This window comes from Mangifera indica, chromosome 9, assembly GCF_011075055.1.
Source record: "Mangifera indica cultivar Alphonso chromosome 9, CATAS_Mindica_2.1, whole genome shotgun sequence".
Taxonomy (NCBI): domain Eukaryota; kingdom Viridiplantae; phylum Streptophyta; class Magnoliopsida; order Sapindales; family Anacardiaceae; genus Mangifera; species Mangifera indica.
Genome location: NC_058145.1, coordinates 2,642,965 through 2,785,391, shown reverse-complemented (window position 1 = coordinate 2,785,391; position 142,427 = coordinate 2,642,965). Strand labels below are relative to the sequence as shown.

Here is a 142,427-nt window from a genome sequence, read left to right as displayed (position 1 = left end):
CTTCATAAAGGACCAATTACATTTAAACCCAGATGAGGTTGCCTGTTGGAAAATTAACCTCACTGCAACTTTCCCTAATGACTTGTACTCACTAAGGCATGTTTCCCAGACAAGTCTACTACTCTGGGGATTTGCAATTTTCATCTTTCCGGTTATAGGATCTCTCTGTTTAACCTGGACAGCCTGAGCATAGAGTGGGTCTAGGCCTTCTGATCTCCATCTCATGAGCTCCATCAATGCAAGATGAGCTTCTTCCCTTGAGACAAGACGGGTTATGAGCTTATCCACATCCTTTTCCTGCTCTTGCATTAAGCATTTGAATGGGGGAAGGTATTTTCCACTATTGTCCCGCACCAAGTATAGAGGGTCAAGAATAAAGGCAGCTGACCATGCTGGATGATAGTTTTTTCTAAATCTTTTTTCAACTATTTTCTCAACAGGTCCTTCGGAAATACCAAATTTGGCACACCAATTCTTGACTTTTGATCTCAACTCCTCCCAAAGAGGGAGGCATTGTCCAATCAAAGGCCTGTCAGCCTCAATCTCTTGAGTCATTCCTTTAATGAGCTTCACAAGGGAATAAACAGCCTCCAGTTCATTCCAAAACGCCTCACTTTGAATCAGCCCAACAACCTCCCTAGAAACTGGATCATCCATGCAACTTAACTTAAACGACTCATCCAACACAACCATTTGAAGGACACCGGCAGAATTTAATATATCTTCCAACATTGCAAAAACAGGTACAAAGTTGTTTTCACAATCACATTTGCTGGAAGGAACTCGAATCAAGCCAACATACTCAAGCTCCAGCATCTTCTGCTTCCGTAAACTATTCCTAATCTGTGATTTATTATTTACAAAATTCGCAATCCTCAAGCAATTCTCAGTAACAGTCCTAAAAAGCGGAAGATCTTTGCTAAAATCCTTAATTAAACTAACAAAACCCTGAAGCTGACAAGACAGATTAACCATCCACTGATTCTGAATCTCTAAATTCCTCAATGCCTTAGCCTTATACTTATCAGAAACTATCCCTACACATCTCTGAACACCACTCCCACATATTCCGGTCACTGTCTCCCATAAAATCTCTTCTGCATACTTAGACGAAACCAATCCTCCAGTAATCACAGCCTTCTGGTACACACTAGTCCCATTAGGTAAATTAACAGTAAACTTGACTAAATTATCTTCACCACCACAGCTTTTAATCTTCCACCCATCAGAAGAAAGTTGAAAAAACATAGCCTCTCTAATTCGAGCGTCTGACTCAGTTTTAGCCTCAACAAACTTGCTATCAAGTCTAGTCTCCAAAACCTCCCTACGGGACACTAACGGCAAACCCACCTGATTAAGAAAGGCCTTGAACTTAGGATGGTCAAGACTCGAAAAGGAAACCGAACCACATGAATCATAAAACCAATCAGCCAATAATTCAACGGCTGAATCAATCTGGTCCTTGCTTAGCACAGGACCAGGCCTAGTTTTAGGACTCTTTAGCTTCTTAACACTATCTTCCAACATTGCTAAAGCTCCTAAGTCTTCTTTTCCACCAGATAGAACCAAATGTTGCTGAGTCTGCCCAGCATTACTTGGAGAATAACTCAGTTCATTACAACCACGAGTTGACTCAACTATCGCTAGTGAATTGCTGCTACTAAGTAGGTGATAATGAGAAGAGTTACCTGTTTCCGTTTGGTTCTTACTTCGCTTTCTGTTAATATTGTTATTATGACTGTTCATAGAATTGTTATTAACATGAACAACAGAAGACGAAGCCAAGGAAGACAACGGTAACGGAGAGAGAGAATGGTTGCTTCTCAAAATGGCACTGAAATTGGGGCAGGTGCCGCGTTTAAGGTGTTCGGAGGCAGTCCTTGAAGGGTTTGACGCGGAGAAAACGGCGTCACATAACGAACACTTGAGTTTGACAGCTTTAGAGAGATTAGTATCCGGGTTCTTAATAAGAATGGGTTCTAAGTGAACCCAGTACCACGCTCCTTTCCCTTTTATAGCCTTGGTTCGCACCATCATCAGACCTTCGAATCGCTTGTTCACGGCCTTCGCTGCGACGTCGTCGTTTGTCGAAGAAGACGGGTCAACTGCCGGCAGTAGCGGCGCTGGCGGCTGTGGAGGCGGTGGTGGTGGAGCTGTTGAGTTTGTTGAAGCCATAACTTTATAAAAACAAAAACAAGGCCGTGTATGGATGTGATTTTACAAATCACTCATGAAAGTGATTTTTGTTCTTCATAAGTGTGATCAACCAAACAAAAACTGAGGAAATTGAATTGAATTGAGAGGCTTTGAAGAGGAAGAGTCTCAGTGTGCGAGGTGCTTGTGGAATTGTTTAGCTTATGTTGTTGACGTTGAAGACTTGAAGGAGAGAGACAGAGAGAGACAGACAGAGGTTTTTTTTTTCTTTTTTTTTTATAAAACAAAGGTGCTATATTTTGTTTGATTATACTCGTGGCTAATTATTATATAATAAGATCAAAAAGCTGAACAAATTTTACCCTTTCCTATTGGTATTATAATTAATAATAATAAATATGAAAATTTAATTATTATTCAAATTTTTTCAATAAATTTGTCAAAATCATAAAAAAAAAAAAAAAACCATCCAGGGCTGCATTCCATCCAAGTAGATTCGGGTTGAATCTATTTATTCTATTTAGGGGTAGACACAAATCGAATCAAATTTAAATATCTTTTAATTTGAGTTTAAATCAAATAAAATATAGTTCGATTCAAATTTATCAAACCAATATTAATAATTGTTTGATTTTAATTTGAGTTTGACTCAAATTTATAATTCAAATTCATGACTCAAATATATAGTTTAAATTTATGATTGATTGATAAAACGATGATTATTTAATATAATTCAAATCAAGTCATTAGTCAAGTTCAAACCAAACAGAACCATCTATCAAATTTGCGAGTCAAACTAAACTGAATTCTTTATAGTTTAAGTTTAACGTAGTTTTAAAACGAACTGAACCTCTTAACTCAAACTTGGTTTATATTCGAAGTAAACAAATTCAAACTAAATTGACTTTCAAACCCAAGCTAACTTAGTTCGAGTCTAACCTTAGTTCTATTCTCAAATTTGAGATCTAACTCGATAGTTTTCTTTGAATTCAATTTGTTTCTCTCTCTAATGATACTACTCACCTCTCCAACAACGCTATTTCCTTTGTTGGTATAGTAAATCATCGTGTAAAAAAACTTCTTCGTGATATTATATAAATATTCTAACGAATTTAAAGTCAAACTAAATATTATTAATTCAATCAAAGTTCAAACTAGTTTTGAACTTGACTCAGTTCAATTCGAAATTATGTCAAATCTTGTTTAGATTGACACAAAAATAATTTGATTAATCTGACTAGATCAAATGATTCAAAATATATTACTATAGTAGAATTTATAAAGGTAGATTGAATAAATATTGAAGGACAAATATCAGTAATATTTGAAATCTTTACATATTGTATATATTTGTAATTATTCTTACAATAAAATTATATATACTTATTTTTTATACACAAATGTATACATACTTATGTGTGTTATCACATGATTAAAAGATTTTGAATTTACAATAAACTCATACTCAATCGTATAATGATATGTATAGGTGTATACACATTTATCTACTCAAAGTGGATATGCATAGTATTGTTCTTATTCTTATTATTTCTAATTTTTATTTAAAAATTTATTGTATATCTCAGTAGTTCGCATGTGATTCAGTTACTTAAATTATTAACTTTTTTAAAATTGTCTTCGTAAATTAGGCTAATTCAATGAATAATTCAAAACATTTAATACACAGAAGAAAGTGAAAACAATAGACAATTTTAGTTAATTCAAACTGAATTTTCGTAATTCAAATTAAGTTAAGAGTGAAAAATATCTATACAATTGTAATTTAAACTGAATTAAAATTAAGATATTTGACTTAAACCCTGAAATAATATAATATGAATACGATCCAAAAATACGAATTACGAATTGTCGAAGTTCGAAAAGTGTTGCTTGTATTGGGAGTGATGGCGTGATTATTGCATAGAATATTGAAAATGGAAGGTTAACCCATGACTTATTCATTTGGGCATAATTATTATTTATTAAAAAATAAACAATTTGTTATAATTTATAATGATGATTAGGCTTAAAATGGTATAAAGGGAAATAAATAAAGTGGAAGTATGGGGTTAACTATTTGATAGTGATGCCTAAATCACACTCTATGGTTTGGTGAAAGTGGTTACAACATAATAATATTATTTTATTTCCCCTTTTTCTTTCTGTGGACTCACACCAATCCCTATTTCCACATAATTTAACTTTAATCATTATTAATTAATTATAATTTGATTAATTCATGTATTGTTTTTGTACTTTTTTGTTCAAAAGGATTTCTCCTCACTAAGTTGGTTTCTATAAGAGTAGTGTTAACGTAGTGTTGGATCCGAATCGAGCATGTTGAGGTTTGAAAATTGACTCGATTTGATTTAGCTTAATTTAAATTCATTTAGTTTAAATTTAAATAAAGTTTGAGTTAAAAGATTCAATTTATTTTGAAACCGAGGCAAATTCAAGATAGAGAGAGTTCGATTTGGTTTGACTTATGACTCGATTTAAATTATGTTAAATAATTATTAAATGATATCTTTTTATCAATGAATCATGAATTTGAATTATGAATTAAAGTCATATATTCGAGTCATATATTTAAACTATAAATTCGATCTAAACTCAAACCAAATTATTTTTATTCGAACCGAACTTGAACCACCCTTAATGTTAGCTTGATGAACTCAAGCCAAGGGGTGTTCAAAATCAGCTTGGTTCGTATCCACTCTTAGTCTTATTTGAATTTTAAATTTATCAAACAAATTTTTTAGTAAACTTAAATGTGATAAATTTATACACTATTTTTGTTAATTTTATTTTTTAAAATTGATATAAATATTGATGCGTAATATTATTTACATCTAGTGTTCAATATTCAATTAAATATTTGAATGATATATTATTATTTAATTAAATATTATTTTATTTTAAATTTAAAATTATCTAATAATAAAATGACACATTTTCTGAATATCAAACCTAAGACAAAATCAACCAATTCGAGCTCAAATTAAATAATTATGTTTAAACACCTCAAATTTTAAAATTACATTTAAATTTCATAATTTATATATTCATCAATTATTTTGATATTTAAAATAAAAAATTTAACATTGTAAGTGAAATATTAAAACAATAATTTAGTTGAGCTCGATTCGAATTGTGCTCGAATTGTACGAATATTTTTTAATTTTGATATTGAAAGATGAGTACTAGGTACCTTGAAAGAGTAGAAAAAATTCTTAGAATCCCATATAAATACTAAATTATGTAATGATGAATTATCAGAAAAATGGAAACAAGAATCCATCAACTTTTTGATAAAATATGAAAAATGATACAAAAATACAAAGTACAGGCAGGTATGTGGGGTGTCCTCAAAAGTCAATAAAGTGATTTTGTAAGGATTACAACTGATTGGTATTTTCACCTAAAGCTAACCAAATTGGTGGAGTGTTGTCTTTTTGTCTCACCCCTCAACTTTCATTAATTTACCTTTAAGGACCTTTACTTTGAATAACATGGTTTTAAAAATCGAATCGAATTAGTCAGCCTGATCTGTTTGTATTTGTTAGACAACTAAACCCAAAATATAGTAATCGGACTCATAATTACTGTATCAGATAAATTAAGATTTTATAAACGTGATAAAAATTCGAACTTAGATTTTCACCTTATAAGTTTTAATATTTTATTAATTTTACTAACCCCTGAGGTAGACTATTACATATGAGTAAAAATAGTTTTGATTCTCTTAAAGATCAATATTCTTAAAAGCAGATCAAACGTTGATTCAATAAAAGGAGTGGTCCAGTGCAATCGACAATTAGACCGGTTAACTGTATAATAATAATATTTAAAACAATTTTTTTATATGAATTATTTTAGTATTAAAATGAATTTAAGTTTGATAGTATATATAGTCAAAATTAATAAATAAGATTTTGAGTTTAAACCTTAATAATGATTTTTTTAAATTGGTTTTTTTATTCGATATAATTGTTTAAATTATTTGATTTAATATGATCTAATTCTAAAAATGATTTTTAAGTAAATTATAAACTTTATTATTGACAAGTGACGATTTATCTGATCAGACTAACTGGTTTGATCCGATTTTTAAAGTTGCATCCAAAAAGATTTATTATGAGTGAGAAAATCTCACTAATCATTTTCAAGTTTGAAGCATACAGAGTCCATGGACCCATTCTGCTTTTTATGTTCTCACTACTATGCCAAGGATTTCTATGCAATTTTTTTATTTATCTAAAATTGACTGTTGAAAAAGTAATTGTCCATCAAGATTAATTAATTAAGTAAATAGAGACCATTTGTGGTTGAAAATTAATAGAGTCAAGTTGAAGAAAGATAATTGGGTTGAGGGCCCTTGGTATGAGTAATAATATATTTATATAATTTGAGTGTTTAAATAATATATTATTATATAATTAAATACTATTTTATTTTTAATTTAAAATTATATAGTTATATAATAACATATTATTAGAAATAATTAAACATGTCATGATCAAATTCAATGAATTATGTAAGTAAAGATTTGCATACCCGAAATAATTTTTGATGAAGTTTCTTCGTATACGACGTAAGGTATGTACGTTAGTCTATTTTCACGACTCAATTTGTATTACGTATTGCTTTTTCAATTAGGGAGACAAGATCTGTGCCAATATTTGTGTGTTGGGTGGAGAAATCTTTTTGGTAAAAGAAATAACGTATGTTTTTTTTTTGGAAGACAATTAGAACTTTATATAAGAGCGCAACTGTCAATTATTAATCACCAATAACTGTCATTTGACAGTTAAAAAAACCAGATCAGGTTGACTCATCATGGGTGGACTTGTATCCAATACATATACTCTATATATCTAAATTATATACTAAAAATATGTATATATAATTTAATTGTCAAGATATTGTTAAGTTTAAAGCATCCAAACCATTTTCCAAAAATATTTAGGTCCAAGGATATTTTCCACTTAAACTTTAATAAACTAAATTTTCACAATTTAAGTTTTAAAAAGTCAATTTTACACCCTACATCTAATTTTGTTAGTAAATCTATTTGTTTTTAGAAAATAACTATTTTACGGTTTTATTAAAATTATAAATATTTTATTAATACTTATTATAAATATTAAATTACTAATATATTATTACTAATTTAAAAATTTACTACTTTTTAAAAAATATTAAAACTATAACAAATGTTAAAAAATTGTGTTTTGGTCAATTGTTTGGGGGTTAAACTTTTTTTAATTCTTAAAACCTTCTAAAAATTCTATTTAATCTTATATTATCAAAAATTATAGTTCCCCCGCTAAACTTTCGAAATGAGAAAATAAAAAAATAAAGGAGAAAAAAATAAAAAAATAAAATTATAAAAAATAAAAATTTCTACAAAATAATATTCCTACCATTTTACTTAATAAAACCATAGTCAAAAGTGAATAATAATTGAAAATCTTACTTTTTTTAATTTATAGCATGAGAATTTACCATTTTAATAAATATTAGGTGAAAAATAGTCTTTTGACCAAATATTTTTATATATTTATTAAAAAAAAATCTTGATCAAGGGTCTATAATTTTTTTTTAAAATTAAAAAATCACTTAAAAATTACAAAAATTCCCAAAAAATAATTAAAAAAAACTTTGATTAAGAGTTTTTAACCAAAGTTGAGAAATGAAAATAAAAAAAAAAGTTAACATAATTGGCCAATTTTCTGGCCAAAAAAACAAAAGTATTGGCCCGTAGAAAGAACAGTGCGTATTTTAGCTGGCGACAAAAAGCTCTAAAATTTCGGCGACCAAAAATATCTCATCCAACCACCACAATCATTATGATTATGAACAACACTATCTCACTCGCTTATGCGATGGATTGCGTTGAGCCGTCAGTATTATACATTATCAGGGGAATTTACTTGATTTTAAAAACATTTGACCGGCTACTTTGAACAACTCATTTTATAATCGGATCGAATATCTAGTGATTCAATTGATTTGTATATCAATCAATACATAGATACATACCACAAATTTATGCAACTTTGTCCAGCTATTTCGATCGGATAATAGGTGATTTTCGTGTCAAAAACCCATCAAAAGGGAAAGAGAGTGTCGATAGATGCACTGAAATAACTCACAGAAAAAAACGATCATCGAAAATAGAAAATATATTTTTTGAGATATAAATGTAATATTTTAAATTTTAAGAGACACAACTATTAATCGTAAAATATAAAAATTATAAATTGTGAGATAAAAAGTAACATTTTAAAAGTAAATAAAAAAAAATATTAATTTTTAAAATTAAAATGAGAAAAAAAAGATAATATTTTTTTCTTTAAATAAAGTTAAGGTGAAAACACATGGATTTATGCAACTTTGTCTAATCATTTCAATCAGATGATAGATGGTTTCTGTATTAGAAAACCATCAAGGAATGACAAAGAGTGTCAATAGACGCATTGAAATGACTCATTGAGAAGAACAGATTATTGGAAATGAAGAATATATTTTTTGAGATGTAAGTGAAATGTTTTGAATTTTAAGAGAGACAATTATTAATTATAAAATATAAAAATTCTAGATAATAGAATAAAAAATAACTTTTTAAATATAAATTAAAACAAAAATTATTAATTTTTAAAATTAAAATAAAAAAGATAATGTTGTTGCTTCTGATATAATCAAATTTAATAAATAAATAAATTTTTAAAATTTTACAAATATAAATTTGAAAATACAAAAAAGACTTTGGGCGGAGACAATTCTTTTTGGCCTTGTAAAAATGATCCAGCATGGTATGAATTGGCACACGTGCTTTAATTCTGAGCTCAAAATACTATTAATTTGGTTTCAAATTAACTGGTCAAAATCAAATCTTCTGGCACATACGGAGAGAGAACTGTTATGTTTATGCATCAAATTGGTGATTTTTTAAACTTTAAAAATATTTTTTTACTTTGGTAAAAATAATTTCCATACGAGAGTAAAGTTACAAAATCACTGAAGGAGTCCATTCGGTAAAGGCATTGAACTGCCAAGGACTTGGGATTCGACGGGCCTGTCGAACTTTAACAAGCTAAAGTGAAAAAGAATAAGCTCTTATGAGCCCAATTCCAATTACCCTTTTCCTCATTTTTTTCATCCCACTAAAAACCATATATATTAAACATGATAGTGAGTCGTATCGGAAAGTATTGAGATGATTCATCATATCCATAGGCATGGTAATGCTTGGACATGTCTCAAGTTTGAGTCATATTCTTATAAGTCTTTAACGAGTTAGTCTATCTGTTTTAAGAGATCGACTCATTATTTTATATATAAATATTTTTTAATTTTAAATTATTTTAAAATTTTCACTTTTTTTTTTGTTAATAATGTCAGACCATGCTACAGATTGAACCTTAAGACACTAATATTTTTTTTTTGGGATGGTGGTGTGGGGAAGGGTAGATCTCAACACTAAGTCTTTTCTTTTCCAATTTTTTTTTAATTTATAATTTCTTTTTTTTTTTAAGTTTTTTTTGATAAATTTATTATAATAAACTCAAGTTGAATTTTTATTGATTCAAATTTAAATCGGCCCTTATTTTGATTTAAGGTTTAGAGTTTGAAATAACGAAGTATCACCCATTGTCAATACAAACAATTGGTATCGATAATGGTAAAACAACAAACAAGGGACGTGAATTAGGCAATAAACCATAAGGTTAGCGATACATTGGCTTAGTTGTTAGGCGACACTAAGGGGACACCCACAAATCGTGGCTCACCCACTGCCAATCCCCAACATATTCCATGTCTCCCACTGCACAGCACCTCCGCATCACCCTGCCGCATGGTATCCCCACCGAAAACCATATTTGGGACACCCTTGACAATTGACACCCATAGATTCTAACAGATCACTGTGAGCCCAAATGTTAAAGTAAATTGCATTCTCTCCCCTAAAACTATGGCATGTTATAACATCAAATTTTTGAGTCACAAAATCTATTCAAATTACTTGAATAGTTTAAGGGATTATCTGAATTTTCAATTGAAATGAAAAAAAGTTCAAATACAATATAAACCCATCAAAGTTTGTGTTGTCAAAAATTACCAAAAAGTTTATCATTTACTTTTTCGCATCTAAAAACCCTAATAAATAAGAACGTAAATTATTTGCATTTAATTCACATTTTAAACACATCATTCTAAATTTTTTAACCCAAAATATATTAAAAGCGAATTTTATATATTTTCCGTATTAAACGTATATTTTTACCATCTTTTATGTTTTTCTTTTTTTATAAATTTTTTAAAGTGCAAAAATGTCCCTTATATTTTCAATTAATTATTATAAATCATAACTATATAAAATAAAAAATCTAATTTTTTATCATTCAAATTTCTAATATCTTCTAATAATTTTTTATGATGATTGAATCGTGTTTATATGTTATATTATATTATGTTAATAGTCAATTAAATATTTTATATTTAAATTGTTAACCAGAAGATTTATGAAAAATATTTAAATTATGTTTGATATTATCATATTTTTATAAACATATTATTAACGATGTATTGTATTAAACTTGTATATACACATTTCGTATTTTTTTCGTATCTAAATTTTGTAACTTTTTTTTAAAAACATATTTTCTTACTATTTACCATCTATTACCAGTTTTCATATTTACTAATTAGGCTTAAAACTTGATGCCACTTTATTGTAAAGTCTAGGTTTTCGGTAAAGTTTTAAAAGTTTTGGATCTATGGGGTTTTACAATGAACTTTGGAGCGTTTTCCCTCACTACTCAGTGGTTAGGGCTTAAGCTGCTTGTGGTGAGGTGTTCTCTAGGGTTTTAGAGAAAGCGCTCAAATTAGCACAATTCTCTGAAACAAGTGTCACCAGAGAAATGGGTTTCTGGGGTGAGTTCTCTCGTAAACTCCCAAGAGCACTTTAATTTCCATCCAACTTGTATCTTTTGTTTTTGTTACTGAATGTTAAACGTGTTTGTTTGCCAAAGAAACCGTCAGAAAGAAACAATAAAATGAATGATAATTTAATTAAGAGTATTGAGTTTCGATTTTGTTTCCGAATGATTCGATTTCGTGTTTGTGTATGTGTTTTTTGTTGATTTCTTTTTTACCAGGAATCGAAGTGAAACCCGGAAAACCTCATCCTTATCATTCTGATAATGTGCAAGGAACGCTTCATGTAACTCAGGTGTACATCTGTTTTAATAGGCATTAATCCATATTGAGATTCAATTTGTTGTTAAATTTTGCATTTTCGGCATTTCTGTTTTTTTGATCACTTTGCTGCTAATAATGTATTTTGAATAAATATGACACTGGCTCTTTCCTTTTGTCTATATGGATATACTCTAGAAAAAGTAGAGGTAAAATAGTATAGAAGGATATGTGTGTAAGATTAAGGCTTAGTGGCTACATGTGTAAAGGTCATTGGATATCATAGATGATTTTGTACTTCTTTTAGAAATTCTTTTCATCAAATCAATGAAACTTTATAAGTCTTTCGTTCATGTCAATGGAGAATACATAATTGGATATTTGTTGATACATGGCTTGATATTATTATGGCATGAAGTTGTAGTAATACTACTGACAAGCAATTTAAGTAAACAATGTGATTTTGTAACTACTTAAGCGTTTTCTTTATTTTCTTTTGATTTGATATTGTTTAAAGTTTGAAGTGTGTATGCACCCAAATGGGTGCTGTGCACTTACAATTTTGCATCTGGCTAAAGCTTGAAGCAGTCTATGGCGTTTTATTGACAGTAAAATGTTATTGATGTTGAATTACATGTTCTAGGTGGTCTTGAATTATAGAGAGGCTCAAATGAGCAATGTGTAACTGGTTTTTGGCTTAATCATTTTTATGGTTGGTGACTTGTCTTGGTCTCAGAGTCTATTGAAGGAGTAGATTTTTTTATTGATTTATCATAATTTGTACATCTTTGTTTGTCTATTGACCTTCATCGATCTGTTGAAAGTTGTCTAATCCTAAGTTTATTATGTTTTATTTGATGAGTTAGGCAACTTTAGGCCTTGGTTCGTCAGCAGAAAAGACCATACTTCAATGCTCCGTAGGAGATAAAATTCCAATTTTCTTATGCTCTTTATTGCCAAATAAGAACGAATCTTGCTCCTTGAATCTTGAATTTGATGAGGATGATTTGGTAGCCTTCTCAGTAATTGGTCCACGAAGCATCCATCTATCTGGTTACTTTGTGGCTGATGATGGAGATCACCTTCGAGATGAATATGATTCGTATCCTTTTGATTAGTTCATTTTCCATTGATATTCAATCAAAACTATATGCATTTATTATGAGTACTAATTTGAGTGTCAATGATGATGTGTCACTATGTGATTGAGTGAGTTTGAATTAAAGAAAAAGTAACACTCAAATCACGTGGTGATATATCATTATTGCTGTCCAAATTAGTACTCATTAAAAGTGCACATAGTCTTACTTATTGATATTTTATTTTGTTTTAATTGTGGGCCAAAATGATATTTTATATACAATGGAGTCATTTTATGGTTGTATTAAATTTCCTTTACTTAACTTGAAGTGATTCGTATGGGGAGGATATCATGGAGATTAATACAGATGACTCCTCTGAATTTGATACCGGAGATGAGTATGAGGATGACTTTGCTGATGATGATGATGACTTATTCCCACCTTCAACTATCCGTAATAGTGGAGGTAAATTGTCATTGAAAATTTGCACTCTTAAAAATGAAACTTTAAGAGATTCTCTATGACCTTCCACACATGGTGAAGTTTCAATTTCAAATAGTTATAAAATACTAATTTTATCCTATTTAGTACCTTTAAATCACAACTGACCTCCAAATTTAGGCCTTTCATTAAAGGATTGTTGAAAAGAAGAAACTGCACTGAATTTTTAAGAAGATTTTGTCTCTTCTTGACAGCAAAAGAATAATTTAGGTCTACTTGATGAAGTTTAAATGGATTTTTAAAGTAACTAATTTATCCTTTTTATTACCTTTAAATCTAGTTACAGTTGACTTCCAAATTTAAACCTTTCATGAAATGATTGTTGAAAAGAAGAAACTGTATTGAATTTAAGAGGATTTTGTCTTTTCTTGATAGAAAAATGAAATTTTATGTCAACTTGATAATTGTTTCTATTTACCAATAGCCTAATAATGCATTCTGAATGTGTGGGCATATTAAATTAGGAATAATCCTTGAAGTCTTCATTGAAAAATGGTTAGTTAGAAAAGACTCACACTCGGTCATGGTCAAAATACTCCAGTAAAGTAAGCACTGCTACTGTCTTATTCACTGGTGACATATAGAAGCGATTTAATCTCAATTGGTCTATGCATTGGTGCTTTCTCAATTGTGCAGGACATTTACTCCATTTCTTCATGCTAGATTTGGTGACACTTAGATGTTTGTCTCTTGATGTTTTAATACTTTGTTAATGTAGTTGTGATTGAGGAGATAGTGGATGATGAGAAACCCATGAATGGGAACAATCAACCAAAACGACTAAAGAAAAAGGATCAATCAAGTAACTCTGAGCAACAAATTGTTGTCAAGAGTGGTGCCGGTGTCTCAGTCTTGGAAAGTGAAGATGAAGATGGCTTTCCGATTTCTAGCTCATGTAAAAGCAAAGGAATTTCTCAAGATTCCCAAGTGGGAGAGGATGAAGTGACAGATAAGAAAACAAGTGAAAACTCTGAGAAGAAGAAAGGCATAGGCAGCAGTGATGATGGTACTGGGAAAAAAAGAAAAGTTGAAAGTGTGGACCAAGATGATCAACCAGAGAAGTAAGTTAATCAATCTGTTGACGGAAATTATGCAAAAGCTCCTTTTTTTCTTTGGAGGTACCACTTTTGTCATATCACATTTGAAAAAGGAGTCCCTCTCCTTTACCTGCCTTGTTCAAACAAGGACTTGCTTTTTTCTTGCTCGTTTGTTAAGTGGGCATGCTATTAGGTTTAACAGATTTTTGTTGGGACCATTAATGGCTGATTTGTACTTGCAGTGAGAATTCTAGTTTTGTCATCATGTTAGCATAGATTTTAATATATAGCAGAGCCTGCTAATATTTGATTTTTCATATTATGTAAGCGTTTTCTAATTTTGATTTCAGAAAAAAGAAGAAGAAAAAGAAAAAAGAAAAGGGTGAACGGGGACAAATTAATAAAGCTGTTATTAGTGATGAGATTGAGGATCTCTCAGAGGGAAAAAATCAACAGGAGTTGAAGAGCCACAACATGAACCAGAAGTGAGAATTTCCATCCTTCATTTTGCAGTCTCAAGCCTGCGCATTATTACACTGTTATTATTGCCATATTGAAGTTCAGAGTATGGCCAAAATCTTTTTTGCATATATTCTTTGAATATGGAGGGCCAGTTTTTATTTCATGGTAATTAGCCATTTTTGGTTCATTAGTTACGAGGTCTGTGTTTCGCTTTAGGAACTATTTTTTACCCCAATTCTATGATTATTCTTTCTGATTGCTTTGATGATATGATTAGAAACTGATTCTGTGTTACTCACTCTAGGAAACAATAAATCTCACTATAAACACGTTGAAAGCTCTATAATAAACAATAGTAATATAAAACCTTAGAATTGGCTTAAAGTATGCATGTATGTATCCTCTTGCTGAACAAGTTTATGTACTCACTTTTTTGAAGAAGACTTGTCTGTCACGTTTCCTGAGGTCAATATGCTAGTATTACAGGAATAGTTTCTTGAGCACGTTATTTTATGCATGAGCAGGAACCTTGGCAATGATGCAGAGAATGTGCCTGATGAAAATTACCCTGGGAAGAAAAAAAAGAAACAAAAGAAGAAGAAGTCCCAGGAAAGTGAAGGGGACAGGAAAACTGACCAGACTGTTTCACCCATGCAAGAACAAGCTGTGTCTGAACCATCTCAAGTGAGATCATTTCCAAATGGATTGGTTATTGAGGAGGTAGCAATGGGAAAGCCAGATGGAAAAAGAGCTTCTAATGGAAAACAGGTCATTATTTGTCTTCTAAATTTCTTGTTTAATTTGACCAACTGTGCCAAGGCCTTACAGTTTTTTTAACCTCTTATAAATTGATGATCTTCTTACTACTTGCTTTTCTTTCTTTGTGGTTATAGACATTTCCTTTTATTTATTGTCCTACAAGTTTAGCAAGGTAAGAACACTGTTTAAGTATAATGAAAGTGCCTTATTATATTGCCAGCCAAGCAACACTGCTTGGTCTGTTGCTTTTAAAATAAAGTGCTTTAATTTTGTTTCAAATGTATATGCCACACGTGACGGAATTTTGAATCTATCATATAGACCAATTACTTGTAGATTTTGGTATTTACCAACAAAAAACGAAAATAGTTATATCTCTAGACATCACAAAAATAGGTATACATTGAATCTCCAATACTGGTTTAATGGATGACTCAAAATCGGATGTATATTAAATTTTGAATTACCGAATGTCATCTTGGTTTCAGGTCAGCGTCCACTACATTGGAAAACTGAAAAACGGGAAAATATTTGACTCAAACGTGGGCAGAGCACCCTTTAAATTCCGCCTAGGTACCATCTTATCAAGAGTCTATAGGATTAAAACTTGATTGTGTATTCCTCTGTTTTTAATTTTTTTTCTTTTGATTGTTCAGGCATAGGGCAAGTGATTAAGGGATGGGATGTTGGGGTCAATGGTATGCTCTGAATGATCAAGATTTTGCAATCTTTTGTTGTTGAAGTGCAAATATATGTTCAATATGTTTTCATGTGTCTGTTTATTGAATCACCAGGCATGCGTGTGGGGGACAAACGAAGACTTACAATTCCACCATCAATGGGGTATGCAATTGACATAATATCTAATTCACATCCTTTTTGTTGCCACTAGTCTTGATGTTCATTATTTTTGGTGGCATTATAATATCCATTGCATTCCCAAGAATTTTATTGCCCTTAGTAACCTATTTGTCTGTAATTGACTTCTCTTCCTCTTTTTTTCCAGCCTAAGTGTTTTGTTTGTAATTTTATGCAGTTATGGGGCAAAAGGTGCCGGGGGAAAGATACCACCAAATTCGTGGCTTGTGTTTGATGTGGAGTTGGTTGATGTTCGATAAACAGGCTGTTCTTTTTTCTCTTTCCTCCAGTTTTGAAGCTCTTCACTGTTTTAGTAGCTGACAGGTAAGATTATTACCGGAACTTTATTGTGTATAGGGTTTTTTTGGGCGGTTGTATCTCATTGCATTGTTCCAGTGGGAGTTGTGTGGTAGTTCTGTAAGCACAAATTTTGCAACTAACGCTGAAATTTATTGCTTTTGTCATTTTTTGTTATATCATGAAACTGTGTTTAACACTTAATATAGATTTTAATTATCAGTATAATCTTATTTTTTATTGAAATTATGAAAAAACTTTGAATTAATTTTAAATCTTAATTGTATTATTTTATTATTTTTTACTTTTTTCCTATAATATTAATATTAGTGTTGTTGGTTTTCCGACACTGACAAGGCTGTCATATTTCTGTCGCCTAATTCTCTGGTTCTTTCTATATTTAACCAGACTTTCCTTCCTTTACCGTCATTGAATGGATACGTCGACTTCTTGTCGTGCCAACCTCACCCATAACACCAGACCAACCTCAACTTGGTTGGATCTTCTTGATCTAATCAAGTCGAGATGTTTGGTCTCGTTGTACCTTGTTTTCTCTCCCCCCATTGCTTTGCCCCAAGAAGCCTTCAGAGTTGCAGCATCCATCCTTCTTTACAAGTAACCATCTACCAATAGTGCCATCAACTCACCTTGCTTACAAATCCTAATTTTCCTCTCTAAAGTCATTGCTGAATGAAGCAATCAACCAAAATCTATTCACGACCTCCAAGCCCAACACACAAATCCTATCTCTATCACAACCACAATTCCCAACTCGATCGCAATCTTATAATTGTGTTTGTGTGATATAGACATGTTTAATTTAGTGTTTTTCTGTTTTGTTTTATGAATAATATTTTGTGAAGTGACGTAGCTTAGCTTTGTGAGGATGTATATAATTGGTAGGTGGAATTGTGACAGTTGGATATTATGAAGATTAAGTTGAAAGAACTGGTGATGGATATGGAGAAGTGTGTTCTTGGCCAGTGCAAGAGTTTGCTTTGTCTAACCGTAGGTTGTGTTATTTGAGTTCAAATAATGCGAGGTTGGGTTAGGTCCAACCTCATAGCTTTGCCAAGTGATGTGAACCTCGGTCATGTTCATTGGCCGTTTTGAATTTGTTAAAGCTGGTAGTGTCACTGTGATCATTGATTGGCAAATCAAAGGTTGATGTTTTTGGAAGGTTTCTGAGAAATTCTTTAGAGTGGTTTTGTTGAAGTTTTGGTAGTGGATCTTGTTCAATCCACACTAGTTTTAACTGAAATTGAAGCTGGATTTAGGGCAGGCTCAGCTTCTACTAGGAGAAGAAACTTAAAAAAATGGAAATAAAAATTGAACTCTTTATAACTTTAGAAATGTTTTTCAGGTTGAGCAATGTTGTGTACATATTTTTTTGTATATAATTTAGATATATAAATGATGTGTTAATATATGATTGGTGTTATTTTATCTTTAATTCTAAATCGTTTAATCAGATGATGATACATCATTTGTGTATACTAATTATATATATTAAAGTGTGTAGATATAGTATTATTATTTCAGAATAATATTGAATGTTATCATATGATTGGGTTTAGTCGTTCGGTCACTAAGACAGACCTAATGATAAATTAATAACTCAAAAAATCACTAACAATAAATTAATAACTTTCGAGCCTCTCTTATGGCAAAGAAATTTAGTCCAATTGAAAACAAACTCAAGTAACCTGAAATCAATTCTAATTAATAGGTCAAATAGTTGATTAACATATCTTAAAGTAGCGTTTGGTTAGAAGAGATTAAAAATTATTATGGTAATTAATTTTTTATTATTTATATATTACTTTGTTTGATTTATAAGTAATAAAATATTTTGGAAATCTTTTATTACCAATTGTAATATGACAGATAATATAATAGATAATTTAATTATCATATTAAAATATTATTAAAATAATTTAAATTTTATTGTAATTATATTTTTATTTATTAATTTTTAAGACAAAAATAATTTTATTTTTAATTAATATAACAAATAATATAAAAAATATTTTAGAATAATTATATCCAAGATTATTTAAATAAAATTGTGTGTTGTATGATATTATAAGGTTTGGTTTGATTTGATTTTCAGGTAATAACTAGTAGTAAAGTTATATCTACCAATAGAGTTTATTAACTTATCGATGTAATTTGATGTAATATAATATTATTAAATGATTTTAAAGTAAAAAAAGATTATATTATCAAATTATATATTATTATATTAACTTGTTTGAATAAATCATAAGATTTATGTATATATATATATATATATAAAATCTTACCTTATTTGTAGAATTATAAAAGTTGCCAGTCTTGAAACTATAGGTTTATTTGAAGAGCTAGGCACAAGCATAGCATGGACGCAGGTGATTAAATCTCGCCCGTCCAGGGTAAAAAACATAGGGTGAAGAGGATGGTAATGATTGTCTTTGGGCCATGGAGGTCCGTGATAAGGGCATGAGATGCATGGTGTTAATAATTAGAATGGATTAGTTAGTTCTATCAATTTAACTATGTCCGATCATTAGAACATAGTTATCGACATTTTAATATATATATGTAATATAAATATTTGTTATATCTTTATAAATCATAGTTATCAATATTTTATAATATGATATAATATAGATTAAAAATGATAAGTATTATGAAGTATATCGAATTAATATGATATAATAGATATATTATACGATATGATATATATTAATAATATAAATTGATACATTTTTTAAAGAAAATAAAAATGTAATAAGGTGCATATGAGAAATTTTAAATTTTTAAAAATATATTTGATATTTTCCAAAACAATGGGTTATTAATTAGAATTTGTTATTATTTTATAAAAAATGTATCATATGATAAGATACGATATTTGATGTATAATACAAAAAATTTAATTTTTAATATATGATGTTATACACGGTTCGACACTAATAACAAGAAATACGTGGGTGCGGTAATTGGGTTCCTGGTTTCAGAAGAAATTTATGATTAATTTGGGATTTCAGTAAGTTTTCTCAGAAGCAGTGCTTTGACCTAAAAACGGGCCATTTTCAAATGGGCCCATGTAAAGAAGCCCTTTTTAATGGGCTTGACTGTATATGAAAGGCCCGATCCATTTGTATAAGTGAATCACTCAACTCTCCCCAACCGTTGCTTCTACTTTTTTAGTTGTTGCAGCTCCGGTTTCTCGTAGCAGAAGTAGGGTTTTATCAGGGTTTTGACAGGCCGCAACAGAGAGGTATTTTTCTACCTTATTTATCTCTTTTAAATTGTGGAATTAAATTTTTAATACTAATTTGGTGTATGCGTGATCTGAAAGAAAGAATGATTGTCACAAAGCTTCAGATTTTGTTCATTATTATCATGTTGCAATGCTTGGAGGAGAGAGTTTTGTTTTGTTTTTTTTGTAAGACAAACTGTGTATTGAGATAACCGTGGTTATTTTCGAGAAGAATTCTCAATTTTAAGTTCGTTTTGAGCTGATTAAATGAAAAATTGAAACTCAGTAACGGTATGTAGGAGGTGAATAGTTTGTACGTATGATGTAATCACAGCCATGTGTATTAAACTTATGATTTTGTATGAATGTTTAGTTTGTGTTGTTCTTCCTTGAAGAACTAAATTAGTTAAGAATTTAAACTTGTTTAATTGTTGCAATCTTAAATGACAATGCGATGGAAACTGGCTGGTGGTTTTTTGATGAATGTGCTTGATTGTTAGATTGTTTTATGTTTAATTCTATGCATGGTATCTTAATAAACAAATGATAGAACGTACTCTTAAGTGTTCCTTGAGTTTGACTGTTTTTGTGTTTTAATTTTAATTTTTATAGGATATTTTTAATGGGGAAACCTAATAAAGATGCGACTTTGCTTGATGAGGATGAGGAAATGAGTGATCTCAATGGGGAAGTGTCTGAATCTGAATCAGAATCAGAACTGGAATCAGATTCAGAAGAAGATGAAGACGTGAAATTAGCTGAACCATCAAAAAAGGCTGTATACAACAAAGAGGGTCTTGAGGAAAAACTTCAAGATATTAGTTGGCCGGAAAATGCTGCATGGATACACAAGCTGTCCATCGATATTAATCAAGAGCAAGAAGTGGATGTGAATGATGACTTAAAAAGAGAGGCATCTTTCTACACACAGGCACTAGAGGGAACAAGGCATGCCTTTGAGAAGCTTCAGTCAATGGGATTACCTTTTGTTAGGCCAGCTGATTATTATGCAGAAATGATTAAGACAGATGCTCACATGGAGAAGGTAAAACGCCGACTTCTTGCAGAACAGAAAGAGATTGAGGAGGCTGAAGAGAGAAAGAAGGCCAGAGAGGCCAAGAAGCTAGCTAAAGAGATTCAGGCCCAGAAGACAAAAGAGAGAGCCAAGCAGAAAAAAGAAGAGATAGAATCTGTTAAGAAATGGAGGAAGCAGAGACAACAAAGTGGGTTTGCTGGAGATGTAAATGACGGTGACCTAAGTTTGGCATTTGAAGATGGCAAATCATTTGAGAGGTCAAGTAAGAGAAGGCCAGGTGTGACTCCATGGGATCGGTCAGGAGGGAAGGCGAGACAAATTGGTGGAAAGTTTAAGAAAGGAATGGATAAGAAAAGGAAGGGTAGAGATTTTAAAGATTCTAAGTTTGGATATGGAGGGAGAAAGGGTATGAAGAAGCAGAACACCGCAGACTCCACTGATGATGTCAGAGGGTCTAGTAAAGGTGGAGTTGCAGGAAACAAGAAACGAAAGGGGTAATAAGAGTTTCTCATTGTTGTAGCCCTTGGGAGGGTTTTTGATTCTTTTGGCCTTTGTAATCTTTTATGCCATGATGATTGTGGTGTTCACTTTCTTAAAGTGAAAACTAGTTTGTTTTAAGTTATTCTAGTTAATTAATCCTAATTACTCACATGTTTGCTGCTCTGGATTTAGCATTTGATAGTTTTTGCATTTCCTGATTGAGTATGTATGAAAAGCATAACTTGTCTCAATGTTATGTTGAGCAATGATGCTATGAGTTTATCACAATTTGCTTTCATTTGAAGTCAACAGTTAAATCTTTTGTTTAGCATTAGGATCATATAGGCTCTCTCCTATTATTTAGTGCTAAATTATTTCCCATGGATGCACAGATCCGGCAATTGTCGATACGAACCATTAACTTTACACGACCCATAAAAATTCGGGCATGGTTGAGTTTTTACAATAAAATTATGTGCATACAATTTTAAGTACACGATTGGTTATTTAAATCATATGATGATATATTATTTAAGTATCCAATTATGTATTCAAAATTATATGCACATAGCATTGCTCAAGTCTTTAATATGAATTATAGTTTAGGTCAATTTGAAAACATTTTATCACAATTCCCACATATATTGCAAAGTTTTCTGATTTGTTTTTCAGCTTACTCTGAAACAAGTAGATAATTGGCACTAAGATCGGCCGGTCTGATCAGTTAAACCGTCACTTTTGGTTCATTTGAAAATAATTTTTGAGTTAGATCAAATTACATCAAGTTGAATAAGACAATTCGAACAATTGAATAAGTTAAAATTGAGTTTAACTTGATCAATATTAAAAGATTATTTAAAAAAAATTATTATTAAGACTTATATTCAAAATCTCATTTATCAATTTTGAACATGTATATCATCAAACTAAATTTATTTTGACAATAAAATCATTTATATTATATATTTAAAGATAAATTATACAAAATTATTTTAAATATTATTTTTAAACAATTAATTGATCTGATCACTGGTTGGATCAGATCATTCTTTTTACCATATTGACATCTGATCCGATTTCAAAATTATTGATGACAACAAAAGCAAGATAGTGTCATGTTTGAAAAATGATCAATGATCTTAATTTGCATTAAATCAATATATAGTAATTTTTAGATGAAAGAGAGAAAAATAAAAGAAGGAATTGTTAAACAACATAGAAATGGGGGACTGGAGTGATGCCACAGAAGTGAAATAAGAGAGAGAGAAGGCACCATGCGGGGTATTGTTGGGGTAATATTCTATAGTCAATCGTCACAATTAATGTTTAATATAATTTTTAGAATTTAACTAATAAAAATGATATTTATATTATTTATATATTATTAAATATATAATTATTCTAAAAATAGTCGAATCGTGACAAGAGTATCAGTGTTCGATATCTCATCGTGAGAATCCTGTATACATATTAGGTGGTTGTTTTTTAAATATTCGTAACTCTGATATTACCATGATAAAAGACATGGATAATAGTAATAGAGTTATTATAGCGTTGAATAACTTCATCAAAATATAATGATAGTTCTCATATGTCAAAGTTGTCTGTTGATGACTTGATACAACACATGAATGCGCGTTATAGACTTGTCCACTGGATTGACCTGCTAAGAAGTTTCATATGGATGATTGTTTCAATATCTATGAAAAATATTCTTTTAGTAAACGAAGGTACATGTGATCCTTAGACTTAAGGGCACCAGACTGTCTTATACAAAGATCGATATGGTTTGACACCAACCCAACGTAGTTCGGTCATAAGATTGCTATAAAGGTGGTGAGTGGTTTTATCAAAATCTGTATGAAGACTGTAGTGGATTAATAGATGATTTGTCACTATTGAACACGAGAACTGATATCTCAGTTAGGGCCTCTGATGAATGTCAATTATTGATTAAATCTATGGTTATAGTAGAATTGAATTAATATTCGATTCAATATTATTTGGTCATTAATAAAAGTCAATTTATGTAATTTGGAGAGTGTTAAGGGAGACTCTTAATCTATTCTTCTACCTCGAAGAGATATCATACGAAGAAATGATTGAATTGTACGAGTAAATGATCACTGATAGGTTGAAAGAAGTCAGATGTTGACTTTTACTAATCGGATGGTCATAATGTTTTGCTAGAAACCAATTTTAGTCTGTGTCCAAACAGAAGCCAAGTAAAAACTCAATAAGAATCTGATCACTACCAACTTAGTGAAGAGTTTATGAGTCACACACAAAAGAAATTAATAAACTCTAGAGGTATGAAGATTGCCTAAGTTAAATTCGGTTTGGATTTCAAATGGAGAATTTAGAGCCTTGGAAAAGTCTATGAATCTTAAATATGTTTTAATAAATTTTGTGCCCTTAGTGTAATAATCTTGAGTTGCTATGCTGTATGCGAGATTTGGTAGGATTAAGTTAGATTAACTGAAAGCTTTGTCATCTAATTTGAAATTCAAATTAAGATTGTGATAGAATTTTATCCTATCTTAATTATTGTTATAATTCTCTAAATTTAGGTTGAATGATAAATACGGTAAAGAAATAATCGGATATTAATGATGAAATACACCCACCATGATGTTTACAAATATATGTGTTTTCTTGTTTTAAAACACAGTATCCATAACATATATTATTTTATAACCTTAGCAAAAGGAAGAGTGATAACTTCCTTCCCTCTTCACACACAAAGTTGTCATTTGATTCTAACAAGTGTAGATACTGAGAAGCAGATCTACCCTTGGTATTGATAATGACTTCCTTATGACCTCTTTCCATTAGTAAAGACGAAGAAGCCGCCCATGCAGCTACATCTAATAAACACTCTATATTTGTTTTGTATGTTTGTGAGCTAGTTTTAGATAAACTTAAAAAGACCTTTGAATAGTTAATGAAGAAAAAGCCCCACATCCTGGCTGTCAAGAAGCTTCCCCTATGGCGTTTGCAGACAAATTTTCATTAAACAAAAAAGTAAATTATGTCATCTTTCTAGCTTTCACACCACACATGATCTTCTTTACCCATTAACTTCTGCTACAAAAAGCTTCCAGTGTACGTTTTTTTTTTTTTCCATTTATATACAGCAAATAACAGAACCCTCTTGCCGCCATTAACATTCTACTGCAATCTTTTCATTTCTTGACACTCTTGCCTTTGTGGTTGTCACAAACAATGTTCGATTCAGTGTTGGAATTGGTAAGTCAAGCAACTTCCAACTCTCTTTTCGTCTTCTGTTGTTGCAATTTGATCATTGTCATCATCCTCATGGGGTCCAAACCCAGCTCCAGCTTTGAACAAGGAAGAGAAAGCTGTGTTCCAGTGGTGGCAAATACATCTGCTAATGGTGTTCAAGTAAAAGAAACTAATTACTGCATGCGTTTTTCTGATGAGAATGTTAAAAGGGTTGTGTGTGTTGAGGAAGAGTTGAATGTGGAGGGAGAACAAGAGCCTGATGATGATGAGGAAGAAGAAGAAAGTAGCAGTTTTGCAGATGGTGACAAGGAAGATGATGAGTTTAGGAGACGAATTGAAGAGTTTATTCACAAAATCAATAGCGGATGGAAGGCTGAATTGCTCAGGACTTCTTGTTTAGTGTAACATAGATTCTTTTCTTACTGTATTAGGCTTGACCAACATGAAAGACTTTATTTTGTTCAAAGCAATGTGACACACAGTTTTGAGTATACAATTGAATACGTAAATGAGTATTATCATATGATTATATATAACTTTATCCTTAATTTAAAATAATTCAATTATATGATGACACGTTATTAATGTATTCAATTATGTATTCAAACTTGTGTATGTTTCAGACTTTTTGTATATATAAGAGGTTTTCAGGATGCTTTACTGAGCAACTTCTCAGAATTGATGGTCTAAAATGTCAGTTTTTTGGGTATTCTGAGGTGTTTGAGAGCATTTTCATACAACCAGAAAGCACTTTTGCTTAATTTTACAGTCTTTAATAATTAAATTAAAAAAGAAATACTTGAATTACTTTACAAGAAAATAATATAAGATGTCTTATTTCAAATAAAATGCGTTGTAGTTTCAAAAAACTTTCTGGGTAATCGCTCTTTGCCCACTGCTTAATTTTTTACTTGGGTGGCAGTTAACGTGTAAAACATATGACTTTTGTGGCATGCTTTGTTTTTGAACAATTGGAAAAAAAAAAAAAGATTAAATTTGTTACGCATAGAGTTCTGAAATCGACTTGGAATCTCTCTACCTGTCACAATGATAAGGTCATCTAAGCAACAAGTGGAATAAATGGAGGAAAAAGGCAAGTTTGAAAGCAGCCATTGATGCTTTTCTTGTTGACCTTTCTTTTTTAATTCTTAACAGTATAAAGCTTCTTCAATATGACTACATGCTACTACTTTCTTCACTTTTTCAATGTTACTTTTCAGTGACAATCTATACTTGCTTACAAGAAAAGTTGGCTGTTGGCAGAAGGACAATAAACAATTTATCAGAGGAAACTGTTCTGGGTTTGGTTGCAGAGTGATTTTCATGCATGCACAAAACTATTTGTTATGCTTCAAGTTATACGTCTCTGGTTTCAACTGCGTCTTCACCATCAAAAGATTCAAAACACCAACTTAAATTCAATCTTAATGATACAAAAAAGTACCCAATGGGATTAATGGCACACCAGTTTGACAGATTAAAAAGGCTACACCAATAACACAACATTAGAAAATACAGAATGACAACAACCACAGACACAGGGATCCTAATAATTAAAAGTCCTACCTCAGCCTAATGAGAGTACAATTCTGCGTTAAAACCAACATCACAATAAACCCTGCTTTGCCCTTAATATATGGCCATCTGGGTTTATTTGATTTTGGAGGAGTTTGCGAGAACCTAAATGCTGTTGTGTTTACCAATACAAAAAAAAATTTTGAAGGTACAGACAACACAGAGTCTCCACATGATCAACATGAAACCTCACAGTTCAATTGGCTGGGCCCTTTTGATTCTTCACCAGGTGAAGGTGTTTTATTGTCAGCAGCTGAGTTCTTGAGCCCCTGCATGGGGTTCAAAGAAGATGAATTGTCTCCAAGGAAGGATGAAGATGTAACAAAACCCTTTAATTCTTCTGCAGGTAGAGTAGTGATAGTCATCGGAATAGGGGAGGTTACAACTGGTGCAGGCTCGGTTCTTTGCTTCTTGTGCTTCTGCTCCTGCTGATGACCAGGCAGAAAACTGCCGATGACAACCTGTTGAAATCAAAACAATTTAGAAAGGAAGTATTTGAAAACTGACCACTTAAAAGTAGCAAAAGCCTAAACATGATTTAAGTTTTTCAAAAAAGAAAATGAAAATTCTACTACCTGCACAGGGCCAGCTGCTATCAGCAGCCCGGCAAGTCCTCCACCCACAACACGACCATCTGGGCCAGCCAAAGAGACGCTCATTCCACCAGATCTGCCTTTTGTTCCTCCATTCTCAGTAGGCATAAATGAACCAGACAAGGTAAGTATCTCAAATCGACCCTGAAAAAGAAGTTTTAAGTGGCACATGAGGGAAGAATAAAATTTGATCTTATCCAGGTTGAGAAGTTGAACGAAGAAATGTGAGGGAGACAACAATGTAAGAAAAGATAGAGTGGGCAACCACAAGTCCATCTATTAGACTTTGAGAGATGATCAACTACAGATATTAAAGTAGATTATAGATACATGGATGCTGGTATTCCATGGAAACACAGGGTTGCATCTAGAGATTTTGTCAATGATATTCTTAGACATAGCTCTAATTGTTCCATTCAAATCAATGAGAAAGTCCATGAAACTGGAAAAGCTCACCAAATAAAGAAATCAAAAACATTATGAACCACCATGACAGGGATAGATGTGCTGAAGAGATAGCTTAATTCATGGCTGTTTTTTGAGAAAAATTTAAAATTCTATTCACATCTAAATTCCATCCCAACTTCCTCTTACCTTTATGTTACAACTTAAACCTCGTTCGATTTTGTTAAAATGTGTTGTTTACTATCAAGAAACAGAAAAGAATGTGCACATGGCTTGCTTATATATTCAATGAACAGAAAATGATTTGCTTTTAGTATGCTTCAAAACATTGCTTAGACACAGTAATTACAGACATACACAAGTAATCAACTCCCAAAACTGAAGTCAATGTAATAAATAAAATACCAAATTGTTTCTGGAGACATTTTTAGAATGAAAATTTAAACAAAGGGCATTCTCAAATCTGTATAAAAAAAATATATATCTTCCTCGAATACTGTCAGCAATACACTTATACGAAAATTATATTAGAAAAGCATGAAGGGGCACACCTCGTATGTTAGAGTACCCCCAGAAGATGTAGGCTGGCGAAGGGTAACATTTGAAATTGTACCATTTGCAGAGAGAATGCAGATAGCACGAGCTCCTTGTTGAGAAAATGACATGATCTTCATCTGAATATCCTGTATCAACCACAAGGCATGTTAAAAATGCACAAAAGGTGAAAAATCAATCACTAAACATTGGAAAGGATGCAAGAAAAGTCATTCATAACACATTTCCCCCCTAAAACCTACAAACAGAGAAAATACATAATGATAAAAACACAAGTTTGAGAGATATCAAAAATAAAACACTTGTGTCCACTCAAATTATTTATTTTTTCTGCTGGTCTAACAAGTGGAACCAGACATAATTTTTCTGGCTTCTTCCATTATTTTGGTGAAAAGAGATACAAAGAGTCATTCTTCTTCAGCTAACTATTTCACTGGACAGTAAAAATGAGAAACTTGTTTGATCTAGATAATGCTTCTTGCTTTTATTTCTTTCCTAGTCAAAACTGGAACAAGAGGTTAATAATGTGGTCCTCACACCAATATGAATAATGTTGTAGCTGTGATTATACCTGGGACATGTGGCTTGGTCACAGACAAACCAAACAACCTGTAATTTTATGCTTATAAAAACACAAAATGGATTTTTAATCCTCATTCAGCTAAATTCAATTTTTAGTAACATAATTGCAAACCAAGAACAAGTTCAACATTGAGGTTAAATACTGTAAAAGAACAATCAAACAAGATAGAACAACTAGAGCGAAAATTCAACCAGACAAATTGTACCAAGTTATATATTGCGACTATTAAAAGGCTTACCTCGCCAGTATTAACAGTGAGTATATGGGGCGTGAAGTTTGCACCAACAAAGTATGCAATCTTATCCCCTACACAGTAACATTTTTTAAGAAATCAGTATAACCAGAGAGAGACATTACAGCTTTGCAGTTGCATGATTATGCCTTTGATGAATACCAATCATAAATCAATTTAACCTGCCCACTCATTCAACTTCAAAGATGGCTAAAAAAAAAAAAAGAAGAAGGTTCATCAAAGTGCCCAGGTTCCCAGAAGAGAGAAGAAAATTTCAAAATCGCCGATTAATTATGGTTAATTGGTTGCTTACTAAAACTATCTTTGCCAATATAACAGCAAAACTACCCCTTCTGTGAGAGATGGCATCACAATTCAATATTCAAGTTTAATCTTCGCTAATGTTGACACAAGGCATGGATCATAACACAAAACAAAAATCTGAAGTGCGAGAACGAGAGAAATAACTGTTTCACAACAATTTTTTTTTTTAAATTCTTAGGACTTGAATGAAATTTCAAATGAGCACTATCAAAAGGTCAATTTTAATTTTAGAAAAGTTGACATAAAGTTCCTTTTTCAGGTTGTATTTGAGCCCATGATTCCCATTCCACCTAAGACATATTATGCCAAGTTCTTATTCCAACCTTTGACCAATACAAATGTGACAGTTTTCACCAAGTTCCTGCTAATCTTTGACCACTATGCTCCAAATCTGATATATATATATGAAGAAATAGTTTCTGATCTTTTTACTTGTATGTCTCACTGCAAATCTTTTGCAATTAGATTGGTAATCCCAATAATCTCTGGGCAAAGTCAGCCAGTCTAAGAATACTACTATTAGGTTAAGACAGATTTGGGCCCAGTTACATCAGCTAATAAGGGTATTTACCACTTCAATGACCCTCCCTCTCTGTTTCTTTACAGGAGTCTACTATTTCCCCACCATAAAAGGAAAACTGAAAAGTGTTCTAGCCAGACGAGAAAGATTCCTTCATTCTACATTGGCATCACCAAATCCTCCTCTGTCTGACAGTGACTATTCAAGATATGGGTAGAAATAAGAATAATGGTTCCACTGCTAGATCAACCCCACATATATATCTTAAATTCAACTGCAAAATTCAAAAATCCCAAACACCCAGCCCCACATAACCAAACCACCACCAGGCCTAACATCAATAATTGCACATAACTTAGTTATAGCAACAAAAACATGAATCTCTAATGCAACAGTGACATCTTGAACGTATCTATATAAACATAATTACTATAACTCCAAACATTGAAATATGAAGAATTTAAAAACAAATATATCCCTTTACCTGGAGTCTCATATTCAAACTTATAAGACTTCTTGATGTTATCAAGCGGCCGCCCTCTACCCCGTTTCCAAGCAGAAAAGTCTCCCGTCAAAGGAATTGACGAAGAAATCGGCATTGGGGACAATGTCAGGGCTAATTTCCCATCGGGACCGTACTTTCTGGGTCTCCCTCTCTTCTTTTTCGTTTCTGAGCCCGAACCAGGGGCTGAGCGCGGTGCTAAGACAGACTCCAGCGCCACCATACTTACTGGTGATGCCGACGTGGCGGCGGCGGGTAAAACAGTGGGCCCGGGAAGTGGTCCTGGGCCTGTATTTTCAGTGATTGGGGCCGCCCTGAAGCTATCTGGAGCTTCATCTGCCTTCACTGTAGCTCCTGAACTTACGTAATTATTCTGCTCTTTTGCCTCCATTCATAGATCCACAAAATTAAAACCCTAAAAAATTAACCCTCTGAAACTCTAAAAATCTATAAACACTCAGCATTAAAGGTACAAGCTTTTTCAGTGAATAATACCAGAAAAAAAAAAAAAAAACTAAACCAAAAATTTGGCAGCGGAATTTAACAAAACAAATTGAAACTTCATGCTGAAAATGAACTAAACAACAAACCCAGAAAAAAAATTAAAAACTGGACAAGTTGAATTAAGTTAAAACAAACCCAGAAACTTTTTTGAAACTGAAAAATTAAAACAACAGTAAGACAGTAAATTGTCAGAATAAACTACAGTTCCGTGGCTTAAATCTCCACCATTGCAAAGAATACACAGAGCTTGAATATTGACAGAAAATTCGGTTTAAAAAAAAAGGAAAATGTTACAAGAAAATGAAAAATTGTTTGACAGATTACAGAATTTTTTCAAGCGAAATGAATTTAGGGTTTTGCAGGAAAAGTGGAAGAAATAAATAAAGAAGAAAATAAAAAAAAATAAAAAAAATAGTAATTAAATACATATATGAATTAATTATTGGGGGAATTTAATTTATAAATAATTAATATTTTAATTGTCATACTCTAATTATAAATTTTGGTTAAGAAAATGGTTGAAGTCCGTCTTGGAAATTTAATAAAGGTGAATTAATAATAATAAATGGCAGAGATAAGATAAGAAATTTAAAATAAAAAAATAAAGAAAATTAGGAAAAGAAAAGAAAAGAAAAGAAAAAGGCTTTATTTATTTTAAATTGTTAATTTATTTTATTAAAGCTAAAAAAATATTTTAAAACTATAAAGCTAACGTTAGAGCCATGCCGTTTATCCAACTAATACTGACACCCTTTGTCTTTTCGGTTGGCTAAGTTGACCGTACAAAGTTTAAATCAAATGCCCTTTTATTTTTAATAATTTACTGTTTGTGCCATTTAATTTCAGCTTATGAAATAAGCTATAAAACACTTTTCTCAGCTTCTGCTGTACAATTCATTATCCTTAAAATCTATATAATTTAATTCAAACCATAAAATCAAATAAAATTATTTAAAAATTATAATTTAATTTTTATTAATATTTGAATTATAATTTAAATTAATATTTAAATTATAATTTAAATAATTTTTAAACTAAAACAAACTATAAACTGAATTTTTTTTAAAATACATTTATATAACTATATTTAACAATTTTTTTAATAAATAATTAGATCTATAACTTATTTATTTATTTATTTTTATTTTTTTTACTTGTGTGTATATATATTCATATTTATTTTATATATTTATATTATATTTTAAAAAACTATAATTCAATTAATTTTATTAAATAATATATATTTAAAAGTGAATAATTTTAGTAAGTTCATACTGTAATTTAAACTAAATCAAACTGTATATTTTCAATTTAATTTGATTTAATTTAAAACCTAATATAATTCAAACTATATATAAAAAGTAATATGAGTACTATATCTACATTAAATTAAGAATCTCATTTGTTTTCAAATATTAAAAAAAAATGTTAGAGTGTTAATAAAAAAAATTTTAGAGTATTTTTGAGAACTTGAAAAAATTTAAGATATTTTTAAAATGTATAAAATTTTAATATACTCTTAATAATTTCAAAAATTACAGTATTACTTTTAAAAAAGTGAACAAAATGAAATATTTTAAATTTTGTTAGAGTTTTAATATTTTTTAAGAATTTAAATAATAAATTTTTAAATTTGTAAAATTTTATTAATATTTAATATTTATATTTAGTGTTAATAAAATTTATTAATTATAATAATATTTATTTTTTAAAAAATTAAACAAAACTCATAAACATAATTATATAGAGGGTGAGAATTTAATTTTATTTTAAATTTAAGTAATAAAAATTTATCATTTCATAAAATATTGGGTGGGGTATAGCAGTTGTCATAACTAAAATATGCATACTAATGCGGTCTGGATCCGGACAAACCAACTAAAAACATAAGCAACGCATGGAAGTCATCGTTTCAGTTGACTCCACTTTTGTCCGCCCTACTTGTGGCAACTCAAACTGAAATAAGTAGAAAAAAATCAAGACAATTCCTAAATTTAGGCTAGCCAGTACAACTAGTTCAAACAAAATTGAGCAGAATTCAAAAAAGTACCAGTTGGGTCCGGACTGGACCATTTCAAGAGTGCTACTGTTCAGAGGATAAAAACAAATCCATTTTTTCACAACCTAGTCCACGGTCAGGGCTCGTAGACTATGCACAATATCAGCAAAAGCCAATTTACACTTGACTTCTCTCACTACAATTCTAAATAAAAAATAAAAACAATATTAACAAAATTTTAAGTATACAAATAAAAATATATATATATAATATGTTATTATTGAGTATTAAGTAATACCCAATTATATGATGATACATCATATATGTATCTATTTATATACTTAAAATTATTTAATATAAGGACAATATAGATCAAATTAAGCTGTTATTATTGGTTTAATATGGGATTTTGGTAGAACGAATCCGGCTCTTCTTTCCTCAAATGAGTACTCAATCTCTTCTGGGATTACACGAGGGATAGGTGCAGTTGGTGCAGGAGCCGGAGTCATGGCTGTTTGCATTGCTGCTGACACAGTTGAAGGTGTGGGGGGCAGCAGACGAATTGGCATTGCCTTGGGAGTCCTGTTTTCTTCATCCACAATGGCAGTTGTCTTCGAGGGAGTTGTGTATGAGAAATCATTGGGTGGAATGGCTTTCTGTGATGTTGTCTCACTGTGGGTATTAAAATCGTCCAGCAAATTTGTAATATTGGATTTTGATGATGTTGTTGAAGAGATGGGTGAAAATGGCTTCCGTATCAGTGGTGACTCTGGTTCGCAAGCATTACTGCCTAAGGAGTGTTTTTTCATGGGAGCACCAACCATGTCCAAGCCTTTTATACCTGCAAAAAATGGCAAAAAGAAACAACTAGTGAGTGTACTGGAGTTATCTGATGAACTTCAATGCAATCAGAACATGTATTCTTCAATTAGCCATTATGATGCTTCTACCTAACACTGGATTCAAGTTAAACCGAACTTAAGTTTAAGCCAATTCGAGATCGTAAAATGGCAAGTTAAACTTAAGTTTGGATAAAGTATTGGTCAAAATAATGTTATAATCAATTTAAATATAAGTTTTTTAAAATCGTGATTTTAATGAATCAAACATCTCTCAAACTCAGCAATATTAAATTCTTATGCTTGAACTTGTTTGAGTCGAACTCGTGTTAGAGTTACTCAGACTAAACTCAAAAATGAGTTTATTCAAACTCAGTTTGAATCCAATCCTACTTTTACAATACAAAGATGATAAAACATTTTAGTGAGAAAAATGGATGGGAGGCTAAATGACCAGGTGTGCATACCAGCTGATACAGTAGAGAAACCATCATCATGTCGGATATTCGAATTGTCATTTTGAAGTATCCGATCAATTTTCCTCATTTGACGTGAATGGGGAGTAGCTTTCATGGAACCAAGTAAATCAGGTTTAGGAGTCTGCAGCATTGTTCCTCCCATGGAAAGTCTTCTACTGCTTGCACCACCAGTTGAAACTCTGGGGGCCCTTTTCACATTCTGAACCTTTGAAGGGCTTGGTTTTGATCCGTAAAGTGCCTCTTGCTCTGCTATCAGTTGTCCCTGAAGTTTCTTCTGGTCCTAAAAGAGAGAAAAAATTGTAAATCAATCATAATCAGCCCAGTTAATAAACAATTGTACAAGTTTATCCGTATCACGGTTATATGACAGGCTAATACTCGCTGCCTTCGACGTTCTTGCTCCTTTTCTTGTCGTAATATAGTGTACTCTTCAAGCATGGACAGTAATCGAACCTGTAAATGACGAGAACAAGAAGATTTCAGACAGTTTCAGTGAAAGTTCAACCATCAGAATTTAATCAGAATACTTACACCATCGTATAAGAACTGAACACCCCTGTCCTTTTCCCATGCTAAGGTTTTTGCAGCCAATGCCTCCACCATTCCTGAAAAAAATTCAAGAGAGCTTATGAATGAAAGAGTGTATGCAGAACATGGAATGGCAAGACACATAGATGCCCTGGATGGAAAAGATCTTTAAATATAAACTGTATAGAAATTGTAATCATCAAAATCAACTCAGATTCCATTAATAGTAGATAAATGAGTTGATCAAATACATCAGGTCAGCAGCATCTACCTGGAAGTTTGTTAACCAAGGAACGAGCTTTCTCAGCCCGTTTTAGAGTAAGATGAGCACCTTTTCCAGCATTATATCGGTTTTCATCCTGGACAACCACCCACAGATGACAACTAAGCTAAGCAATTTAAGATAAAATAAAACAAAATACAAGGAGATGTTGCAGCCAACCCTGTTGTACTCCTCAAGCCAGCACTCCTCTTCACATGCTGACAACCATTTCTCAATCTTTTCTAGTATTTCTTTCCTACTAAAAGCCTCCTCTTTAACCTTGGCTATTTGAAGTTCAATCTGTTCTAGAATGCTAGCAGGGTCCATGGCTCCTGCATCAGTAGAAATTGTCATGCATTCAGAAAATTTTGAGATGAAAATGGTATACAAAGTGATTCAATGACTTGTATAATCAAAGAACATACCAGACTCGATGGCATATTCCATCGAGCTATCATATTCTGGAACCATGTGTGTTTTTCTGCAGATCTCCTCTAGCTCGGATCTCTTCTTCAAAACAAGTTCTTTCATTTTGCTCGATTTCAACTCTTCCAAGCGGGACACCTCTGCCTCTACCTGCAAAACACATCAGACTCTTTATCATTCCAAAGCAAATCCAGCCAGAATTTGCACAAACAGAACCAGAATGTAAGTTCAGGATGACTTACATAATCAAGGAAGTCCAAAGCCAGAGTGTTGGGTTCAGTTATCTCATGTTCAGAAGCAGCGATATTACAGGTAACATTCTGAAACATCTGCTGTTCTTCAATAGGTGTATCCATCAAATTCCATAGCTCCAACAAGGTAGTTGCAAGATCTTGCAGCTGCCATGACTCAAAGGGTCAGTATGGTAAAAGAGAAAGGAGAGAATTTTAGATGACTTATCAGAACAAAATATCAGTGTTGACTAAATAATTTAGCACTTTAGGTACCTTCTGCATTCTCTGTATCTTAACCTCACGAAGTTTGTGTGTTGCAATAGTCAATTGTTCAATAGTATCATTACTTATACTCCTTGATCCCTCAGATTCACCTAAACTAGGATGAATTTCAATAAATGTGGGCTTGAAATCCATACCAAGTACCAAGCATAGAGAGTTCAAAGTGTTCAGAAGGTCCTGAACTTGCTTCAATCGATCACTCTGTATAACATAGAAGATACATGCAGAAAAAGTCAGAAATGTTGACGGTTAGCATCTAAGGTTTGATGATAACAGAAAAAATTGAAAAGTAAATATGTATACAACTAGTTTAACCTTCTCTTTCTGGAGTTCAAGGAGCTCTCTTTGACATTCCTCAAGCTTTCTGAGGGATAAATCTGCTTCATCCACAACTGTTTTTAAAGAAGTATATAATGCTGATCCATGGATCTCATTTTTTATTATCTGTATTTGCTCCAAAACATCAACGAATTGGTTTCTTCTGTCTGTTTTTCTTTTTCGCATTTCTTCCACTTGCGGAAGAATTCTCTTGAGCTCTTCCTTCAAGCTTCCGACACTTTGATCAGACTGAAAGTACAGGCTTGTAAGCAAACACGTTTCAATAAAAAATTAAATGTACTGAATCTTTGATATTAAAAAAGGATGAAAAGGGTAACAGAAAATAATTGGGATCTTTAAACAAATTATGTTCCGACAATTAAAAAAAAATTAATTTTATAATTCTGCAACCTTTCTGATTGTACAAAGCTTAGGAAACTGATCTCCCCTAATTTCTCGACTTAGTCTGACCGTACGAAACATGGTCAAATAATACACCAATCAACTTCACTCTAACGATTCTCTCTCTTTTTTTTTTTTGGTCAGTCATATTAACAATCATTGGTGAAAACTGAATGCAAAAATATGCTAATTATATTATTTCCTAATTTCAAGTTTTTCCATTCTTCACAAAATTTACTGACTCGCTGAAGAACTTGCAAGAAATCATCATTTGCCAAATCACAGAGCAATACTGCAATCACTGCACGTGATTCAAATTATCAGACCCAGTTGAAATCATTGAATCATTTCTAACCTGCCTAATATGTACTGGTCGTTCCCCCATTGCAGAACAAATGGCTGCAAGTTCGGCTTCAGAGTCCGCAATTGTCTGCCTCAGCTGTGCTCTACACCGGTTTGCTTGATCCACCTTTCTTCTGTATACTTCAAGACATTCTTGCTCAAGCTCAAGCAGCATTTTATCCCTATCAGCATCTGTCTCCCCAACTTCATCCCAGATTATCTGATTATTTCCACAAGTAAAAGAAACACAAGTTAGATAGTTTTTGCAGATAGAACTTACATGAAAAAAAATCAGTTCAATAAACAAGTTCAAAAGTATGATGAATTTGGGTTTTTGCATAAAATTTGAGGCTTTCTTTTTCATAAGAGTTTATAAACAACCTGAAGTTCATATAGAAGTGTTCCACAAGTCGTCTCCACTTGTAGGAGGGGATCATTTTGAATGCCAGACATGTTCCAGAACCTGGGCCAGCCAAAGCAATACAGGAAATTAGTAAAACAAATATAGTTTCATCTTTCCCAGAAGACAAAAAGGTGTAACAAAAAACTTATCACAAGCAACCAAAAAGAACGTCTAGAAGAATTAAAAAAACAGAACCTGTGTATAACTTAATTTCCTCAACAAATTTACATTATCATAAATGTTGGATAGCAAGAGTTACATTTCTCATCCACATTTTGGGGATTCGAAGTTTCCAAATATTTGCCCAATTTTTTAGCTTCTTTCAGCGGGACCTTTTTATTTCTCTCAGTTAGAACGCTTATCTAAAATTGCTTTAGCTGCAAATCGTTTGCTAACACGAATGGTTAACTAGAGTTGCTCATAAAATTCAAAGAGTAAATCATATCAACAGCGAGAAAAATAATTTTAAGCAGGCAGAATTTAAATTAAGTTTCTCCGAATCGCTGATCCTAAACGAAGAAAAATTGAAGTCTTATGAATTTCGCTTTACTTCCGTTTTCCTGCACTTTCTCGGAAGCCAAACAGAGAATTACGAAATAGAAAAGGAAACTGAAGAAAATATAAGTGAATATCTAAAAAAAAAAAAACAGTACAATTGAGAGCGCTTCGGCTTTCAAATTTTCTTCTTTCTTTTCAGACGTGTGATGTCGTAATTATTTTCCTGACGAACTTAGTTTTCTGGAAAATAAACAGCACAAATTTTCTTTAATTGAAATGTCTCAACAATGTGAAATAATAAAACCAGGCTCCGTCAAATGTAGCTCTCATGATCTCAGTAAACAGCAACGTCAATTCGTAGAATTACAAATTCTTAAAAAAAAAAAAACAGAACAAGAATGGCGAAGTACAGATCTGAGGACATACCTGAAGAATAAAATAACCTGAGTGCTTGGGCTTTACAAATTCCCGAGAAAATATTTACTTTCCTGGAAAATGAGCTTGGTAATAATCTGCGAGAATTAAGGTTGAAATTATTTTTGATGCAAAAGAAGTTAAGAGAGAGCGGAGGTAGCCGTTTACGGAAATTTGACCGTTATGGGTATGTTTTAAATGATGTGCTTGATTGGATCCTCTTGGTCCCAAGCTCATTTGAATTTCAAATTCCACCGGAGCGAGGTCATAAAATCAGGTATGTTTGATTGTAGACACAGACTTGGATCTCAACCGTTCATTTGGTTTGTCAATAAGTTAACGGTTCATAACTGTAGCGGCTTTAATCATGTATAGCCAGATCGATGTGTACATTTGATACATCGTCTTATAGCATTGGCCAAATTGACTATTTTCCACCTTAGGTTTGATGCAAACCTAATTTCTCATTTGTTAATTATTAAAAATCTAAATACTCATTTATCTATTAAATTTTATTGTTTCTATCAGAGGTAAAATTGTTATTTATCAAAATATTTAAAAAAACTAAAAGTTTATCACATTTTTTTCTTATATTGAAAAATATAACAAATTTCTGTTACGACCTTTTTTTAGCCACCATTGTCGATAGTCGAAGACAGAGATAGAGACGGCTATGGCAGCATTTTCTCTCCCTCTCTGCTTCTCTCTCAATCCCGTTATATTTTCAATCATTATAAATAGATGAAATCGTCCTATGAAGACATATCTTCGTCTTCAAATGAAGATGCTATTCAATAAATACTTTTAGTAACATGGACATTCTTTGTTGGATAGAGATTCTTATTGTTAGATTAAAGAAACTTCCTAGATTATGACTCTCCAAATTATATGTACGACAATGTTTTAACTTTTAAGTTGCATTATGTAATTAGTGTTGGGGAACTGGCTTGAGTTCAAATGTTGAATTGGTTTGGTTTATTTGGCTTGAATTTGTTCAACTCAAATTTAAGTCAAAAAATTCAATTTATTTTTCAAACCAAACCAAATTTGAGTTTAAGAAAATTCGATTCGATCTAACTCACAAATCGGGTGAATGATTTGATTCAATTTGAATTTAGCTCGTAACTTGATTCTACTTATCTGGTTAATAGTTCGATTCATTTTGAATTTAACTTGTGATTCGATTCTATTTATATTAAAACAAAATTGTTTTACTCAATATTAAAAAGAAAAAACCAACTACAAAATCAACTAATAAATTCAAATCATAAATTTGAACTAAATTCAAATCAAACTTAAACCAACTTTAATTTTGACTTGGCAAACTCAAATTAAACTTGAACTGAATTATTTTTTATTTGAATCGAACTCAAACCAAAGGTTATATAGATTGGGATCGTATCCACCGCTGTTTAAATTAATAAATGAGAATTTATATCCAAAAGATATTAATTCTCTGCTTTTAAAAAACAAAACCATGCCATTCAACTCAATTTAGTATAACCTAAAGTAAGTTTACATATCTCAACTCTCAATTATAGATTTTAGTTGATTCCGAAAGCCTGTCTAAAAATACAGCTACTTGCTGCTGACCTCCAGATCTGTAACAATGGAGAATTATTCTACAACATTTTTTCCTATAAAATAAATATGGAAACAAAATATTAAAAAAAAAAAAAAAAACCTAGTGCAACATAATTTAGACACTACTAGAAGTTTAACCTTTGATTACAGAAGCCCAAGAATGCAGATGGCTGACCACATTGCAAAAGAAACTTGTTAATTGTTAGATATTGAGCTTTCGTTGCCTTCAAATTCTCTCCTTATGATTTCAAGCACAAGTTCATTCCAGGTGTCGACTGGACCTGGCATGCACCAGTGTAAGCAATCCTGCGGTGGAGGCCTTCCATCCGGGCCTCGTTTTGTGATTTTGTTTGGGTCAAGACTTCGATAGGGGCCCGGATGCCCGTCATGACGGTACCCGAAGGCTTCTGTGATATCCATGAACACCAACTTTGATTTGTTTGTTGCCTTCTTAAGCCCATTGTTGAAACCTGTTACCTGTTTCTGATGCATTATGTCTGTGAATCCATTTTTCACCAACTCACCAGGTGCAAGAGGTTTTTCCTTTCCTGTGCACGAGCCACCTGTATTCCAGGCACCACCCTCGTAATGATCAGGTGAATAGGATCGCACAATGGTAAGTCCTGTGAAGTTCGGATGTGTCACAATGGCAGTGACAGCCGTCTCAACAGATATCCCAAATGCTTCAACGTTGTTAACCTGCATTGGCTGAGAAGCATTTGGCCACCATAACTGTCCTCCCACAATCTCATTATTCAAGATATAGACCGACTGCTTGGCAAACCAGTGGCCTGAAGAAAGAACAATCACATCAAAATCTGGAATATAATCCATGAAGTATTCATCTGGACTATCAAGGTGGAGCTTGTCAACACCAGCAGGAGCAGAAGCAAATGGTTCAGTAGTTTTATGTACAAGCCAGGAGGACCATATTCGGACAATCGTTACAGATGTTGACTTGAAGTACCATCGTTGCATTTTGCGATTCCCTCGATTTTTTGGAGCTTCAACCTGAAAATATCCAATGATTATCTATTTCTGGGTAAGAATATACCCCAAATAATTAAATGTCATAAAAAGACAAAAATATCCCATTCAAAATGAAAAAACCCACATATTCTCAGTAGATGTGTCCTTTTCCTCCTTTTCAGAGTTCGTTAAAGCATGAATCAACAAAAAGTCTTGATATGAAGAAATGCCCAAGTAAAAGCATGGTTTAGGAGTAGATACTGATTTAATTGTACAATTAAACCAGATAAACAAAAATAACAAATATGAATTAGCCAACTAATTCTCTGAACCAAGCCATACAGATAGGTCCAAAGTGCAGGTTACAAGATACAACCCTAAATGTCATCACACCAAACAAAGTTTTACTTCAGGACTTTTTTCTTTTTCAAAGTGGGGATTAGGTGGGGCAAGGGTAAGTACGTGGGCGGGGGGATAAATTTTGACCTATTCTTAACCACTCTATTTTTCTAATAAAAGGCATATCAGAGGTCACTCAATCCTACTTGACCATCTAAGCCATTATTTCTGATTATGTAATGTATGCAATGGTCATCTCTTCACAATTACACAAGCAGCTCAATTGTTGCCCCACTTTAATGCCATCTGTACAATTAGTATTTTGACTGTTTCAGTACCCTAGATAAATTGAGTAGGGTGTTTGCAAACTCATAAACAGAAAAGAAAAGAAATCAGCATCAGAGGTTAGACAAGAAAACACCCTCAAAAGTCAAAACTATCAGTATCTAACTAAAGAAAGCCCTCAAAGCTGCAAATCTTGGTCCTCAAAATATTGGTGCAAGATAGCTCCAGTTACCAACTTTGAGATATGTCCCAAGGTTTTGAAGATAATTAATTAGAACTTCATCTACCATGTTGCTTTTATACAAGATTTCTACATGATTGAAGTCTCCCTAAATCAAGATGTGAACAGATGCAGCACAAGATTTTGTTAATAATATAACGACACTACAGAAACTTTAGCTACTGGCCTGCCAGAGAAGGCACAACATTGATTCCATCTGGTTTCGAGCAACAGAATCTCCAACGAAAGCTAGTGTCTTCCCCCTCATCAACTCCAGAAATTTCTTTGCATCAAATCGGGGGAGATCGCATTGAGAAGGTTTCCACTGCCAATTCTCATAATCCTTGTCAGGTCTCCCATTTCCTTGGCAGTTCTGCATCTGTGTCAGGACAGGGCATGTGTTGTTGGTGTACAATGGTCCAGATGAATCAGAAACCCAACTGCCTTGGTACAGATCACAACCTACACGTTAGATAATCAGGCTGCAAGTTAGAAGCTCAGTTTATTGAGTTGGGAGAACAAGGGGCAAATACAACAGAAAAATAGTAAAAGCATTGCTTCTAAGCTAGAGCAATCAATGCTGATCATCTATGTCGGTACATGAATAATGCTTTCAACAATTGGCATACATCATTCAACTGCCGCGGTATATTTAATTACTTCAAGCAATCAATATACCAAAATATCCCTAATTTATTAAATGTGGAAATAAGACACTGAGTTTGAATTTAGAAAAAAAAAATATGGCCACACAAACTGCATAAAATCCTTTTAGCCATTTATATTAGGTAAGCCACATGAGGGCAAGTAACCACAAAAAAGGTAAGAAACCATTGCCACTTACCAATTTTGGGGCCTTTTTTTGGCTCTCTGCTGGAAGAATTCTATACTTAACTTGGGGGTCAATGGTAAAGGTGAAATGAAGTATATTAATACTGGACAATAGGTGTGCGGTTCTTACAAATATTACTGATTAATTGCAAAGTTACCATCTTCAGACTTCAGTAAAGATGCAAAAACAATGAATCAATTCTTAAATTATTTTCCATATTCAAATTAGATTCCACTGAAGATTGAACAGCATATTTGGCAAGTAATAAATCAAAGTCAACAAGCAGATAAGATATTTAACTAAGAAAATAGAAAACCTGAAACAAGTGAACCAGTCTTAGTTGGATTGCTCCCCACAGTTGGTGCAGTAGCCATTGCTTTGGATTCTCCAGTTTTATTAGCATCACCAGATCCTGCATCTCCACCATCTGATTTATCTGGTGAGCCCGCAGAATCCACTTTCTTGTTTTCAACATCCTCCTTAACATTGGCGGCTACAGAACCATCTTTTCCCTCTCCTCTTGGTGGACTAGCCGTCGAATCAATCTGTGAACCATTTGAACTGTTGGAAACTAGCCCACTAGACTTACGTGCTGAAACATTCTGATCAATCGCACCCCTAACTTCTAAATTAAGCCCCGACGACCAGTTCCTACCAATGACATCTACAAAGTCTTTAATGTTTGTTTCATTACTATGAGATTGGGAAACGTCTACTTTTTTCTCAAAACCATAAAAATAAACATGAACCGTAGAACTAACTCGGTAAGACACTAGAACCCAAGAAGCAAACATCAAAAACATGGCCAAACCTCCCACTAAAATTGCAATGGAGGAAAGAGTCCGCGGATAAAGAGCCGCAGGAGATGCCCCCGGGCCCGGAGAAGCCAAAGTCATGGCTTGATTTAAGATCCTAAACCGAAATATCAACCATGGACACACTCTTAACTGAATTTTCAACTCCTAAACCAAAGTGAAAACAGATTTTCCCCCCAAAATCTATTCTGATATTGACCAATCTTAGGTCTGAACCACGGGAGGCAGTGAAGATTACCAACAAAACCGCTGCTTCGATTTTCAAACTTTCTTCAAATTTCTTTTTCTTCAACAATCTGAAACAGTAACAAAAGCAAAAATAGCAAAAATTAACCTCAGTACGAAAAAATTAAATTCAGAAATAAAATACAATCATAATCACTGACTAACTGACGAACAAAGCAAAGAATAATTTACAGAATATCTTCTACTTCTGCGTCAAAATTCTTCAATAATATAAAAAATAAATAAATAAATACTCATAAAAACTGAAGATTCTTAAATCCAACGAAACAGTAATCTTCCACAAACATATCAATAGAAAGACAATGCAGGTACCGAAAACAAGCTCCAGAGTCATAAAACTAGGCAAGTGTCGTCCGATTCAGTATTTTTTGCTTCGGACGAACTGATTTTTTGTTTCTTTTTCCCCTTTTTTCTCCCTCGAAACCTTCTCTGAAAAAGTGTTATACAAGGAGAGAGGATCTCGGATCAGGAGTTGAATTAATAGAACTGATGTCTAAAATGGCGATAATAAATGTAACACGCAAAATTAGGAATTTAAATTCAGAGAGAGTTTCAGTCATTATAGAAATGCAATTTTATTCTTCTTCCACCGAGACAGTGAGATAGGCTCTCACGTGTTTAAAATTGGAAGAGATAGCTGTATGTAATTACTGAAATGCCCCGAATTTATTACACCGTTTTTTCCGTCGCTCAACCGTATAAACCACCTTAATTAGTTATAATTGGAGCGTCGTAATCTGTCTAAAACCGTTCAAAATTATTATTATCGAGACATTTAAAAATCTAATTGAAAGTAATTTTACATTTGAAGTTGCATTAATAATCTATAGTTTAAGGTCTTTGATACCCTAATTAGTAAATATGAAAATAAAAAAATATATTAAAATTATATAAATATAATAAATAATAAAAATTATATTTATGAAAAAATAATTATAAAATTTAGATATACAAATGTAAAATATGTATATATAGATTTAATACAACACATTTTTAATAATATGTATTTAAAAATATAATTATATTAATTATATTTTTTATATTTTTTGTTAACTATTTAAATGTAAAATATTTAATTGATTATTAAATTTATGTAACATAATACATATTTAACATTCAATTATCATAAATAATTATTAAGGAAAATTAAAGATTTAAATAATAAATAAATGCATTTTTATATAATTATGTGTTATAATAATTAATTAAAAATATAAAATACATTTTTTATTTAAAATTTTTTATAAAAATAACAAAAATATATATTTAAATTCAAAAATTCATAAAAGCAAGGGTGGCTACGTTTGAGATAGAGCCTTTATTAAGAGTAATTTTAATTACGTTTTTTAAATTAATATTTTTACATATTAATATATTATTATAGAAAGGGTGAACTCTGATTGATCTGACGTGTAGATAATTATCAGTAAAAAATTACGGCCGCGAGAACGTGACAATACCGATAGGATTTTTTTACTTCACAGTAAATAATTTGAAACTTAGATTAACAAAAAAGACGTCCTTAATTGAATTTAATGGGGCTGTGGGCCAGGAAATTTGTCACCGCGTGGAGTGTGTGCAGCTGCGTTGATTTTAGCTTTTAAGTTCGGCTGGTGGGTGGGATCCACAAGGCTTTGTCATATGGGCCCGGCTTCAATATTTAAATTCTTTTATCGCGTTGAAACCTCTAGAATAGCCCTGATTTTTTAGGGAAATTAAATAAAATAGGCATGAAATTTGTTGCATGAACTTTTTTAAACAAAATTTATGTAGTTTTATTTTTTTAAGTAAATTTTATTTTTTATTTTTAACAATATTTTTTATCCCTTTTTTTCTATCTAATTAATTTTTATCAAAAAAATCTTTTATTTTTGAGAGTATATAGATTAAATTTAATTTTTTTCATAATTGTTAAGATTTATATATCAAAAATAGATTAATTTATGATGTAATAGTTGATATTTACATACTTTTAAAAAATGATAAATATAACTATACAAAGAGTACGTGTGAATTGTGCACAGGTGTTAAAAGTGTGCATTTTTTGAATGAGTGCGAAAATTAGGAAAAAATAGCATTTTTTTTAAATGGTACATTTTCTTGAAAAAGGTGCAAAAATGTGTAAATTGATGCAAAAATATACGAAAGTGTAAAGAAGTGTGTGAAAATATGAAGGGATGTGTGAAACTATGAAGGAGTGTATGAAACTGTGAAGAAGTGCGTGAAAATACAAATTGGTGCATAAAAATATAAACAAGTGTGTGTGAAAATATAAACGGATGCGTAAAAATACAAAAGGTTGCATAAAAATACAAAACAGGTATATGAAAATATAAATAGATGCGTGAAAATATAAACGAGTACATGAAAATACAAACAGATACGTAAAAATATAAATAAATATGTGAAAATATAAACAAATACGTAAAAATATAAATAAGTGTATAAAAATATAAAAGAGTGCGTGAGAATATAAAAATATATATTATATTATTAATAATATAATATATAATATTTTTTTATACACACACACACACATATATATATATATATATATAAAAAGTTGTGATGGGTCTCTTTGCATTTTTATCCATCCCTTTATATAAAATATATTATTATTATTATTACACATCTGTTTATATTTTTACATATTCATTTATATTTTTATGTATTTATTGGAATTTTTATGTATTCGCTTATATTAATACGTATCTATTTATATTTTCAGGCACTCGTTTGTTATTTTATATACTTGTTTGTATTTTCATGTACTCGTATATATTTTTAAGCATCTGTTTATATTTTTACGCACATGTTTGTATTTCACGCATTCGTTTATATTTTTGCGCATCAGTTTGTATTTTCATATACTCATTTACATTTTTATGCACCCGTTTGTATTTTTAAGCACTTATTTATACTTTCACGTACCCCTTCATATTTTCACGCACCTCTTTACATTTTTACACACCCTTTCACAGTTTCATGCACCTCTTCACATTTTTACGCACTCCTTCACAGTTTAACATACCCCTTCACAATTTTCACACACCTCTTTCGCAGTTTTATGCACCTTTTTACATTTTTATCCACCTATTCACATTTTTACCCACTCATTCACATTTTTCCACACTCATTCACATTTTTACGCACTCATTTGTATTTTTACGCATTCGTTTGTATTTTCACGTACCCTTTCACATTTTTACACATCCCTTCACATTTTTATCGCCTTTTTCACAGTTTCACGCACCCTTTTACATTTTTATGCACCCCTTCACATTTTCCTGCATCCCTTCACAGTTTCACACATCTTTTTGTATTTTTACGCACCCATTCACATTTTCCCGCACCCCTTCACAGTTTCATGCGTCCCTTTACACTTTCGTATATTTTCTCACCATTTCGCACATTTTCACACCCTTTCGAAAAAACACACACCCTTTTGAAAAAATGCACACCCTTTCCCTAATTTTCACACTATTTCAAAAGAACGAACACTTTTAGCACGTGTGCACAACCCACACGCACTCTCTGTATAGTTATGTTCATCATTTTCTAAATGTATGTAAATATCAACTATTACATCAGAAATTAATCTGTTTTTTATATGTAAATTTTAACAATTACGAAAAAATTAAACTTAATATGTCTGCTCTCAAAAATAAAAAATTTTCTAGTAAAAACTAATCTGAATAGGAATAAATAAGATAAAAAGTATTATTGAAATAAAAAATAAAGTTTGTTTAAAAAGATAAAACTACAGAAATTTTATCAAAAAAGATTTACACGACAAATTCTTTGCCTATTTTAATTAATTTACCCGTTCTTTAATTGATTTTACTAGATCTCAATAAGGCCAAAACACTTATTCCCACTTTAAAGATAGTGAAAACTCAAAGAATTATTTTTTAATTTTTAAGAATTTAAATATTTTTTTATAGGGTAATTTTTATTAAAAAACTTACTTAAAGTTAGAGATAAAACTATTATTTTATTAAAAAATTAAAGTTTTATCACTTTTTTCTTAGATTTAAAAATCTCGTAATTTACCCTTATTCAAAGTTTAAAAAATGATAATTTTCTCCTTAGGGTTTTTTCTTTTTTTCTCTAGTAATGATTCATTGTCTTTGGTCATCAGTTGTTCTCCTTTCTGTTTTATCTCTCCCTCTCATTTTCGATAACTAATCGATGAAAATTGTCTAAAAATCTAGACAATTTTTATCTGAAAATCTAGATAAAAGTCATTTAGAAATCTAGACGAAAATCGTTTGAAATTTGAGGTGACTTTCGTTTGGATTTCTAAATGATTTTTGTCAATCAATAGTCGGAGAGGAGAGGGAAAATGTTGGGAGAGAGAGATAAGGTTGGAAAGAGGATGATCGATAGTGGATCTTTACAAGAGAAAATAGGAAAAAACTTTAAGGGAAAATTGCCATTTTTCAAACTTTGAAGGAAAATTTTAAAGTGAAAATTGTGAGATTTTCAAATTGAGAAAGAAAAAAATGATAAAAGTTTAGTTTTTTTAATTTTTTGTTAAATAACAGTTTTACCCCAACTCTAACTAAGATTTTTAATAGAAATAGTTTCATAAATGGTATTTGAGTTTTAAAAAATTAGAAGATATGACTTTGGGCTTTCATAATACCATGGGTGGGAATAAGTCTTTTGGCCTTTTTGGAATTAAAATAATGGAGTTGTTGCGGGTCCTTTCAAAATATTTTGCCCACAGAATTGTTGGCCGTTTCGGGACCTCACAGGAGCCTTGTGGGCTGACACAATTGAATGGCCATTCTTATTATTAGAGTATATTGGTATTGTATTGTAAAAAATTTTTAATCCTAAATTAAATATAAATATTTTAAAATTAATTTAATCTGATTCAAATTAACTCAAACTATGTAACAGATGAAAATTATGTCAAAACATAATATGTAATAATATAATTTGTTCTGAAACAATATATTTTATGATATGTTATGGAATAACAAAATTTTAATAAAAAACACATAAAATAAAAACATTTTGAAACGAAACGACATTTTGTCAAAACAAAATTGCTCTATTTCAGGATAATATTAATAATTTGTTTATTGTCTCTTTATATAATTAATTGTAAAGATAAAAAACAAAATATCATAATCAATAACCCAAATAAGTTTATAATTTTAACTTTAAAATAATGTAATTTATAATCAATGAGAGTAACAATTTGTTAAATATTTAAGAAGTTTAATTTTTAAACCATATGATGAATGTTATTATCGTAAATATTAAAACTATTAACAAATATATAAATATAACATATTAAACATAATGAGCTCAAATTAGTAGTACTTATGACAGGTTAACCAAAAAAATAAATAAATTACAAATAATTTTTATGTTTTAATAAATGTTTTTAGTAGAAGATAATAAATTTCTACCAAAAGGCTATGTACAATGTTTCAAGGAGTAAAACCATTTAAGGATCAATTTAAAGTAAATATTATAATTGAGCTAAAGGAAGAACTAAAATTAAATTTTAATTAAAAAAAATCATAATACAAGAAAATGTTATAGTATTGTCTTTATTAAATATCTTATTTGTTTGTATCAGTATCAGTATCAATAATATTTTCTGTGAGCTCATTTAAATTAAAATTATTATCCTTTTAATCAACATAATGAAAAAATAGTAAAAAATAAATATGTAAATCATATTTAAAACTACAATAATAATATTTCAAAAGGCCAAAAAAAAAACTTAACTAAATAATATTATATTCTCAAAAATATATTAAATAATCTATATATTCTTAATTTATATTAATTTTAATTAAAAATAAAAAATATATTAGTATACATACATAAATATAAGTGTTAGAGGTATATTATCGTATGTTTGGGTAATTGTTTTTTTTTTATTTTAAAGGTAATAATTACAATTTTTAAGGAGATTTTATAAATTATTTATGAAGTTTAGGTGTCTTTAAAATTTTTATATTTCAATATATTGCTTAATAATTTCAAACATTATAATTATATCTCCAAATAAATAGATAGAATATAATAAATTAGGGACATAAATGTTATATTAAGCATGTTAGGACTATAAACACAGTTTTTCAAGTATATGAGGTGAATATGGTAATTTTTTTAAAATATAGAAATGTTCATTTACCCCTTAGAAAGTTTTAAAAATGACATTACACCTCTATTCATATTCCATATTATGATAGTTTAATAAAATAACATATATTCCATTTGATGGTAAAAACTAATGGTTGACTTTAATATACCAATAAAAAATTGACTTTTTTTAAACTTAAAGTGCTAGAATTTACCATTTCATCCATTCTTAATTGGGAAATAGTAATTTGGCCAATAAAAATCATTATATATATATATATATATATATATATATATATATATATATATATATATATATATATATATATAATGAGTCAATTCATCAAGAAACATACGAGGGTATAACCCAATATATTACGAGGTATCTCTTTGACTATGAAAATTTATAAATCTTAATACTACACGATTTATGACATAATAGACCATACAAATTTTAATTCAGCTTGTTGTTTATAACATGTTATGGTAAATGTATTGACACGTTAGAATGAAAAGCTAGTTTAGAATTAAAAAAGTATAGTGCTTCTCTTACATGTATAATATTTCGACAACAAAAATATACAATATAGTGATTTTTATACAAATATCAAAATAACAATAAATTTTAACTTCAAATATTAATTAGGCCAAAGGATTTATTCCCACTAAAAGTTTACACTTTTTTTAAAATTTTATTGTTAATTTTTAAAAACTTAAATATTTATCGATCTATTAAATTTTCATCATTTTAAGATTTTATTTAAAGATATTTATTTACATTTTTTACTTTAATTTTAAAAACTAATAATTTTTTTCCTAATTTAATTTCAAAAATTTACTTTTTCACCCCCAACATCTAGAGTTCTTAGAGTCTTTATATTTTAGTATTAATAGTCACCCCTCTCAAAAATCAAAATATTACACTTACACCCATAAAAAATTATTCTTTATTTTCAATGACCGTTCTTCTCGACGATCACTTTTGCGCATCGTTAACCCCACAAATGACATATTCTCTCCCTCTCTAGTGGCTTCTCGGTGTGAAAACCATTGAAGAGAGAGAGAATGTGTCATTGGAGTCAATGGCTGAGAATAATGGTCTTTAGAAAGAGGGAATGAATTTTTCAGGGTGTAAGTGTAATATTTTAAACTTTAAGGGGGTGACTGTTAGTCATAAAATATGAAAATCTTAGATGATAGGGATAAAAACATAATTTTTTAAAATTAAATTAAGAAAAAATTGTTAGTTTTCACAACTAAAGTAAGAAATACGGATAAATGATTTTTTTAAATAAAATTTTAAAATGAGGATTTTATCTATGATTAACAATAAACTTTAACAAATACATGACAGTTTGTGTTTTTCGAAACAAAAAAACTATGTGTACCCACTTTAGGTACACAAATGTGTACACATTTATATGTGTCATCATGTGATTGGATGATTTTAAATTAAGAATAAAACAATAATCAATCATATGATGACACATATGAGTATGTATACATTTGTGTACCCAAAGTGGGTACACATAGTATTATTCTTTTCGAAAACTAACGAGTGGAAATTTGAGAAAATAATAAACTGTAGATAGAAATAAGTCCCTTGGCCTACTAATTAATATACAATATTGATAAATTTAAAAAAGCTAAGTTCAAGAGAAGATTCAATTTCATTAGTCACATATGTTGTTTCCCAACTTTTCAATGTTTTCATCCTCAAGCATTTGAATATAGGAAGGGTGAAAATTGAACCCTCAATGCATGAAAATGGTTGATATGTACTTGTACATATATAAGAACAAGTTATGGTTATAATTTTGTTTGATTTGTCTTTTTTTTCTTTTTTCTTTTTCAAATTGAACCCTGAATGCATGAGAATTGTGAAAGTTTAAAAAAAATTTAATCAAAAGCATGTAACATTTGTTGATTAGCTTTATTTTTCTTAATATAATTATGGTCAAAAGACTTATTCTCACCCAAGGTTTGGTAAAATCCCGACTCATACTTAATAATTTAAAAAAATTTAAATACATATCTTTCTGTTAAAATTTACTGTTAGAGTTATGAGTGAAAAGTTATTTAGCTAAAAAATTAAAAAAATTATCTTATTTCCCTCATTTAGTTTATTTAACTAAAAAATTAAAAAAAATATCTTATTTATCTTATTTAGTTTAAAAACCTAATAATTTTTCAAAAACAAGTTTGAAAAATGATAATTTCTGTCCTTTAGTTTAAAAATATAACAATTTTCATTCGGACTGACAACTAGCCTTCTCACCAACTTTTAACCACGTTAGATGTTGACGCTCGATGACCATTTTTATTGGATGAAGATGAATCGTCTTTGTTTAATAAAGAGGAGACGAATCTTCAAATTGGACGAAGACGATTTATCTTTGTACGAAGATGACTTCGTTTTTTCTTCATCGAACAAAGATGATTTGTTTGCATCTGATAAAAATGGTCATCGAGCATCAATGTCTGATGTAGTTAAAAGTTGATGAGAAGGCCATTAGAGAAGGAGAAAAAAAACCTAAAGAGAAAATGATTACTTTTCAAATTTTGGATAAGAGAAAATTGTTAAAATTTTAAATTAAAAAAAGAAAAAAATTTAGTTTTTTTAATATTTTTAATTAAATAATATTTTTATCTTTAATTTTAATAATAAATTTTAATAGAAGAATAAATATTTAAATCTTAAAAAATTAATCAGAGAGAGTCTATCACCAAACCTTAGGCTAGAATAAGTCTTTTGACCTATAATTATTTATGAATTAAAATTGATGCCATGAGTTAACCTCTTAATTTAGGGATATTAATTAAAATAGGCAAAATTTTATCCGCTTAAACATTTTTAGGCAAATGTACAGTCATTTTACATTTATAAGCAAATTTATTTATAATTCCAAAAATACCATTTCAACCCTGTAGGTGTCATACAGGGTGCGTAGACGTGAGAATAAATGCTTGAATGCGTGTGGAGCGCGCGGGGCGCTTGCGGAGTGCACGGGGTGCGTGCAGAGTAAAATTATATGCATCATTATTTAATATAATATATAATATGCATATAATATTTAATATAATATATAAAAATAATAATAATAATTTTTAAATATATATTATATTATTATATATATTTATTATATTATTTAATTATATATATATATATATATATATATATATATATATATATATATATATATATATATATATATATGAGGGTGCGTATGCATTCTATACGCACTCACGTACTCTTCACGCACCCACACATTCTGTACGCACTCCGCACGCACTCACACACTCTATACGCACCCACGCACTCCGTGCACACCCACACACCCACACACTCTATATGCACCCGCACACACCACGCATTCTGTACGCACTTGCACCCACCCACGCACTTACGCACTTTGTACGACCCTTGACATTCCACACACATAATGGTTGAAAATGATGTAATAAGTCAGAGGGTATTTTTGAAGTTACAAAAAAATTTACTTATAAAAGTAGTACATTTGCCTAAAAACGTTTACGTGAAAATTTTTTTGTCAATTTTAATTATATCCCCTTAATTTATATATAAATTATGTATTTTATTTTATAGACGAAAATGTAATTTTTAAGTTTAGCTTGATTCAAAACGCAAAATATTTTGGTTTTGAGCAGAACAAATCGGACCGTACACGTAACATGAACACTCGGTGCAGTCGGTCACTCAGTTCCTAGCAGCGACAAAACGAACTCAGGTATCATCGTCCCGCCAAAGAGGAAAACTAGGGTTTAAGCTTTCCCTCTCTTCAAACAACCAAAAACCTCGACGCACAGACAATTAATCTCTTTCTTGCTTCGATTCGGAACCCTATAATTTTCCAAAATGAGCTTCGCGGCCTACAAAATGATGCACTGGCCAACTGGCATAACCCACTGCGGCTCGGGTTTCATCACTCACTGCCGCGCCGACTACGTGCCTCAAATTCCGTTAATTCAGACGGACGAACTTGAATCAGAGTGGCCCGCAAAGAAAGAAATCGGCCCGGTCCCGAACCTCATTGTTACTGCTGCTAACATTCTCGAAATTTATGTAGTTAGGGTACAGGAAGAGGGAAGTAAAGAGCCCAAAAATTCTGGAGAAACAAAACGCAGCATTTTAATGGATGGAGTATCCGGTGCTTCTCTCGAACTCGTTTGCCATTACAGGTTTGGAAGGAATTGCTTTGCTGTGGTTGTAATTTAATTTCAGTTTATTGTCTCATTTTTTTTATTTTTTGGTTTGTAGATTGCATGGTAATGTGGAATCAATGGCTATATTGTCAAAAGGTGGGAGTGACAATTCAAGGAGAAGAGACTCGATTATTTTGGCATTTCAAGATGCGAAAATATCAGTTTTGGAGTTTGATGATTCACTTCATGGACTTCGTATAACGTATGTATCGAATGTCCTTTTCTTGAGTGGAAGTTTTATTGTTGTTAAATTATTTGTTAAGATTATGTAGTTGAAATTTTGATGGAGGTTAATCTCCTTTTACAGCTCTATGCACTGTTTTGAGGGCCCGGAGTGGCTTCATTTGAAAAGAGGTAGAGAATCATTTGCTAGAGGCCCGGTGTTAAAGGTTGATCCTCAAGGCAGGTGTGGCAGCGTTCTTGTATACGGATTGCAAATGATAGTACTTAAGGCTGCTCAGGTCTCTTTCGTTCTATATAGTTATTCTTAAATTGTTATGACTCTGTATCACTTTGAGCTTAAATATTTCCTGATAATTCTGAGGTCACCTTGTAATACATTGGGAACATCTGGCAATCTCTTGTATTACTTTCTCTTCATTAAAACATATTTCTTTGCTTGTACCTATAGAGAAGAGAAATAAGAAAAAAAGATGGTATTTTTGTTATTGAAAACTACAAAACCAACTTATATGCAAAAAAAATATTTTTAAAAATCTCTGTTTGAAGAAGCTGTACTAAATACAATTTGCTGTAACCTTAAATGTTGTAATTAAATTAGGCTTGATAAATTTCGGTTTAGGATTTAGCTGTAGGAGTCAATGGTGGTTTGTGCACTAAATGCATATTTGTTAATATAATTGTAAACCTTTCAAAATGTCTGACAATATGATACAAGAAAGTATTCCCTCAATTATTCTCAGGTGGCAAAGCACTACTCATGTTTCCAGGACATTGATGGTTTTGTTTTGATTAGAATTTATCTGTTGATTTCTTTTATATTTTCAGCTTTTGTTTCAAAGTATTTTCTTTTTAATAATTTTAATTTTGGAATTTTGGTTTTCAGGGTGGATCTGGTTTGGTTGGAGATGAGGATGCTTTTGGTTCTGGAACTGCTGTTTCTGCCCGTATCGAGTCATCATATGTTATCAACTTGAGAGATTTAGACATGAAGCATGTGAAAGATTTTATATTTGTACATGGTTAGTGTGACTGGTTAGTTATCTTTGACTGATTGTAAAATGCTATATGAGTATAGTACAAGATATGAGCTAAATGGAGGTTTTGGCTTTTTTCTTCTTAATATGTAAGGATCCAAGGGAAATCAAAGTAGCAAGGTAAATAATAGATTAGTATGAACAACTGAGGAGACTAGCTTTTAAGTGCATTAGAGAGATTTTCTTTTGGGTTAATAGATGAAGTCCTTGGATGAGAGTACTGAAGAAATAAAACATACAAAGGAAATTTATTACTATAACATTCTTGACGAATGACCAGCAGTCATTCATGCTTGGTAAATTCCAGAAGTTGATTTCTTTTCTGTGCATGGTACAATCTTCTAGCTCTGAATGATTTCCATGGTGGTTTAGATTAGTTTGTGATGAATGTTGGTCCTATTAGATTCATAAAATATGGTTTAGATAAATTATTAAAGAAAGTAAATATTTTAACTAATTTGTTCATGCCTTAGAGCTGCTTAATTGTTGCTTGATCTCTTTCTAGATCTGGTATATTTATTTTACAGGTTATATTGAGCCTGTGATGGTCATCCTTCATGAGCGGGAGCTTACATGGGCTGGGCGTGTGTCATGGAAGCACCATACCTGCATGATTTCTGCACTAAGTATCAGCACAACTTTAAAGCAGCATCCACTTATATGGTCAGCCATGGTACATTCTGATATTAAACCTATCTGAAAGTTACAAATTCGCTCACAAAACTTTGGATATGTGTAATACTGCAATTGAAATGGTGTTAAATCAATTATAATTGCATGACTTTTTGCACACTGTTACAGTTACATCCGTAATTTGTCTATAGGTGTCCTTTAAACATATAACTGTCTTATCACCCTATTAAAATTGCCCCAGGGAAAATGATTCTAATCCATGCGACAAGGGCATAAAATACCAAGTTCTGAGATTTAGCATGTTCTTGATAATACTAAAGACATGGATGGATGCTTTATCATATAGTCCACAAATTAGCAATCTGTGTTATTGTTGTAATTTTATATGATCTCTGATGTTTAAATTCAAAGTGCGTTTTGTATCATGTCAGAATCTTCCCCATGATGCTTACAAGCTACTTGCAGTGCCATCGCCAATTGGTGGCGTTCTTGTCATTGGTGCGAATACAATTCATTATCACAGTCAGGTACACTTTTTTGGTTTTCTTTTATGGGTTCTGGATTTATGTTAGTTGTCCAGTGTTCATTCATCTTTTTTCTCTGTTATATGCTCTTATTGATTTATGCAGTCGGCCTCATGTGGATTGGCTTTGAACAATTATGCTGTTTCTGCTGATAACAGGTAATGACTCTTACCTCTTATCTTTTCTCTTCCCATGACAAACAAATTAGATTGTATTGCCTTATTAATTTATTTATCAACCGGTGGACCTTATGCATATGCAATTTTCCTTTTTTGTTTGGAAAAGGGAAATTGTAGGGAAGTAGAATCTTCCTGTTATGTAGCTTCATGTTGTTTAGTTATTAATCTGTTGATCAGGATTTCAGGGTTGTTTTATATGCAGGCATTTCAAAAGTTTAGTAGTGTTCTTCATTCCATAAATTCATTGTCTTGTTCTTTATTTTTCGGCGTGTGCATGATTGTTCTGATTGTATTTCTTGATTCATTTCAGTCAAGAGCTTCCAAGATCAAGTTTCATTGTAGAACTTGATGCTGCCAATGCCACTTGGTTGTTAAATGATGTGGCTTTGCTGTCAACAAAAACTGGGGAGCTACTACTTTTGACTCTTGTTTATGATGGGCGGTAGGGATTTGCCTTCATTTTCAATTTAAATTTTTGTTCATAATTTAAATTTCTTTGGGCAAAGGCTTATGAACTATTATTTTAGTTAGTTTGATATAACACTTTGGGGACGTTTGGTTTGGGTAATGTTTTATTACCAAAATAGAAAGATTACCTTGAAGATAGATTACTTAGAAGATTACTGGGTATAAATGATTACTATGTTTGATAAAATTTGATAGGTATAAATAATTATTGTATTTGGTTAAAGGTAATAAAAGATTACTAGTAAATTATTTTACTTAAATGCCCTTTAATATAATTATTTTTAAATATTTTTTTATCATATTAATTAAAAATAAATTTATTTTTATCTCAAAAAATTAATAAATAATAATATAATTATAATAAAATCAAGATTGTCTCGGTAATCTTTAAATACCTAAGGTGAAGATGGTAATCAGATTACCACCTATATTACCTGCTACGTCAGCATTGATAATATAAGATTACTGTAATATTTTATTACTGACAAACCAAACAAGGGAATAAAAGATAGATTACCAAAGTAATCTTCAATAACTTGAACCAAAACCCCCCCTTCGTGGCAATGCTTGTATGTTGGTCTTACATGGTGTGATATTTTCTGGAATCATGTAAAAGAGTGAAATTCAGTTTTATTCTGTTTTTTTCATTCCAAGGTAAATAAAGGGGAAGATTGCAGAGCTCTCTCCCCTATCTAGGAGGGGGATGAGGCTTTTCTCCCAAATATCTCCTTACTAGATCCACATGCATACACAAAAAAAAAAAAAAGGAAAAAACCATGAAGGCACATATAAGTAGAGAAGCTGGAAAAAATGATAAAAAAGAGGCCTCTTTTGGAGACCTATAGCTATAGCTGTCCAATCCAAAAGCTATCTGACTGGCCTTTCTTGCGGGTCCAGATTTGTAATTTGATCTTTTTTTTTTTTTCAATTACATAATTCTCCTCTCTTTTAAAATAAACTTATGTAGGTAAGTTTCATTATTTATAGCTTGCGTTGTTTGTTTCTTTTTTCTTTTGAAGGGTTGTGCAGAGGCTTGATCTTTCCAAGTCTAATCCTTCAGTACTTACTTCTGTAAGTTCCATCTGCTCTACCCTTTGTTTTTTTATTTACTTTTAGATCTGATTTTATCTGGCATGAGACAAAAGTCACTGTAATTCTTTCAGGACATCACAACAATTGGAAATTCACTATTTTTTCTGGGGAGTCGGCTGGGAGACAGTTTGCTTGTGCAATTTTCTTGTGGATCAGGAGCCTCAATGCCGTCATCAGGTTTAAAAGAAGAGGTGAGCAGAAGTCTTCAACTTCTCTTTGCTACTCAGTGATACGATTCATCTGAATAATGTATTTCTTTAACTTGTATGTTTGTTATTACCTTTTAATTTTTGTGGATTTTTAGTTGCTCGTATAGTTTATCTTTTGCTTTATTTTTTAGTACCAACTATTCAGATTTTGTATGCCTGTCTACTTGAAAAGAAATTCCATTGCATTGTTTCAAACAAAATCTTGCAGCTGACTGATTTTTTGAAACAACACTTCATTTTTCTCTTTCTATTTTTTTATTTACTTCTTTATGTTTCTATTTCAATTTTTTAAGAAGTAATTACCTAATAATTTCTGCAATGCCAAATCTTCAGTTTGGAGATGTTGATGGTGATAACTCTTCAGCAAAGCGATTGCGGAGGTCTTCTTCTGATGCCTTGCAAGATATGGTTAGTGGTGAGGAGCTTTCCTTGTATGGTTCGGCTCCAAATAACACAGAATCAGTGCAGGTTGTGTGCCTTTCTATATTCAGTTCAGGTCCATGCCCTTATTAATTTTTCTGCATTAATTTTCAACCATGAAAAACTTTTGAAATTTGGAAGGAACAAGTCCTGGGAAGGGTAGGTGAAAAAAATGTTAATAAAAATAAGACATAGTAATTTTTTTAAGACATCATAAGAGCTTCAAATGGTGGCTGTATGATCTAATTATGGAATAATGTAACACTTAATTTTTTGTTCAATACAGCAGCACCTATTTTTATAAGCCCATTGCCCTCCTTTCAAAATTTTTAAGCTGTCCCATTGTAAATCATTTTTCATTTCATGATATATTAAATCTCTGTTAACTGCATCGATATGTGTATAATTTTTGCATCATTGAGCTTAGTCAAGCCTTGTAATATATATCTCTAGTGATTTAATACACTGTAGTGATTGTCCTGGAATTCATGTTTCTAGCTGGTTTGAGAAACTGCTAGTTTTTCTTATCCAAAAAAATTCTGGTTTAAGCTTGATCTCTCAATATGGCTATTTAGTTTTCTTGTATTAGAAAGCTGGGCTGATAAGAAACCGTGCCTGCTCTCCTGTTTAAGTTTCAAACAACTTATTGCATTTATTATAGAGAGTTTATGTTTCATTTTCTTACTTCAGTTGCAGATTATGTATCATTTGCAATGTGGTTTTTGAAGTTTATCTTTTTCTTTACAAATGTTATTCTCTCCTCTTATGCTTGCAGAAAACATTTTCTTTTGCTGTGAGGGATTCATTGGTTAACATTGGACCTTTGAAGGACTTTTCATATGGCTTGAGAATGAATGCTGATGCAAGTGCAACCGGAATTTCCAAACAAAGTAATTATGAACTGGTTAGTTTTTTTATGTGCAGTCACCAATTTTTGGGATTTGCATATTCCAAGGAAAGAAACATAGAATAATGATTTAGTACATGCTTTAACTTAGCATGCTTTCTTGGTATCATTTTGCAAGCTTTGGTGCATCCATGTTCTTTTTTATGCTTAGTATCTGCTTGAACTAGGTATATGTTGGATTCATTTAGTTGGTTTATGATACAGAGGACCATTATTTCAGAGTTGAAGAATTTGGATTACTCTCTGATGCTTCTTTCATTGAGGAGGAGGTTGGTTTGGGTTCTTGGGTGCTTTAGTTTTAGTAATTGATATTGTTTTATTTTTCTCAGGTGTGCTGTTCTGGTCATGGAAAGAATGGTGCTCTCTGTGTACTTCGGCAGTCAATTCGCCCTGAAATGATTACTGAGGTTTGTGCATATCTTGGCCTTCATGACAAATGGTTTATCTGTCTTATTATGATGTATACCAGCTATAATTTTTTTTTTTTTTGTTACAAGATGTGGATAGAAAAAGTCTGAAATCTGTTTTTTTTGGAAGGATGAAGAATGGACTTGTGGACTTCTATTAGAGGAGCCATTTTACACCCATCCTTTAGTATTGAACACAACAGATAACGTATATGGGATCGTGTGCTCTGCTCGATGTTGCCAACTGTAATATCGTGGTGTTGGGGCTAGAAAGGGTTGCCATGCTTACAATAATTTCTTTATAAAGTTTAAATTTTAGCAAAAAATCCCATCTCATGGCTTCCCCGCATTTTACTATTTGGAACTTTTATTTCCTTTTGCCACTCCCTCTACTAATTTGACTTGGTGTGGTTCTGGTGTGTCACTCATTTGACAAGGGATTTAGAGTAGATGGCGCTACTTAGCCAACCCAACCTGTTGCCATTCCGATGCATGGATTGCTTAAATATGTTTTCTTCATGGAACCTATTAACCTATGTGCACATTTTTATATTTATATGTCATTACGCTAAGGTGTTCTTAGAGTTAGAGTTCTAAATGTGTGTTTGTATGCACCCAAAATCGGTTGGATAAGAGACATAACTTGCATCTGACACTGTCTTTGTATAATATAACTTCTGACTGTGCAGGTTGAGCTGCCAGGTTGCAAAGGAATTTGGACCGTTTACCACAAGAGTTCACGCAGTCATAATGCTGATTCTTCTAAAATGGCTGCCTATGATGATGAATATCATGCATATTTAATTATAAGTTTGGAGGCTCGAACAATGGTAAATTGTTTTTTCCTTTTTTTTTATCTGAAGTTGAATATCACTGTAAACTTTCTACATGAGTTATTTATAAAGCTTTATTTTCTTTTTGTTGATGCAATGTGTTATGTTGGTATTGTTTAAAGGTATAATAGGTCATTTGCAGGCCTATCTTTTTATCTTCTTATTGGCATTGAGTGATGCATCCTAGATTTATTCTTGTTATGCCAGGAATCTTTTTTTTTTTTAAAGTTCTTGGACTGGAACATTCTTGTGAACTAGCTATAATTAAATGGCTTTCAGATGTTCAAAAGGCAATCTCTGTTGAAACATGCCATAATTTGCTAGTCAGGCATTTTACTTTATTTGCATGCTATAAGCATTGGCTTCATATTATTTACAAAGTAATTACATTGGATAAGTGATTTGCTTTTTGACCTTCTATGATGAATGATTTTTTTGGATAGGATATAGAAAATGTTGTACTAGTAAGAGGAAGAGAGAATTACAAAAGTGGATCAGTGATACACTTTATAGGTCCAATCACTCCTGGGATTTGGGGGGAGGATATATGGAACTGACCAAAACTCTGTTCCTTGCTTTGTAAGACCATTTTCAGTTAATATGAGTATTTACTGTCTCATTTTAAAATGAAAGGCTGATCTGTAGGCATCCAACTATTCTAGAGTTTATTCTTTCTGTGGAGAAAACAGAAATGGAAGATCTGAAATATCACATTTCCTTTTGTTTCTTTCCCTTTTTTCGTCTTTGGTGGTGCAATTAGCATCAGAATCTGACTTTATGCAACAACAATTGTGATATTGATAGGTACTTGAAACAGCTGATCTTTTGACAGAAGTCACTGAAAGTGTGGACTATTATGTGCAAGGAAGAACAGTTGCTGCTGGGAATTTGTTCGGAAGGTGAGTATATACCTAACTACACAAAGATGTTATGATAGTTTAGGAAAATTTTCATTGTTCTTTTATTTGCTTCATATATCTGCGAGGAGATGCAACTGTTTCATATTGGCAACTCATATTTTCATAGTATTAATATAATTTCTTTTGGCTAGAGTTTTTTGAGGGGTTGCAGGGATTGATTTAACCTGTTGCTTCTCTTTTATTCTTTTTTTATTTTACCCAACATCATAATTCTAAGTTCTTGTTCCCCACCATGACTTTGCTTATTTTTACTTTTGTAAATTATTATATTTGATAATTTCGTGTAGTTTGAATAATTTTCCTAGGTTCAGTAATTTTATTCACTATTACAGTAGTTTACTTGTCTAGTGCTTCTTTGGCTGCCAACTTACAAAATCAAGTTATAAGTGGATTTATACTGAGCTGTGCTTTTTAATTTTAGTACTTCTATTACATTGCAAATGTGGTTGTTTTAGGCTAACTTATATTTTACTAAGAATAGTGCTTAATTTTATGAATATAAATTGTCAGAGAGAAAGAAAACTCAGTTATCTGCTTCTCTCTTACCTTTGTCTGCTCTTTAGGCGTCGAGTTGTTCAGGTCTTCGAACGTGGTGCTCGAATTCTAGATGGTTCTTTTATGACTCAAGATTTAAGCTTTGGAGCACAAAACTCTGAATCTAGTTCTGGTTCTGAAAATCCCACCGTGCTGTCTGTTTCAATTGCTGATCCATATGTGTTGATGAGAATGAATGATGGAACTATTCAACTACTTGTTGGAGGTATGCTCTTTCATGAGTAATCATTTACTGTTTAGTAATTTGAGTATATCACTGTTCTTAGCAGGTAAGTTTCTTGTTAAGGTTACTTGCCACAGCCGATGCATATTATAGTGGATAAAACTAGAATTTTGTATAAATCCTATGTTATTGTGAAAGTTTATCTATTCTTTGCATGGCTATGTGCATGCTAACTGAGGACAAATTGGATCTGATCAACCCAATGTTTTCTTTAATAATTCACTTTCACTATTAGTGAATTGATTAGTATGTTATAGCTGTCCTGCTTTTATTTTTATTGATACCTGATGCCTGTGAATTTTGATATCTAACCTATCTAATTACCGATTTTTTTTGTGACGCCAACTTCTTTTCACAGCTGTTGTGAAAATCATTAGTGATTAGGAAGTTATCTGTACCTTAACTCAGTTACTGTTTGTAGCAGTTTGCATAGTTTGTTGGTTTGATGTTCATGATTATATAAAATTGGAAAATTGTCTCAAACTTTTATACTTCGACATCCACTGAAAATGAAATCTTCATTCTTGATTGTCACTTGCTAATAAGTAGCCATGTGGGACACATAAACATGCTCCTATAGCTAAAGATTCATATAAGTATATATTAGGGCATATATGTATATGGTCTGCATTCAAAGGTGAGGCTTCTGCAAGCTCATTCTACTTAGTTTTTTCTTTTTCTTGTTATGGGATTAACCAGGCTATCTTGAAATTTGAATTGCAGATCCTTCTACATGCACTGTTTCTATACAGACTCCATCTACCATTGAAAATTTGAAGAAGCCAATATCTGCCTGTACTTTGTATCATGATAAAGGACCAGAACCGTGGCTCCGAAAGACAAGTACTGATGCATGGCTTTCTACTGGTGTAGGAGAGTCCATTGATGGTGCTGATGGTGGGCCACTTGATCAGGGAGATATATATTGTGTTGTTTGTTATGAGAGTGGTGACCTAGAAATATTTGATGTGCCAAATTTTATTTGTGTTTTCACTGTGGATAAATTTTTATCTGGAAGAACTCACCTTATTGATACCTATAAATGGGAGCCATCCAAAGATTCCCAGACAAATATAAACAGAAATTCTGAAGAAGTTACTGGGCAAAGCCGTAAAGAAAATATCCAGAACATGAAAGTTGTTGAGTTGGCCATGCAAAGATGGTCTGGACATCATAGCCGCCCTTTCCTTTTTGGAATATTGACTGATGGGACAATTCTTTGTTACCATGCCTACCTATATGAGGGTCCAGAGGGATCCTCTAAAATTGAGGATTCCATTTCTGTGCAGGGTTCTTCCAGTGTAGGGAATGCTAGTGCTTCCAGGCTTAGAAATTTGAGATTTGTTCGGATCCAACTGGATGCTTACACAAGGGAGGAGATGTCCAATGAAGAACCATGCCAAAGAATTACCATTTTCAAAAATATTAGTGGTCATCAAGGGTTTTTCCTTTCTGGGTCAAGACCTACTTGGTTTATGGTATTCAGAGAGCGACTTCGGGTTCATCCACAGGTGAGAAGTTAGTTATTTACTGCTATTCAAGCAAAGGAATTGTCTAGTGCAGCATATGTATAGATTTTTTTTAGTTCTTCAGTCTTACATAAGGATTTAATTTCATTTTTTCAGGTAAGATAAATATCGGTTGATTTTTTCAGTGTTTCTAAGTTTAACTTTGGAGTATGTTTTTGTTTCCTATTAAAAAAATTGTGACTTTGAGTTTGTCTTTGATTGTACATGTGATGACTGTATATAATGAAATTTATACCAAGTCCTTTTGATTTAGCTATTCTGATTCCTTTTTTCATATATATCCACTCAGGTTTTGAAATTGATTACAATTCCTGGAGTTTTTTTTTTCTGAATTTTGTGTTCTTTTCTGTTTTTGTACTTCATGACAACAAGATTAAAGGCAATGTTTGATGTTCTTCTTGCAGCTTTTTGTTGAAGATCATGTTGTCAAATTTTATTTTTTTAATCTCGAAAAAAATTTTCATTAGTGATCAGAAAGCTTAGTGTTCTTATATTATTTTGACAAGTGGGATTCTATTCCCTTTTTTGCAGCTATGTGATGGGTCTATCTTAGCCTTCACTGTTCTCCATAATGTGAATTGTAATCATGGGCTCATATATGTTACATCACAGGTCAGACTTTAGTATTTACTTCCATTATCAAGACAAGATGCTTATGCATGACTTAAAGGAGGTTTTTTGTTTCAAATTTCTAGGGTATCTTGAAGATTTGCCAGTTTCCATCTATATCAACCTATGATAACCATTGGCCAGTTCAAAAAGTGGGTCTTTTTCTTATTCTTACAATCTATACTTGTGTGCAGAATCACATTAATTTAGGATTGACAATGTTTAATGTTTCTGGTTAGATTCCATTGAAGGCTACTCCTCATCAAGTCACTTATTTCGCAGAGAAGAATTTATACCCACTAATAGTTTCAGTTCCTGTAAGTTACTTTTTATCTTCATAAATGTCATTCCCTTAAGATCTTTCCAATAATATATGTTTTCAATCTAGTGCCATTTTTTAAAATTATAATAGTAATCTTGACAAACCAATATTGTAGCCACACACAGGCACAACTCACGTCCAAACTGGTTTGTTCAATTATGTGCTTACAATCTTCCTCAGCAACATGCAAATAGGTGCCCTCAAATTGTTTTCTTGTCTTTTTAAACTAAATACATCATGATTTGCTTACAACCAGTTTTAATTGAATTGTTGTTATTAATTTAGGAGATGGGGTTTATTTGCTAAGATTATCTTGTAATTCTTAATATGTTTCTTCTTTCCATGCTGTGCTCAATATCTTTTGCAGGTTCCAAAGCCATTGAATCAAGTTCTTTCATCGCTGATTGATCAAGAAGTGGGCCATCAGACTGACAATCAAAATTTGGGTTCTGTTGAACTCCATAGAACTTACTATGTAGAGGAATTTGAGGTTCGAATTATGGAACCAGAAAGGACTGGTGGTCCTTGGCAAACAAGGGCTACAATTCCAATGCAAAGTTCTGAAAATGCTCTTACCGTGCGGATGGTCACGCTGTTTGTAAGTTCACTGTTTTTTCAATCAAAATATTGTCATTATAGACTAATAGGCTTGCCCTTTTTAGTGTTTATTGGGACAGGTGGAATGGGTTTATAGTGGATAGGATAGTATCAAAACGTAACATTTCTGAAAATTAAATTCAGATTTGATTATTTTGGGTTTCATTGATTTCTTTGGTTAGTGTTTAAGTATAAGCTCTGAGGGATCATACGGCATTTCAACCTCATATATGTTGGAATTGCATAATCAGATCTGTAACCTTTGAGGCCTTGATCCAACATTCTCAGTTTATCAATTTATGCATCCAACCGTATGGGAACCATAAAAAACTCCACAATAAATAGGGTTATTGATCCAACCTTTATAGTTCATCAATTCATATATTCGACAGTTAGGGAAACATACCATCAGTGAAAAGGGTTATTATTATCAAAGAATGACATGTGCTGGTCTCATTTAATTGGAATAACCTATTTGTCAGTGGATTTTGGTGAGTGGCTGTTTAGTAATTGACCTAATTACAAATTCATGTTGTTATTTTTGAAAATGGAAAATCATCATGAGTGAAAAAATAAATAAAAATAAAATAAAATTCAATGGATATCAGTGTAGAATGGTGGGAGTGCATCTTACTTATAATTAGAAAATCTAGATTAGAGTCTCATACGCCCTTTTTTTGTCTATTATCACAGAATACAACCACAAAAGAGAATGAAACACTTTTGGCTGTTGGGACTGCTTATGTGCAAGGGGAGGATGTTGCAGCAAGAGGACGTGTCCTTTTGTTTTCTCTAGGACGAAATGCTGATAATCTTCAGAATTTGGTACTTTTAGATTATATGTTCATTTCTACTCTTTCATTTCATTTTCACTCATGCTTTACTTCTGGTAGAGAGTTTATTGTTTTCACAACCATTTTTGTATAATTGTTAATTTCCTATAGATTTATTATTAATGCAATCATAAATCCTTTTAGTTTGCAGAAGTTTATTCAAAGGAATTGAAGGGTGCTATATCTGCTGTAGCCTCTCTTCAAGGTCGTCTGTTGATAGCTTCTGGTCCAAAAATTATTTTACACAACTGGACTGGTACTGAGTTGAATGGCATTGCCTTTTATGATGCTCCTCCGTTATATGTCGTGAGCCTAAATATTGTACGTTTTGTCTCCTTAGGTCTATATTACAGTTCAACATTTTTTGAGATCCCTCAATTTCAGAATATCCTTTTTTTATTTCGGCATGAGTTCATTGATTTAAATCTCTTTTAGTATGGTTTTACTGATACATTCATTAGCAACAATATCTTTCGATTGTATTGTAGTCATTGTGCTAGCCTTGAATTCCATAAGGGCTAAGAAAACTATATAGTGGCTGTTACTGGTATGAAAGTGCTTGATTCTTGGCAAGAGTTATGAATCTATGTGATGATGGGTTAATTATATCCCATATTAAAGAAGCAAGATGGCAAAACATAGGGACTCCTTCAAAATGCAGAATGCTGACTGTTTGCTGTCAACATTCTTCTTCTCTCTTTTTCTCTATCATTCTCACAGAAACTCGTGTGTTCTCAGAGCCAAATAGTAGGTGTGAAGCTATTTGGAATATACTTTGGCATTTGACTGTGTCATAAAAGTTAAAAAAACTCATCATTCTTGCTTAGGTACTTGTTCCAGTTAACATAGTTTGGCAAAAATGACAGGAATTATTTTAATGTTCTTGTAGTCTTGACTAATTTTTACTTACCATGTTAACTGGATTAAGATAGAGAATGCGTTATTTTCTTCATGAATTAAATGTAATGATGCTGCCCATTGGGATTTAATTTTTGGTTGTATGGAATGCAACCTGACTTTTAACTGGTTGCTTACATAATACTAAATCCTTTATGGAACTCATTTTTTTACCTCTTAAGAAATGTATATTTCTTTGTTTGATTGGATGTTTATTATGTTGCTTCAGATAGTGTGTTCTGTTTATGTTTTCATCTACTTCGCTAAAACCCTATAATCATATAATCATTATTGCAGGTAAAAAATTTTATCCTCCTTGGTGACGTTCATAAAAGCATATACTTTCTTAGTTGGAAGGAACAGGGGGCTCAACTTAACTTATTGGCCAAAGATTTTGGCTCGCTGGATTGTTTTGCAACAGAATTTTTGATAGATGGAAGTACTCTGAGTCTCATGGTTTCAGATGACCAGAAAAATGTCCAGGTAAGCCACTTCACCATGTGAGCAACATAGATGACTCATATTACTCTAGGAGGCATGGATCAAAAGAAACTAATCTATCTATTTTTTCACCGCACTTCAGCCGCATGAATTATGTCATTTCTAGAATTTTTTAACTGTTACTATATTTTGCTCAGGTTTGCTGTTCACTGTTTATTTCTGTTGTCTTCCTATTGTATACTCAGACGTCTCATCTTCAAGAATATTACACTGAAATGGCTCATTCTTACACATATATGTAATATAAGAAAGAAGCTTGATTGTATGGTTACTGCTACTTAATATAGCTCCAAGTGTCTGCAATATGTACAAAATTTTATATATGTTATAGGTATTAGAGTTATTGTGTGGAAATCTTCATTTTGAACTTCTGTGTATTCTAAGGGCTTCTGCTTAATTGTTAGACGGGTGCAGTTAATTGGAAATAATGATCTCAAGGTTGATTGTTTTATGGGGTATTGTTGGTTTTCCTATCTTTGAACTCTTTGCACGTGCTGATGCAGATTTTCTATTATGCACCAAAGATGTCTGAGAGTTGGAAGGGACAAAAGCTTCTGGCAAGGGCTGAATTTCATGTCGGTGCCCATGTCACAAAATTCTTGCGGTTGCAGATGCTTTCTACCTCATCTGGTGCTGCTTTGGGATCTGATAAAACCAATCGCTTCGCATTATTGTTTGGTACCCTGGATGGTAGCATTGGGTGTATTGCTCCTCTTGATGAACTCACTTTTCGTAGATTGCAGTCCCTACAGAAAAAGCTCGTTGATGCTGTTGCCCATGTTGCTGGTTTAAATCCAAGAGCTTTTCGCCAGTTCCGCTCAAATGGAAAGGCCCATCGGCCTGGCCCTGATAGCATAGTCGATTGTGAACTGCTTGGCCAGTAAGTTGCATCTTCCTGTATGCATAATTGCTTTTAGGGGCATAATTTTCAAATTTAAAACCTTTAGGAGAAATGACTCAATCTTATATTTCGCATGATCTCGATATCTTGGTGGCATCGACTATTTAATTTCCAATCGTTATCGTTTCATAGTTTTTCTTTATACCCTTCAGGTGGGATAACCTACTTTATTGCCTGGCTAATTGATGCAAACTATGCTTTGAATAATCATTTTATGTCTTTTTACTTGTTTGCAGTTATGAGATGCTCCCATTGGAGGAACAGCTGGAAATTGCTAACCAGATCGGAACAACTCGTTCACAAATTCTTTCAAATCTGAATGACCTTGCATTAGGAACTAGCTTCTTGTGAAAGCAGCCTCTAATGCTGATCAACCAGCATCACGAGAATCTCGCAAAAGATTTTGTAGATGATAGTTGTAACATCGGTGACCCGAATTGCCCTGCCAATTCCATGTTTGATTGAATCAACGGCAGTTAATTGACTTGTTTTATCTGTTGAAGAGGAAGAAAATCATGCTGAAATTGTTGTATCCATGGAACTAGGGCTGAGGGCTAGCCACAGATTCATATAAAGTGAAGGGCCTATAAACTATATAAATATTGTAAAGATATTAACTTTGCTGCATTATATTATTATTATTATTGTAGTTTAATAGAATTTCAACCAACGCCACCGCATGCGCCGCCTACTTATTGAAAGATCAAATCTTAAAATTACTGGTTCATTGTTTAGAGGATGTTAATCCCAGATTACATGGGCATAATTGGCTTAATTCTCATGGTCAGTAGTGTTCAGAATCTTCAGACAATTGTGGAAACATTTTCCTCGTGTTATGAGTTCCATGTATGACTTTACTTGTATCCTTAGTGAAAAACATGAATTATTTGTGTTTTCGTTTAATTCGCATTTCAAACATGTCATTCTAAATTTTTGAATCTAAAACGTATTTTTTACTACTTATTATATTATACTTATAATTTATATTTTTTTTTTCTGTTTTTGTATTTATTATCTGAATAAAATTATGTGTAAAAAATATATATACATAATATTATTTTTCAATTTTGTCGCTCAAGTTACCCTTGGGAGAGTTTTAAAGACTGTTTAGTTGGAATAGCAAAAACTGATAATGAAAATTGAAATGGGCTGGGCCTGAGGAACGTGCACGGAAAATGAATAATTGGTCCACCACCACGCCATGCACGTAAAATGATGATGACACACGTGCGCTTAGTTCATTGATAGGAGAAGGGGAGATGGATGGTGAGGAGAGAAGAGGGGAGGAGGGCAATAGCTTGAAATGTTTCTTCTTGCTTTAAGGAATGTCTTGCAAAAGTGGGACAATACTCCTTCCTTTGTAAGCCCATTTTGCTTCCACAATCATGCCTCTTTTTTTATTTATAAATAATTAATTTATAGAGTAATATTATGTATATAATTTTTATGTATAATTAATGACGTGTTATCATGAGATTAAATATTTAAAAATTAAAGATAAAATAATATCAAATCATACAATAACATATTGTTATTTATGTATAAAATTGCGTACAAAAGTTGTGTGTATAATTGTATTGTAATTTATAAAGCAAAATCCTTATTTCCAAAGGCACCCCACTCCAAGTGGCATCTTGCTTATGCACACTTCAACTTAGGTCCCCATCAAAGCTTGAGAAGCAAAATGAGTGTATGTGGCTTGAGATGAAAGAGAAAAATAGCCTTTCATTTCATTTCTTCAATTGCCTTAAAAGACTTCTTATTAATGGGGACCAAACTCCAAACTTCAAACTCTGTTTATCATATTCCACTTCACAACTTTATTGTGTGAGCAACATTATTTGTTTCCAGTTTTCAATACTTAATTAGATATTTAGATAATGTATCATCATATAATTAAGTAATTGGATATCCGCTAAATTACTTTAAACTGAGTACACATAATTTTATTGCTATTGTAAAGGATGTTACCGAATTCAACTCTCTATAAAACCGACAACTTTAGAGGAAGATTGCAAAGTTTGCAACATCTAAGCTTCATGTGTTTTCAAAGATATTGATGAAGGTTGAGTTTGTTTTCTAATTCAAAGTTGTTGTTAGGGTTGGACTCGAACCGAGCCTGTTCAAGTTCGGCTCGAACGAGGTCGAAACGAGCCAACCCTATATGAGCTCGAGCTACTCGTTAAATTTTTCAATTAAAATTTTTGATACAAAACGACATCATTTTGACCAATATATATTGAAACGACATCGTTTTAATAACGAAAAATGAGTCAAACAAAATTCAAACTAAGTTCAGGCTTGGCTTTCACGAGCTTGACGAGCTCGAGCTCAGTTATATTTAAGTCAGCTCGGCTTGAATCCAGCCCTAGTTGTTGTGTATGTTGCAAAGTCTTGAAAGTGACTCATGAGGAAAATGCAAGTGTTTTTGATTGTTTTTAAATACAACAAAACTATGTATACATATTTTTAGTATACAATATGCGTCTATAAATGATGTCTTATTATACGATTGAATAATTTTAAATAAAAAATAAAAATAATATTCAACCACATCACGACACATCATCTAAATACGCAAATTACATACAAAAAATATTTATACATAGCATTGCTCTTTTGAATAATCTAATAAAATATCTTCGAGAAATGAGAGTTTGTTTAATTTCCTTTCTAATCACAAGAAGTTGATAAATCATTCATTATTAATTCCATTACTAATATTGCAAATACTGTTTGATTTTATAATTAATCTTTATAATTAATTAGCATATCCTCCTTATATTAGTGCATAAGACAATAATTATGTTTGGTCTTAATTAGACATAGAATATTCAACAAATAAACTAGTTTTGAATCTAATGTAATACTGTATACACTCAGTTTTGAATATTCAATTAGATATTCAGATAATGAATCATTATGTGATCGGATGTTATTTTATCTTTAATTTAAAATTATCTAATCATATAACATATCATTTGAATATTTAAAACTGTATATATATAGTTTTATTGATCAATCCGCTAACTTTTGAATATCATCAATAACTTCATGAATCAACTCCTGCCTCATGTGTGAGTTAGAATTTTTGTGAATATAAATATTAATAATTAAATTAATCCATTATCATCATCAAAATCACTTTCAATTGTCCTTCAAATTCAAAACATTGATAGTGGGGTGTAATAGTTATAGCAGAATGAGGGAAAGTGGAGGACTATGTCTACTGAAAATGAAGTGGCATCATCACCCCATAAAAATGCATAAACACAAAGACAAGTTTACATGGATCATTACATCACTTTCCATTTCTTCATTTCTTTTTCAACCGTCCTTTCGAATAAACTAATTATACTAAACACGTGAAATCTTGAGGTTACTAACCATAATCTTATTATGTTATCAATAAATTTCAAACTCATACTCTCTTGTTTGGATACCCCCGCTATTGTCGATTGAGCTAGCTCCTATTTTTTCCTTTTATTCTTTCACCATGCATGCATCAAGACACTTCATTAAAATCCCATTAACTCTTGTTGTTACCCATTCTAATTAAAATATTAAAAAGTAAGTAATCATCCCCATATAATAATCTTGATAAATCATTCCTATATGTTTATATCATGAATATAAATACCAATTTATCTTTCCTTGTGTATGATGTTGAAACAATGTGGAGATGATTTGAGCAATTACAAGAACACAACATTGACTTTGTTATAATATAATGAATATAATTTATGATTACAATTGTAAGATGGAAATTTAGGGTTTTAAGATGACTGAAGAGAAAGAAACTAAAAGTTGAAGAAAAAAAAGTGAAAGAGAAATATTCCATTTTACTTTTGCATTTCTATACAATGGAAAGGGGTGGGTTTGTATAGCCAAGACTCATCACTCTCTAACCAATAAGATTATTTCACCTTCAAAGTTACAATAAATGTTTTGTCATTTTATTCATCAATTCACATTTAAGCATCCACCTATAATTTGTTGTTTTCACATTTGGTGGAAAGTCATCTCATATGTAACAGACTTGTATCAATATTCGGATATTGGATAAATTAAATTAAATGGTCTAAATTCATATGCTCAAAATAAAAATCCATAGCATTATTTATACGAAGCCAAAATACCCACTCACAAGGCACGGTTCACTTGAGGTGCATTGTATACCGAAGGTACTATTCATTATTCACTTACGAATTATAGCTTTTCTTTGGTGATTTGTCCAATTTTCTGATAAAGAAATGGTAAAAGAAGTTAATCCATTATTTCTTATAATGTTTTATTCACTTTGGTGTTAAGATTTATGCAATTGGAAAAAAATTTAGTTCGCTTTTAGGTTAGGATTTTCGGATTTCCCAAAAAGAAAACTCTAACCTAAAAACCAACTTAATCTTTATCCAACCACATAAACCTCAACACTAAAATAAATAAAATATGATAAAGAATGATGGAGTAACCTTTTTTAATCTTTTTTTTGGGTCAAAAAATTGGACAAATTGCCAAAGAAAAACTACGATTCGCAAGTAAATAGTCATGAAAAACCTTAGAGACCAAAATAAGTAAAAAGAAAAGAAATAATTACATTAAAACTATAAAACTAGAAAGTTTCACATGACCATAATTCTTTAGACTTGATAGAATGGTCATTCCTTCAATAGAACACATTTTCTACACTTAGCTCATGGTTGTAGATGGAACATCCATTCAACTTTTCATGCTATATATATGTGTGTGTGCGAGAGAGAGAGAGAGAGAGAGAGTGATTATTGCATGTATTAATATATAAATTTACTAACTTGTTATAGTGCTTTTTAAATGTTATAAACTCAAATTGAGCTAATCCATTTTATTTGTCTCACCTAGAGGTGTCAAAAGAGTTGGGTTGGCCCCAAGTTTGGTGAAAAAGTCCAACATGATAAGACTCGATCTGATATTATAACGTATTAAACCTAACCCATAAGCCTTTCAAGCAAAGTCTTAGGCTTAGACAAAAGGTATGTTACTGTTTATATAATCAATCAAAAAATTAATAAATATTTACAATATGAAAATTTATTTTTTAATTAAAATTAATGGCTCAGCTTGACCCAACAATATATATTAAACCAGATTGTAAGTCTTATGAATTTTGTAGACCAACTAGCTCGAAGACTCGTTATTATACAAACCTTGAACCCATTCGATCCGATTTGATTTAACAACACCTCTAGCATGACCAATACCCAATGATTAGTTTGGTTCAAGTGACCAGTACCCAAGATAATTACATATCAAACATCGGTTCACTTCCATCAAATCACTATACATGATGACATGAGTGATCATTAGCTCAAATTTAATTTTAATTAATTATAATTTAGATTTTATATTTAATAATTAAATAAAAAATTATTGTAAACATTACTTTAAAATTTATTTAAACAATTCAAGAGTCCAAATACAAATCCAATTGATCAGATTGAATTTTTGAACTCAAAACATATTATACATGCATTTTATACGTTTCTTATATTAAATGCATATTTTTGCCATTTGTTACATTTTTTATTTTTTATGAATTTTTAAAGTACAAAAATATTTTTTTATATTTTTAATTAATTATTATAATGTCATAACTATATAGAACAAAAACCCAATTTGTTTTTATTCAAATCTCTAATTTCTCTCGATAATATTTTATGATGATTAAATTTTGATTATATATTATATTATATTGGATTTAACAGTCAATTAAAAATATTAAAATTATGTTTGATATTATCATATTTTTTAGAAATAAATTATTAATAATATACAAATTTTATAATATTTCTTTATAAACATATTTTTTTTGTTATTTATTATATTATATTTATATAATTTTTATACTTTTATTTTCTCGTTCCGTATTTATTAATTGGGGGTGTGAAAAGGAAAAAGGGGAATTGATAGGTGAGAAAGAAAGGAGATAAGAATAAAGAAATAAAGATAGAGAATTGGAAGCACATTTATCAAGACATATGGAGATCTGCTTCATTTTCCGACAATTAAACAGCCAGATGTTTTTATTGCTGCCCAAAACAAGGGCAGACCCAATTAAAGAAAAAAAAAACAATCATCTATTTATATATAAATAAAAAAATATTATTATATTTTCAAATATTTAATGACCCCAATTCCAAAAGTCAAAAATTTCACCAATTCAACAAAAGAATCCCACTGTCCATGCGGATGCCAGTGAGTAAAGTTAGTGTAGTCAATTTATATATAAATAAAAATATATTATTATATAAATAGATAATTAAAAATTAAAAATAAAAATATATTAAATTATATAATGATACATATTATTTATATAAAAAAATATTTATATAATTTTATTGTTTTCTTTATACTTCGACCATCCAAATTAGATTCAAAAACCTAATTCTACAAGGGTAAAATATTTGTTCATTATTAAAAAATATGATTATTTAAAAAATATAACTTTTTTGACTACCTTATTTTAACATTTTAAACATAATATTATAGTCTATTTATAGGTCTGGAAACCTAAAATTTAGCCTTGAAATGATGAAGCTTTATTTGTCACTTTGACTAGAATCTCACTAGTGTCATCACTAAATCAGATATACGTTCAACACGTTGAACTACTATTTTTATTTTTGTTCACATTTTTTAAGTGAAATCGAATCACTAATCTAACCATGAGGAGACTGATGCTGAAGCTTTCAAGAATAGCAAGGTCATGCAACAAAGAGGTGAGATGCAATAGAGATTGGAGAAAGACCAAACCATGTTGTGGAAGATCACAAGAGTGGCATTGATAGGTTTGAAATATAAAAATTTTGAGGAGTAACCAACAAAGAGAAGGCAAGAGGCCATGGTTGGGCCCATTATGTCAATGTAGGTCTAATCGAAATGATAGAGAATGGTTTGTGGGGTTGGGAGTATGGAGTGACATGTTAGGATAAAAAGAGTGATGACTTGGTGACAATGGTGGGGATCGATCAAAACAACAACAAAAATGATTATATATAATTAGGTATTATGTTTATATTATTTGTATTATGTATACAAATAATAACGTATGATTATATAATCAGATAGTTTAAAATTAAAGATAAAGAAACACACAATCACACAGTAATACATCGATATAGTTTTATTGTGTATTGAATATTTTTTATCGTACATTTCACATGTAACCTATTTTATGATTTTGCGAGTTTATATCTATAAATATAATACTAAATTAATATAATTATAATCAAAAAATTGTATATTGAATATATCCATTATCCCAAAATGAGCACAAATATAAATGTTATAATGTACCAATAACAAAAAACAAATAAATTATGAAATTTAGGGTTGCATTCAAATCGAACTGAACTTTGACATTGTTAGAGTCGATTCGAGTTCAGCTTGAATCTTTTATGACCAACTCGAATCAAAGTTGAGCTAATCAAAGGTATTGATGTAAGGTCTTGGATAGAATGACTAGTATTATCTATAAGATAAATAATGAAACCATTGATATGAATAGTATTATGACGGGATGAAAAATATCATTAAAAGAAGATTCGAATTTAACTTGAGAAGGACTGATTTGGTTTAAATCCACACCTAATTAAATCAAATTCATCAAATAATAACATGTCGTGACCACCACCACTAGGAGGCCATGCACAATGCTTTCAACGAAGTCCCAAAACTTGCATGTGGGAAGTGGGCTCAATGAACCCATTTCATCCGTCTAATGCTTCCTTTCAAGTTATTTGGAGAGAAGTTGTCACTATTTTATTCATATAGTTACTTTGAGTTTTTTTTTTTTCTGGAGTCGAAGTCTAGTCACACTCACACACATCGTTTATTATAAAACTATATACATTCATTTTAAGTATCTGATTGAATACTTGATAATATGTCATTATATATTAAACGATTTTGAATTAAAGATAAAATAATATTCAATCACATAATGATGTATCATCTGAATATCTGATTTAATACTCAAAATATGATGTATATAACTTATAGGAACCAAAGCTAAGAAGTGTATGCTATCAAGGTGGCAATTCAAGTGCGAGGGATCCATTGCACATACAAGAAGACCCAATGACAAGAACAAAAGCTAAGAGGATGCAAGAGACACTTAATGAGTCGATTCATGTCAAGATTTTATACCTTTGGTTTATATCAATTATAAGTATTGGATCAAAGTTTTCTTTAATTTGAAATCTAATTTAGTTTTTTTGAATTTCTAACTTTCTTACTTACATATAAGGTCTTATAGTTTATCTACGAGATTCAGATCATTAACATTGTTGTGATGCTTATGCCTTTCTCGTATACGAAACTTGTGAGACTTTTTTTTAGTTACTCAAAAGAGCATGTGATACACGAACCCAAATTCAATCTTTATATAGCGATTGTCCTTTAAATTTTAATGAATGATGTCCCTTTTTTCTTTTTCCTATGCAAATAGTATCCCTTTATTTAATTTTCGCCTTGGATGCCCATCTTATAACTACTCAAACCAAGTAGTTGATTTATATTTTATTTTAAATAGAGCAAGGGGGCCCACTTATTTAAAAAAACAAAAAAGCATTTGATTTAAAATATAATACAAAACCCATGGATCTTAAAAAAGGGATTTTACTAGGAAAAATATCATGCAGCCAAAATTTTAGTACCTATTTATGTATTTATATAATATATTATTATATAATTAATTATTACTTTTATTTAAAATTATTTTATTAATAAAATTATATATATTTATTTTAGATATATAAATATATATACACTTATATATTATCATGTGATTAAATAAGTTTGAATTAATGCTAAAATAACACTCAATTTTATAATAATATATATATATAAATATATACATATTTGTATATCTAAAATAGGGTTAAATTCAAACTGAATCGAGTCCAACCTCGGCTCGATTTAATAACAATCGAGCTCGGGCTCGTCGAGCTTCTTATGCTAGAGCTCAAACTTAGCTCGAGTTCAGCTCAACGACTTCAAATTCGAGTATTCATTGTTAAAACAACGTTATTTTAATACCTATTGGTCAATACAACATCATTTTGTATCAAAATTTTTAATTTACAAACTTTGACAATTAAGCTTGAGCTCACTCGAGCTGGCTTAGAGCTGGCTCGAGCTCAAACGGACTCAGTTTGAATCCAACCCTAATCTAAAATGAGTACATATAGAATTACTCTTATTCTATTATATGATAAGACATTATCTAAATGAATAAGAGTATGTATACCCATTTTAGATATACACTTATACATGTCACCAAATAATTAGATATTTTTGAATATTTAATTTAATATCAGTTAATATATATATAAATATGTATATATTTATGTATCTAAAAAATATATATATTTTTTATTATATCTGAATATCTAATTAAATATTTAAAATTATGTATACATATTTTTATTGTTTTAATATTTCAATCCAATCATTAAGTGCATAAAAGTTATAAGAAAATTTAATAATACCTTTAGTATAAATTATAAAAATATTTTATTTATTTAATTTTAAATATTAAATTAGATATTAAAAAATTATATTATTATATAATTAAATATTATTTTATTATTAATTTACAGTAAAATAATTATAAATTAAAAATAATTCATTAAATTAGATTACTTAATCATTCAAGTTAAAGTCAATGAAGAAAGAAACCAATAATTCACAAAAAACAAACTTACTAATCACAAAGACTTTGCTATAAAAAATAAATAAGAACATGCCAATAATGGCATGGCCCTCTGCCTACACTTGAAAAAAACAGCATCTACTAAAAAGCTTTTTCTCGGCATCCAAACACACTAGAAAAAGTCTCTTTTACCCACTTCATATATGCACCTTTTGCCTTAATAAAATTAAATAAATGTGTGCTCGTAATCAACTTTGATAAACACTTTAATTTATCTATCTCTCTCGCTTTCTAAAATCCAGACTGTTTTTTTGAAACTAAACTAATCATACGATCTTATTAAATAAATAAAATTTTAATTTAAATGATCGATTGTATAATTATTATATTAAATAAATTAAAATTTTAAACACGATATATTATCAATAAATTTCACTATAAATTACTCTTTTAACTAAATGGCCTTTTACAATCTAAAACTATATGTGTTTGTGATCAAATTTATTAAATATTTTAATTTATTTATTTTTTTCTCGAAACCAGAACGTTAACTCTTTCAGAATTAGATTGATTATACTAACCCATCAAATAAGTGAAATTTTAAATACAATTAAAAATTTGACTGATTTTCAAACTTATATTCTCGTATGTAACTATTCTGTTTTTATCACTCGAGCTATCTTTTTAAGTCTTTTTCCTTTTTCTCTTTCTCTATCTATGAGCTATTGAGTTTTTCTAATTGGAACATTTGTATAATGCCGGCACTCAACATCCCACGAGCCATCACCTGCATTATCTTCAACAAGCTTCTCTCTTTCACATCGTGATATCTCTCTCTGCAAACAACACATCAATCATTTCTCACCATACCCATTTCCTTTTTTCTAATTTCTCTCTGGATCTTCATTAATCATCTTCTTCTTCCTTGAAAATACAGTTAATTCTGGTTGATTGCATTCAATATGGCTCTTGAAACTTGGCTAATAAAACTCAAAACTGCAATATCCAGCGGTTTGGGCACTGTAAAGGCCTCAACACCCAAACCGAAATTGTCTCCAAAGAAATCCAACGTCGGAGTTTTAGCTTTTGAAATCGCCGGAATCATGTCAAAGATCCTCCATTTATGGCAAGCTCTTGCAGACAAGAACATCGTTAGTCTTCGCAATGAATCGATATCTCTCGAAGGAGTTCGCAAGATCGTCTCAAACGACGAGTCGTTTCTTCTCGGGTTAGCCTGCGCAGAATTGGTAGAAAATATCAAACTCGTGGCGAAATCTGTGTCCAGATTAAGCCGGCGGTGTGAAGATTCGAATCTCCGGTCGTTTGATCGACTGATTGAAGTCTTCGCGAACTCGGGCCACGACTCACTGTGTTGGGTTTTAAATCCGAAAGACATGGAAGCAAAGAGCAAGAAGATGGAGAGGCAGGTGACGATTATCGCTACTTTGTATAAAGAAATGGAGGAGCTAACAGCTTTAGAAAATGGATTGAGAAAAGCCTTGCAGTGTAATGAAAATGAATCCTCTGCGTATGAGAAGAAAATTTTCGATCTTCAACAGAAGATTCTCTGGCAAAAACAGGAGGTGAAGTGTTTAAAAGAGAGATCTTTATGGAATCGAAGCTTCGACAGTGTTGTTAATCTTCTGGCAACACCAGTTTTTACTGTTTTAGCAAGAACAAAACTTGTCTTCGGGATTGGCCATGGCTGCTGTCCCACTTATCTTCCTCGAAGCCTCTCATCTTCAGCCATTGTTCATCCAACCAAAGAAAACAAAGATTCAACAAATGGGTTCTTCGAGTCGAATTCGAAATTATTAAAGCCGCCTGCAACGACGTTAGCAGCCGCAGCCTTAGCGCTGCACTATGCGAATTTGATTATCATAATGGAGAAGATGATAAAGTCTCCACATTTGGTTGGCGTTGAAGCAAGGGAGGATCTTTATTTGATGCTTCCGAGTAGCATACGATCGTCGTTGAGGGCTCGATTGAAAGGAGTCGGTTTCTCAGCGAGCGATGCGGTGCTCGCCGGAGAATGGAGAGACGCTGTAGGGATGATCTTGGGGTGGCTGTCGCCGTTGGCACATAATATGATAAAGTGGCAAAGTGAAAGAAGCTTTGAGCAGCAAAATTTAGCGCCGAAAACTAATGTTCTTCTCTTGCAGACTCTGTATTTTGCGAATAAAGAGAAGACGGAAGCCGCCATTACTGAGCTGCTTGTGGGGCTGAACTATATTTGGAGATTCGAAAGGGAGATGACGGCTAAGGCGTTGTTTGAATGCTTTCAAAGTTCCAGCTAACGAGAAGGATAATCGATCGATCTTTTTTTCTATTCATTTACTTCTTAATTTTGTTAAGAATTTTCTGAAATTCTGTCATCATGCTAGTTGAATTTTGATTGAAGTCTGTAAATGAAATGGATCGATTATTTCAATACTCTATGCCTAATAATATATATATATATTATATAAATATTTGATATACATTATCAAATAAATAAATAATTTTAAATTAAAAATAATATAATATCTAATTATATACCCTTCTTTGCTAATTTTTTATCATCAGAAAACACAAAAATCATCGAAAATCTCTTCGTCTGTAAGATGACCATGAAGAAAAAAATTTCTTTGAATTTATACAGTAAAACCGTGAAAGAATACCGTAGGAAATAAGAAAATTTTCTTTATTTATATATAAGGGTAGTTTGATCATTTCATAAAAATGAGACATTTTTGTTTAAACCTGATTATTTTAGACAATTTCGCTTAAAACCCTTTAATTTTGACTATTTAATATAATTTTCTTATATATATATATATTTGTATATTAAAAATAAATATATCTAACATCAAGTAACATTAGTCTTATTTGCATGGACTCTCAACTCAATCATTAATTATTTATTTATCATTGAAATGATATGAAAATATTCCTTTTAAACTATAGCTTATTAATTAGTGTTATCATTATTATTACTTAGGCCAAAAGGCTTACTCCCATCCAAGGTTTGCTTCATTCTCAAAATCTCACTCGTGTAGTTTTAAAAACTTAAATATTTATTATTATATCAGAAGTAAAGATAGAAATGTCATTTAGTTAAAAAGTTAAAAAAAAACTATCATATTTCTCTTTTATTAAGTAGTGATTATTTTTCTTTTAGAGGTTTTTTTTTTTTGTGATCATCTCTATTATGCCCATCAGAGAAAAAGAGACATGGACGGATTTTGGATTTTGGTGAGAGAAAAAGAGATTTGAGAAGACGACTAATGATTTATCTAATAAAACTAAATGTTATTATTTTAATATTATTAATAAAATAATATTTTTATTTTTATAATTAATAAAAAATTTTAATTAATATTTGATAACAAATAAATTTTTAAAATTTTGCGTATGAACGTTTGAGAATGCACTCAACCTTGAGTGGGAATAAGTCTTTTGGCCCATTAAAAAGGGTTCAGACAGCTCATGGCTCGGGTGCCTAATTAGGGCACAAGTTTCTTGTGTATGTTTCAATTTTGTCTGTTCTTAAGGGCCCTCCAGCACCATCTTGAATAAGGAAATTGTTATCTTATGATATCGTAAGATTGCCAAGTGAAGAGATGGCGGAAATGCTAGAATATTGTTTGCATTTTGCCTACCCCATTCATATTATCAATCAAATTATATATATAATTTGAAAATATAAATGATATATTATTATATAATTAAATAATTTTAAATTAAAAATAAAATAATATTTAATCATTTGATAATTAGGGATGACAACAAGGAGGGATAAAAAAAAAATCTCAATCATTGTCTCTCTCACAGAGATGAAAATGATTCTTCATCTCCTCCTTACGAAGAAAAATATTATCTCTATCTATGCAAGAAAAAATCTTCTCCTCATACCTAAAAGAACAAATCTCTTTTTATACCCTCTAAGTGTAATATAACTATATTAAATAATAAAATTAAATATAATTAAAATCAACCCACTATTTCAAATGTCATAAATATAATATATTAATCATTTTAATATACATAACAAAAACCTAAAAAAATTTAAAAAACATAAATAATGTAAAACTATAAATATATATTAGTATTTTAAGTAAATATATTAATATAAAAGAGATAGGGGGAGCGAGGTGGGGTAGGGAGGGGACACATGTATCTTCAACCCAGACATATCCCAGATTACAAGGTTTTTTTCATCTCTTTTCCCGTTTCTATAAAAAAATCCTCTTTCCATTAGAGTCAAAAAATATCGAAACTCTTAAAATCGAATCAAAATTATTTTTATTTCTAATGATGACATATCATCTATATATCTAAATTATATATTAAAAGTATATACATATAGTATATACTTTTACAAAATATGGGAAAAAGGAAGTTTGTTTGATGTTTAATCATGCATAAGAGACCAGTCCAACCTGTTAACATGGATCATATTATCTTAATGCACGTGACATTTTTATCATATGTTATTAGATTTTATAGGCATGTGAAGACTGCAGATCAATTAATGATGGATACTATATGTATTCACTTTTAAGTATATAATTAAGTACATAGATAATATATTATTATATGATTGAATATTAATTTATTATTATTTTAAAATTATTTTATTTATTTATGTATTAAAAAATATATACATATAATTATATAATTTTATCGTTATCAACCCTAAAAAGGTCTTAGAATATGAATTGGGCTTCGTACATGTGTTGGCCTTGAACTGAATGTTACACCAGGTAGGCTCGGGCTAAGTAAGTCCAATTTAGTATATAAAAATCTGAGCTCCATTAAATTGCACCCCGCCTAAGCTCGGCAGCCGAGCGTGGGTGGCTTTTTGGTGTTTGGTGTCTAGGTATTTGTTTCGGTTTGTCTCTAGTGTTTGTTTGTTGGGGTTCTTGCTGCTTCCTGTTCAATCTACGAATGTGGCTGATGTTTGGACTGGTTTTGGTTTTTTTGGCAGTATGTCATGGCTTTGGTTCTTGATATGTCGCCGTGGTCGTAGAGCTGCTTATTCCTTTGTTTTGAGTCTTGTTCCGTTCATTCATAAGGAGTTTAGGTGGGAGGGAGGGGCTGAATGAAGTTTACTTTAGACTTTACTTCATAGTGGTTAAATCGTGTATCGTATGATATATCAAAACCTAATTTTATTTATCGTATATCGAGTATATATCATAGAATAAACTTTTAAAAAAATAAAATAATAAAGAAGTTTGTAATTATCATATCATTATTTTTTAAAATATTACACCCTCATAAAAATTTATATTTTCTCATAGACACTCTTATTATATAATTTAATATACCTTGAAATACGTATAATTCTTTACTTACCCTATAATAAATTCTTGTTACTCTGTCACCTTTGATAGATAAAGTGGCTTAGTTTATTGCCCCTTGCCTCTTCCTAAGGTTTGGGTTTTGTTTGTTAATATATAATTTTTTTTTTTTTTAAAAGAAAGTTCTATCTAGATGCTGCCTCCGAATGCATTGACAAGACTAAATCTATCCCATAGTGACTTTTGTAAGTGGAGCTGGCCTCTAGAAGCTTTGCCAAAGTTATGTGCCCTGATGCAGCAATGGCATCATGACAGACTCTTATGGTTGATTGGTTGTTATAATCAAGGTGCTTAACCCGAGAAGTTTCAACCCATCTAACCAAGATTTGGTAATGATAACGATTCTGGGTGATGGTCCAATGATTCTAGCTATTGGACTGTGTTCTATACTATTTCAATAGAAAAACTTGTGCTAGTTCGTGGATGAATTTCTCGTTTAAGGCAAAAATGAGTTATGGAAAATTATGAGATTGACATTGAAAATGAATCAAATGATGAGATTAATATAAAAAATGATCAAATAAATACAAAAATGTTGAGATTAATATTAGAAAGAATTGAAAATAACAATTTTTTTATTAAAAATAATTATCGAGAGAAGATTGATGGTTAAAGTTTCTTTGAATCTCTTCATTTTTATACTCTTTTTGAGAAAATATCGCTTTGGTGTTTAGATAAAATGAAAACGTTAAGATCATCTCTAAGTATATCAATTTGACCCCTATACAAAAAATGGATAAAACCCTCATAAACATTTTATCGGTCTAACTTTCAATCGAACCAATCAGACCATGATTGACCTAGACTAAACCCTAGAGCTAAGCAAAGCCCAAGTTGGGTATTAAAACATTGATCTTGTGAGGCCTTCACCTCTTTATGGCATGAGAGGCCTCCATGGTCCTCAATCCCAAGTCCCAACTCCCAAACAACGTTATAAAACAATGGTTTGTAGTGAGTGCAATGGTGGCTGTGAGGAGAAAGCTCTAGGGTTGGGTCTTAGGGGTGCAAAAGCTATTCTCAACTTAAAAAATCTTTTTAAATAGTTTTAACAAAATCGAGGGCTATATGTTTTTTTTCCATTCCTAAGGAGGGATTCATAATTTCTAACTTATAGGTAATTTTGGGATATCCCAAAATTTGTTTAATTTTTTTCTCCATATATATATATATTGAAAACAAATTTTTTCCAAATAAGATAATAATAAAAGTGAAGATTCTTTTAAAAAAACATTTTTTTCCAAATAAAGTAATCACCATCGAAATCACTTAATTATATATTATCGTATTAATTTATTATTAGTGTTATATGCAAAATTTTTATACACAAACAATAAAATGTCATTATATAATTAAATAATTAAAAATTAAAGATAAAATAATATCCAATCATATAATGACATATCATTATTTATATATTTTTATATACACATAATTTTATCTTTAATTTATATGAATAAATTTGCGAGAAATGATTGTAATTTATAATTATATATATTCATATAAAATTATTATATCATTCCTCTTCATCCATTCTTGTGATTTTTTTTATGTCACTAAATTATATTTCCTTGGTTACAATTTAATATTATAACATCAATAAAATATTACGGACATAGTTTTTACACATAATTTAAATATACAGATAATTTCTGATAAAATAACACTTAATCATATGATAAAACATATAAATATGTACATATCTGTATGTCTAAAATAAATATGTATAGTATTATTCTTTGTTATTATATAATTGAATGATTTTAAATTATTATTTTTTGTTATTATATAATTGAATAATTTTAAATTAAAAATAAAATAACACTTAATTATATGATAACATATCATCGGTGTAATCAAATTATGTATAAAAATATATATATATATAATATTGTTCGTTTAACAATAAAAATCTGTATACTTAATTTTGAATATCTAAATAGTATATAATTATTTAATTAGATAATTTTAAATTAATAATAAAATAATAATTAATTATATAATAACACCTAATTTAAAAATAAAATAATAGTAATTGTACTGTTAAGGTTTGACCTACCAAACCCCAAATACAGTCCAACTGACTATTGAATAATTTAAGAGGAAAAAGAAACAAGATAAGGTCCAAATGAACAAAGAAATTCCGCATTGGTCGAAGGACTTTTTCCCACCCAAAGTTTGCTAAAATCACAAAGTGTTATCCATTAAATTTAAAAAACTTAAATATTTACTTTTATATTAAAATTTATTATTAAAGTAAAGATAAAAATATTATTTAGTTAAAAATATTAAAAAAATTAAAAACTTATAACATTTTTCTCTCTTAATTTAAAAATTTAACAGTTTTCTTCTACCTAAAATTTAAAAATAATAATTTCTTTCATAAAATTTTAAAACTGTCAACCTTCATCCCTGATCTCTCTCTCTCCCTTTCTAACGAACTTATCGATCTCTCTCCCTCCCTCTTAAATCGTCTTCATCAAAGACGAGGACAATCGACAATCAAGGGAGAGAAAAGCTAGGACAAAAAGAGAATACAATCAGAGATGACAACGACGATTGAAAATGATGATAATTTCAAACCTTTAAGAGAAAATAGGCATTTTTCAAACTTTGGGTGAGAAAAAATTATTAGATTTTTAAATTAAAAAGAAGAAAATATGATAAGTTTTTAAATATTTTTAATTAAATAATATTTTTACCCTTAATCGTAATAATAAATTTTAACAAAATAGTAAGTATTTGAATTTTTAAATTTAATGAATGAAACTAATCATTTTAACAAACCTTGGGTGGGGTGGAAATAAGTGTTTTGACCTTCCACATTTCTTCTAAAACACTCAACCCTCCCCCTCACTAAAAGACAACCAATTTAAGGTTAGAAATTGGAGATCACTACGTCCAGAATGACAAGACTTCAACTGCTACCTTAAAATTCAGCATTAACAAACTGTGACGACTTGACTTATAACATGGCTTAACAGAAATCCGAATGGGCGCAGAGTTGACATACCAAATCCGCAAAATGGTCCCATTAGTATAAACCAATATTACTAACTTAAGCCAAAGAGCAATGAGTGTGCAGGTAGAGCTACTTTCTTCAGATATGAAAATGGTGCCGTTAGCATCTTTAGGTTCACCACCAAACATCTCTAATCCACATTGTAAACCAATTTTACATGTATAAAAACAGGTAGAGTGCATATAGCAAAGCATAAGGGATTGTAGCTTTCATACCAGAATGGCCGGAAAGGAAACTATGGGACGTTCTAGGAGAAAGAATGTCAGGCAACCACCAGCTGTACCTTTTCTTTGGGAAGAAAAGCCGGGTATAGCTAAAAGAGACTGGAGACAAGGGACTTCTTCAGTTAGTCTGGTCCAAATGGATCCGGTCAAACTCATTGCATCAGTTCCCTTTGATTGGGAGGAAAAGCCTAGAACGCCATTAACCTCTTTATCACACCCACCTCTGGGATCTGAGCAACAAGCCCTGCCTGAGAACCTCATAACTCTCCCATCACCACACATTCCACCAGAAAATGTCATGACTATCTCATCACCTCCCGAATTTGACCTACCAATATTACCAGAAAACCTCATAACTTTCCCATCACCCCCAGCACATTCTCAGGGCTCTGATGTTGTCAACAATGGCAAAGATGAGGCTAGTAATGATCGTCAGGATGAACAAAAAGAATGGTTTGAATTGGATTTGGCAGCATTTGATTTTGAAACAGATGGCTCATTCAGCTCAGCTCCCTCTCTCCTAGCAAACTGCCTTGTACCGGCTGTAGCAATATATTCTGCTGCTCCTGTGGAAAAGTCTTCCTTGAGTGATGAAATAGACATCACTTCCACACCAGATTCTGAAACATACAGTAGCACAAGCAGCTACGCAACTGGCTTTTCAAGCCTTGTTGGAGCTTCTTTTTTGGAACATCTCTTTCCATTACTGTCACCCAATGCTGGTTTCCTTGAAAAGGTAGGATGCTCCGAAATGGACCATATTACCCAACCAGTATTGAAGAGCAAGGAATCTGGTGATGAAAGTAACAGCAGTGTTGTAGTAAGGAGACCAACAACTCTCGGAGAGCTGATAATGATGAGTCGAAGGAGAAGCTACCAGAGGAAAGCCGCTCAAATGAGAAAACAAAATCTATCAATGGTAAATTACCAAATTGCTGTTTCTTTCTCACCATCATTAGTACTGCCTTTTGGTAATAGGCTACAGTGAAACAACTGGAAAGTGCATTAGTAATCAATAGCTTCTCCTCTTTCATTTCATTTATACACTCCACCCAATCCTTCCCCAAACAAACACAAATTCAATTGATCTCCTCCCATGTTTGATTTGAATTGGATTTGATCTCTAGATAACTCCACTATAGAATATCAATCAACTGGTGGGACAAATTAATAATTATGTCAGAAATTATATACAAAAAGAAAATTTATATATTTAGTTCTTTCCTAACTATTGTGAAAACAATATTCATATTCCTAACTTATCTGTTATTTTGCACAAGGGAAATCACAAACAACTTTACTCTTGCCTGAATGCAACTTAACAGGAATTTGCAAGGAGAGCTTCCAGATGCTGCATCTTCCGAGCCAGTATCAAAATGATTGAAGGAATGCAGACAAAGAAGCGCCAGCTAATGCTCTGAAACTGTTGTCAAAGTAAAAGCACAACCCATCTGGTGGTCCAAAATCATTTAGTAATCTATGATCTCAATTAAGCTCTCTCCCAAATCATTTTAGATTTCTATTTCCAACAAGAGGATTTAAATAAATTATATCATCCAGAATGTACTAAATGATTATCAATGAAGAATTTCCAAGAAAGCTAAACTTGAAAATTTGTCCAAATTGAACAGTGATGCCCATTACAACTTCCCCAAACAATTCACCAGAGCAATACACTTAAATATGATATTTCTTGCAGTATTTCAACTGGGGGTTTTACAAGTTTCAGCAACTTTTTGAATCCGTCCTATAACTACAGGAATAATCTCTTGAGAGAAAGCGGCAAAACAACAGCAGAACCATCATGCTTCTATGCGGTAGCAGGCTGACCCAGGAGTAACATTAATCTTAGCAATATTCAATAGCCTATCCTATAATTCAAGTTCTCCTTTCTCACTGTAAGAGGGGATTAGTCCACTCATATCAGCCCAACAGTATAAGCCAGCACTGCTCACCGAGCATCTGATTCCCAATTGTTTTAAACCAGCCACAAAAGAAGCATATATTTCCTTGGACCTTCTTTTATTGGTCTCAAAATATTCCTGAGTGAATCTTGTATCCGAGAGCATTGAAATTAAGAGTCTCTGAGTCAGGGTAGAAATGGAGGAAAATCTTGTTAACTTTTTTGCAGCAGCCAAAACAGTGTCATTATAGGAATAGATAACTCCAACCCTATATCCAGGAAGGGAGAGGTCTTTCGACAGCCCATATACTATATAAACCCTGCTCTTGTCAGCTTCTTCTCAGTCAAGAATCTCTGCCATGCTCACAAACTCCTCACTTCCAAATGCTGAACCTCCATATATTTCATCACAGATAATATGGATGTTCTTCTCTTGTGCAAAATCCAAAAGATCATAAAGAGTCTCTCGTGGAAGTATATTGCCAACAGGATTAGCAGGGTTGCAGATGAGAACTGCACGTACTTTCATTACTCGTTTTCTTGCCTGATTGAATGCTTGATCAAGTGCAGTTATACTAAAAACAAAGTTGTCACTGCTCCAACAATGAACAGGAATTAGTTCTACTCCTGTACGCCATCTTACATCCCTGTCAAAACTGCAAATTGTTTTTCTAATTAACTTTGGCTTCTTAACTGATATGTAAACCTGGTCATAATGGTGCAAATTCTAAATGATGATAAATTTACCCAGGATAACACGGCGTGGGGACAAGAAATGCATTTCCATGGTCTGCCAAGCAGAAGCTTAGTATCTCAATTGCAGGAATTAGGCCTGGATTCAAGTCAAGCTTGTTCGAACTCGAGCTCAAGCTCGAAACGAGCCATACACGAATGAGCTCGAATCCGAGCTTTATGTTAACAAATAAACGAGCTCGAACTCCAGCCCGAACCAAAAACCGAGCAGCTCGGATAAACTCGCGAGCCACATCAGCTCACCCAAAAATGGTGATGTTTCTTGGCTTTATAAAAATTTTTGTCAAATTTTTTGCTAAGAAAGAAGTGAGAACTACTTTTAATAATTTTTTATTAATAAATTTTAGTCAAAGTTAGTAGGCAGCAGTAAAAAAATCTCAAAACTTGTCAGTCTACTTGAAGCACACGTCTTCTTCTTCTTCTAGAGCCTCTGCAATTTTTTCTTCTTTGAGCTTCACAAAACCTCATCAATCTACATCTCCATCAGACCGTCGACTTCAGAATCCAATCGACTCTGTCTAGCTTGCAAGATCAAACACTTTGTTAGTTCTCCAGTCACGAATCATCTCTACTTTTGGCTTTCGCATTTGACGACAACAACTTCAACCGTTCTTAGATAACAACATAAGGACATAATAATTACAGGTTTGTTATTTTGTTTGTTATTCTATTTACTTGAATTTGTTTATTTGTTGATAAAATTGAGTAAACCCTAATTTTATTATAAGATATTCAAGTTCAAGTTTGGAGATTATTTTTATCAGGGAATACTAAATACAATGTCCAGCGTTGCTAGTCAACCATCTTCACATCCCGAGAGATTAACCAAACCTAAAATCAACAAAATCTGGCACGACTGAAAATATAACAATAAATAAATGAATTTAATTCCATTTTCTTAACTTAATTGCTATGCTAAATTACTACACTTTTATAGGTTTTTCTTTTTTTGAACTCTACTGTGGTTCTAGTAACTCAGCAAGAGATGTCTAATATAAATTAAATGCTTCAAGGCACTCTGAAAATAATTAAAAAATATCCTTATATTAAAGGATTCTCAGAAAAATAGTAGCTAGATACAAAGGAATGAAAGCAAAAGCATTTACGGACTTGTCATATATGTACAAAAACAGAGCCAAGTATAAATTTAATGGCTATAGATTATGCTAGCAAGGCTTAAACGTATTATGGAAATGTTTACATTTTATAAGTTCACAAGGCTTTCCACTCTGCTTTCCATATTAAGAAATTATTTTCACAAAAAAAACTACAAAAACTCACATGAGCTTTGAATGGTACACTTGTAGCTCGTTAAGTTCGGCTCGGTTAGAGCTCGTTAAGCTTATAGAAGTAAAGCTCATTAAGCTTGGCTCGTATAGGGCTCGTTAAGCTTATCCGAGCTAAGATCACAAGTAACTCGATAGCTTGCGAGCTCAAGTTTGAGCTATTATTAGCTCGGCTCACCAAGCTCAGGCTCGGGCTCAAACTCTGTAACACCCCAGGTCCAATAGCCCAGCCCACTGTTAAGATATTGTCCACTTTGGACACACAGTCCATCATGGGTTTGCTATTGGGCTTTGCAACCCAAAACGCGTCTTAACAGTTAAGGAGCTCACAGACTATTTAACCAATTCAATTCTCCCACCATTAACCAATGTGAGATCCAAAGACAGAGCACACACAGACCCAGCATCTCTCCCGTGCTTTGTCGATGTGGGATTCGCCTAAGAGTATCACAAACTCGCTTAATAATTTATCAAGCTGAGCTCGAGCTCGGCTCGCCTCAGCTCGAATCTACCCTTAGCAAGAGTTGCACTAGCAGTTAACACTATTTGTGAGGGGTCAAATGAAACTGTTTTTCCCATGACTTAAGACATGAAACTTGCCATGGCCTGAAATAGAACAGATATTAAAAAACACTAGCACAGACTCCATGGCATTATATTAAAATAATCGCATATTCTTTGCATATATAGAATGAAACAATCAATTGAATAGGTTCTAAGAGAGGCAATAAAAACAGCAAATAGCACAAAACATACTACAAGAATCAGAAAATTATAAGCCAAATATCATCACAAGATAAAATTAGTAACCATTAATACTAATTTTAGCTATATGTGCCTCAATGAAAGAAGTAAGTGTTCGCAGCTAAGTGGCTCATACACAAGGCATACCTTTTCTTTTTAGTGTATTCACAAAGGATAAGAGCTCAGAATCAACATATCACAAACTAACAAAACTATTATCTGAAAGAGACAGTCAACCAAAAATAAATAAATAGATAAAGTAATCCACATCACCACTTTCATCTCCGTCAATCCGTCAAACGGCTTGTATGCAGCAATTCCACTTATGCTCAAATCACCACCGTCGCTTCCCATTATAGAATCCGTCAGGTTCTCCGTTACCCATTTCTCAATCAAATCCGAACACAACTAAAAGCATATAAATTCGAGTTAAAGTTAACAAAATTTAAACCATAGATTAAAAAATGAAAGAAAAACGAAACTCAATAGAGCCAGAAGATACACTGTTCTCGGACAACCCAAGCTGAATAATGCATTTGGGTTATTCGTCCTATGATATGGATCCTCCTGAAACTTATTTACCCCGATAGAATACGTAGAATCATCCGGTTCAGCAATAGAGCTAGCTCGAACTGGACCAAAAGGCCCACGTGACAACAAATTGGACCGCGAAGACGTTCTGGGTAGGTCCGCGAGGTTCGAGGACGAAGTAGACGGCGAAGGAGGATCCGAGGAAGGGTTCGGAGAACGGTGGCGTTTTAAATAAAACTGAAGAAAGTGAAAAAGAGCGCAAGGGATTAGAGAACCCAGAATAAGGCTCCACTGCCTTGAACAACTCCTTGTAGTGGCAGCGGTGGGCATTGGGCGTTCGGGTTCTGCTGTTCGACGGGTTGGGTCATTGGGTTGCACGAAGACCCGCCAAAAAATGACGCTTCGTTTGGTCCGTCCGTCCTTGAGCTTGAAGAGAAAGAGGTCGCGGATAAAGGTTGAGTAGCCGCCAAATAGGATCTACTACTACAGTAGAGTAATTTCGTTTTATCTTTAAAAAATATTTAGTTCACGGTATCGAGCAAATTTGGAAATTACCATTAAATATTACATAGTTTTATTGTATAATAAATTTATATAACACATTATCTGTACTTTATTATATATTTAAAAGGTTTAAGGACTATTTTCCATCCAAGGCTTAATAAAATGATAAATTTTTATCCGTTAATTTTAAAAAACTCAAATACTCATCATCCTGTTAAAATATATTGTTAGAGTTTAAAGTAAAAATATCACTTAGATAAAAATATTTAAAAAAACTAAAAATTTATCACATTCCCTCTTAGTTTGAAAATCTAACAATTTTTTTAACCTAAAGTTTGAAATGTGATCATTTTTCCTTAAGGTTTTTCTTTCCCTACTCTAGCGACAACCTTGGTTTTGACCGACAATCAACCTTCATTGAAATTTTCCTCTCCCGTCGATTGGTTGTTGTCACCATCGATTTACGTTGGATGAAGATGAATTCATCTTAGTTTGACAAGGAGACGAAGACAACCTCAAATGGATGAAGGCAATTTATCTTCGTTTGTCCAAATGACACTTGAACGAAGACGAGCATCATATGGACGGATGAGGAAGAATCGCCTTTGTCCATCCGAGAAGAAGATGATTTAGTCTTCTCATTAGACAAAGACAAATCCGTCTTTGTTTGACGCAAATCAATGGTAATGGCGACAGAATGATGGGAGAGGAAGATTTTAGTAAAGGCCAATTGCCGCCAGAGAAGGGAAAAAAAAAAACCCTAAGGGGAAATTGTCATCTTTCAAACTTTGGATAAAAGAAAATTGTTATATTTTCAAACCTAAAGGGAAAATATGATAAATTTTTATTTTTTAATATTTTTATCTAAATGACTTTTTTACTCTGACTCCTAACAGTCAATTTTAATAGAATATTGAGTATTTGAGTTTTTTAAAGTCATTAGATAGAAATTTGCCATTTCATTAAACCTTGAGTGGAAAATACTCATTTAAACTATTTAAAATTGTGTGTATATAATATTACTAAAAATAAATTCTTCTAATATATTCATACAAATAATAGTGTTAGTATATATTAGATGATTTTAAAATTAAAAAACAAATAAATAATTATATTATTCAATTACACATAGTCAAATTTTAGTGTAATAAATTTTGTTTTTACATTAATTTTATTCTTGGCTTAGATAGAGAACATTAGGTTGAGCATTGAGGTTTAGATAATGGTTGTTCAATCTGAGTAAGCACATACAGTTAAGGTTTTTGTGATTAGCAAAGAAAATTAAATTAATTACATATAATAAATATTTATATATTAATAATGTATTATTATATAATTAAACAAATAAGGTCTAGGTAGCGAACGTATATTTTGGTGGCTGCAAATGAAACCTAGGTATTACCAAGGTGCCTATGACTTTACTTATGCAGGCAAGAAGGTCTTTTTCGGGTTTGAATATGTTACTCAACTGTTACTCAATCTAACATTTTAAGAGGTATTTGCTTTAAATAATATTTTATTATTAAAATAAAGAGATTATCTTAAAGATATATTATCGAAAAGATTACTGGGTATAAATGATTACTATATTTGATAAAAATATATAATATAAGTAATTAATGTGTTTGGTTAATGGTAATAAAAGAATACTAGTAAATTATTTTACTTAAATGTCATTGAATATAATTATTTTTAAATATTTTTATATTATTTGTTATATTAATTACAAATAAATTTATTTTTATTTTAAAAAATTAATAAATAATAATATAATTATAATAAAATCAATATTACCTTAAGAATCTTTTAATACCTACGGTAAATGTGGTAATTAGATTACTATATATATTATTTACCACTTTAATATTGGTAATAGAAAATTACTGTAATATTTCATTACTGACAAACCAAACAAGATAATGTAAATAATAAAAGATAAATTACCAAGAGAATATTTAAAACACTTATGATAGCCTTGAATAGTTTCTAATATGCAGGATCGAGTAAAAACATCCTTTCATTAGGTTTTATTTTGGAGTAATTAAATTTGTTAGATTAATAATCAAATACGAGTGTATCTATTGAAGATAGAAGGGTTAGTGAGTTCAATTATTGTGATCCTTTATAAGAAATGTTACGTGTAAATATTTTATTTTATATAATTTAAATATACAAATAATATATTATTATGTGATTGAATATTACTTTATTTTTAATTCAAAACTATCCAACCTAATTAAAAATACGAGAATAAGAAAACATGATACGGAAATTATACATGTATAATATGGTAAATGATGAAAAATAAATTTATAAAAAACAGTTGTAAAATTCAGATATAGAAAAAATATTGAACGTATATATATGAGTTTAATACAATATATCGTTAATAATACATTTGTAAAAATACATTAAACTTAATATAACATAATATATAATCAAGATTCTGTCATCATAAAAAATTATCATGAGAGATTAGAAATTTAGATGAAAAAAATTAAAATTTTATTTTATATAGTTATAATATTATGATAATTAATTGAAAATACAAAAGATATTTTCATACTTTAAAAAATTTATTAAAAATCAGAAAACATAAAAAAAATAAAATACGTATTTAATATGAAAAACTTATAAAATTCAAAATAATTTATATTATTATTAATTAAACTATTTAATTATACGATAATATATTATTTTTATATTTAAATTATATATACGTAATTTTATTAATTTTCTAAAATTGAAAATGATGATGATATGATTGGGAAAGATGTTACGGCAAAGACTAAATCAATATTTTTCACCAATCTCCAGTGAAAGCAACAATTATCCACCTCGTAAGTTTGAAGAATCCACCCAATCTCTACTGTTTTTTTTATGTTTCTCTTTTTGGTCCCAATGATTATTTTTCCCTTTCTTTTCTGACTATAATTTTGAGTTGATTAGAATCTCATGCCTTGGTGACATTCCAACCAAATTCCTCCAAAATTACAACGTTTCATTTCGGCACTTAACCATCATTGCCTTCCTTTTTTTACGGCGTACTCAATATTATTATCTACCATTGTTACTACTCATTTTTACCGTCTAATTTAGATTTGGATTAGTTTGATTTGAATTATGATTTATTTTTTTTATAAAGTTTTAATTTGGATATGGAGTAGGGTTTAAGGTTTAATTTAGATTTGAATTTGATTAGATTGGATTTTGATTTTGATTTTGATTTGATTTGATTTGGTTTTAGTTAAAGAAGGATGAAAAGGGTTGGTGAAACCATTTTCTTTTGGATGACGAAGAAAATAAAAAATATTTAAAATATTATTTAAAAAGAAAATTAATATAATTATAATTATTAAAAGATAATTTAGTAAATTAAATATAATTGGTGGACGAACGAGTCAGTGAAATGATTAGAGATTTTTGTTATTACGCTATTTACACGACATCAATATAAATGGAAACCAAGTGAAGAATACGTGGAAAAATAAATTTTTCAAATTTAAAGGGTGGGAAATATTGTTTCCTCAAAGCTCAGGTGGGAAATTGTCATTCATTCAACAAAAACAAGGACACAACTTAGTAGGTCTGGTTATGATCTAAGCCAACTCAGTCATGAAAGTTGATTTGACTTGATTTAGCTTTACTCGAATTGGTTTAATTAAAATTCAAACCGAACTTGAATCACAAGATTTGACTCATTTTTTAATTGGAGCCAAACTTAATCCAAGGGGTGTTCGACAAGGTTCAGCTTGAATTTATTACTCGAATCAGTAATTCGAATTCATAGTTTGATTCAATTCGAATTTAGTAGTTCAAATTGATAGTTCAAATTTGTAGCTCGTTCGGTTTGAATAAAAAAATTTTGAATATTGATTGGGTAAAATGATGTCGTTTTATCAATGAATCATAAACTCGAATAACAAATCGTCAATTCAAACCGAATTGAGCTATGAATTTGAACAATTGATTCGAGTTACAGAATCGAGCCAAACTCAAACAAAATCGAGCTAAACCCTTTTTCATTCGAGCTAAAGGTATGTGTATAATCCGTCTATCAATTGTTTAAAATACTAAATAATTTTTTTAAAAATCAGCTAATAATTTATCTGTTTTGATTAATTGTAGATGTGTTTGGCCGATTATATCCAACAAGGAGCTTGAGTCAGGTGTTAAACTTGATGGACCAAATGACAGAGAATCCGTTCTTTGCGGGGACACAAGGCGGGATACGTAGAGGCTGGGATGCGGAAGAAAATGAAAATGCCTTGATTCTCCGGATCTACATGCCGGGGCTAGGAAAGGAAGATGTGAAGGTTTCAGTGGAACAGAACACTCTGGTGATCAAAGGAGAAAGAGCGAAAGAAGTTGATGATGAAGAGAGCGTAAGGTACACGAGCAGAATGGACTTGCCTGAGAAGAAGTACAAGACCAACGAGATTAAGGCGGAGATGAAGAACGGTGTATTGAAGGTGGCGGTGCCCAGGGTTAAGGAAGAGGAGAGGATTGACGTGTTCCATGTCAACGTTGAGTGAAACGCATGAGGTTTTAGTTAGTAATTTGGGACTGAGTTTCATCTTCTCAAATAGTATAAAAACGTTTCTGATTTTGATTTTTTTTGGCTGCAATTATTTGGTTTTGATATAAAAGAATCAAAATCAGATAATCGAAACTAGAAACCTCTTTATATCATTTGAGAAGATGAAACTCACTCAAGAACAAATTACTAACGTTACTAAGTAAAACCTCAAGCGTTAATTTTTTACCATTTAAGTTTTATTGTTTTTTATTCTTCATTAATTATTTCGCAAGTTTAGTGGTAATATATTCAGGGAGATTGCTCCGATCCGAAAAAGGAAATGAAAATTATATGATAAAATGGAAATAATATAATAAAAATGAATTTGTTGGCATATTTTCCTCGATTGGCATAGAGACTATGTACCAACTTAAGTGCAAACTGAAGAAATTACGAGAGCTCACATGATCTTTACATGAAGTACAAATTACTTTAAATAAAACCCTATAATGTCGACATTCTATATTTCAACACTATCCTTCTTCACTCCTCTCAATCTCCACTGGACCTCCATATTGATGTGTTTCTCAATTCAAAATGTATAATATTGTTTTACGTATAATTTGTTGTTGTGTTGAAAATAGAATGTTCTTGTGTTGATTAAGTAGTATAGAGATTAAGGGTGTACAAACCGGTTAGCTGGTTTTATAAATCGAACAAAACTTTCGATTTCATAAAAGTTGTGAATTAAAACTGAATCGCTTTACACATTAACCGATTTATAACTAAACAGAAATTATCTGGTAATCAAACCAGAAAAAGACAAGATAAATGTCATTTGAAAATAGCAAGATAACCGTCGTCGGACAGTGTCAAGAGGTTGGCGATGAGTGTTAGCTTATAATGAAAACTTTTTTTTAAATGAGAAATAGAGAAGATGAAGCCAGAAGAAGTTTTGTTGAGTATTGAGTGTTGGTTACTTGCTGCAATCTTGTTGGCGGCAACTCTGCAACTGGCTATGCTAAGGGGCGCACAAGGGAAGGAAAACTGATAAACATCTTTTCTTTTAAGTAGATGTTTGACGAAGCTCTTCGTCTTCCACAACTTCTTCGACGCTGATCAGGTGTCCAAATAAAAGGAAAGAAGCCGCTGGAGGGAGAGGATACTTCGGGAGGGAGAGGCTGCGGGCAATAGAGCCGGAGATGACGTCGAAGATTTCAAAACGAAATCCTAAGATGAAATTGTCATTTTTTAAAACTTAGATTAAAGAAAACTTTTAATTTTTAAAGTTTAGGGGGTGTAAAAAGAGATAAAATTTTAAAGGGTTAGAGTTCCGTTAATTTTAACTGTTCATAGGTGGATGTTTGAGATTATCAAAGTTAAAAGTGGAAAACTTGGCATTGCAGCATACCTTAGGGGGGAAATAGTCCTTTGGCCTTCTCAAAATATACTATGATACCATGTGAATCAGTAAGGAACATATGGCTTTTCACATATTGAAGTGAAAGAAAAATGGGCAGTATCTTTATGATTTACACAACCTATTTATAACGTATTTAATCTTTTGGGTGACCACATTTAATGTCTTTACGTCTGAGTCAATTCCATTGACGGTAGATAACAGTGTGTTGTAGAGTAATTTTTGACAATGGTAATCTTCTTAGGTCTAACATTTGAATTACGGTGTGACTATTAGAGAGTTATTACTTCAAAATGTGATGATGGTGTAAATGAGAGTTAAAAATTGAGGGTGAAAGTTTAGTTTAGGCCCGTTTGGTTCCAGTTTTTGAAAATTACCTTAATAATCTATTTTTATTCTTTTGTTTGATTTATCAGTAATAAAATATTACAGTAATATTTTATTACTGATACTGATGTGACAAATAATATAAGTGGTAATCTGATTACCACATTTACTTTAGATATTTAAATATTATCAAGATAATTTTGATTTTATTATAATTATATCATTATTTATTAATTTTTTAAGACAAAAATAAATTTATTTTTAATTAATATGACAAATAATATAAAAAATATTTAAAAATAATTATATTTAAAGACATTTAAATAAAATAATTTACTAGTAATTTTTTATTACCTTTAACTATATATAATAATTATTTATACCTATAAAATTTTATCAAACATAATAATCATTTATACTCAGTAATTTTTTAAGTACTCTATCTTCAAGGTAATCTTTTTATTTTAATAATAAAATATTACCCAAAGCAAACGCCCCCTTAAAGTTTTGTTAAATTGCTAAAAGCAAAAAATTATCAGTTAAAACCAATCCAAACAGGTGAAAGTTTAAATTCAGTGACCGAACTACAATTATCTACCTAAATAAGTTTTAAGAGTTTACTCTTATAGAAGATTAAAATGATAAATATTTCTATATATTAACCAAAAAATCGTTATTTTTTCATCAAAAGTTATTTTTTATGGATTTTATTTAAATTAAATTAATTATATTAAATAAATAAAATCTCAAACCCAATTACTTATATCGCAATCTAGGCACCCATTAAAGTCAAAAAGTTAGAGCTTGATCGCGTAGGTTTGGTATTTTTCAAAACTTCAGTCAACGATTATCATTTTCTCAGTTGGCGCTTATTGATTGTATCTATCAGCTTTAAAAAATCTTCCTAGCGCAGGAGCGTATTCATGGGCCTTCCCTTACAGGAAGACAGAGACTATCTCTCTGTCTGTACTTGAAGATTCGGTGAGAATACAGTTGTAATTTCAAACAAAGAGTACAAAAGTCCAGAGGAACATGCCCGAAATCCAGACTTTTTCCAGGATTTTTCAACCTGCAGTGCACCCTTACACCAAACAGACAAACCATTAATATTCTCCGTCTCTTTTTATTTTTACTTTTTCCTGTTTCAATTCAAAAAAGGAAAAAAAAAAAAAGCGTAATTCAGAATAACTCTTGGGATCAATATATTATAATTTAATTAAAAAATAAAAATATTATTTAAATATTTAATTAAATACTCACGGTGTGTGATAAGAATTAATGCTCTGTTCTCTCTTCCTTCTTTCTAGCTAACAACGAAATCTCGTCCTCCAGTTTCCAAGCTATTTAAAAAACGTGTATAAAAATAAATTATTTCTGAATTTGAGTGCGCAGATATTAGGGTTCACTTTCGTAATCCGAGAAAGTTTGAGAGAGAAAATCGAAACCAATGCAAGTTTGATTGAAATCGTAACTTTCTCTCTCTCAATCTCATTTTTCGATTAATTTTCGAGAGAGAAAGTACGAAAATCGGCATTGCCAAGCCAACAACAGTAAGGCAGAACTGCATTTCTCATTGTACGCGAAAATTTATATACAGCGAGAGGAATTATTTGGCGCCATTTGGCTTTGTTGATTCATTTTGAAAAATAATATTAAAAGAAGAAGAATGTGTTTGTTTGTGTGAATTTTGGAGGAATGGAGGAATTCGAAATGGAGGAGTTTATGGTAGATGAATTTGTACTTGATTTTGACTACGAATTTGATGCGCCTCAATACTTTGATTTCTCTCAACCAGAAACTTTCGAAGAAACTACAGAAACTGAACGCTGGTTCGAATCGGCCGCAAGTTATCATCCTTCGTGTAAGCATTATATAATTGAATTGTTGTTCTTTCATTATTTATATGTTGATTAATCGGTCGCTATTTAACTATTTAGTTTTCTTTTAAATTTTTCAGCTTTTATTCCGAATTCAGACTGGAGATATGATATCCCTGAGGACGGGGGAAGCGACAATAGTGATTCTAGAAGCGTGAGTTCTGTTGGTGCTAATACTGACGCTTCTTCAAGAGGTGATAATAGGGAGACTTATTTTTCTCTTAAATTTAGTAAAAAAAAAGAAGTAGTTTTTGAACCTTTTTGTCCTTTTTTGGTGGTCTTTAATAGAAATAATGGCACGACACTTAACGATTAGATCCATCGTTTCTTGACCCCTCTACCAAGTAACGAAGAGAAATTGAGTGACCTGAAGCGAAACAATTATACGAATGAAATGAATTTTACGGTTCTAAATTTTATAAATGAAATAACTGGATTATGCATTTTTGTTATGACGAGACAAATTGGGAAGGTAATGTGACACAAGTTAATTAGTTTTATGTAATATAGGTTTCAATCTTTATGTTTTTAGACCTAATATATTTCGATATAGTATTAGAACTTAAACCAAATGTGTGGGCCTAAGTGATCCAAACCTAACAGCCTAATGTGATTTTGGTACCAAGTGATAACGCATCCAGCCAAACGGCTGGTCTAACAATCTATAGTAATTGCATTTGAGGGAAGGTGGTGGAGACTAAAGGGTTATGTGCAATAAAAACAATATAATTGAGTAGTAGATATGTGTGATAGATTGAATTTTAATATAAATTAATTAGTTTTATATAATATGAGTTTCGATCTTCACACTTATAGATACAATATATTCCGAAAGTATGCATACAACTAAGATTTTCAAAAACAATCTTAGAAAGAGAATAATATAAAGGGAGAAGGACTATTTCCCACCCAACTTTAGATGCATTCTCAGATTACAGCCCACGGCAGATGAAAATCCAGTTTTCCCACCCGTGACCAAACTGCCGTCCAATTTTTCAGTTAGGGATAGGGGCAAAATCGTCATTTGCTATTTAAAACCTTAAAACTTTTAAATTTTACCGTTTCCCCCTCCAGGTTTTAAAAAATAATAACTAACCCATCCTAAAAGTTTGAAAAGTTTAGATTTCACCCTTGGGGTTTGCTTCCTTCTCCGGCCACCGTCGACGGTCGACGCATTCGACCGATCTCCCATCTCCGACTACAAAGGACGACGAAGGACGACCCTTCGTCGCCCAGATCTGGACGACGAAGCGTCGTCCAGATCTGGAAGAACAGACGAAGGACGACGCTTCGTCGTCCTTCGTCGTCGCGTCTTCCAGATCCGACGAGCGACGAAGAGAGAAGAAGAGAGACCTCCGTCGAAGAGAGAAGAAGAGCGACGAGCGACGATCCGATGATCTCCCAGATCTGGACGACGAGCGACGAAGAGATCTCCGTCTCTTCGTCGCACCGTGCGACGAGGAGATGAAGATCTCTTCGTCGCACCACCGCCGTCGCACCAGGAGAAGGAGGAGGCCGGTGACGACGCCGGAGAAGACGTCGGGAGATGAAGATGAAGAATGGGGGTGAAACTGCTAGTTTTGAAAGTTATGGGGGGCGGCTGTTTTTTGAAAAATTTGGAAACCCTAGGTTTAGGGGGTGAAAATGTTAGTTTTCAAAGTTTAAAAACTTTAGGTAAGGTGAAATATTAGTTTCTAAAACCTAAGGGGGGTGAAGGAAAACCCTCATATCAAATTTGGGATGAATTTTGCAAAGGGGTATTTTTGTCATTTCATCTAACAAGGGTAAAATGGACATTTTACCCTTATGCAAACAGAAACCATCCATGTTAACGGCTCATAGGTGGGAAAACTGGATTTTCATCTGCCGTGGGTATCATTTTGAGAACGCATCTAAAGTTGGGTGGGAAATAGTCCTTCTCCCTAATATAAAAGGTCAGTATAGCGGTACCTCTCTTCATATTTTCCATAGATGGAAAGTACAGCCCCTTCGTTTTTTTCTCTGGCCCATTAATGAATAATGAGAAGCGGAAATTCACGTAATTTATTAATGATTGTATGTAACAGAAGCATATATGTTTTAGTGGAGTTGTGATTTTGCACTTGGATATTTTACTGTTAGATTTTAGGGAACTGGTGGTAAATTTCTTGAGTAAAAGGGGCTTGACCACAATTCTTCATATTAGCCACCAATTTATGCACAAGACTTTGTGCGGAATCTGTCCCAGGTTCCTGGTTGGAGGGGTCTGATGTAGGAGTCACTGAGAATTTGCCAGCAAGTGATATGAAAAAAAAAAAAGGTTGAGTTGAGCTAGATTCCTGAAGAATATATTGTAGTTGACTCCGTTTCCCTCATCCATAAAAGTATCATTCTTTAAATTATATGCAACACCATGTTATTGATTGAACTGACTGAGGTTTAGCCTACCATTTTGTTTGTCTGATTTTCATGAACTTGTATAAAATCTGTTAACGTGTGTATGCAGTTTCTCAATAAGAGTTCAACAGATTAAATTTACCTAATCTTCACTAAATGTGTGATATAGCCAAACTAGTAGTTTCATACTGTTCGTTTGCATCTAATCTTTTTGTGTATAACTTCCTCCAGGACTGGATTTCTGTAACCACATGGACCAAGATATCCCAAAATCCAAAACCAAGTCTGTGATCAAGTCTTTATCAAGGAGTTCAACTTTAATGAAACCCACAGCAAGTTACTTGGCAAAGCAGATTCAAACTCAAGAAGTTAATTCCAAACAATTTTTGGGAAGGTGTTTATTATTTCTCAAGTACCTTATGGTTTATGACGGTTGCATACTTCATACCACATCTCTACAATATCAACTTTTCACTCAAGAATATGAATATGTATTACTTATTTATTCGAACTAATTTGGAATTATTAAACGTAGTTCTTTTAATCTATCGTAAGAAAAAATGTGAGGTTTTCTATGGGATATGTAATATAAATAAAGTTTGTCAGAACTGTTTTCCGGAATTCTTTTGGCCTCTTCTATTATGTGGTATTCTTTTCATATATCTTTGGTAATTCTTAACTTTATAGGTTTCAAAAGCTGTACGGAAAAATGGACAAGTCACAGAATTCTTATTTGATTGAGAACCTAGCTACCAAGAGACAAAAGCTGGAAGCTGGTTATTTATGCAAGGTGCTAAAATTTGATATTCAATATCGTGGCAATTTTCTGTTGCTCATACAGGTCTTGATATCATTTGTCTGGGTATGAACATATTGATTCAAAATTCTTCCATGAACTGAAAGTTTATTTCTTTTATCATGTGGTTAGGCTTAATAATACTTGAGAGATTTGGGATTCAAGAATTACAAGAAACATATTGTAACTTATTTTCCTTACCATGCATTGTCCTGATTTTCTGATAGACTTTTTCGTTCTACTTCTAATGTCTATTTGGTATCATGTAATCTTTTCATCTTGCTTTTATCTTGCTTTCTTCAAGGTTTTAGTCAACTTCCCGTAAATGAATTGCTGCATTTTACTAGACAGTAATGTTTATGCTTAGTTTAATAGTCAGCTTCAGAAGAAGGTCTTAAGACTGCTTTTTTATTTTACGATGTAGGTTTCTCATCTGAAGCATCGAGCTTTTACCTTACACAAGGTTCCTAACAAGGTAAGCTTTACTGTTCAGGAAGTAGAAGACATGGCATTTTTTAGTACATTTTAATCATTTGCTAACCCATTTGATAATCTATTACCTTTCAATGTTATTAATATAGTTCTTTGGATTCAAGCAACTTTGGATTTGTTTGCAGGCAGGAGACCTTGGGGTTATTATGGTGTATGCTAGATCTAAAGTTACTACTCCTAGAGAACCCAATCTGAAAACTGCAAATAGAGCGCAAAAACATCGGTAACATTTACTGACTATAATGTTTTGTTGATATGTCTTCACCTACATAAAACTTTGTTTGATGAGCTGTATGCCATGTTTTGTTTCCTCAATTTCAGGTCCAAGGTTAATGCAGGGTCAGCTGAACATGCAAAAACAAATGCTTACACCTTTCAAGCACGTCATTCGAACAGAAAAGTGGGTACTTTGAGTTAACAAAGATCAGGCTTTTTGAATTTCATAGGAATCATGAACTTTAAAGAAATAGCTTGGAAGGTTAAGGTGCAATGTATGATCTCTTCTGATGACTTCTTTTGGGCTTTACAGATCTTTAAATCTCCTGCATCGCCTCTCATCAAAAAGAGCACACTTCGGCTGATTGAGAGTCAAGTAATTTTTAGGCTTTGATATAAACAATTTTCCTTAAAGAGATCTTAGTGAAACAGATTGATGCATGCTTGATGTTTAATTTTTGTTTGACTGCTTTGTAGGAGTTTCAGCTGAGAACATCTGAGAGGGCCAGGCAACATGCACATAACAGTGTAGGTCATCTAAATGGTTATCTATAGATTATTATAAAATGATATATTATTCTTAAACTTATGCCTTTTGTTCGTATTCTACTTGTATAATAGTGGAATTATAACATGTCTTTGATTGTCTTCCCCATCACAGGTAGCAACCAGGCATAATTATAATTCTGTCTCACAAAATGAAACCAAATATTCCATAAGGTAATAGTGTCTTCTATTTTAGCTTATACCAATTTTGATTAAACATAACAAAGATTCATTTACACCCTATAATACTTACGTTGCCATCCGGTGTATCCGATTCTCCTTGTTTCATGGTTTTGAGCTTTCTCAGTTATTGGAAATATTGTATTTGGTACAGGATGTAGCCTTTCTTTTTCCCTTGTTATCCTGTTCATTATACAATGGGAAAACCATGTTGCTTAACCATTCTTATAGTTTTCCATTCCTTTCAGTCAGTATTCATTTTTATACAAACCAAGCATTAAAGAAGTAGTCTTCTGATGATTAGGTTTGCATTCTAACATTGTTATGCACTCTTGCAGACTGAACTCTGTCTATGCCCAAAAGGAAGAGAAATGTGCAGTAACACAAAAGGCTAAATCTCACCATTGCAAGAAGGTGCTGTGAAATTATTTATATAGGGCCTTCGTTATTGAGAATGTTTTTGAGCGATTTCATATGTTCATGTGGGGCCATGTTGTTGCCTGATGCAGTTAAATAAAGGAGAAATTGGTGTCTTACAGAAGATCAAACAGGGAACCATATTTCCAATGGTAATTTATAATGATCCTCTATTCACAGTTTTATGTCATCCAATGCTATCTGGGGCACTTTTCTCAAGTACATTGATCTTATTTCCTTTCAGGAATTTGATATTCCTGAAGATAAGACATTTTTGAATCAGCCACCAATTGAACTACTACAAAAGGTAAGATATGATTGAGATTAGTGTTTCAGAATTGGATTACTCTCTGCAATTTCTCAACTTCAAATTTGTTGTGTGAATTTTCGTTTCATCACATGATATCAGCTCTCCCTTTCATCTGGCCACACTAACATAAAACCCCAGTCAAAGATGCGAGTTCCTTTGAAGGTTTGTTCTTCCAAAATTTTTCTAGTATAGTCTTGCTGCTATAAATGTTTTTACTCGGCCTTCTTATTGATATTCTGATTGAATATAGGATTCAAAAGAGAGCACACAAAATTCCATCCATTCGGAATACAAGGTATCGTAGTATGATTCCTTCCATACATAACCGAAGAATGGAAAAAATTCAACTTTATTGATATAATGTGCAAAATGTTTCTTAGTTGATTACTAATAGTAACAAAAAATAAAACAGAAAACAAAATAAAATAAAAACTATTTCACTAATTGAAGAGTTTATAAAGATAAACTAGATAATTTGAGGAGGTTGGAACCTCCCATTTTCTGGTCATTTGAGATATCGGAAACCTTCCATAATTAGTTCAAAGAGGATGCTCACAAAGAAAATCCCAATACTTTTCTCCTTTCCCCTTCCATTTGAAACCTAATTTTACCTTTTATAAGAAAATCTGGCTATGAGGACAAGTGTCCTATCTTAACAATTACAAGCCAAAAATTGCCCCTAGAGTATGCTAATATGATTTAGGTATCATTTCAATACAATAATAATTCATTACTAGTCCTCCCTTTACAATAATAATACACGTTAATTTGTAGATGATGAAAACAATCAAGAAAAATTCTCAAAGGTTCATTCAGAACAATTCTCCAAGGACTGCTGAGAACCGGTACCAAGGTGGAAAAGCATCAACTTGTAGAAGGATTACTGAAGTTGGAGGGAACATTAACAGGTAATAACATTTCTGAAGTAATTTGAAGTAGAATAAAACTATGCATACAAACCAATTGTATAAACTTATCTATACAAAATAAGGTGGTAGCATATGATTTGGTAATATGATTGTTTATTTTTTTTCTCACTTAAAAATCACTTAATCAGATACTATCACTTTAACTTTTACAGATAAATTTATACAATTTATTTGTATATATAGTATTAATCTTTGAAGTAAAGTCAATTGATCTTTGCCTCGATCATGGACGATGACAAAAGACACTGTTATTTGAAACCACTCAACACTTGCTTCAAGTGCCATTACAGGGTTTAGTTCTTTGCGAATTCCTTTTGTATGTTGTTGAATTGGGTTCCAAATGATTTCTTGTCGCAGGAGCTTGGCTGTCCGCTGAGATCTACAGAACAAAGCTTTTAAGAATTGAGTCTTATCATTTTAGATGAAATCCGATACCGGTTCGGCCTAAAAATTATGGCAAATATCTGCAGATAACTTTTTTTTTTTTTGGGTTTTGTATATTTTTTTTATGCATGATCATAGCAATAAAAAAGTTTTGGAGCGCAAGGTTTGGTTAAGATTATGGTTTAGCTTGATGTTATATGTATATGGTGACAGTTGGGATACCTTGATATAACATTACCAGAGGGTAAGAAGCGTGTAAGATTGAAGTCTGGGTTGCCAGAACGGTCAGAAGAATCTTAATGACTCGTGAAGATGTTTCCCAGTAGTAAAAATCCTGCAGACATTGCACTCACATCCTGTGCAACTCTGAAGGCAAAAGCCTTTAAAGTTTTAACCAGTAATAAATAATTGAAGCAAATGCTTGCAGCCTTTCCAGAAATTTAAATTTGAACCCTGTGGCACTCTACCGGTACAAGGATCGATCCATTAATGTAGAAAAAGAAATCACTTTGTGTTAAAAGATTTGTCAACTGATCACTGGGTTCAATAACCCGATTGAACTGATCAGTAAAAATGTCTCTGGTCCGATCGAAAATTGTTTTTAAAGTTAGACTGAATCAAATCAAATTAGAATGAATTAATCCTACCGGTTGAAATATAAATCAGGTTTGATCTTTAAAGTGTATCATACAAAATTGTTTTGAATTTTTTTCAAAGAGTTACACAATTGGACCATTAGTTAAACTAGAATTAAATTCAAATCGAATTTATTTAAATTTGAACCCGAACTTGAGCTTAGCTCGAACGAGCTTAACTTAAACAAGTTTAAGTTTGAAAGCTTAATATTTTCAAGTTCAAATTTTAAAGATGTTCAACTCCTCAAGTTCATAAATCTAAAAAATTCAATACAAAATGATATTATTTTAACTAATATGTATTAAAATAATATCATTTTAATAATAAACCAAACTCAAAGCTTGTAATGAGCTCAAACTCAAGGTTGCCTCTTTTTAAATGAGTCAAACTCAAACTCCTTTGAAGTGAGTTCGAGCTTGAATTTCTTTGAAGCAAGCTCAAGCTCAAATTTCTTGGAAGCAAGTTCGAGCTTGAACTCAGTTTCATGCAAATCGAAACAAGCTCGAACTCGTCTCAATTCGGTTCAAAACCAGCCCTAAGTCAAACATTTCACTAGGTAACCTTCAATCGAAAAACATTGCCTGATCATTCTCTAATAGTTTTGGTCAACAAAATCAAAAACTAAAACTCAAAACCCACAAAATCTGTGTAAAATCTCCTCAAATGATAGACAAGAAAAGAATCCATATATTTTCAGGTAATTGACTTACTAATTTTCTTTCAAGGTTCAGTATCAGGTCAAGAAATTGTATGTATTCATTTCAACTATTTATCATACAGAAAACTTACCGATCAGAGAAGCACATGAAAGTCTAGGAATCCAAATATAATATATGTCTAAGCATGGCAGAAGATTTAATTAATTTACAGAACTATTCCATTTGGGCCACAGGAAAAGATCAATTTGACATCCTATAGCAACAAAGATGGCAATACCAATTTCTAGAACTTGCTCCTATTAGAAGTCTTGTTAAGGCCATCAATTTTCAAGCTTAAACTACTTCGAATAATTTCTTCCTGTGCTTTTCAGTCCAAAATGTACAAAATTTCCAGATAGAGGACCATATACATTTTCTAAGAAACAGAACTGACACCATATGGACCAAAATTCTAGACTTTGAACTGGTAATTTAAAGGGAGTTCTTAGATATAACTTCTCGAAATCGGACATACCACTGAGCATCCGATGAATTGTTCTCCTGCTGAACTTGCTGCTGCTGAAGCTGTGCTTTGTCAATCACAAATTTGGCATAGTCTATTGATTTTGGAGCCAAAGTGGACTTGGTGGGAGGAGCTGGAAGAAGGGAGACCAAAACCCTTGCAACCTCCTGCATCGTTGGTCTGTCCAAAGGGTTCCGCTTAGTGCACAGTAGAGCAAGTTGGAAGGTCTTTCTCACATTGCTCATATCCGTGCATGTAACTGAAACTTCTGGGTCGACGGCCTCCATTACCGTATTGTCATCGGCCTTGGACAGTATCTGAAAGATAAAACATATATGCAACACGCTAAGTTTGACTTGACTTTCACAGTTGCCTTGATAAATATATGGGTTGTCCCCAAAATATTGTTAGAAAAAAAAACTATGATTGCAGGAAGAGGTTACCAGCTGATGCAAGTTAGACTCATTATCCACAGCCTTCTTCCCAGTCAGAATCTCGAGAAGTACAATGCCAAAGCTATAAACATCTGACTTTTCATTCAGCCGAGAGGTGCGGGCATACTCTGGGTCTATGTAGCCAATAGTTCCCAAAACATATGTTGAAGCATGAGCCATTGCAGTTGGTATACATTTGGCAATGCCAAAATCAGAGAGATGTGCCTCAAAATTCTCATCCAACAGGATATTTGAGGTCTTAACATCTCTGTGTATAATTCGAGGATTGCAATCATGATGAAGATAAGCAAGTCCTTGGGCAGCTCCAACTGCAATTTTCAAGCGTGTTTCCCAATCAAGTTTTACTTTTTTTCCGGGTCCTGGCATGTCAAAAGAATAAAAATAATAAATAAATAAATCATGGAAAGCAAAAAATAAAACATGAAGTATAAAAATTAAAAGATGAAATTTTAGTGGGCATTAAGTACAATAGGAAAGCATCACTTGCCTGTGCCCATATTATATTAATTTTACTTAACTTACGAGCGAAATATACTACCCATATTATATTAATTTTACTTATCCTACAAGCGAAATATACTAACCATGCAGAAGATCCCAAAGAGAACCATTTTCCATATAATCATAGAAGAGGAGATTTCCCCATTGTGACAATGCATAACCATGAAGACTGACAATATTTCTATGTCTGATGCTGCCAATGGTTTCAAGTTCAGTCTCAAACTCTCTCGTGTTATGAGGATACTGATTGTAAAGTCGCTTAATTGCAATTGGTCGGGAATTCTTCAATACACATTTATAAACCGTGCTTGATGCACCATATCCTATGATATACTTCTCACTCAAATTCTCAGTGCTTCTCATAATGTCATCAAAGGTGTGAATAGCCATATCCATGTGAAGAATCACAATCCTAGGTGGAGCTGAGAAAGTAAAAAACAACCTTCAGGAAACAGAAAAAAGGTTAACTGTCCAGAAAATACAAAGGCAAACACATACCCAGCACAGACTTTTTGGAAGCCTTAATAAACTGTTGTTTCTGCTGGTTAGATTTGTACACAGCAACTGCAACCGTGACTAACAATGTGATGAAGCCCAATATCATACAAACAACAGCAGCTCGGGAGAAAATAACTGGAATGCAGGATACATCATTAAGCAAAAAGTTCATTTTTAAATCCTTATATATGAAAAAGCCAACAGACATTATAAACCAACACTATAACATCATGGAAAGATGAAGTTCATACCCCTAGACCTCCGTATTGAAGGACCACAGATTGACCCATACCAGTTGCCACATAATAGTGGATTTCCAATGAAGCTGATATACAAAATACAAATAATGAATACAGAAGTCATAATCCAAAAGGACATATACCTAATTTTAATGCATACCTGTCAGGAGAAAATCTTGAGAAGTTTTTGATTGGAGGTATAATCCCAGATAAGTTATTGTAGGACACATTCCTGGAATGACAGAAATTGGTGTTCAGTAGACAATATATTGTTTAGTTAAAAACTGAAGAACTGGACCATGGCATCCTCTCTCACAAGTTAGATAGACTGAAACAATTGGTAAGCTGGTCTGGAATTTCTCCATGCAAGTTGTTGTTGTTCAATATCCTGCAATATAATTTCATAAAAAAAAAAGGCATCAGCATGACATCTAAAATACTAACAAAAAGTATATCGTGACAGCTACAAAGGAATTAGATTTAAATTTTACAGAGAAAAGATATTTTGGAGCTGGCCCAGTTCTGCAGGGATGCTACCAGAGAGATTGTTGAATGAGACATCACTACAAACAAGCAGAAATAAGTATCATCATATCAAAGAAAATTAATTGCAACAAAATTACAGATTTATTGAAACAAGTAACTCTTCACATTATCTGTATGCTTTTGAGATTTCCAAATTCAGCAGGAAATGGCCCATTAAAATGATTTCGGCTCAAGTTTCTGCACAAATAAAGAAAATAATCAGCTATACTGCACAGCCATGAACAAATGGCAATCATACCAAAAAAAAAAAAGCATTTCTGCAGGGCATACAGGGTAAGAAGGTGCTCCAGCTCGCCAATAGAAGCAGGAAGAGGTCCAGAGAAATTATTGCCAGAAAGATCCCTGAATGATAAATAGAACACATAACTTCTAGCATTGACTCTTAGTACCAAGAAAAGTACACGATAAACAAAATAAACTTACAATGTATCAAGATTAATGATTCGTCCCAGCTCTGTGGGTATCCAGCCTTTAAATTTGTTCTTTGACAGGTTTCTGAACACAGAAGAATAGCATACACTATATTAATATCATAAAACAGATTACACTGAAACTGGGACAACATATGTAGATGAAAAGTATCAAAACATACAGGTAAGTCAAACTCTCCAGATTGTGGAAGCTAGATGGGATGGACCCACTTAAGTGATTACCATGCACATTGCTGTAAATTAGATCAAGATTCACAATCAATAAACAGAAGTAAGATGCAAGGCAATTAAACGAGTAAATAAGAATCAACGAAACCTACAATTGATTCAGTGCTGTACAGGAACTGATATTATGTGGAATGGGTCCTTCAAGGTTATTATTTGCAAGATTCCTAGAAAACAAAACACAAGCTGGTTGGTTAAAGGACAAAAGACACAACACATGGAAAATAATCCAGACTCACAATTCAAACAATTGGTCAAGCTTCCCAAGCTCTGCAGGAATTGTCCCAACAAGTTGATTATCATGCAATTGCCTACCAAAAAATACACGCCAAAAGAAATTAGCAACAGGATTTCCAAAGATGTAAAATAAGGTTATGTTACAAAGTGAGAGCTCACAAGTAACTAAGCTTTGACATATTGCCTAGTTCTGGCGGGATTGGTCCAGTTAGCTTGTTGCCATGGAGATATCTGGTACAGTAAACAAACTTATTAATGAACAAAACCAAGAAGCAACAATAACAAATGTCTAACACAAATGAACTAACAGTTTTCCGGTATATGACAAATTGCCAAGTATGGGTGGAATTGGTCCAACAAGTTCATTCTCACTTAAGTCCCTGGAAAAGGGGCAAAAAGCATAACGATAATAAATTTAGAACAACTGACCATAAACTAAATAAAAATTCTTTATTGATACAACATGCATACTCACAGAACAGCGAGAGCCTGCATCAAGCCAAGGACCTCTGGAATTTTTCCAGTTAGCTTATTTCCTTGAAGTGACCTAACCAAAAAACAACAGATTGAAATTAGTCAAATCCTTCTGGTCTGCCATACTGTGCAACTATTAAGCCAAATTTATCAAGAGAAACAATAGATAAAATAAAAGTTAGAACACTTACAGAGTTGCCACTTGCAGGAAGCCAATGTTGTACGGTATCACACCAGTTATCTGATTATAAGATATATCCCTGATATTCTCAACATACAAAGAAGTAAATTTACATAAAAGAAAAAAAATAAAAGAAAACAAACCAGCAAAAAGATAGGATTTAGCCATGACATACAGTATCTCAAAGCTTGTACAGTTACCAATACTGTCTGGAATTGTGCCAGTTAAGTTATTGCCTCTCACATCACTGAAACAAAAAAAGCACGACAGGTCCAATCAACTCTAAAGGCTAAGAGCAATAAAATGCAAAGAAAATAAGAAATAACAAACTGTGATTACTTACAAATACCACAAGCCAGTCAATTGACACATGTCCGGGGACAGTGATCCAGTCAAGGCATTGCCTTGTAGCCCACTGTGAACACAAGTTTCAAGTTTAAACAACATCACTGGACATTGTAATATACATTCAAAGTGAAAATAAAGGCTAGAAAATATAACAATTTTCGTTTACTTAATAGAAGTTTTTTAAAACTTACAGATATTGCAGTACTTCATTCCAATAAATTATTCTTGGTATCTCACCCGTAAACTTGTTTCGAGCAAGATTGCTGAAATCACAAAAACAAACACAAGGTAAATATGTAATAAAAAAAATAGAGCAATAAACGACCTTACAAAATTTTATAAAATTGAAGCTTATATATTCCGATTTTGTCACATCTTGCAGCATCACTAATTTAGGCAAGAGTATCGAAAGATTAAAAACTTAACAAAGTGACTTACAGGGTCTTCAGGTTGGGAATCTGTGTCAAAGTTGAAGGAATAGGGCCAGTAAGCTCATTGTTTTTCAAATTCCTGCATAAAATAAAGGGATTTTTCACTCATTTTTCCCCGGGAGATTTCAAAATGAAATAATAAATTAGAACTTAATGTGAGAACTAACAGGTACTCAAGATGCTTGAGCTTTGAGATTGAAAATGGTATGTCACCATAAAGATTATTATCAGATAAGTCCCTGCATTATGCAAACCAACCAAAAAGTAACGCCCACACGTTGGAGAACAAGAAGTTTGTTAAATAACAATGAAACACACAAGTAAAACAGAGAAGATAGTATGTTTACAGATGAATAAGGGAAGCACAGTTTCCAATCTCGTCTGGGATTTGACCCGTTAGCTTGTTCCCTTGAAAGTCTCTGCGAAATTCACAAACAAAAATGAAAAAAATAACAATTACTTGCGAGAAAAAAATTTAACAAAAATAAGTTGTTTTAGCAGCTTTAAAAATACACCCTACATAGATTGCAAGTTACTCAGATCTCCAATGGCCGGCGAAATCTCTCCACCTAGATTCAAACTAGACAAGTTCCTGCAAATAGTCGGTGTAGAGAAAAAAACGCAAGATAAAATAATCAGTTGAAAGCGAAGATATAGCTATACATTGCAGTGCATAAAAGAAGAGAGCAGAAAAACATACAAAGCAGCAACTGAGAAGGTGGCATTGTCACAGAAAACACCACGCCATGAACAGAAATCATAATTGTGCACATCGTCCCAGTCCAATAACACATTCACTACATTGCTAAACGACGCCTTCATCGCCATTAAAGCTTTCCCTGCGCACCACCATTCATTAACCATAACAAGTACAAGCTCCCGAATTCTGACTATTATTATTATTATTATTATTGTTTTTTTTTTCATAACACATTGTTAAAATCTTTTTATCAAAAAACAAACAAATCAAAATTTAAAAAAAATAAGAAAAACAGAAACCTTCATCGTTGAGCGGAGAAGCATAATGACAAAGAAGCAAAAGCACGGCGGTTAAAATATAAAATGAGAGCAAGCTCTTCTTCATCCTGACTGAAACAAAAACTTGCATTTTTCGAAGGAAAATGGCGAGTTGTTGTTTGTGGTTATGGCTGAAACATTTTGAGTTGGTTTAGAGGAGAGAGAGGAGAAGTTAAGGAAGAAAACAACAGGCTTTTAGCGTGAGGTGCAAGGTAGAGTTCTGAGCATAGGTGTTATGAAGAGCGAGAGGCTAGAGTGAGCAGCAGAGGAGAGAGAAGAGAGAGGATGACAGACATAACGGCGGTGAAGCGACGTTAGTGGCTGAGCGCAAATTTCCTTCTTTTTTATAATGAATCTTTTGATATCATTAGCACCAGAGTAAGGCCGTCATTCGTACTACCGTTTCCCAAAGCTGTTCCATTTTTTGACAACACAGATTCCGATCACGCGCCTCTTTATATTTGACTCTAACGCATCATGGTAAGTTCCCAATAAATTTCTTTTATTTTTAAATAATATTTATTCTGAATTAAAATTTCTTTTGAAGGTCTTGCCCATATATAAAATCAAAATTTTAATTTATTTAAATAAATGGTTGTAAAATTAACAGCTGAATTTAGAATTTTATTTGTTTTATTTTAAATAAATGATTCGATTCAAATATAATTTTTTAATTATAGAATAAATAGATATTAAAATTTCTATCATAAAAAGTAAGCGTTTATACAAAAATACAATATCTTGAAATGTTTAAACATTTATACTACAATAGTTGTTAAGTTCTAAAAACACCCCTACATTCGTGACTCTGGTGTGATACCCCTAAGCGAATCCCACATCGATAAAGCACGGGAGAGATGTTGGGTCTGTGTGTGCTCTGTCTTTGGATCCCACATTGGTTAGTGGTGGGAGAATTGAATTGGTTAAATAGCCTGTGAGCTTCTTAACTGTTAAGACGCGTTTTGGGTTGTAAAGCCCAGAAGCAAACCCATGATGGACTGTGTGTCCAAAATGGACAATATCTTAACAGTGGATCGAACTATTGGACCTGGGGTGTTACATCTGGGCTCTCCAATTGTTCATTCATGAACCAACTTTTACAACCGACAATCTAAAAATCAAATCATATAAAACCCAAACATAGATTGTTGAGGGTAGGTGAGTTATTCTTTTCAGTTGACAACTTGATTCATGGATTGTTGATTATAAATATGTTATTTTGTTAGATTTAGAGTTTAGGAAAGAAAATCAGAGAAAAACATATTAACAATGTCTGAAAGTCTTGACGATATTGCCAAGGCTTGGAGACCTCGTCGACCCTAACTTAAATATAATAGTATTTTAAATATTATGTTGTTTTTGTGATATAAATGTTTAATATATAGAAAGTACGATAACCAGATCCTTCCATTTCCAAAAATAAAATTACATAAGAAGGCAAATATAATTATAAATTTTTAAAGTAACTATACAACCATTTTAAAATTATTTTACACCGACAAATTCAAGTCATAAAAAATTTAATATAATAATTATCATTTAATATATTGTTATTAAACATATTATTTTTTCATATATAAAAGTGATATTATACGTGTTTATAATGAATATTAATTTGAATGTGATTCAAGTTAGTTAAAACTCGATCTGTAACTTTGATTGAACAAATCAAATTTGAACTTAAGCGAAAAATAAATTTGCTTTTATAATGAATTGAATTTCAGTCTTGATTTTAGAAATCGAGTCAAACTAAAATTAAAGAAAATTTTGTTTGTCGATATCAAGATAGCTTTTATAGATTTGATCAATCTTAAGCTAACACTTATTTTGAATTGATTTGAATTGAATCAAACCTTCAGTTATATATCCATGAATTTAGACTAAAAGACTTATTCTCACCCCAGGTTTAGTGTATTATCAAACTCTCACATATAAAGCTTTAAAAACTCAAATACCCATCTATTATCTAATTTCTATTAAAATTTTTCAGTAATGATTAAAGGTAAAATCGTCATTTAATAATAATATTTTAAAAAATAAAAGTTTATATAATTTTCCTCTCCTCTGTTTTGAAAAACTAATAATTTTCCTTCGATATTCAGTTTTTAAAAATTATTTTTCCCCCATAGGGTTTCAAATTTTTTTGCCAGAAAATCATTGAAGAAATTTGAGACCCTATAGGAAAAATAAAATTTTTTAAAACTTAATTTTGAGAAAAAAATTATTAATTTTTCAAACTAAGAGAAGAAAATGATATAAATTTTTTTAAAAATATTTTTATTAAATGGCGATTTTACTTTGAACTTTCATTCAAAATTAAAAAATATATATATATATGATAAGTAAATAATTTTATGAGTAAACCTTGGATGAGAATAGGTCTTTTGGCCTTGAATTTAATGTTAACATTTGGATTGACATTACATGTTCTGTATTTGGCATGAAAATGGAGCAATAGACGAGAGTAGGGCTGGATTCGAGTGAAACCGAACTCCAACTTGTGAAAGTCAAGCTCAAACTCAATTTGAATTCGATTCAACTCATTTGTTATTATTAAAATGATATTGTTTTAATATATTTAGTCAAAATGACGTCATTTTTTATCAAAATTTTTAATTAAAAAAATTAACAAATAACTCAAATTCAATTGAATTCATATAGAGTTAACTCATTTCAAATTTAAACTTGAGTTTAAATAGATTTAATTTGAGTCTAACCCTTGGTGAGAGTCTTTCGACACCGGACACTTCCGTGCTGCGTGGAAAGAATATTTTGTTTAGTTTGTGTAATTTACGATGGTTGGGCAGTTGTTGCTGAATCTGTACATTGACAAACATCAGCCGTACCACCATACTTTCTTTACACGAAAAACCAAACATGGAAACTGACTCTGTTGCCTTCGGTAATGAAATTACCCACCCTGATTAGAGACAAAATATTGCCCCAAGGTAGTTTGTGGTGGCAAATTCGAGAGTGTGCAAGTATATTAATTCACAATTTATTAATAATATATTATAATTAAATTCTTAATTGGTAATTATTAAATTAGTCACTGGGTCTTGAATTTTAATTGTTTGTAGTGATCGTTCTAAAAAAATAATCTCACTAAAATAATGATTTTTTGTTTTAAAAAAAAGTCAAAGGACTAATCTTTAGGATTGGATTCAAGATAAATCAAATTCAAGCTCAATTCGATTTATATATAATTGAGCTCGAATTCGAGCTCATAAAAGTTAAGTTTAAATTTGATTCGAATTCAATTTAACTCATTTTTCATTATTAAAACGATGTCGTTTTAATACATATTGATCAAAATAATGTCATTTTGTATTAAAATTTTTAATTGAAAATTTTGACGAGTAGCTCGAGCTCTACCAAACTTGTATAGGGTTGGCTTGTTCTAATCGAGCTCTAGCTCGAGCTCAAACGGGTTGGCTCGTTTTGTATCCCTTTAGTTTTTTCTTCAATCTCTAACGATCAGATGTCATTTCTGCCATCGGTTGCCCTTTCCACAATCTTCTTCTCCTGTCATCGATGCTCTCATCAAACCAATTTCATAGGATGAAAATGAACTATCTTTGTCCGATAAGAAGATGAAGACAATTCATCATCTTCGTCTCTTCGGTCAAACAAAAACAAATGATCTTCTTTCTGTTGATGAATTAGCGTCAGTCGAATCAAAGTATTGAACATTTATTAATCACCCAAAAAAAAAATTGTGATTAGTAAATGTCCAATGCTTTGATTGAGATTGAAGGAATAATGTTGTTTGACAAATTAAGAGTTGCTTAAGGCGGTTGGGTTTATGAGGAGGTCCCCTCTTATAATAATGTCATCAATAATTGAATTCATATAATGTAGATATTAAATATCAACATAATAATTTTCAATTATTTTTTCACATTGCACTAGCCCCACTCTCTTAGTAGGCTAACCAATGTCAAACCCTAAACAGTTTTCTCTCACCGTCTTTAATTAAGAGTCAATTTATGTTGAATCGAGTACGAATTTAGAATCGAATCCTAAAAATTTTTCAAAAAAAATTAAAGTTAAGCTTAATTTGAAGAGAGTTGAGCTTAAGCTCAATTCAATATTATCACGAGTTAAAATTGATTAAAACGGTATTATTTTAATGTGTATTAATCAAAATAACTTGTTTTAATTGATTCAACTTAAAATTTTTCAAATTTGTGAACTTAATAAATTGAACCTTTAAACTTGAATTAGATAATATAAACCATTAGATTTGAGATCTTCTGAGCCAAACTAATTTAAGATTCGTTCAAATCGAACTAATAATCAAGTTCAAGGAAAGGGATTAAAGTATACTTTCTAAAATGTTTTGGATTAGTTTGTACTCTTCATGAACCTGGTGGATGACTTAGTGGTTCTGCTTTAAGTCACGTGGGGGACAAACATTTAATCTATTAAATTAAATAAAAATAAAAATAATAATAATAAAGTCAAAGAAGATCATTCTTTTTTCAAGATCTTATTTTTTAATTTTTAATTTTTAATTATTTATTTTGAAGTTAAAATTATTATTTAAACTATAATATTAAAAATAAATTAAAATTATATCTAATTTTTTAAACTCTAAAAAATAATAATTTTTTTTTTTCAAAAACATGTTTAAAAAACAATATTTTTCTTTTAAACTTTTTTTATCCAACTGCTCTCCTCCATACACTTAATTTTTCTCTAACGGTCTCTTCCTAAGAAGACAAAAAACTTCATTGTCTGTCAAAAAAAGAAAAACTACTGAAAATGGCCAAAAAGGAACAATTAGAGATTGAAGAATAAATCTTAAGAGAAAAAAATATATTTTTTTAAAACTTTGATGTAAAAAAAACTATTATTTTTCAAAGTTTAAAAAAATAAAATAAAATATTAAAATTAAACAATTTAATTAATTTTAATCACCTATAAATAAAGATAAAATTTATCAAAATAAAAAAAAAAGGAACAATCAGAGATTAAAGAATAAATCTTAGGAGAAACAATATTATTTTTCTAAACCTTGATGTTAAAAAAAAAAAAATTTTTTTAAGTATAAAAAAATAAAATAAAAATTTAAAATTAAACAATTTAATTAATTTTAATCACTTATAAATAAAGATAAAATTTATCAAAATTAAAAAAAAAGTAAAAATAAGTCCTTTGGCCGAATTAAAATAATAATAATAATAAAGGGTTATGATCGGAAGCTGCAAAATCTGGTCCTGCTGCTGCAGCCATCGGCACTTTAGCAATAAACAGGTTTTGTCGTATAAAGCTGTCCATGCATGCTCTTCTTCGTAAACTTCGGTTCCTTTTATGTTTTTTTGGGGATTCATAAAAAATATTATTTAATAATTTTAAATCGCGATTGGGCCAACTTTTACTTTAATCTTAATTGATTCAAAATCCAACAAAGCCCCGATCTGACCCGACCGTAAGCCACGTGGCAAAATCATAGGGGAGGTATGAGGCCGAAGAGGGCGACAGCTTATTGCTGCAGAAGTGAGTCAAGTCAGAGAGGAGCCAGCTATTTATCCGCCGGTGAACCCCGTCAGCTGTAGTACCGGCGTGACCTTATATGGGTCCCAATAGTATTGGGCCAAGAAAAGACGTGAACAGTGCTGGGTCCCCGCTTTAGATTAAATTTTTTTTTATTTTTTAATTTGTAATGATTGTTGTGGATTTTATAGTTTGCGGATAACGTTGTGCCACGTATACAAATTCCAATACCGGAAAAAACTAGGAAGGCTCTTGATCCCATTTTCCCCATTTTTTTATATATTTAATAAAATTTTAAAATGTGTATTTTTTTTATGTAATATATAAAAAAGTCCAAAAGATTATATTTCATTAGTGAAATAATAAATTTTAATTTATTAATTTTTAAAGATATAAATATTTATTATTATATTAAAATTTATTATTAGAATTAGAGGTACAAATATTATTTAATTAAAAATATTAAAAAATTAAAAAAATATTATATTTTTTCTTATATATTTAAAGATTTAATAAATTTTTATCTAAAGTTTAAAAAGTGAGTATTTATTCTCTATGATTAATTCATTTTCCTTCTTCTTCGACAACATATCTTTGACCAATCTGTTATACCGACATGCATTCCAATCTCCTAAACAAAGATGAATCGTCTATCAATCGAAGGTCGGTTAATGATTCATCAACAAAAGTCTTTGCGACACATAAATCTATGTACACATCTGTGTTTGATTGACTATGCATCAATCGATCTATACAAATTAATCATCGTATAAATCTGTATATCATACAAACGTTTACCAATAAATTGTCAATCTATTTTTAGTTGATCGATAATTTGTCTTCATTTGAAAAATTGAAGAACATATAAGTATGAAAAGTTGGTTGAAAATTGGTTTTAAAGTATGAAAAAATTATTAAAATTTTAAATTAAAAAAGAAATATAAGAAATTTTTATTTTTTAATATTTTTATACTTAATTTAATCAATGAATTTAAAATAATTATGTATTTAAATTTTTTAAAAATGACCGGATAAAAATTGATTACTTCATTAAACTTTTGGTTAAGAGAAGAGCCTTGCGGCATATGAAAAAATAAAAAAAATAATAATAAAATAAAGAAGGAAAGGGAAGGGAGGAGGAGGGACCGGAGGGTATTAAGAGGGATTGATTAAACACATTATAGGACCCGTGATGGGTTAACTGTAATTGTGATATGATGTCTCTCTCAAACACATTTTCATTATTACTATTTATTATATAGTGGCCTAAGAATCACATCAATTTTAATATTTTATATATATATATTATTATATTAAGGTCTTTCGGTAATTCTGTTACGAAACTGGGCCAGATGGATGAATATAATTGGCTAGTCATTTGTATCTTCCTATCCTAGGATTAGACACTCCCACGGGCTGTATCGGGCCAAATCTAGCACGAATAGGCCATCATCTATTAATTAGCCGGGTATGCAGACTGTACCTGATGTTATAATTATCCTATAACGTATGGTACGAATTTTAAGGAATAATATAATATAAATAAAAAATTATATAAATTATAAAATATATTAAATTAATATGATATATAATATAATAAAAATAAAAATAAAAATTTATAATTATAATATTTTCTGAAAATTTTTATTATTATTTTATTTTTTTTAAATTACATTATATAATATGATGTTTAATATATTATATAAAAAATTAAAATTTTAATATATAATATAATACACGATTTAATTATCATAATTATATTGATTCCTAAGCATGATAAAACCCAAGACATGACCTAAGATATAGTAGGCTATACTTTTGCTGATCATTAGCAAATTAAAAAATAGTTTGAATCCAATTATTTTTTAAACGAGTTATATTTTATGATTTGAATTTGATTTGACTTCACTCAAAACTAGCTCTGATCAAGTTACACTGAACTGAACTAGCTCTCGTCCTAGATCCAGGCCTAAGGCTGAGTGAAATAGTATTGGAGAAAGAAATTTGGGTTCGGGAGAAGGCGGTGGCTGCCATGTTGGTTTTCTTGTAATTTCGTCCGCAAGATCAACGTTGCGTTGGGTGGGTTTTGGCAATGGTGTACTTGTGAAGATTGAGAGGTCCATCATCGAAAATGGGTGGAGATTTTGGAGATTGAATGGCAACGACAATGAAATAGAAAATGTAGAAGAAGAAAAAAAGAATTTTTTTAATTAAAGAAAGTGAAAATAACTATTATCAATAAAATTATATATATATTTTTTAACACATAATTTGAATACATAAATGATTTTAAATTAATAATAAAATAACTTTTAATTATATAATAACATATTATCTATTTATTTAAATTATATGAAAAAAATAATTTTAATTTTGGTAATATTTTATTATGAAAATTAAAAAATTTCCTTGAAGAGGGCGTTTGGTTCAAGTTCATATTTTTACTAATTAACTATATATTTAAAATTATAAATAAGATTTTAGGAGTGTAAGTATAAGACTGTAAACTTTAAGAATTTATTTATATTTTACTCAAATCAAACTAACCAACAAGCTCATGCTTAGCTCGATAGTCAAACTCAACCTCAAGCTTGACAATAATCAAGTTGAGCCACGAGGCGCTTGCAAGCAGCGCAGCGCATTTGCAACTTTCATTCTTTGATATGTAAAGTATCTAAATTTGATTGATTATCAAATCATATGACCATGACGAAGGTAATACATAGGAGCAAGTTCAACCATGGACAATTCTAAACCAATGAGAGACATGGCAACACAAGCATTAACAAAACCTAAACAGTAGGAACCAATTTGAGGGCAGAAAGATTAGTCATACCAGCACAACTCTTCAGTAATCTGAAAATTTCAAAATACAAATACACAACAGAATATAGCCATAGAAACTGGTTTCTTCAAAGCTCCTACCAGAAAGGGCAGAAATGAGTCCAATAATGTTCATACCAGAATCACATTGTGTACTATGTTGACCAATGAACAAATGTTAAGACTGACAGAGACATATCAATCTCCTCATCCATGTCTGGTGCTCAGGATGCTGGATTGGCATTATGCCATCCCTTGGTGCATGGTGGAACTTCCCTGAACTCGTCAAATTCCTTCACGTGAATGTCGCAGCACTTCCACTGCAAAAGAAGATAACATAAAACATTCAACTTCAAAATTTAATATAAATATCAATGATGATGGAAGATGATTAAAATGTTGCATTTAGAAGTATAAAATCTCACCCCTCTCATTCGGTCATGAAAAACAGCAGGCCCAGGATGGTAACTACATGCAGTCTCATGATTATCCCTTTCTTTGAAAGTTTTCCCACATCCCTTGTTTTTGCAAGTTTGCGGCTGGTTTATATCAATCCTCTTCACTGGAGCAGGAGGCACTTGAGCTTCTACATCGGTTTCAGCAGGTGTTGTTGTAACTGAATGCTTTGGTTCTTTTGCTTGTGAACCTATATGGAAGTCAATCTTCAGCTTACAAAACAACATGGAATCCAAGGGAAAATATGGAAGCCAAGTAGCATAGAAGTTGCTTAAATCTATTGAATATTATATGCCCACAAATTACAATGTGCTTGAGAAAGAAAGGAAGATCACTTATAAGCTTAGAAACAATGTTTGCAAAGGCATGATGCCGGTGTCACTTAGGAACCACCAAAGAGACAGAGCATTTCAATCTCAATTTCATCACTCAGAACTTAAGAGAACTAAAATCCTGATATATTAAAAAAAAAAAGTGCACACCCACACAAGCTTAGAACCAGCATGATTAAAAGGCACACAGCTCATTCTTCTCCCCCCTCCCATTCACCTGGAATGTAATAGAGGAGAATTTTCAAATGAGTGCAGATTCTTTCTACTGAGTTTATCAGGCTTTATGCTATAAGTATAACAAACAGCTATAGGCCTCCTACAGCTACCTCTTGTCACCTATATACTATCAAGTTAGAAATATTCTGCTACCATGAGACCCAAAAAGTAAGACACAAACAATGTACATTCTCTAGATCCATAGGAAAAGTATGAAAAAAGAGTACCATGATCTGAACAAAAGAAGCCCTGTTGACATCTAGGGCAAAGTTCTTTTGCTGAAGTACTGGACGGAGGAGCTGCTGAAGGAGCAGAAACTGCAGGTTTTGGAGTTGCTTTTGTTAACACTGGTTTTTCAGTTGTGTGTTTGCCTGTCTTACATCTTCATTGATGGAAGAAACTTTGAGCAACTACTACAACCAAGAGCTTGGAAAATATTTATTTATATCAACAATGGTTTATGCAAATGAAATGAGAAGCTCATGCAACTAAAATGAAATATACTTAACAGACTATTGCTTCTAAATAGACAGAAAGTCTTAGAAGTAGCTTCAACAAAAAGCAAACCTAATTAATATAAATTAATTAAAAAATAATTACACTAATCATATTCAACATAACAACTTCAGGCAAACTTTTCCCCAGACATCATTCCAATCTAGTTGTTGAAACATGGTATGTTTTTGCAGTTACTCTGATTCTTTGTTCATTTCCATTTATCATTTATCTATTGACCAATAAGTAGGCAGTGTAATTGGCACATATCTGCCCTCTCACACTTGAAGTCATACTCTTTTCCTTTGTCAACACCAACAAATGCAGGAAGCAAGTTCCACTACATATGTACAAGTGAAGCACCAAACAAAAATTATCAAATATAGTCCCTTCAATTTGGGCGTAGGGGTGGGGTATATATATTTCTTTCATGAATAAGGAATGTGATTTATGAATAGAATGGCAGTGGAATATATTCAACAACAAAACTGTTGGATGCATTTCAGCATTGAGAGCCATTTTTGGTTGAAATAAAGTTCTATATGGTTTAGAGCTACATATATACGTATGGAATTAAGCCAGCCATCATGGGCTCCCAAAAGAACCAATATTTGGCCCAATATTTTTTCTGTAAAAGATGATCTGATGTAGCAGGACTTTTGAAGCTGAAGGCAACCAATCAACTATGTTTTGAATGCAAGATGGCATAATCTTCATATTCAAATGAGTAGATTTATTTTTTTAATCAATATCAAGAAGTACAAAATGATCTAAAGGAAAAGTTAATTGCTTGTAAAAAAGCATCCGAGAACAGAAATGAGAGTAATAACCATATCACCAGCAATTCTATATGCTTTACCAATATAGAGCTAGTAAGTGAAGACGGAAAACATGAATTTCACTTTGTATAGGTACTCTATTATTTATCATCGACTGCTAGTGCAGTGAAAAACAAGCTCTGATTATAAACTTTTTAAGTCCCATAATGAAATATGCGAGCGCTTACCCTGGAATTTCTAAAAACAAGCTAAAATCGTGACTTCTCCTCTTGCAACAACTCCATTCTTTCATCCCATCATGAAATATAGGCTGGATAATGGAATTAACATTAAGTATGATAATGAAAGTACATTATTTTAATTATATTAATTTTTAGAAAAGGAAAATGATTCTAGAAAAGGTAAATAGATAAATGTCTGACTTACTCCCTGATCAATTAAATATGCCGACACAGTAAAATGAATCCCGCAACCATGCAAGAAAAAAATATCAGCATGATGGGTAAGCAAACCATCGAGTCAAGTTTAATTGAAATTAGATGTATTACTTATCGTACTTCGGAAATCACTTTAAAAACCAAAATCAAGAATGAACTTGATTAGAAACATAAGTTTGTATAAGCTCAAGTTAGTTTTGGGAAAGATATTAAACAATCAGATACATCCAAAAAGAAACACATTACTCACTTGGAAAAAAAAAAAAAAACAAATATAGGTTTGTAACATAAGTTTGAAAACTAATAACAAGAGAAGATAGAACACCCCTCTATCAATTCTCTCTATTTACAGTCCTAACAGATAAAATACTTCGTAATTCCTATAACGATACCGTTTAGGAAATGATTGCCTGAAAAATTTCAATTGCCATAAACAATTTCAAAGATAGAAGTCAAGTTTGCAGTGTTTGCTCTGGAAAATGCAATCTATCTTTACGTATATTCATTAAAATTCTCAAGAACTTGCTAAAACGGCTTTGAATGAACTCATAGCTATATACCAGTACAATTATTTAGAATATTAATTCCTTTCGCTTAGAATCTTCTACTTTTTTTTTCTTTGTTTATCATTGTTTCATAAATCACAAATAAATTTAATCATACATAAATTATATCTGAATCTCTTGAGAAAATACGAGATGAGCGGCTATTGATAATAGGAAACCATCAACAATAAAAATTTAGAGAAAATGAATAACAAGATGATGAAATCAGAATACCTACGGAAGCATGGTAAGTGCAGGAACCTTCAGGATTATCATCTTCGGTAAACACGGCATCACAGCCAATTCGCTTGCACCGAAGTTTCACCACCTGTTCGTTTTGCTGCTGTTTCTCCATTCTCTCTCTCTTTCTCGGTGATTGTGTCTTTGGAAGACTTCGCGAAGGCTCAAATGTAACCGTTTAGAGATCCCGTCGTCGTCTCAAAAGAAAAGGGTCCCAATGATTTATTTTATATTATGATCCTTTCGGTTTATAAAAGACAAGGTAAGGTAGCCTTCACCGTGTCTTCTAGAATTTGCGCCATCAACCTAACAGAAAATAATCAAGTGAAAAAAAGAAAATTATAGTACTGGAAAGTATGATAGCGAGGGGAGGATTTGAATCCAAACAAGGAACATCTCAAGTTCAATTTGAATTTTAAATGGCCAACTCAAGTTTGATTCACTCGACTGATTGATTTGTTTGTTGAAAAAGTTGTTAAAGAAGAAAGATCGGTGAAAATTAAAAAAAATCACTAAAAAAGAAATAAGTTAACGAATAAGTGGAGAAGTCGTCTGAGATTATAAATATTTTTTGATAAATTGATCTATTCGATCTTCAATCGAGACTATCCTTACTTGAGTTTAGTTAATTCAAATTGAACATTTAAATTCGAATTGAATTAAATCAAGATTGAGCTAACTTAAACTTAAGCTCTACTCAATTAGAGTGAAGTATAGCTCGAATTCGTAAAACCCACGTAAAAATTGTTCGAACTTGGCTCGTTTAAGAGAAGTCGAATTTGAGTTAAACTCAAGTTTAAGTTTGAATAAAATAAAAAATGACTATAATATCATTTTAATGTGTATTTATAAAAACATCATTTTAATCTATTTATATCAAAATTTTCTAAACTCGCTTGATTAATTAAACACCTCTAAAACTTAAAATCGAAAATATTTAATTCTCATATTCGAATTCATTGGAGTCAAACTTGTTCAAATCAAACTCATTTTTAAATTAAAATAAATGTAATTCGAATATACTTTTACTTAACACAAATTGGTTCGATTTGGATCCACCCTAACGGTAAGGTTGTCATTGTAACCAAAGAAATAGACAAGAAGAATGTCATTGAATTAAATTTAACAAAATAACTGGCTACAACCAAATAATATCGAGCACTATATTTCATAAACAAGGCTAATGCGGTAATGCTTGCCGTGTTTTCATCTATCACTTCACTTCCACTCTAAGCTACAGGATGCTGATCTAATTTACAAGGAGGGCGGTTGGTTATGTGCCCAGAAATTTATATTTACAGTGCAAAGAATACTGCATGTACACCGTTAACTTTGTGAAGAGTTTTGGCGTAATTGGAATGCTGTCTTCTTGTTTTCCGAACCCTGAAATATGGAACCTTGTAATGTAATGGCAGCAACCCTGATTTACAAATAGTTGAAATCTGAATCATAGCCCTCACAATATTCTGTTATGCACTTCAATAAGGGAAGATTTTTCCTGCAAAATAAACAAAACAATAAGTAGAATTTACATCTTTCTGCTGTTTCAGGACCAGAATTTTTTACTACACTGCATAAACACAAGAAATATCAAATATTAGATAAGTAAAGAATCACGGGGAAGGTATTTGATGTTCCAGAGCCCTAGCTGCCAAAAGTTTTCAGAAATGTTCGGCAGATATCGTCATAGCTTGTCATTTCAAGTGTATGTTTGATAAAGGATGTGTTCTTAAGTTTTGTGATGCCGACAACATTTGACCATTGGAGATAAACTGAGCATCTAGCATTGCTAATTATTTCAAACTCTAAGCACATTATGCAGCATTTGCATTATCATACCACAAAAAGGCACTCAAATTTACATGCTTGTATTGTGTTGTGTGCATGTACGTGCAGATAATACACTCGAATATTTACATGCAGATAAATACACATGAATATGAGAGAGAGAGAGACCTCATCCCGCGGGACACTTTCTGAGGGGAACCAACGCAAGAGAACTCCCAAGCTCATCACACTAGGTATCAATTTGAACAAAAGAGGAGTTGTCACCTGTAGATCATCCTTCCATTGTATCAATAAAATGACTCACCCAAGGAAGGAATTTAAAATAAAATTAAATAAACTAAGCAAAGAATGCATGTTCCGATTCCATATGAACATATTACCAAACTAAGAGCTGTAGTTCCAAGAAGTAGAAGGTACATCTTTCCCTACATAATCAGCCAGATTTTAAGTCAATAGCAAAAACAGAACATTATTTTCGACATTTACTGGCACAAAAATTTAGGTATAAATAATAGCTAGGGCATAAATAAAGTGTTAGGAAAGAGAGACAGATGTCACCTCAACAAGATGAAGATTTGAGGCTCGACTTAAGAGCACAAAAGCAAATTCTCCAATTTGAGCAAGTGATACACCAACCTACATCATATATGTGAAATAAAAAATAAAAACAAAAACAGGAGAATCTACAAATTATATGCCTAATAACGAATTTGTTCTATAAGCTTAGAAAAACAACTTACTAGGAATGATGTCCTCATGCTATACCCAAACAACTTTGTAACCACAGCAGCGACACCAGTCTTTACAATGATAACCAGAATAACAGATGCTAACAAAATGTCCACATGGCTCCATAGAAAATGTACATGTATAAGCATTCCAATACTCGAAAGGAAGAGAGCTGCAAACAAGTTACGGATTGGTTCCACCTACAAGGTAGAATTACATGCAATTCAGAAAATATGTCCAAATATTCTCAGAAATGAAACTAGCAAAAAGATAAAAGTGTTTGTTAGTGACAACCAGACTGATATGGAAAAGATTGCAAGTTGGCACCTATACTATTTCAAACAAATCACAAGCTATGAAATCCTATTGAGTTTATGTTAAGCCTTAAATTACCACCTTATGTTAAGCCTGTATAGAATAAAGAATAAGAGAGATGAGAGAGAGTTGCTGACTAAAATACAAAACAAATGAACTTAAAAAGCACAGAAAAGTACCTGGTCTAAAGTATGTTGAGCAAAGTCAGTGGTAGATATCATAACTCCCGCAATAAATGAACCCAACTCAAGACTTAGGCCCAGCTTATCACTGCACTGGAAAGGAACTCCAAAAGAATCTATTTTCAAAGGGATGACCACTTAACAGAATAAATAAAAATTGCAGAAACGGTAAATTAAACTTGGAAGGATATATAGATCAAGATGAACAGCTTGAACCTCTAAAAAACAAGTGACTGTGTTTTGAACTTACCCAAGCAGATAATAAGCAGAAGGCAACTGCAGCAAGCTGATAAAGTTCATTTGTCTGGACAGAAAAAATGAAAACAGAGTGAGCTAACAAAGAAAGTCCTAATAAACCAGACACATAACCATAGTTGTTAAAAGCAAAAAACACTTAAAGACAATGAGGGGTCCTATTGCCCTAGGCAAAAAAAGCAAGGCGAAAGCATCACCTTTGGACCAAAGACGATAAAAAAAAATTAAAAGGGACAATGAGTGAACAAGAAATGGAGCAGAGGGTTAAGTGAAAGAGAAGAAAGATAAAAAAATCAGTAAATAAAAAGTTGGTAGGTGGCTACAATTATGCGGTAGGTGTAAAACTTTTATAAAGGAAAAAAATTATAAATTAAATATAATTATTTGGTCACTATCTCTCCAACAACCTCTATGACAACCTCATAACTCGTCAGTGATCTTTCCAACAACCTTAAATCTATCTAACAACATCTCCAACGACCTCAGAATTGGCCGACAACATCTTCAAAGACCTTAAAACTTTTTGTCAACCTCTATGACAACCTTGAAGCTTGCCGATAACCTCAAAATTGCCTTAGATATCAATGAAGTTTTGTGTGATAATAAAGTGTGCTTTTCCAATGCCTAAAGCATCTCCAAAGGCACAGAAAAAGCAGTAGAGGCGATTGCATTTGGACCACCAGTCACCTTGAGTAAAGCATTGCCTAAGCGTGCGTTTGACAACTATGCACGTAACAATATGAAGGTGCAAAATGCAAAATATGATTAAAAAAATATAAATGCAAAACTCACTTGAGATGATAGTTGTATCATCAGTTTTAGAAAGCGGGGAACAAAAGTCCAGGACAAAATAGATGCAGAAGTGAGATATATGGACAAAACCAGCAGCCTGAAGTTAAAATGCACATACATATCAGATTCGGCAGATATTGTTTACATCGAGGAAAGGATAGGAACAACAGTGATGAAACCATTACTGAAAAAGGTTAAGAAGGAGAAAAACATTCAAACTCAACAATTATTAAAAAAAGGGCTCAAACAAACTTACAGCTTGCCCATTGAAACTATTCCTTGTAAAGGGCCACTAGTACCACCCAAAACTGGGAGCAGAGCAAATAGTAAACCAACAGCACAATCCTGATATAACGAGAGGTCAAGGAATGAAGGGGTATACCCAGCATATAATCTCAAACCTCTATGCAATATTAGAAACTGAAATTTGAATGTAAGTATTTATAAATATTTTTTACAATACCTGAAAAATAAGTGTTCCAATTGTAACTTGACCGTGCAGAGCATTATTACTATTCTGTTCAACTAAAAATTTCACCACCTGATACACATACATGAAAGCATCAACCATAAGTAGACTTTGGAAAGTGGAAGCTGATAGGTAAAGAGAAATTCTAAGGTCAGAAATATAGGAAAGTAGTGTAAAAGAATACCACTGCAGTAGATGACATTGACAGGAAGGAACCAGCAAATACACCCTCTGATAACTTTGCTCCACACAACTACAGAATCAGTAGATAGTAAAAGTTTAGCATCCAATTTACATGGGAATCATAACTTTGAGACATTACAAAACCAAACCCAGATGCTATCAGTGCTCAGTAGCATACCACAGCAATTATGGAACACAAGCACATAAATATCACAATCTGTAGCATCCCTCCTAGAACAGCAACAGGGCCTACCGCTTTTAACTGCATTGATGTAAATCAGAACAGAAATTGTCATTAATTAACACAGAATTTTCAGCATTAGCTACCACACAGGAACTGATCACAAAAAATTACCGTAATTTATAATAATGTTACCTTTGTCAAAGAAAATTCCAGCCCTAAAGCAAAAAGTAGGAAGACCACACCAAACTGCGCAAAAGTTTCCACCTGTGATGAAAGAAACAGAAGAACATGTTAACCAATATCATATGATCACAGGAAAACAAAATGCAATACCAAAACACTGTACATGGGACATCTACCACATAGTAGTAATAGTTGATGGTATATCTGCCAAATCACAGAAAGCCTAAAACATCAAGTACTTGAGCTAAATGACAAATGATTCAATTTAAACTATAGTCATAATAAGAGATTGCTATTTCTAGCAAATGAGGCTAAAGCAAGTAGCTTGGAAAACCTTTCTCATTCAGAAACACATACTTATATTATTATTATTATTATTACTATTATTATTATATCAATAAAACTATATGTATCCATTTTGGATACATAAATATATACATACTTATATGTGTCATCATTTGATTGAGTAATTTTGAATTAAAAATAAAACAATACTAATCATGTAATGACACGTATGAGTGTGTATACATTTATGTACCTAAAATAGGTACGTATAGTATTGCTCTTATTATATATACAAAAATTGATTGTTCTCAAACCAGTTTTCTGATTGGTTGAACTACCAACCCCAAATAAAATCAGTCACTCAACGTTCTATCTGCTAGCTTTATGAATACCTTTTATATTCATCTAACCTTTTGTCAAGGAAATATTGAGTGAATGTTTAAAGCTAAAAGTAGAAAAGAATAGAACTGAGCAACAGGGATGGAATAATAGAACCTAATGTCATGACTTAAAGAAACAAAAAATAAAGCTATTTACAACAACACACCTGCACCATTTCACTAATGAATTTTAGGCCTCCTGGTCCGATAAGCGAACCCGCAAGAAGGTAGCCCACAATGGCCTATCATGCATTCACAAATAAATCAAAAAAGGAAAAAGAAAGAACTCCACAACAGAACATCACACAAATCCCTTGACATTGCCAAGCAATAACTGTTTGAAAACTAAATAGCCACTCAATGCAAGCAATTAAGTGATTAATGCGGCTAAAATGTATGCTACAAACCGGTTGTCCCAAACATGAAAAGATAATTCCACCAATGGCAGCAGAAACTATGACAACCACCAAATCAGAAATTAATCTGCAGCAAAAGCAACATATTAGACCATAAGATATCAGGCACCAGCAGGAACCTAAAGTCATTCCAAAAAATGACAGCTTTTAGGAAAAATGAACCAAATGTACCACAATGTCGTATCACATCCTCAAGACTGTAAATTCAAAATATAAATAAATAAGCTTATATAAAGACTCTAACCTCAAGTCTACTTGAAGTACTGGATACTTAGATTTCTTGTTTGACATTACGAACACGTTATCCTATAATCAAGTTAGAAAGAGATGACATTAAAACCAAACACTGCCTGATCAAAGAATCTGTTCAAAAATCACTGAACTTCAGCACACCTTCTTGTCAATCAAGGTTGTTGTGTCATCAGACTCTTCTTGTTCTAGGGAAAAGACATCTTGAAATTGAAATGACCGTGTCCCACTGAGAAAAATACATGATAGAAGAGAGAACAAAAAGATTGTTATTTTGGTTACAGAAGAAATCATGATGTCTGATTTCAGTATTATTCAACAAATATAATCAGAAAGAAAACTTTTTTTTGAAACACAAGAAGATTAGACATTCCCATACTTTGCCTCTTGTTTTTCATTTCTCTTGACCTTCTCATGGGTGATTTTTGCAACAGTCTCCAGTACAGCCTGAAATGCAAAAACTCAACTCAAATTTGACATGCACAGAAGAAAGTGAACAGTATCAGATGCCTAGTTAACAAGCTAGGGGAAGAAATTGATTGTATTTACGGTCAATGGCCACTGGCATATGAATAGACAAAAAATACTTTAGGTTCTCATATATGTAAAATAATGTACCCAACCAAAAAAATTAAAAAAAGCATGTAAAAATCTAAATTTTCCCCTTTTAGTCCACGCAAAGGCACTCCTGTCCTTTGGTATAAGCAAAAATGATTAAAAAGAGTTACAACATTATACAATAGCCTTTATTGAAGAAGCAAACCTACTTGCTGATCAGCTACACTGCTGTTGAAGCTCCTTCCATCAGATCCTAGAGATAATTGAAGGCAAGACTAAGTATCGACTCAATAACAGTTAGGCAGCCAATGATGCACAAAGGAAGACAATAAGTACTTAGGATATCACATTGGTGTTCAAATGACAGTTGAAATTGGTAAAAGCATATTAATGAAACATGGCACATTTTTAAGCTCACCATCATGGATTCCAAATCTGCAGCATAGAGATAATCTATAAATTCTGAAACTTGCTTTACAAGCCTGAGTTCGAACTGAGCCCCACTAAATTCCAAAATCTCAGGGCAATGGGAAACAATGGCCTTTAACCAAAAAAATTGACCTTACCAAGCATAACTCTCTGAACTCAAGAGATTCTTCATCATTAGAGGATAAATGCAATCGTTCTGGTAATTAGTGTATCATCTTATTTTTTCATCTCTCTTGGTCGAATAATTATGTGTCCAAGGCAGAGTGCAAATTAAAATCTCAACAAAATAATAAAACAAATCATGATCAAATCTTTTTAGAAGCCTAATTAAACAACAATGTCTGCAAACTAAGCCTCAAAAACAACACAAATTATAAATTCATGATCAGAAACAAGTATTTGAAAATAAAAATAAAAAACCAACCTGCAGACTGTTCGTTCTCGGGAAACTCTTTCTCCAGAACCCGATCAAACATTTTCGCTATACTGCCGTCCCCGGCATCTGACACCGAAGAATTCAGAAGATTTCCGTAAAACCTCTCCCTGGTCTCTTGATCAGATCTAATGGACAAACATATGTGCGCATAAACCAAAATAAGAACCAGACAATATGAGCAGCCAATCACCCGACGTTTCGCCTTGAATAGTATAAAATTCATGTGGTTCAGTTAAATCTGCAGCAGCTTGGATGGACGTCGTCGTTTTGGTCGTGACGACTGAGAATTTTCAAGGGCGGGACGGTGATGGTGAAGACGAATGAAAGTGGCAACTTAGCAGACTTTGGCTTGGCAAGCAATGTACGCTTTGCTTTAATTTTATCGGTGTAGTGTAGTTGTAACGTTCCATCATTACTTTAGTGGTGAGTAAAATATTCTCACCCAGGATTCGGGAGAAAGCTTTAAAGTTTAAACGCGTCAGAAAGAAAGGGCACAGGATTTGTGACAAATAAAAAATTTAAATATTATTTATTTTTAAAATTATTTTTTTTTGGTTAAATATAAAGATAAAATAATCGTTATTTAATAATAATATTAAAAAATATATTTTTTTATTTTATTTTTTCTCTTAAATTTTAAAAATTACATTTAAACTGTCATATCTAAATTTTGAAAAGTGATTACCCTAAATCCCTAAATTTTTTTTTTTACCTCTCTCTCCAACCATCGATAACCAACGTAGCTATTCCTAGACAATATTCCTCATCCTTTATTAAAAGACAGAGTGTCGTCCAATGATTTAGACAATGAAACATTGTCTAGTGATCTGGACGATAGTCGTCATCTAGAAGTCATCCTCTAGACGACTCTGTTTTATTCCTCTATCATTAGTGTACTATTTATTAAAGAAAGTAATCAGATTTTAGGTTTGGTATCATAGGAAAAAATAAATTTTTTAAAATTTAATCAAAGAAGAAAATATTATTTTTTCAAATAAAGAGGAAAATAATATATCATTTTAATTATTTTAATATTACTGATAAAATAATAATTTTATTCTCTAACTCTAACAAAAAATTTATAAATATGTCTTAACAGATTAAAATTTAAGTAAATATTTAATTTTTTTATTTATCGTAGATATATATTTTTATTTTATGAAAATTTGGGTGAAATTTTGTCTTTTTCTCAAATAAAATTACAAATTACTGTAAAACAAATCGACGTTGGGCCAACAGTGGCACAACCCACCTGTGGGCTTTGGCAAGTCATGTCGGCTCACAAAATTTGAACGCTTAGGATATGATGCACAGTATGCCTCCGTGCATTTTTTGACGACACAATTTACAAAAAGTTTAATTTTTATATTTTTATGGCCAAAGGACGAGTTCCCACCCAAGGTTTAATGAAAGGACACCCATTAACTTTTAAAAACTTAAATTTCTACCTATTTTAAATAAAGATAAAATTGTTATTTCATAAAAATAAAAAATAATTTATTTTTCTTTAAGTTTATAAATCTATTTTCTCCCATGAAGGTTTGAAAAATCACTTTTTTCTTCTAAGGTTTTGAAACTATTACTAAAGACGATGAAGTTCGTCGTCTCTAGTTGTGTTTTCTCTCCCTTTCAATTTCTCTCTTTCTCCTAGTTTAAAATTTTAAATCTTGATCAGAGATCGTTGACATCAGACGTTACTTCTAGATAATTCATTGCGTATCGAATCTTCGATGATGTCACTTCCAATTATCATCTTTGTAACCTTTTCATGACTGTGTCTTCATCATAGAGGTTAAAGAGAGCGTCGATAGATGGAAGGTCGATCGGAGAATATCGTCAAAGAATGAATGAAACTCTAAAGGGGAAATGATAATTTTTCAAACTTTGAGTGGGGGGAAAAATGTGAAACTATTTTTTTTTAATATTTTTAGTTAAATAACAATTTTACCCCTATTTATAACAGTAAATAGGTGGATATTTAGATTTTTAAAAGTTAATGGGTGGGAATTGTCGTTTCATTAAACCTTGGGTGGGCAATTGTTCTTTGGCCTTTTATATATTTTAACAAACTGACTTGCGGGCTTCTCGTGAGGCTTGAATTCTATCAAATTAATGTGGGTCATTTCGGGTACAAATCAACGTATCTCATTGTCATGTGTATTCGAAGGTGACGTTTGATTAGATTTATCGTTGAGTGTCAGAATAATTTATGTTGGGTCTATCATATAAAAAAGAGTTAATAATATTTTATTATTAAAATAATTTAATAAATAATATAAAGAACAATATAATTTTTACAGTTATATTTAATTTAAAAAATTATCAAAATAATATTAATATTATTATATTTTATTTTTATCAAAATTTTAAAAAACTCATATTTTAAATTAAAATAACATATAAAATAAAAAAAAATTAAAAATAACAATAACATAAAAACTTTAAAAAATAGTTTAATTAATTAATTTCATAATTTGAGAATATGAAAAATCATAATACATTATTATAATAAAAAATATTTTAGAAAGTAAATAAAACAAATATTTTATATTAGGGCTTTTAAGTAAAATATTTATTTATTGTTATTAACTAAACATAATAATTATCTATATATGTTAATTTTAACAAAAATATTAATAATTTTTATCAAATAATCTTTCTTATAATTTATATTTGGGATTTTTTTTCCTTTTGACAATAAAATATTGTTTGAATTAAAAAGTAAGATGTGTTTTTGTTCAAATAATATTTTTTTACAAGGATAGAATAATACAACAAGAAAAAAAATTATAAATTATTATCGTGTTTCGTAAAATTATAATGTATCAATAATTTTTGTATTATGTTGACAATAAGAAAAAAAAAATCATAAGTTATACTTATACCAAAATACTTTTTAATGTAAAATTAAATCAAAGGTGTAACTGCATGGTTGAAAAGTAATATTTTCCACCTAAACCTAGGGTTTATATTATTTCTCTCTCCGACTACCATCTCCAGTCATTGACGACGATACTTTTGCCTAAAAACACACTAGCCAATGTGTCTTCATCTCTCATCCTCTCTAGTGCTTGACGAAGACATGTCGTATGCCAGAGAGGGTGAAAGATAAAGAAACATTGGCCGGTATGTCATTAGACAAAAACATCACCACCGGTGGCTAGAGATGGTGATAAAAAGGGAAAGAATATAAACCCTAGATTTGTGGGAGGGGAAAACTATTACTTTTCAAATTTAAAAAACTTTATACGGTGGTGAAATTGTTAGTTTTTAAAACTTTGGGGGAGGGATGTTGAATTTTATATTTTTTTAATATTATTAGTAAAATGATAATTTTACCTTTGTCTCTAACAAAAAATTTTAATAGAAGTTGGTCTATAGATAAGATTGTGACTTTTTCAAACCTCGGGGATGTATATTTGTGTTTGCATTAAAACTTGGGTGAGAAATAGTCCTTTGGCCTTATGGTTAGTATTAGTATCTATTATACACTTTAGGTATTCAATACAAGTGAAAAACAAAAAATACTCTAAAGTGTATCAAAAATTGGCATAGCACAATAAATAGATCATATGATATGATATATATTACTTATACAGATCGATAAACCTTTGTATAAAAGAGTTAATGTGATAGAGGTGTATTTAACAAATTTTAGAATTTTATGAAGCGTTCGTAAATTTTTTAAGATGATATTATAATAATTAGAATTATTTTATTATAATTATTTAAAAAAGGTATGTCTTATGATATAATACGAAAAATTAGATTTTTAATACATAGTAGCTAGAGAGGGGGGAAAAACCCCTAGGTTTGGGAGAGGAGAATGTTACTTTTCAAAATTTAAAAATTGTATACATAGATAAAATTGTTAATTTTTAAAACCTATAGGGAAAATAATGAATTATATATATTTTTAATATTATTGTTAAAATGACAATTTTACCTTTAATTTTAACGAAAAATTCTAATTAAAATTAACTTATAGATAAGTATTTGAATTTTTTATCTAGCACAAATATGTATTTATTTTTTTATTAAATCTTAAATGGAAAACAATCTTTTGACTAACAAAAGTCAACGAGATAAGATCGAGAGGGGATGAAATCTCATCTCGACCTTTAAATTGTTAAATTTGGAAACCATGAACCTCACATTTATTGCCTTGTTTGACAACACTGGTTATTGATTCACTTGTATCGATTGTTAGAGATGTTGACAAAAACTTTCCTACGATCATTGTTGGCAGTTGTTAGGTGTTAGGTTGGATGACAATAATGATATGCAATTTAAATTGACCATAAGGGTTTTTTTATCTTAATATCATACGAAGGAGGGAGGGTAAAATTGTCACAATTGTGGTCTAGAATTCATTATTATTTTAAATAAAAATAAAAATATTTTCATTCCATAATTTAATAAGGGTAAAATATAACATAATTAAGGTTATTTTGACAATTGTAAATATTTATAATGGAAATAATTATCAAATTATTTTTCATATGATACATCATATTGTTTTATTCGTTATAAATTTAAAAAAATGTTAAATAATTTTATTATTATAAATTTAGGTTAAGTTAGTCATAAACTATTTACTTTCGTGCACATGACGTGTCACGTGCTACGTCCGGCCAAGTTTCAGAGCATTACGCAAACAGAAGGTCGTGTGTAATTACGAAAATCTACACTCCAGTAAGGGGCTTCGTGCGTGGGGTTTCAGGTCATTCAATGGCGTCAATTGTGAGTACAGTGGCTGCGCCTGGATTCTGTTACAGTAAATCACCGATGGCGTGAGCTGCCGCCTTTACTGCCAGGCCTAGGCGACTGGTGGTTGTGAGGGCAGAAGGTCAAGGTATATATCCAGAGATATCAGGAAGGCCGAAGAGAAGGCGGTGGATGCCGTTGTCGTCACCGCGCTCCCTAAGCCTCTCTTCACCGCTTATTGCAGGTAATGTAATTGTGATTGCTGTGGTGTAACAGATCTGTGAAATGTGAATATCAAGGGATCTGATGTTTTAGATGAAAAATGCATTTGAAAACGAGTAAAACATTTAGAACAGGCATGTCGTTTTTCATCCATCATTAACAAAAATTCAGAATCATTTTTGAGTAATTGAATCAGCTTGTTTTTCATGTTGAATGTTTGATAATTTGTGTGTTTGATTTGAGTGTAGATGTTGGAGATCAGGAACGTTTCCTTTGTGTGATGGAGCACATGTAAAGCACAACAACAAAGCAAATGGGTATAACGTCAGGCCTTTGCTTTTGAAGCAGCAGTAACGGTAACACTATTTCTTTATTTTGCCTGCATTTTTTGAACTATTGAGCTAAGGCTGGATTCGAGCCAAGCCGTGAGCTCAGCTCGATTTACATATAACTGAATTCGAATTCGAGTTTAAGCTCGTGAAAGCCAAATGCGAACTCAATTCGACTCATTTTTCGTTATTAAAACGACGTCGTTTTAATATATATCGGTAAAACGATATTGTTTTATATCAAAATTTTTAATTGAAAAATTTGACGAGTAGAGCTCGAGCTCGACTGAGCTCATATAGGACTAGCTCGTTTTGAGCTCATTCAAACCGAATTCAAACTCAAACTCAAATAGATTCGGTTCGAGTCCAGTCTTATATTGAGCTAATCTTGTTGTTTGGATTGTTCAACTTATTATAAACTGAATGGTTGTGTGAACGGTGTTTCCCTTTCTCTTTTATATATCTATTTTTTAATATATAAATATAATATTATTGTATAATTAGATGTTATTTTATTTTTAATTTAAAATCATTTAATTATTTAATAATATATATTTATTTATATATTTAAAATAAATATATATAATTTTATTATTCAATATTATCTTAGTTTAAATGCTATAGTTCTTGAGCCTCACATAGTTTGTGGTGTGGTTGAATTACATGAGCACTTTGGATACAATAAAATTATACGTATATTTTTATTTATATATAATTTATATACATAAATAATATATCATTATATGATTATATGATTTTAAATTAAAGATAAAGTAATATTTAATTACATGATGATATATCATTTGTGTATTAAAAATATGTACACATAATATTACTCTTTCGGATATTGTTTGATGTTAATATAATGACTATTATTACCCTATTAAATAAGATACCTATACGATATAAGTAAAAAATAATATTATTAAACTTAGTTTATCTATGATAGGTCGGCATGACTCATATCCAACATATATTATGCTTTACTAATACTACCCTTAGTAGTTATAGATAATTACAATACTGCCCATAACAGTTATTGGAAGTTGCAGATAGTCATCCCCTTTTAAATTAACTCCAAAACTGCTGCAGCTTAACCGATGCCCATAATTTTCTTACACACAAAAAACACAAAATTCTGCTTCTCTCCCAATTTTGTACCCTGCCATTTGAAGGCACTATTCATCAATTGGTATTATAATCAAATTATCATTCGGGTATGACTAATTTTGATGCTGATACGGTAAATATATCATATAACAAGATACATATTATTTATAGTGATTGATATATATTATTAGAGAAATAATGATATGATAAAGGTGATAAATTTTAAAATTTTAAGAAATGTTTGTAGTATTTTTCAAAATAACGGTATAATGATTAAAATATTTTAATTTTTTATTATTGTTATTATAAAAAAAAAAGTACTTCTCAAATTACAATACAAGAAATTAGGGTTTCAAGATTTGATTACTATGGTTAATATAATCAATAAGATTTGTTGAAAACTGGGTAGTGACGTTGATTGATTTGGGCCGGCTTCTTTATACGCTTTGTTGGGCTATGGAGAGGCCTGCTAATATAAAAAGTAATGTGCCTAACAGTTAAATCCAGCTCCTTTACGTCAGGATGGGCCTGTCCACAATAAGCCTGAGTCTGTCGATTATTGGTTGGGTATACGGGCTGGCCCGGTCTGCATTCTAGCCCAAATTTCTTATTTTCGGCATGATTTGCAAATTTACAAATTATGTGAAAGCCTTAGGGCAAGGTTAGCGTAACACAATCCATTAAAAATAATAAAAATTTTGACATAATTGTAATTTAAACAATTAAAATTTAAAAAAAAAAAATCGTATACTTTTTGTGGTAAAGCACACGAACTGATCCATTAAAAGCATGCGAAAGCACACCTCAAGGACACTTGGTCATGCCATGGGCCTTGTCATACTAGTAGACTGACTCGGCCCATGGCATGACCAATGAAACAATAATAATAATTTACAAATGATACATGTTTGTGGATAATCTCTAAGCATGGACCGATATATTCTTCAATTATTTATGACTATTAATAATAAAATAAAAATAAAAATAATAAATACATTTATAATAAATATTATTTTATTATTAATAATATATTATTATATAATTAAATAATTTTAAATTAAAATAAAATATTATTAAATTATGTAATGACATATTATTATTATTGTCTAAATATTATTCATTATAAGTGTTTGTAATATTACTTAAATAAATTCTAGGCCGAAAGATTTATTCCCACACAAGATTTAGTTCAATGATAAAGTGATATCTGCTAACTTTAGAAAATTCAAATACCCACCTATTACCTATTATTGTTAAAAAAATTTGTTAGTTATAACGGTATAAATGTTATTTAATCAATAATATTAAAAAAATACTGTTTTATTCCCTTTTCTATCTTAATTTTGAAAACATGCAATTTCCTCTAATTTAGTTTGAAATTTTGTTTTTTCCTTTTTGTTAATATTTTTATATTCTTACTCATTATAGCCAACCCCTTATCTGTCAAAAGATTGCAGTTACACCTTCACAACTACATTCTCTCTTTTCTTCCTCCACCCCAAACCAAACACATACTTGTTTGTTACTTTTTGTACAATACTCTTTATCTTTAAATTTATCAAAGCTATCCATTGTGTTGTCACATGTTGTAGCACTAGAAATCGAACCTTTGTCACATGCTCTAGTGAGTTCATCAGTTTTTTCTCCATCGGCACCTTCACCTTTAGATCTAAAGGATGTGTTGTCATCGATAGTGACTACCACTTTAACTTCAAGTCCAAGTTTGACATAAGCAAGTGATGTGAATCATAGTGACTTGAATGCGAATGAAGATGGAAATAAGTTATTTGGTGACAATGGTGGAATGAGTGGAGGGAAGAAGGTTGGAGTTGTGGGATTAAAGGAAGGAAAGAGAAAATGTAGTTGTGGGGGTATCACTATAATTTTCTAAAAGATAAAGGATAATTGTAATGCGTGAAAAAATAAAATCTTAACAGGAGAAAAGTAAGTTTTCAAAACTAAGTTAAAGAAATGAAATAAAATTATATTTTTCTTAACATTACTGATTAAATAATATTTACATCCCTATAATCAACAAAGTACACAATTATATAATTAGATATACAAATAATATATTCTCATTATATTGTATGATATTTAATCGTTATTTTAAAATTATTAAATCACATAATAATGTAAGTTAAGGGGTGTTTGCTTAGGAGTAATGAAAAATAACTTTATTAATTTATCTTTTATTACTAAAATTACCTTATTTGATTTGTAAGTAATAAAATATTTCAGTAATATTCTATTACT

At 31.5% G+C, this 142,427-nt stretch overlaps 15 protein-coding genes and 1 pseudogene across 23 annotated transcripts in view; 8 read left to right on the top strand and 8 right to left on the bottom strand.

Moving 5' to 3' along the window:
• The window catches only part of LOC123224926, a 5,409-nt gene extending 2,973 nt beyond the window's left edge, over positions 1–2,436 (bottom strand). For all 3 annotated transcript variants that reach the window (XM_044648708.1, XM_044648709.1, XM_044648710.1), the window contains exon 1: positions 1–2,436. This exon is cut by the window's left edge. In XM_044648708.1, coding sequence (XP_044504643.1) covers positions 1–2,175 — 2,175 coding nt within the window. In that variant the 5' untranslated portion in view covers positions 2,176–2,436.
• An 8,499-nt stretch (positions 2,437–10,935) lies between these two features.
• On the top strand, positions 10,936–17,707 carry LOC123226429 (peptidyl-prolyl cis-trans isomerase FKBP53-like). Of its 3 annotated transcripts, none has more exons than XR_006504326.1 (12): positions 10,936–11,094; positions 11,319–11,392; positions 12,225–12,460; positions 12,769–12,905; positions 13,660–14,002; positions 14,329–14,463; positions 14,965–15,208; positions 15,688–15,772; positions 15,856–15,897; positions 15,994–16,042; positions 16,236–16,381; positions 17,273–17,707. XR_006504326.1 is itself a non-coding variant. In XM_044650946.1 (11 exons), the coding sequence occupies exons 1-11, from the start codon at positions 11,082–11,084 to the stop codon at positions 16,315–16,317; spliced, it is 1,440 nt and encodes a 479-aa protein (XP_044506881.1). In that variant the 5' UTR covers positions 10,936–11,081; the 3' UTR covers positions 16,318–16,594. The 3 variants fall into 3 exon arrangements, 1 of the variants encoding a protein (XP_044506881.1); XR_006504325.1 differs by having other exon boundaries at positions 17,258–17,707; XM_044650946.1 differs by lacking the exon at positions 17,273–17,707 and having other exon boundaries at positions 16,236–16,594.
• Positions 17,708–19,515: 1,808 nt separating this feature from the next.
• LOC123224922 (probable rRNA-processing protein EBP2 homolog) lies at positions 19,516–21,296 on the top strand. Its single transcript, XM_044648701.1, has 2 exons — positions 19,516–19,619; positions 20,214–21,296. Exon 2 carries the CDS (start codon positions 20,224–20,226, stop codon positions 21,133–21,135), a length of 912 nt encoding a protein of 303 aa, XP_044504636.1. The 5' UTR covers positions 19,516–19,619; positions 20,214–20,223; the 3' UTR covers positions 21,136–21,296.
• Positions 21,297–24,215: 2,919 nt separating this feature from the next.
• On the top strand, positions 24,216–24,934 carry LOC123226573. Its single transcript, XM_044651118.1, has one exon. The coding sequence runs from the start codon at positions 24,343–24,345 to the stop codon at positions 24,766–24,768; it is 426 nt and encodes a 141-aa protein (XP_044507053.1). The 5' UTR covers positions 24,216–24,342; the 3' UTR covers positions 24,769–24,934.
• An 825-nt stretch (positions 24,935–25,759) lies between these two features.
• On the bottom strand, positions 25,760–30,539 carry LOC123224971 (AT-hook motif nuclear-localized protein 6). The gene is made up of 5 exons (XM_044648778.1): positions 29,635–30,539; positions 28,313–28,380; positions 27,488–27,619; positions 26,514–26,675; positions 25,760–26,399 (listed from the first exon to the last, which is right to left on the bottom strand). Exons 1-5 carry the CDS (start codon positions 30,041–30,043, stop codon positions 26,115–26,117), a joined length of 1,056 nt encoding a protein of 351 aa, XP_044504713.1. The 5' UTR covers positions 30,044–30,539; the 3' UTR covers positions 25,760–26,114.
• A 1,648-nt stretch (positions 30,540–32,187) lies between these two features.
• Positions 32,188–37,784, bottom strand: LOC123225348 (65-kDa microtubule-associated protein 3). Its single transcript, XM_044649284.1, has 13 exons — positions 37,594–37,784; positions 36,648–36,729; positions 36,280–36,486; positions 35,520–35,771; positions 35,196–35,405; positions 34,932–35,087; positions 34,689–34,839; positions 34,444–34,595; positions 34,273–34,360; positions 34,005–34,078; positions 33,852–33,926; positions 33,462–33,753; positions 32,188–32,996 (listed from the first exon to the last, which is right to left on the bottom strand). The coding sequence occupies exons 2-13, from the start codon at positions 36,717–36,719 to the stop codon at positions 32,533–32,535; spliced, it is 2,193 nt and encodes a 730-aa protein (XP_044505219.1). The 5' UTR covers positions 36,720–36,729; positions 37,594–37,784; the 3' UTR covers positions 32,188–32,532.
• A 1,275-nt stretch (positions 37,785–39,059) lies between these two features.
• LOC123225936 (protein YLS7) lies at positions 39,060–43,461 on the bottom strand. 3 transcript variants are annotated; one of them, XR_006504225.1, is made up of 5 exons: positions 43,184–43,461; positions 42,127–42,921; positions 41,166–41,440; positions 39,304–40,176; positions 39,060–39,218 (listed from the first exon to the last, which is right to left on the bottom strand). XR_006504225.1 is itself a non-coding variant. In XM_044650306.1 (4 exons), exons 2-4 carry the CDS (start codon positions 42,704–42,706, stop codon positions 39,361–39,363), a joined length of 1,671 nt encoding a protein of 556 aa, XP_044506241.1. In that variant the 5' UTR covers positions 42,707–42,921; positions 43,184–43,461; the 3' UTR covers positions 39,060–39,360. The 3 variants fall into 3 exon arrangements, 1 of the variants encoding a protein (XP_044506241.1); XR_006504226.1 differs by having other exon boundaries at positions 39,060–39,182; XM_044650306.1 differs by having other exon boundaries at positions 39,060–40,176.
• A 9,200-nt stretch (positions 43,462–52,661) lies between these two features.
• LOC123225750 (cleavage and polyadenylation specificity factor subunit 1) lies at positions 52,662–68,637 on the top strand. 2 transcript variants are annotated; one of them, XM_044649908.1, is made up of 26 exons: positions 52,665–53,182; positions 53,262–53,408; positions 53,514–53,667; positions 54,273–54,408; positions 54,951–55,096; positions 55,488–55,583; positions 55,686–55,738; positions 56,070–56,201; positions 57,247–57,298; positions 57,391–57,510; positions 57,862–57,996; positions 58,724–58,852; positions 59,185–59,262; positions 59,952–60,092; positions 60,900–60,994; positions 61,579–61,775; positions 62,517–63,304; positions 63,854–63,934; positions 64,018–64,083; positions 64,171–64,248; positions 64,621–64,851; positions 65,544–65,675; positions 65,828–66,004; positions 66,878–67,063; positions 67,585–67,961; positions 68,219–68,637. In XM_044649908.1, the coding sequence occupies exons 1-26, from the start codon at positions 52,860–52,862 to the stop codon at positions 68,331–68,333; spliced, it is 4,365 nt and encodes a 1,454-aa protein (XP_044505843.1). In that variant the 5' UTR covers positions 52,665–52,859; the 3' UTR covers positions 68,334–68,637. The 2 variants fall into 2 exon arrangements, 1 of the variants encoding a protein (XP_044505843.1); XR_006504179.1 differs by lacking the exon at positions 68,219–68,637 and having other exon boundaries at positions 52,662–53,182; positions 65,835–66,004; positions 67,585–67,783.
• Positions 68,638–78,366: 9,729 nt separating this feature from the next.
• Positions 78,367–80,102, top strand: LOC123225411 (protein PSK SIMULATOR 1). The gene has a single exon (XM_044649351.1). The coding sequence runs from the start codon at positions 78,633–78,635 to the stop codon at positions 79,965–79,967; it is 1,335 nt and encodes a 444-aa protein (XP_044505286.1). The 5' UTR covers positions 78,367–78,632; the 3' UTR covers positions 79,968–80,102.
• A 6,151-nt stretch (positions 80,103–86,253) lies between these two features.
• Positions 86,254–87,344, top strand: LOC123225673. Its single transcript, XM_044649783.1, has one exon. The coding sequence runs from the start codon at positions 86,254–86,256 to the stop codon at positions 87,244–87,246; it is 993 nt and encodes a 330-aa protein (XP_044505718.1). The 3' UTR covers positions 87,247–87,344.
• Positions 87,345–87,834: 490 nt separating this feature from the next.
• LOC123226120 lies at positions 87,835–92,010 on the bottom strand (annotated as a pseudogene).
• Positions 92,011–96,024: 4,014 nt separating this feature from the next.
• On the top strand, positions 96,025–96,593 carry LOC123226471 (heat shock 22 kDa protein, mitochondrial-like). Its single transcript, XM_044650993.1, has one exon. It carries the CDS (start codon positions 96,161–96,163, stop codon positions 96,512–96,514), a length of 354 nt encoding a protein of 117 aa, XP_044506928.1. The 5' UTR covers positions 96,025–96,160; the 3' UTR covers positions 96,515–96,593.
• A 2,938-nt stretch (positions 96,594–99,531) lies between these two features.
• Positions 99,532–107,186, top strand: LOC123226166. Its single transcript, XM_044650673.1, has 17 exons — positions 99,532–100,106; positions 100,203–100,316; positions 102,730–102,892; positions 103,186–103,288; positions 103,719–103,769; positions 103,912–104,009; positions 104,108–104,186; positions 104,316–104,378; positions 104,480–104,530; positions 104,664–104,722; positions 105,067–105,142; positions 105,238–105,297; positions 105,390–105,452; positions 105,555–105,617; positions 105,706–105,750; positions 106,230–106,363; positions 106,742–107,186. Exons 1-17 carry the CDS (start codon positions 99,941–99,943, stop codon positions 106,758–106,760), a joined length of 1,407 nt encoding a protein of 468 aa, XP_044506608.1. The 5' UTR covers positions 99,532–99,940; the 3' UTR covers positions 106,761–107,186.
• A 1,023-nt stretch (positions 107,187–108,209) lies between these two features.
• LOC123224915 (LRR receptor-like serine/threonine-protein kinase ERL2) lies at positions 108,210–114,412 on the bottom strand. The gene is made up of 27 exons (XM_044648685.1): positions 114,131–114,412; positions 113,832–113,970; positions 113,652–113,723; positions 113,479–113,550; positions 113,299–113,370; positions 113,139–113,210; positions 112,892–112,963; positions 112,696–112,767; positions 112,528–112,599; positions 112,363–112,431; positions 112,173–112,244; positions 112,006–112,077; positions 111,857–111,928; positions 111,700–111,771; positions 111,556–111,627; positions 111,397–111,468; positions 111,228–111,299; positions 111,075–111,146; positions 110,910–110,981; positions 110,750–110,821; positions 110,575–110,646; positions 110,419–110,490; positions 110,271–110,344; positions 110,020–110,154; positions 109,605–109,943; positions 109,009–109,379; positions 108,210–108,882 (listed from the first exon to the last, which is right to left on the bottom strand). The coding sequence occupies exons 1-27, from the start codon at positions 114,237–114,239 to the stop codon at positions 108,535–108,537; spliced, it is 2,952 nt and encodes a 983-aa protein (XP_044504620.1). The 5' UTR covers positions 114,240–114,412; the 3' UTR covers positions 108,210–108,534.
• Positions 114,413–122,457: 8,045 nt separating this feature from the next.
• On the bottom strand, positions 122,458–126,508 carry LOC123226547 (cysteine and histidine-rich domain-containing protein RAR1-like). 2 transcript variants are annotated; one of them, XM_044651076.1, is made up of 6 exons: positions 125,969–126,508; positions 125,175–125,177; positions 124,976–125,058; positions 123,702–123,856; positions 122,896–123,116; positions 122,458–122,790 (listed from the first exon to the last, which is right to left on the bottom strand). In XM_044651076.1, exons 1-6 carry the CDS (start codon positions 126,083–126,085, stop codon positions 122,695–122,697), a joined length of 675 nt encoding a protein of 224 aa, XP_044507011.1. In that variant the 5' UTR covers positions 126,086–126,508; the 3' UTR covers positions 122,458–122,694. The 2 variants fall into 2 exon arrangements, with proteins under 2 accessions (XP_044507011.1, XP_044507013.1); XM_044651078.1 differs by lacking the exon at positions 125,175–125,177 and having other exon boundaries at positions 125,969–126,507.
• A 555-nt stretch (positions 126,509–127,063) lies between these two features.
• On the bottom strand, positions 127,064–134,211 carry LOC123226529 (K(+) efflux antiporter 5-like). The gene is made up of 20 exons (XM_044651054.1): positions 133,792–134,211; positions 133,148–133,191; positions 132,760–132,827; positions 132,525–132,609; positions 132,376–132,437; positions 132,123–132,198; positions 131,883–131,957; positions 131,060–131,131; positions 130,862–130,945; positions 130,685–130,753; positions 130,495–130,572; positions 130,288–130,376; positions 130,032–130,128; positions 129,235–129,288; positions 128,982–129,077; positions 128,499–128,687; positions 128,317–128,394; positions 128,139–128,183; positions 127,927–128,022; positions 127,064–127,468 (listed from the first exon to the last, which is right to left on the bottom strand). The coding sequence occupies exons 1-20, from the start codon at positions 134,024–134,026 to the stop codon at positions 127,427–127,429; spliced, it is 1,734 nt and encodes a 577-aa protein (XP_044506989.1). The 5' UTR covers positions 134,027–134,211; the 3' UTR covers positions 127,064–127,426.
• Between the last annotated feature and the right edge of the window lie 8,216 nt (positions 134,212–142,427).

Excerpts from the sequence above, each read along its gene's own strand:
- LOC123226429 (XM_044650946.1), top strand. Across the intron at positions 12,461-12,768 it reads CTTCGAGATGAATATGATTC|TGATTCGTATGGGGAGGATA; the intron begins GTATCCTTTTGA and ends CTTAACTTGAAG. Across the intron at positions 15,209-15,687 it reads GAGCTTCTAATGGAAAACAG|GTCAGCGTCCACTACATTGG; the intron begins GTCATTATTTGT and ends TCTTGGTTTCAG.
- LOC123224922 (XM_044648701.1), top strand. The coding sequence starts at position 20,224 with ATGGGGAAACCTAATAAAGATGCGACTTTGCTTGATGAGGATGAGGAA.
- LOC123226573 (XM_044651118.1), top strand. The coding sequence starts at position 24,343 with ATGTTCGATTCAGTGTTGGAATTGGTAAGTCAAGCAACTTCCAACTCT.
- LOC123224971 (XM_044648778.1), bottom strand. The coding sequence starts at position 30,043 with ATGGAGGCAAAAGAGCAGAATAATTACGTAAGTTCAGGAGCTACAGTG. Across the intron at positions 28,381-29,634 it reads GTTTGAATATGAGACTCCAG|GGGATAAGATTGCATACTTT; the intron begins GTAAAGGGATAT and ends GTTACTGTGTAG. Across the intron at positions 26,676-27,487 it reads GGGGTACTCTAACATACGAG|GGTCGATTTGAGATACTTAC; the intron begins GTGTGCCCCTTC and ends CTTCTTTTTCAG.
- LOC123225348 (XM_044649284.1), bottom strand. The coding sequence starts at position 36,719 with ATGTCTGGCATTCAAAATGATCCCCTCCTACAAGTGGAGACGACTTGT. Across the intron at positions 35,772-36,279 it reads GACCAGTACATATTAGGCAG|TCTGATCAAAGTGTCGGAAG; the intron begins GTTAGAAATGAT and ends CTGTACTTTCAG. Across the intron at positions 34,840-34,931 it reads CTTTGGACTTCCTTGATTAT|GTAGAGGCAGAGGTGTCCCG; the intron begins GTAAGTCATCCT and ends TGTGTTTTGCAG.
- LOC123225936 (XM_044650306.1), bottom strand. The coding sequence starts at position 42,706 with ATGACTTTGGCTTCTCCGGGCCCGGGGGCATCTCCTGCGGCTCTTTAT. Across the intron at positions 41,441-42,126 it reads GACTGGTTCACTTGTTTCAG|GTTGTGATCTGTACCAAGGC; the intron begins GTTTTCTATTTT and ends TCTAACGTGTAG. Across the intron at positions 40,177-41,165 it reads TGTTGTGCCTTCTCTGGCAG|GTTGAAGCTCCAAAAAATCG; the intron begins GCCAGTAGCTAA and ends GGATATTTTCAG.
- LOC123225750 (XM_044649908.1), top strand. The coding sequence starts at position 52,860 with ATGAGCTTCGCGGCCTACAAAATGATGCACTGGCCAACTGGCATAACC. Across the intron at positions 54,409-54,950 it reads AGATTTTATATTTGTACATG|GTTATATTGAGCCTGTGATG; the intron begins GTTAGTGTGACT and ends TTTATTTTACAG. Across the intron at positions 66,005-66,877 it reads ATGTCGTGAGCCTAAATATT|GTAAAAAATTTTATCCTCCT; the intron begins GTACGTTTTGTC and ends TCATTATTGCAG.
- LOC123225411 (XM_044649351.1), top strand. The coding sequence starts at position 78,633 with ATGGCTCTTGAAACTTGGCTAATAAAACTCAAAACTGCAATATCCAGC.
- LOC123225673 (XM_044649783.1), top strand. The coding sequence starts at position 86,254 with ATGGCCGGAAAGGAAACTATGGGACGTTCTAGGAGAAAGAATGTCAGG.
- LOC123226471 (XM_044650993.1), top strand. The coding sequence starts at position 96,161 with ATGGACCAAATGACAGAGAATCCGTTCTTTGCGGGGACACAAGGCGGG.
- LOC123226166 (XM_044650673.1), top strand. The coding sequence starts at position 99,941 with ATGGAGGAATTCGAAATGGAGGAGTTTATGGTAGATGAATTTGTACTT. Across the intron at positions 104,187-104,315 it reads CACGTCATTCGAACAGAAAA|ATCTTTAAATCTCCTGCATC; the intron begins GTGGGTACTTTG and ends TGGGCTTTACAG. Across the intron at positions 105,298-105,389 it reads AGGGAACCATATTTCCAATG|GAATTTGATATTCCTGAAGA; the intron begins GTAATTTATAAT and ends ATTTCCTTTCAG.
- LOC123224915 (XM_044648685.1), bottom strand. The coding sequence starts at position 114,239 with ATGCAAGTTTTTGTTTCAGTCAGGATGAAGAAGAGCTTGCTCTCATTT. Across the intron at positions 113,971-114,130 it reads TTCTCCGCTCAACGATGAAG|GGAAAGCTTTAATGGCGATG; the intron begins GTTTCTGTTTTT and ends GGTGGTGCGCAG. Across the intron at positions 109,380-109,604 it reads TCTTTGGGATCTTCTGCATG|GACCCGGAAAAAAAGTAAAA; the intron begins GTTAGTATATTT and ends TTGACATGCCAG.
- LOC123226547 (XM_044651076.1), bottom strand. The coding sequence starts at position 126,085 with ATGGAGAAACAGCAGCAAAACGAACAGGTGGTGAAACTTCGGTGCAAG. Across the intron at positions 123,857-124,975 it reads TTGTTTTTAGAAATTCCAGG|ATGTAAGACAGGCAAACACA; the intron begins GTAAGCGCTCGC and ends CCATCAATGAAG. Across the intron at positions 122,791-122,895 it reads TTCATGACCGAATGAGAGGG|TGGAAGTGCTGCGACATTCA; the intron begins GTGAGATTTTAT and ends CTTCTTTTGCAG.
- LOC123226529 (XM_044651054.1), bottom strand. The coding sequence starts at position 134,026 with ATGAATTTTATACTATTCAAGGCGAAACGTCGGGTGATTGGCTGCTCA. Across the intron at positions 130,946-131,059 it reads TGGAATTTTCTTTGACAAAG|TTAAAAGCGGTAGGCCCTGT; the intron begins GTAACATTATTA and ends ACATCAATGCAG. Across the intron at positions 128,395-128,498 it reads GCATGAGGACATCATTCCTA|GTTGGTGTATCACTTGCTCA; the intron begins GTAAGTTGTTTT and ends TATATGATGTAG.